At 40.5% G+C, this 130,908-nt stretch overlaps 4 protein-coding genes across 11 annotated transcripts; 1 reads left to right on the forward strand and 3 right to left on the reverse strand.

Annotated features, from left to right (window-relative positions):
* The first annotated feature begins 961 nt into the window (after positions 1-961).
* si:dkeyp-72e1.9 (syntaxin-binding protein 4) lies at positions 962-95,212 on the forward strand. Of its 8 annotated transcripts, none has more exons than XM_030409029.1 (21): positions 962-1,460; positions 42,756-42,829; positions 51,860-51,955; positions 56,813-56,882; positions 56,979-57,053; positions 62,932-63,011; positions 64,606-64,729; positions 65,053-65,194; positions 73,020-73,126; positions 74,046-74,187; positions 74,698-74,770; positions 82,840-82,928; positions 85,659-85,755; positions 86,499-86,626; positions 86,802-86,894; positions 87,304-87,369; positions 87,542-87,739; positions 91,651-91,767; positions 93,085-93,134; positions 93,252-93,382; positions 94,080-95,212. In XM_030409029.1, exons 1-21 carry the CDS (start codon positions 1,396-1,398, stop codon positions 94,136-94,138), a joined length of 2,076 nt encoding a protein of 691 aa, XP_030264889.1. In that variant the 5' UTR covers positions 962-1,395; the 3' UTR covers positions 94,139-95,212. The 8 variants fall into 8 exon arrangements, with proteins under 8 accessions (XP_030264889.1, XP_030264886.1, XP_030264885.1 ...); XM_030409026.1 differs by lacking the exon at positions 962-1,460 and adding an exon at positions 2,477-2,673 and having other exon boundaries at positions 93,255-93,382; XM_030409025.1 differs by lacking the exon at positions 962-1,460 and adding an exon at positions 2,478-2,673.
* Positions 95,213-97,566: 2,354 nt separating this feature from the next.
* rrn3 (RRN3 homolog, RNA polymerase I transcription factor) lies at positions 97,567-114,101 on the reverse strand. Its single transcript, XM_030408842.1, has 17 exons — positions 113,724-114,101; positions 113,582-113,638; positions 113,388-113,477; positions 112,477-112,606; positions 112,118-112,177; positions 111,846-111,909; positions 111,538-111,607; positions 110,728-110,826; positions 110,059-110,154; positions 108,228-108,351; positions 107,899-108,029; positions 104,951-105,081; positions 104,649-104,836; positions 103,693-103,801; positions 101,934-102,086; positions 100,398-100,482; positions 97,567-98,545 (listed from the first exon to the last, which is right to left on the reverse strand). Exons 1-17 carry the CDS (start codon positions 113,817-113,819, stop codon positions 98,396-98,398), a joined length of 1,833 nt encoding a protein of 610 aa, XP_030264702.1. The 5' UTR covers positions 113,820-114,101; the 3' UTR covers positions 97,567-98,395.
* A 4,102-nt stretch (positions 114,102-118,203) lies between these two features.
* Positions 118,204-120,135, reverse strand: LOC115575039 (transmembrane protein 238). Its single transcript, XM_030406809.1, has 2 exons — positions 119,469-120,135; positions 118,204-118,384 (listed from the first exon to the last, which is right to left on the reverse strand). The coding sequence occupies exon 1, from the start codon at positions 120,004-120,006 to the stop codon at positions 119,482-119,484; it is 525 nt and encodes a 174-aa protein (XP_030262669.1). The 5' UTR covers positions 120,007-120,135; the 3' UTR covers positions 118,204-118,384; positions 119,469-119,481.
* Positions 120,136-124,712: 4,577 nt separating this feature from the next.
* On the reverse strand, positions 124,713-128,783 carry LOC115575071 (phosphoinositide-interacting protein-like). The gene is made up of 2 exons (XM_030406864.1): positions 128,767-128,783; positions 124,713-126,908 (listed from the first exon to the last, which is right to left on the reverse strand). Exon 2 carries the CDS (start codon positions 126,899-126,901, stop codon positions 126,515-126,517), a length of 387 nt encoding a protein of 128 aa, XP_030262724.1. The 5' UTR covers positions 126,902-126,908; positions 128,767-128,783; the 3' UTR covers positions 124,713-126,514.
* Positions 128,784-130,908: the final 2,125 nt, after the last annotated feature.

Raw genomic sequence — 130,908 nt, forward strand, 5'->3', positions numbered from 1 at the left:
ACTGTGACGTTTGAGTCTCGCTGTACAGTTGTACAGGCAAAGAATGTTTTCATATGTATCTGCTGCATGATGCAGTAAACCAAGGGTTTGTCAGTCTTTTGGTCTGTCATGCCATTTATATATGTATATGTATATGTATATATATATTAGTTATATGGGCGTGCATGGAAATGCAATACAAGTTAATTAAATGCATTGCATTATTTATAGGGATTAAAAATATTCACAAAACACAAAATAAAAATTCAGATGTGTCACAGAATTAAAGTGTATTTCAACAAGATAATCCACTCATTATTAATATTGTTTTCTAAGGAATCACGGGTACATTCATTAAACAGACGCAATAAAATATAATTATATCTATGTCTGAATGTTTTAGACTTGTCAGGCTGACCCAGGCATCATAATCCTGCAGGTTGCTCTTGAATGCATCTTTTCTGACAGCAGGATTATCAGATGTAGGTCACACAACACAGCGAGGGTCGCACAGAAACACAGATTAACTTTTCAAATGAATATTTGCATATTCATAGAAGCTGTTTTTTTTAATAAGAGATTAAGAGTAGCTATCAGTTAATGTTAATTTCTTTTAACTAGTAACTAAACTGTTTTTTGAGTCAAACCCGTCAGACATTAATTAGGTTATTCATTTGTTTTGATTTTTTACGGGTCCTTGCAAATCATGCCAGGCAGTTTTAAAAACGTTTTTGTCTTAGCTGGTATTGTGCTTTACTGGTGCATTTTTGAGTAAAAGTCTCATTAACTACAGTATCAAAAGCCTGTGGACCAGACAACTGATTTTAAAAAAGTGGCGTCACAAGATGACCGTCGTAAATTCTTCTCAGCAGGTGGGCCAGACTACTGTGTCCATGAAGTGTGCCAGACTGTTTTTCTTAGCTGGACCTTGAAGGCAGCGTCACTGATCCACAGCAGTCAAACACACGGTGTGTCCCCATCACCCTCACTCACTGCAGGGGTCACCTGCCGCACGGCCAGTCGGGACTGTTGCGGGTAAAGAGACATTGAAATTTGGTCAAACAGATGGGTTAAGGTCAGTCAGCAGGAAAAAGTCCACGTGTCGGTCAGATTAGAATCGGGTCGACAGACCGTCCCGTTACCGGCGTGCAGTGTCGGTCTCATTGATTTGAAGGGGAATGAGTGCTGACACATCCACACAGTCAGCGAAGGCACCAGACTCAGCCTCACGGCGCGAGGCCAGTTGAGGAGCGGGCAGAGTGATGCGTTTGTGGGGCGGCGGCACTTTTGTGTTTCTCCTCCGAAAGTTGGCAGCAGCAGCAGCAGCAGCGGTGTGGGCAGCAGCAGCGTGGGCAGCAGCAGCGTGGGCAGCAGCAACAGTGTGGGGGCTGGACACCGGGACCACGTTTGGATAATATGTCTCTGCTGAAACAGCGGGGGAGAGAGCTCGAGCGTTTCGACGGACTGTCGCTCATTTACTGGTACGTGAAAAGTGAAGAAGTTGGGGTTCAACCTCGGCGCGTCCTCTGTTTGTTTCCTCACACATGACTGAAGAGCTTCTGAATCAATAAGGTTCCCCGATAGGTTCGGCGCACAATCAATAACACGCAGACGCTTTTAATAACACGTGTCTCACTTGTTCCCGCTCCACGAATGCATTCTGTGCGCAGAGCGGTAAACTGATGATAATCACGAAGTTGGTATCATTTAAAATTACGTTTGGTGTGTTCAGACCAGTAAGGCTACATACATACATACATACTTACATACATACATACCTTTATGATTGATCTCGGCTGTACAGCATCTTCAGTGTTTAACCAACTTTTCATCTCTGAAAATGTTCTATTTTTTTTTATCTTTATTTTTTATCTGATAAAATATGTGCAGTGTATGTGTGTGTGGAGCCTGTATGTTTGAGCCTACAGTTAGTGTTGATCTTTACTTTTTTATTTATTATTTCAACACAAGATAAACACATCAAATATTTCCAGATTAAAGAAAACATTTTAATTTCTGTCACCCTGAATGGTTTCCATCATTCTCTCATAGTAATATAGTGACACTGATAAAATGAACGAACATAATGCAATGACATTGACTGATTCTCGCCTATTTTTTATTGTTATCATTGTTATTATGATACTCTCTGTCGCACCATTGATATCCCATGTTGGATTACATGACGCAATGTTCAGGGCTTGATAGGAACGTTTAGCAACTATAAAACACCAGCTTGATCGATCACTTCTCTCCAAGGAAAACAATGTTTCCCCCAAAAAATAGACAAGTTAAAAATACTTGAGTATGATCCCACAGGAAAGTAGGGCAGTTTGGAAAGGGTGAGTTCATTTTGTTCTTGTGTCGTGTCCCGCGAGGAGGAGTCAGTCAGCTAAACGGAGGTGCTGAGTAGACTGTTGTGGCTGGCTCAGCTGGGGAGTGCTTAAAGGGAAGCTGAAGGGAGGTGATATAATACTGCTGGGTGCCCCCCTCTCTGGATGACAGCCGTCTTTTGCTCTCCCACAAACGAACCACCCCTTAAGTTTCCCTCATGATTCTCTCCTCCCAGAAGTTGCCCGAGCTCTGGGACTACTTTATGATTTATGTCTCAGGAGCCTTAGAGTTTAATCCTGACTGTCACGACGTAGACCTGGGACTGTTTCCACTCAGGATGAACCCCACCATTAAGACCAGGTAGGTGGGACAAGGAGGGTAAGGAGAGTCGGGAGCAGTGGTTTCTGCTGAGAATGCCAGGCGAGAGGTCATCTTGTCTGGGTTTCTCGAATCAATTTAAATCTGGACTCATACATTAAATTGATATATCTCATCGGTCAGGACGGGGAATGAGTCATGCGTGGCATGAACAATTGTTACTTGTAGATACAGTTATACAACATTTAAATCTGTGGTTTCTATTTTGAAATTTATTAGTGAATTAAATTAGTACTTGTAATAATGTAGTATTGACTACTGATTAGTCATGGATCGGAATGTGAACATGTTGATGGAAGTCGTGAGTCTTGGCTGATGTGAGCTTATTGCAGGATGGTTTCTAGTGCAGTCGTTAAGAGTGTATTACATGTCTGTTAAATGAAAACATCTGGCCTTGCAGCTTTCATAAGTTACTCAAAGTTCTGTAATCATATGAAGTACTTGTATCTTGATTATACCATAAATATGTTTATACAATCCCAAACCTCTTCAGAATTTCATCATTCAGTCCTCTCGGTTATAAAGTAAACGTCCAGCATGCATCTGTTGTTCATTTACTCTCTGCTTTAATGCACTTATGGGATGTCATCTTAACTTTGGAGCCCAATCGATCGTATTGGTTGGACGGTATTATCGACTGATATTGGCCTATCACAGATACTGTATATTGTGATTGCACTATATGTCGTTGATATCGGCCAATATGGAAACTTAAAGAACATATTGCAGAAAATGATACCTGGGGTGATTTATAATTACTAAGTTTTGAGTGAAGATTACTGTCTCAGTGCATTGATATCATTATACACAGCTAAGTTTATAGTTAAACTGTAGGATACCATATCATCTTAGTCATAAGTGTTTGATAACCACGTTTGAGGATTCACTGCAAAAAATGTGTGTATATCAGCAGATACTCCCTAATATCAGTATCGGTCATGACTCTTTTGGTTTGATTGGTTGGGCTCTACATAGGATACACGACAAGGACATAGAATAATGCAAATGACATGAGATGTGGAATATGTGATGACATCATTGAATATGTACTTTTGAGTGGTCAATTGCTGCCCTCATTTATAGATCCACGTTATCATAAACATTCAAACCAGCAGTGTCATTTGTATTTGCGCATGGAGTGGAGCATAACTATTCCATAAACACCTTTCAAATGAAAAAAATATCAGCCAGCTCAAATCTTAAATCAGATCTTCAATGCATTGGAGAGGACCAGACTGTTTGATAATGAAATCATTATCATCAGTGGTTGAAGTTCAAGATTACATCAGGTATCATCAAGAATGGATATTGTACACATATAACATAAGATGAGTTTTCATAGAGCATGTTGTGTAGTTGTGTGTAAAATGGCTGCAGTGAACACTATCGACTGCTGTCAGGCCACACTGAGCGCACTGGAGACAGCACCATGGCTGACACACTCACACACGCTCACATAGTTACAAATGCACACACACACACACACACACACACACACACCCAGGCAGCTCATCCGGTACATCTTCACAACCAGCACATATGGATTGTGTAAACTAAGAACGTGTGGAAATAAAGTCAGCAACAGCACTCACACAATCGTGATGCTCTATATCCTAATAATAAGGCAGGCAAATTAAATCCATACATTATGTTCAAGTATCAAACTTCCCCTGTTTGATGTTCTAGTCTGGGCGACCACACTCACCATCTCCATCATTTTGGCAAATGAAACAGTCAGTTTGACGTGTAGACACTGCAGTGCCACTCATGCGAAATGCTGCATGGACTGTCGCTGTGAATGAATGTATACAGTATGTGCTTTGTAACCTCCACCTCACCAAAACCTTGTTCTATGGACGAGAAATACTCTTTCTCTGGTGGCAATGATTCACAGTAAAGAACCATCGATCAGCGGCTCTTTTCCAGGTATTAATGTTCATGGAACACTTTGCATTGACCATCTATGGTTGAATGTGGGTGTTCCAGGTCAACTTTTGAGCGCATGCACGATTTTAGTATGTATGACTGTACGCAATGTTGTATAAATGAGACCCCTGGTCTGTTTCATGTTCATACTGACTTATTACACATGAACCTAGAGAAGTTAACATTAAGTCCTATGGACGGACAGCTAACTCATTCATTGGTTTGGTGATGTCATCCTGCATCATCAGCGCTCCTGTACACAATCACATTCCTGTCACTGACAGCAGGTCATGCTACACTTCACTGAACCTGATGTGTTAAAAATAAGTTAGGGATATTGTTATTTACATGAGTGCTTTTCCGATTTGGTCTGAATTTTAATGAAATAAGTAAAAGTTCCCTTTGATATTACTAATAATGAATGAGAAGAAACACCATTTTCATTAGTTTAATATTTATTACCCCAAATTTAGACAATTACAAGGATAGCCCCAAATAACAAAAATTGACAATGTCAGTAGCGGGTGTTTCCACCATTTACCCCAATGACAGCTTGACAGCGACGTCTCATGCTCCTCACTAGCCTCATGATGTTGTTCTGAGGCAATGCGTTCCACTCCTCCATAAGTGCTACACGCAGTTCTGCCAGGTCACGTGGGGGTGGGGTACGATCATCCAGTCTCTGCTTCAGCTGGTCCCAGACGTGCTCTATGGGGTTCAGGTCAGGGGACATTGCTGGTCATACCATATGAGGCACTCCGACTTCCTGAAGTCGAGCTGTGACAATTCTGGCACGATGTGGTGGAGCATTATCATCCATGAACAGAAAGTTGGGGGTGTGCTGGCGGAATTGGGGGATGATGATGGGTTCTATGATGTCTCTGAGGTAAGAACGTGCAGTGACTGAGCCATCTACAATAACCAAATCTGTTTTGCGCTGACTGGTGATGTCTGCCCAGACTGTTGCACCTCCTCCACCAAAGGGAACCCTGGGGACCATGTTGACCTCGGCGTATCGCTCACCTCGCCTTCTCCAGCAATGCTGACCACCATCATTTCTGTGCAAGGTGACCCGACACTCATCAGTGAACAGGACGGTAGACCACTGCTGCATTGTCCAGGTCACATGGTCTTGTGCCCACTGCAAACGTTCACGGTGGTGTCTTGGTGTCAGTGGAGTCGCCTGCAACGGTCGTCTGGCATTCAAGCCAAAGCAGTGGAGTCGGTTTGGAATGGTTTGTCTGGAAACCCTAGTACCCCTCACATCTCGTAACTGGGCCTGCAGCTGTGTGGCAGTTGCATAACGATGTCTGAGTGCATAGGTCCTTAGGTACTGGTCATCGTTGCGGTCTGTCACTCGTGGGGCTCCACTCCTGGGTCTGTCACGAACTCTGCCAGTAGTTCTGTGTCTTGATGCAAGTCTGCTGATGACACTTTGAGACACACCAAGTTCACGAGCAACATCTGACTGCCTGCCACCGACCCGAAGGCGCTCTATGGCCAGGTGGCGCTGCTCGTCTGTTAAGTGACGTCGTGTGTTCATGGCTGTTTGAATGATGAACTTGGAATGACTTACTGACAATACCAGCTTTTTATACCCACAGAATGTTGAAATTGATGCCACATTGAAAAGGGTTGTCTTTTAGTTTTTTGGTATTGGCCCCAATATGTAAGGCACACTGTACACAGTGAGACCATTATGTGGAAAACACAAAATGAGGTTTGTCTATCACCCCAATACAATTGCCTCCCTATCTCAAAACTCTCTGAAGTGAAAGAAACACCGTGTGTATGAAATCCACTGAGTCTCTCACAATATCCCTAACTTATTGTGAGTAGTGTACGTTGAGGAATGAGGAACTGCTAAATACTTGGGGTAGCTCGATGTGGCTGGTCTACTTTTTTGGTAAAGTTGACTTGGAACAAAACACAGAGAGCTTGACTGAAAGGTATCTTGAGTATCAAAGTGGTTTAAGGTACTCTATGTTAATATACTGTAGCAAGGTATGTAATGAGATGCTTTCACAGTCAACCTATGTGGTAATTTTTTTGATGAGGATGGCTGCTCTGCCCACTATGCCACTGGACAAAAATGCGTGGAAAAATACATTACCCTGTCTCTAGTATGATACTTCATATGTGAGCATTTACATTTTATTCTTAATTCTGCACCCTCTTTAAGGCTTTGCTCAAAAACTGCATTAATCAGGCCAGTCTGCCAGATGTATTTTATGCTATATAACCATATAGCATAAAATACATTGCCCAGCCTGACAGTTTATCAGTAGTAAAATGACATAAACACTGCAGTTCGTAGTATACAGGAGAGGGTGCTTATGGACATTAAGCAGATTCTATGTGTCATTCCTGTAAATGTAGATGCTTTCATTTAATTCCACTTGTCCTCATTTATCGTTCTTTCCAAAATATTTGATGGGAGATACATGGGGCATGAATCACTGCGGCTGCCAACACACATCAAAAAGGATGTCAAGACAGACGGATGGTGCAATGCTCAGTCCAAACACTGTTGTTTTCTTTTTTGTTCTTGTCTCTTCCACTTCTTATATTTTATATTTTGCTTTTGGCAGTGGATGCTCTGGTTAGACAGAATTATCAGGCCAATTCTGGCCTTTTGTTCAATTTCAAATATCAGTCTTGTTTACCTCTGATATGATGGAAGGAGGTTCCTGCTGAATGATTGTGTCATTGTTCTATCAGCTGATTTATCTAAGGTAACAGGTATGCACTGCAATCAGTACAACATGAGGTTAAGCTCACCATGTCTCAGATGGAAAACTGTTTTCTGAAACAGAGGCTGAGCAGTTCTTGGGAATTGATAGGAGGACAGGAAACAGAGATGGAGAGTTGTAGAATTGCAGGTTTTAAATAAGTATGGATCAAATAGTCATTGGAGGCACTTGCAAGGAGGACTGATAGAGAGCAGATGATATTTGGTTAATGACTGGTGACCCCTGGCCTGTAGGAAAGAAGGTTAAGAATGTTGAATCTGGGCACAAAGGTTAGAAGCAAGTAACAGACTGCCCCAACTGTTCCTTTCTTTTCCTCCATCCTCCTCTAACACCCACGTTGCAACGCGCATCTCAGAATGTTTGGCAGACATCTCCACGTGGACAACTGTGCATCACCTCAAGCTCAGCCTTAGTAAAACTGAACTCCTCTTCATCCTGGGGAAAGACTGCCTTCGCATGGACCTGTCAGTCACTGTCGAGGATGTCACGGTGTCACCTTCGTCAACTTTACCCTCTACAACATCCGCAGGATCCAGTCTTTCCTCACAAAGGACGCAACGCAACTCTTGGTCCAAGCACTGTTCAGCTCCTGCCTGGACTACTGCAGCTCCCTTTTGGCTGGACTCCCAGCCCCTGCGACTAAACCGTTGCAGTGTATCCAGAACGCTACAGTGTGCCTTGTTTGCAATCTACCCAAATTCTCTCATGTGACCCCCCCCCCCCCCCCCCCATGACCATTCGATTGCGGCCCACTTTTATATCATATCATGGTAGTCTTCATGTTACTATTCACGCTTGAAACAAAGGTGAAGACCCAAATGCAGACACACCCAGGAGGCAGGAATAGGGGAAAAGGCCTGTTTTAATAACCAAAGCTGAAGTACAAATAAAACCAAACGACCAAGGGAACAAGAAAAACCTACAACAGGTCAAAAAGACAAAAGCCAAAGTAGCAAAAAATGACAAAAGCTGCAGAAGATGGCTACCAATGAGTGCTGAAGGCAAAACAGTTGATTGTATTTAGTGTTTCTACGTTATATTAGTGCAGAAAGTGACTTAACATATGAGCATGACGGTGTATGTCAACTGACTCATTCTGACATTGAAAGTAATATAATCCTGTGTGAAGAGATGTAACTATCATTGGTGACTGGTTACGTATGCTTATGTCAGATGTCACGTAGATCCCCTTCTAATGAAGTGCTACCGTTTTCCAGATTGAATTCCAGACAGTGTAATAAGGTTCGTTCGTTCGTTTTCTTTTCCGCTTTTCCGTGAGGGTTGCTGGATGTTGCTGCTTTTTTTCCCCCTGAGGGGTTGCGGGGCTTACTGGGGCCAAATCCAGTTCTACTCATGGGCGAAGGCCAGGGTACACCCTGAATGAGTCGCCAGCTCATTGCAGGACCCTTACTGATGGCAGTGCCTGCCCTACATGGTGCCAACTGCACATCAGGAGCAATTCTGGGGTTCAGTATCTTGCTCAAGGATACTTCGGCATGTAGCTCAGTCCCACCCCCAGGGAGCCGGGGATTCGAACCAGCGACCTTCCGATCACTGGTCCACCAGCTCTACCCACTCTACCCAAATGTAATAAGGTATATTACATTATCTGTAAATATATCATGGTAGATGTTTATATTCTTTGTTGGTATACATTTTTTGTAATCAGAATCAGTAATGAAAATATTCCACTTTATAATGTAGATCTAGAATATTTTGGCCTTACACTGGTCGAAAAAACCCCAGAGACACATAGTTGATTTGGATTGGTGTCCTTGACTTGTTTTTTGTGTGTGTGTAACTGACCACAGGCTGTGACAGCAGTGGCAGGTGTGACTGGATGCTATCTGACAGGTTATTTACTCGACTCCTGTCCTGTGGAATTCAGGCCTCTGGTGGCAACAAACATCAATTCAGTTATTCTGTGACAGAGGAAAACAGCATGCACTCATTAAGTCACCTGATCTTAACGTCTTTCAGCCCTTTCCAGGAAGTATTGTTATGATGTGACCGCATGTCCTTTGTTCCTCTCCTGTTAATTCAAGATCATTATTGCGTTATTTACACAATGTCCAATTTTATGTTTTTTAACCTCACTCATCACTTTAATGTATTTCTCCTCCACAGTGAGTAGAAACAATCTCATTTGGAAAACCTCACATATAGAAAATCCCTTAAGCAGTAGATGAGACACAGGTGGTGGGAAATAGTCAGCTGCCACTGTATAGAATAACTCCCAGAACAGTATTTCAGAGCAGAGATCTTCATTATTCCAAAAGATTGGATTTGACACACAGAGACCTGTGAACAGAACTACCTTATCCTGACATGAATACGTTATTATTATTTTTTTGTTTAAAGAGAAGGATCGGGGGTTGTATTCATAAAACGCCAAGGGCTAAAAGGAGCTCCTTCAGCTTCCAGTCCTTGCGGTTATGCCTTTACCATTTCAGATCCTCCTATCCTCTGTCAGACTGGATTAGGATCATTGGCAGACTGGTATCTTCAGGTCTCAGTGGGTTCAAGTCTGGGCTTTAGCTGGGGCCATACTGGGACATTCAGAGCTCTGTCCCAAAGCCGCTTGGCTAGGTGCTGTGGCTCGTCATGCTGAAAGGTGAATCGTTGTCCCAGTTCCAAGTTTTGCATTTGCTAATACCTCTTTTCCCTCTGATGAGATCTCTCTGTTTAGCTTAATTCATTGTTCCTTTCTAATCCTGTTCATCCTCCTTGATGGTGCAAATGTCCATGCAGTGTGATGTTAGAACAGCGTGAGCCAAGTGATTAGCTGTGCCTGTTTGTTTGCTCGGCCAAGAATGTTTTGCAATCAGGCCAAAAAGTGAATGTGGCTCATGAGGTAGAAGAGGTTGTCCACTAATCACAGGGTAGGTGCTTTGGATTCCCAGGTCCTCCTGCCCACGTTTCGACATGTCCTTGGAGCAAGACATTGCACGCTAAAAGCAGCACTTTGAACACACTCTAAGGGTGTGAGTGACTGGATGTGGCACAAATTCTTTAGCAATTGGGACAATAGATACACTTCTTTAGGAATTTGAATGGTCCAGAAGTTCCACTCTGGCACTAGATGCAATAGTAGATGCACACTGGCTACAGTGGAAGTGCTGTCAAATGACCCCACTGTGCACCAAATTCCAAATTGACGCAACATTAATGGACTACAAAAAGGCTGATCAGCACTGATTCAATTAAAACAAATCTTTAGATCTGTTAATCTCTACTGTTTGTGTTCCTTTGTTACACAAACTACGTTTCCAAATTTTCCACCCGATGCTTGTGCGTACAAAAACAAAAGTCAAAGTTGAATTAATATTATCATCTGAGACCTAATTTTAAAATATTGCAAATCAGTCAACACTGATTTTCTTCACATCCACACAAAAACATTCAATGGTGCACCACTAACTGGATCTGTGCTGGCTCCTACTCCCTCCTCCTCCATATTTTCTTTCTCTTGTTCACCTACAGTCAGATTGAAATAGGTCAGGGGGGACACCAGGCAACAGCCTGCACGCCACCTTTTCCCTCATTAACATCATCAAGTTCTGTGTTAGCAGTCAGTACGTTTACATGCACATCTTAGTCGGATTACAGCCATAGTTCGACTATGCTACTCAATCAGACAACTGCAATTGTCCGAGTATACATGCCGGTGAGAAAATCGGATTATTGGCCGAAGCATGTCATACCCCGGTACGATAGGTGGCGCTGTACCCATTTCAACTAGTGATAACAGAGCCACCTCCGGCTGACCTCTTTCCGTCACCAGCAACAACAAACTCTGCCTCGGCATTAGAGAAAGACGGCGTACGAAGAGCGGACGAAGCTACATCTTTGTACATTTCGTGTATGGTGTACATGATAATTACACAAACTAGATGCACTATGACGCTCTTTCTTGCAGTGATTTCGGAGGACAGACGCCACCGCTGTCCTTCTACTTCCAGCTAACAGCCCCGGAAAAAAAATCTCGCGCCTGCGCATAACCCAAAATCCAGTCCGATCTGATGGAACGTATACATGCAGGAGTAATGCAACTTTCAATCGAATAATCTAGGTGTTTTAATTCGACTATGAGAAATCTGATCCGGTCCGATTTTAGTCAGACTAAGGTGTATACATGCATCTTAAAAATCCAATCATAGTCAGACCAACGCAGTAATTCGTTTTTTCTTGAGTGTCATGTAAACACACTGATTGTGTTTAAATCTCAAACACTGCCAAAAAGGGCTCCATCCTCATCTTGTCAGTCAACTGTAATGATGTGGTAAGTGGAGTGACTTTAGGCTTGAATTGTGCTGCTGTAGATATTCTAACCCAGGTCTATGGTAGGAATATTTTGCTATCTATCATTTTTCATGTGGGCAGCCCAAAATGTAGGACTGTTTGTACTGTCCGACCATGGTATGCACATGAATGAACATGTCTGCCTTCATCGTCACCCACTGTGCTCCAACCAGTATCTACAGTCAAGTCTGTTTGTAAAGCATTAATGAATGTGATAATTTGCAAATTGCCAGTACAATTAATTCATTTTAAAAATGTGCTGGGTTGGCTCTGGTGCAGCATGTAATCTGCTAAGTAACTAGTAACTAAAGTTATTGAATAAATATAGTGGAGTTAAAAGTACAGTATTTCACAATAAAATTTAGTGGTGTAGAACTACGAAGTAGCAGCAAAGGGAAATACCCAAGTATGCTACACATATACCTAAGTACTGCACTTGAGTAGATAACAATACAAAGACAATAAATGTAATGTTTACCTCATAAGCTTGCTTGATTTGTGTCAAACACATGTTTATTTTAAATTTGATGGCAGCGACACTTTTAAAAGAAGATGGGACAGGGGCAACAAAAAACTTTACCACAGGTAAACAGGATCATTCATAACAGTTGATACAACCATGATATGAGCATGAAGGGGGCATCCTCGAAAGGCTCAGTCCTTCATAAGCATGTTTTAATCGGAAAAAGGAACATGTTAGACAATTTGTGGGCCCACAGCTAAATCAAACACAGCTCCCATTGCTCCCATGTTCAGGGCTGCTGGATTGAAATGTTTCTCAGTACTTCCCGTGTCACTCTACACCCCTGCGGTCTTCTCTCTCTGGACTCTTGACATTTTGCAGACTCCTAACAGACAATGTGAGAATCAGCTCCATTCTTCCTTGTCAGGTGAATCAATGTGCAGTAATGGGATTCCAATTCACCTTCAATTGATTGCTCTGGTCCCCATTCCCTCTGGTGGTGATCGATTTGCTAGGAATGTCTTGTTTGAGTTTGATTTTCACTCCACAGAAGATGTGGATCCTGAAGCACACTGCTGACTGGATTTGCCTCCAGGGAAGTTTGATTGTTGCTGATTTTTTTTTCTCTCCCCCTCAAGTTATTGATGTTGCCTTACTGAGTAAGCTGAGTGGTCTGTTGTGTCTATTTAACAGTGTCAGTGTCAGACGCTTGTCCTGTTCTCATTCTGTTCTTTTCAAGTGAGAGGATGTAAGTGGGCTGCTGGTGTGTGCCCCAACAGTTGTAATTAGCTGAGATGAGCTTCATGCCTTTCATTCAACTGAAGGCTAATTAAGTCATTAAGGAATCCATTGCTCATGCATTTCACTGTCTCTCTTCTCTCTCTGTTAGCTTCGAATTCTGTCCTTTTGTATTGAGTTAATGTTGTGATTAAAGAACTGGAAAACAGATTAAATTATTGCTCACAACGACATAAAAAAATACAGTGGTGACCCGTATGAGCATGCTTCAGACTGCAACATGACGACAATAACACTGATACAATAATACTACTACCATGTCCAAAACCATGTTTCCCAGTATGAACTATCATCGTTGTCTGTAACGCAGTCGATGATGTTGGTGTCATCCGCTTACTTAATGAAATTATCTTATGTTAAAAAGTAAAATATACAATATTTTGAAAGTTAATTTAGCAGCTTGTGATGCATTATATTACACTGTGAAAGAAGTGGCTGTAAAACCTTGGACACATTTTCTGCCACAACCCCTGCAAAATGACTCGCTTCACCTTCAATTTGATACATTACATCAACATTACAATACATCCTTTTGCTCCTAGATTCCACCAGATAGGTGTCCGCTGCGTTACGTCTCTGCCACGCCAGCGGAGCTGATAGGTTTCACCTTAGTCTCTGTGTTAACTTCCACCAGATCCGCTGCTCCGTCCCAGCTTAGGCAGTCCGGAGCCCTCCGGAGCCCTCCGGCACAAATAAGCAGGTCTTCTATTTCTGGCGGATGTGGAGCACGACGCAGCAATTTAGCTGAATTTAGCACCGAGCGGACAAGAAGTCACTTACCGAAACAACAATATGACATCCGGTTACTTTTCAAAATAAAACACTCCATGTTGACGCCAGCACACAAATCCCAAAAAAGAGACAAATACAAGCTCTTCTACTAATCCTTTGGTCGGGAACACTTCGTGTTGCTGTTTTTATAACAAATATACCTATAACTGCGGTCGCGAGTGATCATGTAATTAATCACATGGGAACTCCTTGGTCTCGTGACTGCGCCGTGGCGGACTCAACACGCAACCGGTAGGGTCTGACGGATGGCGGAGCAAAACCGTATTGAAGCCGTAACACAGTGGACACGTATCTGGTGGAATCTCGGGGGTTATCCCTATTCAAGTTGGTCGAGGGCTAAACTGGAAGGTAGCCGGTTCTCACCATGCATGGTGAGTATGTGTGTTCCCTCAAAATTGCCGCAAGGCAGGAGCTGCTCATTCGCCCAACGCTGTATACCACTGTTTCCATTGGCGGATAGAGGTCGTCGATAGGACATTTTACAAACTATTGTTATCGGCTGAACTTGGCTCCCATAGTTGCCGATGGCTGTGCAGCCTCCACTGACCACAGGGAGGAAGGAGCACATCACAATTTTTCATGGAGGATAACTCTGAGTCATCATCATCATTTGAGGGTCATTTCTGCTGAAAATATCTGTACGTTAATGTTAGATACACAGCAGCCATACATGTGCGACAGACTTAAATTACTTAGGAGGGTAAGGAAATATCTTGGCTACCCGGATAACAGGGAACAGCTGATTTTACCAGAGGCTGATAAGTGTGGCATTCAAGTCATATTTAGTCTGTTATAGCCAGACCTCTCTCATCCGACCTGTTTTTAGCTGATCTTTTCTAGAATATATAATGTAACACCATCATTTTGTCCACCATAGGGACCAGCTTTGAGTGCAGGTAGGAAAAGAAACCATTTAATTCCATAAATGTCACGTTACTTCATACTTTACTTACCGATGTGTTGTTCTTACTTTATGCTCCTCCTTGCCCTGGGAATATGCACAAACATTAATAGTTTCTAATGTTTTTAATATTGGCTGATTTAGAAATCCACTATCGGTGTACCTCTAGTGCAGGACGCCCAACACTACCTTAATATCTCAATTCACATCATATCCATAACTATAACTAGTTAGTTTTACAGAGCACAGAGCAAAGTTTGGGTGAGCGGGATTATTTTTTATAACATCTTAGTTCTGACAGTAAGTTAGTTAGAAGTAAGTTAAAATCGCCTGACTATAGCCATCGAAGAACAGTCATCGATCATTCCTTCAGTCAGTGATAAACCATCCGATCGCTGAATGTCAGACGCAAGTGCATTTTACCTGCGATGCGACCACGTAGCTGAGGGAAAAAAAATGTCTAATTACGTAGTCAGTGACCATGAATTTTTGACTGAACATGTCCACCCTGTTCAAATACATACAACGTATTACAATCTGTATGTGTTTATATAGAAAAGCTGTCCGTCATTAAATCTCAGTTCAGCTCTTCAGAGTGTAGTTTCCCTGCTGATCACATTGCTTCTACTTAACTCTCCCTCTGATCGGCTTATGTGGCAGTTTAAAAAATGTGCAGGTGCTCACAGGAAATTAAATAGAGCTAACGCAATTTCTAAAGCATGTTATCTCCACTCAACCTGTATCTGTCCGACTTGCCTTTACATTTTAATCATTAACAATTTGATTCCTCCAAACATAATTTAGAGGAACACTTCTTGTTTGTCCTCAAAGCTGAAGTATTTTGATATTTTGGAATCCTTTCCAGGACCTTTCATAGATGAACCGTGATGTTGCTGGTGGTTGTCCCTTTCCTTAGTCGACAGCGTCATGATTCTGTTATCCACTGAGAACAGAAGTAATAACCTTTTTTGTTGTGTAGAAATGGTATTTAGTTAATAGATAATTGGTTTTGGATTCTACATCTACTCCACTCACTACCAACCTTCATTAAGAGAATAGTTGACAAATGAACCAAGACATCTTTAGCCTCCCTTTTAACATTTCTAAGGAATATGGAAAGACTGTTTTAATTTCTGGGCCCCTTCCAACTCTCAGTCGCAGAGTCAAATGATTCTCTTTTTATGAGAGACAGGATCACTCCAAACAACTGGGGTAGCCAAAGTTTTTAGGAAAAATCCAGCATGCAGTCCAGTCATCTCCACGTGCATGGCTACTTACACAGCAACCCCCCTAATTGACCTCACTTCCTCCCATCCCAGATCATCCTTGGCTGGCCAAACCCCACCCGTTGACCGTCTCATGAACTAACCCTTAATCTTCCTTCCCAAACCGAGTACTTTGTTCCGGACTCAATGATCTCTGCAATTGCAGTTGTCTGCCTATCAGCGATGTATCCACTCAACTACCATCAAGCTTGGAGAACTCATACAGTAAAATTTGGCCTCCTGAATGCAAGGTCTCTTTGCAATAGGAAAAGAAATGCTAAATAATGACCTGATCTTCTCTATTATTAGTGGCTCCAGCATTGTGGAATGGTCATTCTATGGACTTGTGTTATGTGGTAACAACTCAGGACTTATCTCTCTATAAATGCAAGGAATCTCTGTCTGTCTGTGTGTGTTTGCCTCAAATATCTCTGCGGATCAGGATCAGACTGACCTGAGACTTTCAACATGGCTGCTGCGTGGTTCAAGGGTGTGCAATGTCGAATTTGTTTGGACTACAATGATACCGTTAATAAATTATTTCAGAAATGCTTTACAAATTCTGCTAGCATTGCTAACCATAACCACCACAGTCACATGCGCACCAGAGCCAATCACTGCAGAGCCCGACTCCACTACACACCTTAAGAAACAAGCAGATTGATACCTGCAGTGGCGCGAGCTGGACCGGGATTTTGCCGGCGGTTCGGTCCCGTTCTGTTCTGTGCATCTAAACTGACTGTTGTGGATTAATGAGATTAAACGAGTCCGGACCGAGTCTGTTCGGGTCTGAGGAGATCCGGAGACGCGCGGACAACAAAGTGGAATCGGATCTGTGGATGTTCGTGTGTAGCTAGCTGCTAGTCCACCCAGACGGCCCACCTCCCGAGGCGATGGACCGGACCCACCGGCACGTCCAAAACCGGACTTAGGGTAAATAATGTCTGCTGTGCTTTTTCGCGAACATTGCCATCACGTTTGCTTTGTGTCTGGTGCAGGAAGAAACGGTAAAAACAGGCTTTTGTCACGAAAGTGTCCAAGCAGCAGGTTTGGTTGTTGAGGAACAGGAAGTTGTGTGAGGGACGCCGGCGGTGATACGGACAGCGCCAGAGATAACGAGTTTTGAGAATTGAGAGATTTGTGACATATAGCGTGTTTGGAGTGTATAGTTAGTGTGTAATGTTGTGTTTGGTGTAGTGTGTTTAGTGTGTAGTCAAGGAGGAGACTGCTGAATGTGGAGCAGGCAGGAATGAGCTGAGGAGCCTGAGGCATTGCCTGCATTTAAATGTAAATAGTTACATATTACTTTGTAAATTTCAAAAACTTATGCACAAATTTAGCAAACAACAATTTATATTTGCATTATAACTAATGCAGTTGGTTCATTAAACTGTTTGTGGTTTTCACAGTAAAAAATCTAACTTTTCCTACTCTGATTTTATGTTATTTTGTGATTTTAGGTCCATTGTGTTAATACAGTATGTCAAAATGAAAAAATAACTGTACAGTCACATATGTGAGGTTGTGCTGAAAATAATGACACCAAACAAGACAAGGTAATTAGATTGTATGGTGAAATATAATGGTATAATCAAAAGTAGTCAAAAACAGCCAATTATATCCCTGACGTCCCACCTTCAAATCAAAACCTCATTTGGCCATCCATGAAAAAGCTACTTAACCTCCCACTTTTCTATAGGAATACATGCTTCCTACGGGCAATGCACTAGTTTAATCAATTTGTCATTTGTCTTACCAGCTGCTATATAGAGATCTGTATGCCTTCATTTGTTTTTTTTTCATCAGTTTGGTTTTTTATGGTTATGTTTTATTTAATCTTACTTGTTAGGACCTTCTGACTGTAATCTGTGAAAGGTGCTATATTAAATAAACTTTGCATATGTTTTTTGTTTTTTATTAAACATTTTTTAAGTGCTCTTACATCTCCTTTGACAATTTTAATTATTTTGTGTTTTAAGCTTTCTTGCCCTGCTCCGGGACTATGTCTTTTATTTCATAGACCTCCTAGATACAACAATATTATTCAGAATTTTTCTGAACTTTTAGCCATTGTTTTATCCGAACATGACAGAATGCTTATCCCGAGTGATTTTAATATTCATGTGTGTTGTACTCCATGTCAAATTAGTTCATTGATCTAGCTGAATATATCAACCTAGTACAGTCAGTTAAAAAGCCCACACATTCAAAAGGTCATATCCTCAATCTCGTACTGTCCTCTGGCTTCTGCCCAACCTAGAAATAGTTAGTTGAATATTTAGACATATTTATGTCTGATCACAAGGCTGTAATGTTCCCTTACCCTCTTCTTTGCTTTTAAAACCACACTTTACTACTGACTACTGCTTCTAAATTCTTTGATATATTTTCTAACTATCAAATTCCCACTAAAACACTCTCCCAAAACTTGATGAATTTGTAACCACTTTGAATAGTCATTGAGTCTCCATTCATGATCATAATGCTCTTGTGAAATTCCGAAACCAGACATTCACTAGCAAGGACCACACCGTCAACGAGATGCGTTTAAGGATTTATTAGTGACAAAGGAAAACGAAGTGTCGAAGATCTTGGTTCTCTTGAGTTCTTCGAGTGCGTTGTGGGGATTCTTGTAGAGAATCCGCTGCCGCTCCCGGGCAGCGACGGACCCCCTCATGGACCTACGAAGGAGAGGAGAGGAAGAAGAAACAGGCAGAGAGAAATGGGGTGGGGGGGAGGGGTGCAGAATACGAGAGCGAAGCAGAGGAGAGGGTCAGGTGGTTATTTATAGAAATGCGGAAGTTGGCGCTGTTGAGGTGTGGTCCTGCTCCTGAAACTTCGCCAATTAAGCTTCAATTAAAACGCTGCTTCGGATAAATGACCACACCTATCCCTGAAACATCTGCGCAGAAATCACACAATACACTATACACTAAGAGAATACATGACGCCAAACCAGAATGCTGTAAAAGAAGTGAGCTCAGCCTACATACCCTTCACAATATTAAGCAACAACCATAACTCCAAAGTTTTATTAAATGCCATCAGCTCTTATAACAGTCCATCCTGCCCAGGTCCTGTTGATGATAATAACTGGACAGAGAAATTTGCTGCTCCTTTTATCCAGATGTTGGAGAGCATTTGTTCCAATAAATAACTTGATTCATGTTATGGACTCACCGTTGTTAATAACCCAGCCGTCCCGGCGCGCAGGTGGTCGAGTGGTTAGAGCGCATGCCATAAAACGCAGCCGACCCTGGTTCAATTCTGGCCGGAGGTCCTTTGTTGCATGTCACCTCCCTTCTCTCTCCCATGTTTCCTCTCTGTCTACTGCTAATAAAGGTGTCTATGCCACAAAAAATCTTAAAAAAAAATTAAAAATTAAAAAATAACCCAGCCGTCCTTACCCAGTTTCAAACATATTGGCACGCAGTTAATTAATTAATGGCATGAAATACATATCATTCCAACCAAGTTTTTTAAAAAAGCTTTCCCCGCCTCCACCCCTTTTATTTTGATAAATTATTGACAGTAGATCTGTGAACTTCTGGGGCTCAAGAGTAATAACCTAAAACTGCTAACCTCATCTATGTCCAACAGATCATTCCTGTTCGTCCTAGTAAACTTCACTCCCTCTATTTGGACCGTGGGGATCCTCAAGGGTCCATTCTGAGCCAGAATCTGAGCATGCTTTCTCTCAGTCAGATAATCTAGAACCATGGTGTTTCCCATCACTGTAACTTGGATGATAGGCAACTCCATGCTCCCCTCGAACCAAACACATCCACCTTAGATAATCATCTCACCTGCCTTTGTGACATTAAGTGTTGGATATCACAAAACCTTTTATTTTACCTGTGAAGATATGCCAAATCAGAGGTCATGGTATTTGGCCATTCAAAACCCACCAGCCTGCTGCAACACAAAGTGCAAGAAATCTAAGTGTAAGCTTTGATGCAGATCTCATCTCAGCCAATGTTAAGGGTATTGTTGTGTCTTGTTTTTTTTTTCAGTTTAAGAGAATTTCCAAAATTAGATTAATCTTGTCTCTCTCTGATTTTGAAGTTATCCTTGCTTTTATTTTCTTAGATTATGGGCTTAATATCAGCATCAGCTGGAGCTCCCTCCCTGACTCCAGCTGGTGCAGAGTGCTGCTGCATGCATTTTATGTGGCATCAACGTTTTTTTTTTTAGCACATTACTCCTATCCTAGCCAATTTACACGGGCTACCTGTTTTATTTTGTATTGATTTTGAAATTTGACTCATCACTTTTAAAGCTTTAAATGGTCTTGCCCCAAATTATATTTAAGATTAGCTGACCCCAATCATGTATCTGCCTGGGCATTCTCTTCGATTGGTGAATGCAGCTCTGCAGGTTGTTTCAAAATTGTAATTGTGATAGACTCGTAATTAAAGATGACCAGGCCTTTGCACTGAGAGACCCCGGACTATGGGACTCTCTGCATATTAGAATCAGGAAGACTACATTGTTAGCAACTTTAAAATCTTTTCTTAAAACCATCTTTTAAAGGAAAGCATTTTCAAGTTCTTAAGTTTTGGGTTTTATCATTTTACATGTTTCATAATTCTCTGTTGTTGAATCTGGATTTCTGTTGGTTTTATCTGCTGTTGAGTCTTTCTTTCCTGTGAAGCACTTTGTTAGAAGAGAAATCCTGTGAGAGAGCAAAAATTTTTATTTTGTTAATATTAATAAAATACTCTCCTCCTTCCTGAATTTACTGTAGAGGTTTCTACTTCAAAAGCTGGGATGTCCAAGGGCTTCAAACAGAATGAACCTACTTGGAAAACACAGAGAGGCAGGGAAAACACTGGTTAAATAATCCCAGGCCAACCTCTCATGATAAACTGTATGGCCACAAAGTGGTGGTGCATTTTTATCCTTGAAATGTGCAAATGTGAAAGAGACTTGGTAATGTTTTTAATTAATATTTCAGTGCGGGGAGAAGCCTTTGATATTTGGCTTTCTTGTTTTTCCACACTTCCACAGAAGGCCAAAGAGGCCACAGGTTGAATTATTTTTGTTTTACAGTGTCACAGAATAATTGTTTTATCATGTTGACATCATAAGGAAAGTCTCATGATGTCCCATAATAACTGTAAAGGAACCCTTAGTGTAATTGTTAACGGGTTGTTTACAATATAGGCAGTAGATACCAGATAGTAGTATCACCATGGTATTACTATAGAGGCTAAAAGTGTCAGTGTTCAGGTGGGGGTAGTGCAGGGTAGTTCAGTTCCCTTGGCTAATTCAGACATGACTGTAACTACAGCAGGACAGATATTCGATATTGTGAAAAATAACAGAAAAAACGCTGGCGCTAAGTATCAGGATTTTTAATATCTTATATTGGCTCAGGCCTCGGAACAGGTAAAAAGAAGATATTGGAAATGGTTTAAAATGACCCAAAATTGTCATGACCAAATAAGTAGAAACCTTTGGTTGTGACATGATTGTTTAGGAAGACACAAAAGGGGATACTTGATCCTATTGTGGGGAAAATAAACAACATTTTAGTAGAGGTATACAAATCAAAAGTATTTTATTACAAACTCAACTCGTATGTAATGTGAGTACCTAAGTAATGTACCAGAATACTGACAAAAGAAAAGAGAAATAAATTAGAAATTAGAGGAAGAAGGAAGGTTGAAGATATCAGTCAGGGAGTAAAGAAAATCATTTAGAAAAGAATGGAGGAGGAGGCAGCAAAAACAGGATAATGGTGAAAAGACAGGAAGAGTTGGAGATGTTTTGCAGAACCTCCACATAACCTGCACTTCCAGGCAGGGTGATCAGACACAACTGCATGTAGCCACTGGGAAACAAAAAGGATATAAAAGCAAAAGTCAGCCAGAAGAAGTAAGATCAGAGAAACACAGAGGAGGAATAGAAGAACATATAAAACAGTGTCAAAGGTTTATCAGACCAGTCAAAATGTTCTCCAGTGGTTAGTTTGTATCAGGAAGTGATGCTTGAACTCTCCAGATGTCATCTGAAGCTTTCCTATTCAGCTAGGCACACACCTATTTCCTGTTATGAAACCAATATGTCCCAATCGTCTCAATAATGTACACTTTGTCTCCAATATATTCACTAATGCACATACACAATATATTCCCCTGTCTATTTTTTGACCCCCAACCAAACAGTCAATGCAAGTAAGGGTGAAAAAAACAACAAAATAGCATATATAGGTAAAAAAAATTCACTTGTTACTTTTCAAGATAATTTTGGGTGATCACGGTTTTCGTTTGCAATGGCAAATATGTATAATACAAACTTGACATAAATGTATTGATGCAAGTTACAAACTTTATGTGAAAAAGGAAAAAACATATCAAAATCAGCACTTGCCTGCGGTGTGCAGTTGAAAACTATTAAATGGTCTGCATTATTATAGCGCTTTTCCAGTCTAACGACAGCTCAAAGCGCTGTACAACACATGCCACATTCACCCATTCACACACACATTCATACACTGATGACGGAGGCTGCCATGCAAGGCGCCAACTGCTCATCAGGAGCAATTTGGGGTTCAGTATCTTGCTCAAGGACACTTCGACATGCAACTAGGGGGAGCTGGGACTCGAACTGGTGACCTACTCATCACTAGACGACCCGCTCTACCCACTGAGCCACAGCCGCCCCGATTATTCAAACGTTTACGCTAAAATATAACATTTGAATACAAATAGTAATGGATTAAAAGCCAAATTAAATCAAAATTTTAATTTCAAAATTCCGATCGATTACAAATGCAGAATTTAATTCCTTCCATATGACATCAGCATAGTAGTCGCTTAACCAAAATATCTAATTTTACATGGCTATAAAAACTATTGGCTTTAGCAATACCAAAATAAATGTTAATATTACAGGTCACTTCATCAGCCTTGCTCAGACAGTTGCTACTTCTTCTGATTTGTTGCCAATCTGGGATCTCATTTGAGGAAGAAAAGCCTTTGTAAGAACATTTCTCAGAATAGGTATGATGCAGCTATCAGGGAGATTTTAATTAGTGCTGCCAATGTGGTTATTCCTATTTTTGCCAATAAGGCTCACCAATTTCCAAGTTTTAGTGTTAATCCCATGAGCCTCCTTCCTTCCCAGAATTATTTTTCAATTCCTGTCTTAGCACTCTGATCTTAGACATAGCCAAATAGAATGTTCCACCACGTGTTGTGTTTTTGGGAATGCAGGCACAGCACTGATCTCCATACATATAACATACTCCACCTGTCTCAGCTAACATTCAATCTAAAGCTTGCCTATTTTGCCATGCCATCCTGCCCATGTCCTGTAACTGTTCTCCTAATGCCATGAGGACCTCATTAGTATAGTTAATGAACTGCTGCTGGTTGGAGTAAATATAATTGATCCAATAAACATTTATGTTGTGCCTTATCCAAAGAAAAATGGACTCTAGACCAGCTCTAATTTCATTTATTGCTTTACATTTTTTTCAGGGATTCCTCTGGGCTGCAGTATACTATCTAAATATACCCTTGGATCTGGAGTGTACCACCTCTTGGATCTATGAATTTTGTCTGGGAATTCTTACTAATGCAGAGAGAACAATCCACCGAGGTGGAAGAGTATGTAACAATATGTCATCCCCAAACATCCAATAGCTATCTGCTAACGCAAATGTCTGTTCACTCAGCAAGTGGAGAGTAGAATCAGTCATAGTTATATTGTGCCAAGTCTGATCTAATGATACTGGATTTCTCGTACCACACAGGCGTAGTGAAGAAAATGGGAGCCACATAAGAGAAAGGGAACCAGGACAATACCAAAGATCTTCCACAGTTAACTGTAGTATTACCCATATGAACTCCATTCTAATTTTGACCCACATCTGAAAAGCCTCCGCTAGCAAAACATCCATATTCTAATATTTTGTCTACTTTGTAATCAGTAGCAGGTTCATTTTGGGCTGTTGCAAACTGAAACTCTAGCTGTCCCTGACATAGGAGTAAATCTGCCTTCTCTACACTCTTGTTTCTGTACTTTAGCACATTCCCTTAATTTATGTTATTCTTGAATTATTGTTGGCAGTGTCACTGGGGTGTCTGCACCTACTATGCAGGCATTAGGTGTCATATCCCTCACAGTGTACCACGCCTATTCATGCCACCCATTGTGACTAGATCTCTCCCACAATCTAACTTTTAAGTTTTTCAACTTTCCCGTTTTGGCTCATATTTTTCTAGTTGGTCAGTTTGGTCATGATTTAACTAAATTTCTGGCTCTTTTTCTGTGGGTTGTTCTGAGGTCAAAGTTAGATTTTTCACAAGTTCACTGATTGTTACCTCTACATCCCTAGGATTGTTACAGATGACCATCATATACCATATATAAGACTATTCAAGGGAATTGATCCCTGCATATCATCCTCCCTTGGTTGTTTTTATGAAATCAAGGACATATGTTTTGCTGGGGTCTATCACAGACGCATATAAGATCCATATATCTGGTCCGTCTACTACGTCTGTCACACTCTGCTATCTGCCATGTTGCCACACAACAAAGAATCCCAGAGGGTGGCGTCTTTAAATATAATTACTTTGTGAATCACTCCCTCTGCTATGGATTGAGGTGGGATATTTTTTCTTATTCTTCCCAGTGTCATATTAGGTCTTGGCGTTTTAATCTCTCTCGTTTCTGAGTCATGGGTTGGAATTTGGTCTAGGGGCATATTTGACGACTGTGTAGTTGCATCATACTTTTCTGGCAAATGTCTTTTGGGTTTACTCTTGTGTGGCAGGGTCAGTGTCACTCATACCAGACAGATCATTATCACCAACTGGTGAATTGTCAAAACTGTGTTCACAACTATCCTCCAGTCAACTGGCATTTTGATTTGTCTCATTTTGCGTCTTTACTGGTCGAGCCTTGAGGGCGGAAAGGTGTCCACCCTTTTCAGTTTAGTGCTAGCAGAGATTTTTAACTCCATTAACTCTTTCCAGCATCCCCTGAGACTGCGGATGAAAAAAAAATCCTAGCCTTTGATTCATTGTCAGTTTTTGTAAGGTTCCACTTACTTTTTGTACAAATGCAGACCTGTTATCACTGGACAAATTCAATGGGATTCCAAATCTGTGCACTATTTCTTGTATTAGGAATTTAACTGTACTGACGCTTGGTCTTTTGACAGTGTTGCTTCAACCCAACGACGAAATAGATGGATGACCACTAGACGCAACTACAGATTTTATCATGCCTACATAGTCTATAACTAGATGTCTTAATGGTCCTTCTGGCATGGGAATGTAGCCTAGTAGATTGTTATTCCTTTTCTCACATTGTTTTGGGCACACATTTCACAGTCCCAAAAGCTCGTAAGCCATTGTTAGCATGTGTAGGAGCCATATATTTGCATTAGATTTGTTTTTTGTTTATTTTGACTTATTTCGGTGTGGTGATGTGGGATTAACCCCTTTATTAATCTATATAATTTCACCTGTCACCTGGATGCCGGTGTTAGAGAGAGGGGATGACCTGGGAGCACACATTTTTTGTTTACTTAACGCTTAGCTCACAGTCTTTTACCAGTTTTTCATTCTTTGAATCATTCAATTAAACCTTTGAAAAGGAACAAGTTGGAGTGGACATTGATCATTGGACAGCGCTTAATAGAAATGTTAACCCTCCTAGTCTCAGCCTCTTAGTGGCTCTAGGAAGCAAGAAGCCACTACAGCAAGTATGGCGTCCAATGTCCTTGTTGTTTTATTTTACTTATCACTTCCCCCCTTGCACAGTGATCTATATTTTGCGACTCAGAGATCAATATGGTTATCAATGGCACAGGAGCGACTAACAAACCTTCATGAGACCTCCACAACTACTCTGACGCCCCCTCTGCTGCCAGATGCTATGTTTATATGGTCCAGCCTCTTACCACATTAGAATGATGTCTTCTGGGGTGGAAACTGACTGTATTGACACCAGCTGCGGCAAAATAGCCATTTGGCTTTTGGATGCAAATGTTGCTGCCTCATCTGCAGCATTATTTCCTCTTATAATATCACAATTACCTTTCCTATGTGCTTGACATTTCAGTATGTTAAGTTTCTTAAGTTGCATCCCTGACGTGAGATCCTGACAGCTGATTTTACAGGAGGCTGATAAGTGTGGCATCCAAGTCATATTTAGTCTCTTATAGCCAGACCTCTCTCATCTGACCCGTTTTCAGTTCATCTAGTCTCAAATATGTAACACGACACCATCACCTTGTCCACTAGGGACAGGGCACTGAAGGCAACCAGACAGGCAGGAAAAGAAACCATTCCGTTAACGTTACATTACTTAATACTGTACTTACCAATGAAGTGCTCTCTCTTCCAGCCATGTAACTATCCATCCATTTATGAAATGAAATCACAAACTTTATACACCTTACCCCGGGAATATGCACGAACATTATTGGTTTGTAAGAGTGACATTAAACAATGTAACAGGACACACAACAGAAGTAATCTTGGCCAGTTCAGCCACAGAGCAGATGATCATCCATTGTAAATAGACCAGAATCCAATGTTGTGAACCACTAAAACACATTTCCAGATCTGGTGTCTTGATATCAAACTACTAGCTTTTCAACTTAAAGAATGTTTTCTGCATAGTGTAACTGCAAGTTACTCTACTTTACTAATGTTCGGGTGGAAGAGAGAGAGGGTGATCAGTTTAAGTTCTAATAGAGTTGATACCAAAGATTGTTCAATTTTGACAGTGGCAGGATTGCTCATTTTGAATAACATAAAATGTTGACAGTCTCTTTGGGGAACAAAATGTTATGATCACTACCAAAACATTAATGTCATGACCAAAAATGCGCTGCCGTGACCGAAACATGGGATGTTTTGTCAAAAACAAAGTTTACTGAGTTATCACCTAGGATGCTATGATGGTGTCTGGTTCAACATATATGAAAACTAATAAATACTTAACTTTGTAATCAGTTGGATCAACTTTGTTCTCTTCATGGAGAAAAAAATAGTGTATTTTAAATAAAGTATATCTCATAAATAACATTAAATTTGAAATAAGTACAGTACAAAGTTAGGATATGCGATGTTCAAACTGATCAACTTTGCTCTTGTAAATACACACTGTGAATTTAAGGGCAGCAACATGGTTAAAGCTGGGACAGGGGAAACAAAAGACTTTTTGTTTGGAACATTCCACAGGCAAACAGGTTAATTGGTAACTGATTATACTATGATGATTTAGTATGAAAGGGCATCCTCAAAAGGCTCCGTGGATCATATGCAAGGAAGAGACGAGGTTCCTCACTGCTTTAAAAACTGAACATGATTATGTCATCACATTCTGTAGCATTGATTTGTCAAGGAAACCTACATGGTTCCTGACAACGGGCGATGGTTGTAGCCAAGCTTCTTTTGCTGTTCAAGTTCAGTGGAACATGTGTTTCTCAGAAATATGTCGCTTTTCCTGCAATGTCCGGTTATGATTTAAGATTCTAATGATGTTTATTATTTTGGACAGTCTACATGGTCAGTAAATAAAATGTAAGATCACACTTGTTTTTCAATGAAAAATGGAAAGGAACATTTTTGCTTTGAAAAGGTCAGAAGTAGACAAAAATTCTAATGGAAGTCCAAAAAAATCAAAGTATCTTGTTAAATTTCTTCTTTTTCTTTTTCCCCTCCTTTTTTCTTTCCTTTTTTAAATTGAATTCAATTTTGAATGGTGTTTTTTATTTTTTTTATTTCTTGGGAATTCATCCTCTTTCAGACAAAGAAAACATAAAAATTGGGACTTTAAATGAGCCAGACTGAAACTTTTCTCCTGAATCAGATGATGTATCAAACTTGATGCTGAGTGCTAGATAAGGGGAGCAAAAGTCAAATGGGATTCTCCCAGGGACCCAGACCCCTGGAAATTTTCTGGACCTTTTAGAAAGTCTGCTGTTGACTGAACCTGCAGCTCCTCTTCCTGTCTGTAGAGGGCAGCCTACCTAAGAGGAAACACTTGACAGTGATCCTTTTAGTTTTTGTCTTTTCTTTGTGTTGCTCTCTATCACACACACACACACACACACACACACACACACACACACACACACACACACACACACACACACACACACACATATTAAACCATGCCCACACAAGTGTGTGTGAGTTTGTGTGTGAGCATGTGTCTCAATGTGATTGGGTCTGGGCCTGTTTGATTTCTCGGTGTGGATTGGATAATCCCATAATCTGATAACGACCCACTGTGCAGATTTAGTGATTAAAGTTCTGAGGCAAATGGTTGTTGCCATGGCTGCGAAATTGAAGAAGAAGAGAATAAATCTGTGTGACGAGAATGTGTGTGTAGGGTACTGTATGCTGTTAATGCACAGATTAGTGCTGTTTTGTGCATGTGCAATCCTACATGCAGTATACACACATCTGTGGTAAATATATATTATTAAATGCATTTATTAGTTTTCCTTTAGCTACTTTAAGAGAGATACTCAGTGTAGGCATGTTGATCCTAGCAATCATTTCGAGGATAATACAATACAATAATACAATGCGTCTCTATATTTGTATGTCCAAGTCATTCTATCTACATGATTAAGGGCTAGATGATAATGAGCAGATCACTGCCAGATTTAAGACATATTTCATCTCAATAATCATCTGTTGATATGTGTGCCATTTCCAACAAATCTCTTGAAACTGAATCACTGAGACACATTTGCTGTTCCTACCAGTAGTCTACCCACAACAGCTCAACCTGGACTGAAATACCAAAGATCATTACTTTAAAGGCAACACAGGTAGTGACTATGATTTATTTGGTGTTGGGGGTCACAGTGTCCACTGTCCAAAATGATCTTTTTGATTCTTCAGCCAAGGGGCCTGGTAGACAACAAAATCAGGTGACCACTAATACTTTCTACTGGCCAAAATGCATATTGGGTATGACTATCACAAAGGTACAATTTCGTAAGATATTTTAAATGAAATATTTTTATATCAGCCTTTGTAGAAATAAATGGGATACTGTTTTGAATTTAGCATCTATTTCTTAAAAATGCTGTAGTAAACATGAAGATACTAACAGGTGGGGGCATATATAATTTAACAAAAGAAAATAAGAAAAAAATCAGGAGCTAAATGGACTTATTGGACTAACAACCACAATTCCAAATAGGCATGGGATGATGACAATTTGATGTGATGGTTGTTTTATATTTTATAATTTTAATGTTCAATCATGATTTGGTTATGAAACAAATGGTTCCTCAGTATTTACACAAATCTGATTTAACTTGTTGTTGTGGGGATACAATGTGCAAGCCATACTCTTAGCCATGGTGACGGGCTTCTGCAATTTTAGATAAATCAGGAAGCCAATATGGGACTCTATGTCAGTGAGCTAGACAGCTTTTTCATATCATATTATATCATCATCATCATCATCATCATCATCATCATCATCATCTTATATGCATTTTCAATGAAAAGTTACCATAACTGACTTACTGTGAGGGCTTATATTGTGCCATCCCTTATTCAGAGAATGTTAAAGTTGTTGTGTGTATGGTTGTTGCAACTGCTCGCTTAAACATTTGTCGTAACAGCAGTATAAGTTGCTCAATATGAATGTTGGATTCTTCACCTTGTTTTATTGCCTCAAGTACGAAAAAAAAAATCAATGAATGCAGCTTTTAGTGATTTTTATTGGATTGTGACACAAAACAAAGGTGGCGCTTTCATAAAAAGAATATTATTTAAAAATAGTTTCTCACTCTGTACATTTGCCTTAAGATAAAAAGGGATTAAAACATTTCAAGACCCTGGCACCCTGAAGCACAAATGCAAAAATCTAAATTCTTGACCTTAACAGTACGTATATGTGGCAACACCCTGCAGCCTTCAGCTTTTTGGTTCAGGTTTAAAGCAGCCTCCAGTTCTTCAAAGCATCTTTATGAGATGCTTTGAAGGACGGCTAAGCCTCTCTAGGTATTAGATTTTTAAAAATGCAGGATTTTATATGTTATGTAATCCAGTGGCTGATCAAAGTAAACACAAGTCACCCAAATCAAATGCTCATTGAAAGAATTTAGGTGGCTTACCCCAAACACTGGATTGCCATTTGAAAGACACAGAAACACACCAAACCACTGAAATATAGCAGACAAAAGAAGCTGCTGATGAATGTAAGGCTTAAGGTCCTGTGCTGGAGAATCATGTACCTCTGAAAGGCTGTCAACATGATGAAAGGAACTACAAAGTGCCCCATATGAAGTTCAAGTTTACTTTATGCAATATGTACTTATCAATGATATAATACAAGTGGTCCCCTTATCACAGCTGCATGAAGTACAGAATTTTTCTTTGCGCCTTTGTTTAATCATTAAATCATTTTCATTTAGTTAATTCATTTCAGTTCTGTAAATTTTTTCTAAATTTGAAAGGCAGTAATTTTGGCATAAAACTGGCATTCACTCCGGTATCAAATCACTATGCAGCGTTCATTTTCACCTGTTCATTCAATGATATGACTGAAGCAGCTGTCCATCCACGTCGTTAGCACTTGAACATTGATCAGACAGTGCTGATTTTAAATGCCATTTACTAAATATAAACTGGTATTTACTGTATATGTGCAATGTCTTTGCCTTTTCTTTGTTGTGTAATGTAGTATTTTTGTGCATGTAAAATATCTGCAAAGTGAAAAAGCCCAAAGTCCATACCAAAGGGAGTTACTCTGGTTTGGAGACAAGCTTTTACTTCTGTAACTTATGAGTCACTAGGCGTTATATAAATATATACACTCTAGTCAGTCAGAGGACATACAGTTGCTACTGCTGTAGCGGGGTAATTTTAGATCACACTACCTTCCTCTTCATGACCTACCCTACTCTGCCTCTGATTGGCTTCAGCCTGCTCATTAACTGTCAAGCCCAGGCTAGATTGTGAAAATATTGAGCCAGTAAACCCCGCTCCCTGCACTCAAGCCTCTCTCCGTAACAGCTCCCCTGAAACAGTGAACGCGCAACGTCTGACAACTGCTGAATACCGCCGACGCAATCCGAGTCCTCACGAGCGGTAGGAAGAATACTATCAGTGAATTGTTTTCATTACAACATCTAACTACAAGTAGCCACCTCATGTCTCATTTACCTGTAAGTAAACCCCTAATATTATCATATTGAATGTAAACAACCAACATAGCCATTGCTAGTCCTGATAGCTGTCAAGCTAGCTTCGTTAGCATTCAGACATTGTTTTGAAAGTGTATTTTGTTGTTGTAACTCATTACTGGTTAGCTAGCAGCAGCTGGCCATACAAACAGATATGGCAAAGCTAAAACATCAAGATTAGTGGTGGGCCTGCTACATGTTTTATTTTTTTGTTTCCTTCAGTAATTCACCTACAAATGTGAATATTGTATTGGACTCATGATGATACAATGTTTTGCATATTACAGCTTATATGATGAGTGCATCGTTGACTCTGATGACGAAGACACGCCAGATTAAGGCACATCGTCACATCAGAGAGGATGACAGTACGACAACCAGTAGTGTCCGAGGAAGTGGCGGTAAAAGCCGTGAGAGGGCGACAGATGTTGGAGCTATCACATCAAGTGCGGGAACTCTGCCTGATGCTTATTTATTTGTCGTTCTGTATTTACTCCTTGTTTTGCATTATCTCTAAATTGTTTGAATAAACTTTTGAAACTGATAAATGCCTTTTCTTCACACTTCCAGCATAAACAACCAACCCATTACACTTCTTCACACTTTACGTGATGCACTAATAACAACGTTGTTTATAAAAAAAATTTGGAACACATCTAAATAAATAGCAATAAAAAAATAGTATACCTTTTCTCGTTTAGACAATATACAGTACAATTAGAATAAACAACTCTGAACAGGAAGTACATCCAGAGGTTTCTTGACTGATGATAAACACAGGTCAGTGTTGGCCAACAGGTCAGGCTGCTGATGTTGGCACTGTCTCAATCCTCTACTGTTTTGGCAGTGATTGTCCTATAGAAAGAATGGCACAATCACTTAACTTACAGTAAATACAGCTATTCAAGGACCTTGAAATTACTTTCAATATATTATAACACCAACATTTTGGTTGCATTTTATGCAGTGACACATTTTCCTGAAAACAACCAGAAATAGCCTCTGTTATGTCAGAATTGTGCCATTTACACTCATGATTGTAATCACATCCACATAACAATAAACCAAAGCAATTCTTTTAATTAAAGATATCACATTTCATGTTTAAAGCATGTTGAAAGTAATAACTATGCATTTAAAATGAATTCTTAATTTCTCAAAATTACAAATTTCTTGTATAAATAAAAATTTAAAAATGCATTGGAATGAAGTGAAGGGCACAGAATAACTTGATGAGGATATGAAACACACAATTTTGGACTTGCACTTGGGTACATGGTGCACACTGTATATAATGAATGAAACACCCAGAGCAGCCGTAGTGTAATTTCGTGAGAACAGCATTAATTTCTGTTCAGAAGACTGAAAACGGAAATGTAGTTTTTCCTGTGTAAATGTCATCTTTTTTTCCACCTTCAACCATGAACAGAATTATGGGAAAATGTTTGACTCATGACAAAAGATAAACCATAGCTAGAGATAACATCCACATTAGTCCCACCCTAGAGGGAGTGATTGAATTCCTCCAGCTGTAGAGTGGTTTACAGTGAGTCAGGTGGATGTCAGGCTTTATGCGTGAAACAATGAGCTGCTGTGAGAATTCAATGTATGCAATCATTTATTCTGCCTTGGTGCTATTATTTCACAGAGGGATTGGCGTGTTGGTATGTCTTACACCAAGATGATGAAATTTAGTTGTAAAATCTGTCATTTCACGTACACGCACACCTAGTCCATCACGTTGAATTACTTTGCACCTTTGAGTGTTGGCAATAATCAATGGTGGTGCTGTACATGGCCTGAGGATATGTTAAAAACTGAATGTGCTGAATGGAAATGATTTTTATTCACTATTCTCAAACTTTGATTCCATATTCTCAGGTCTCCAGCTAATTCCACAAATCATTTTCCTGTTGGGGTACATGTGGAGACATTTTTGTCACGTACAGTATATGGCCCAACAGGCCCGCATTAGCACATGAGCTGACAGCTGTGACAACAAGTTGGCTACCACAGCAGTCAAGTGTTAGCCAGGCTTACATCTGTGCTCCCAAAGCCTGTGTCTGGAGTCAGTACAAGACCGCTGTGTTAGGTAAGAGGCTGGACAGCCTCCAAGATTCTTCTAATCTTAACAACTGGGTAAACATCCGAAACCTTGACCTGGTAGTAGAGGAATCAATGGTGTTTACAGTCGAAACAGAGCTAAAACACATTCTTTGCACTACTGTCATTGACTTTTCAGAATATAATAACAAAACAAAAAAAAAAGCTCACATTTTTTGGCTTAAAGCACATAAGTCATAAATCCTGTCGATAGTAGCTTATGTGTTCGGGTGAACAAATCTAGATTCTTATGTGAATCCATTCTTTTTACCCACCCCTGTACGATATTGTGTTTTCACTTCTTGCCAATATCTAGCAACTCCACACAGATTCTGAAAAGGAGTGGGCCAAAATTCCACAGGTCCCAATCAACAACCTGATCAACTCTATGAGAATATGTGTCGCACTGCATGAGACAAGTGGTCTTCACACTAGATACTAACAGTTTTGTTCAGAAGGCACAATTTTGCCAACATAGCTGTGGAAATGGAGTGACCTTCCATCAGCAGGTGCTTCATCTCCACATCTTCATGAAAAGAAGATGGATCGTCCAATAATTCCAGCTGCAGTAATAAGTCATTTATATTAAAATGGATGACTGTGTGTAATGCTAATGGTACATGTGTTTCTACTTTTTGCTGAAACACGTATGACGAGGTATTATATACTTAATCATCCATCGTGGTCAGAAACACGAATCAATCAATCAGTCAATCAATCAATCAATCAATCAATCAATCAATCAATCAATCTTTATTAGTACTTCCCCAAATTTCAATATTTTATGATAGGATAATTAAACAAGAAAGTGTTACCTTAACAGTTTTATAACATGATGTCAATGTAGAGTTCGAGGGTTGTTCTGATGACCCCAAGTGGCAAAAAAACAAAACAATAATAACAATTTCACACTGAAACTAACACGTATAAACAGCAATCAGCAATAAACTCCTTTCACATTGCCAGTGCCTTTCTATTTTTCCCCCGTGTGTCCTGCTCATCATCATGAACGCCCTGAAAAAACAGGGAACAGTAGAAAGCAGCAAACTCGAGTGTTCACCCAGGTGGTGTGTTGACATTACAGTCAAGCCAGAGGCGATAAATACCCATGACTTCTGCAGGGTTGTCCAGTGTAAAAGGGGTAATATTCAAGTAATGCAGTTTTAAAGGCATCAATTTAGAGTTGTGCACACAGGGGTTGTTTTAACAGCTGTTAGCCAAAGCAAGCCAAAATAAACTGTTTTCTGACCATGTAAAACTGTAGTGTAAAAAATCAAATAGGAACAATGCAGTACACGATGCACTGACTCTTGAGTAGCCCTCTTAAAGGCCTATATTTAGCACATTGTTGTGCCATACGGATTTGTGTGTATTATCCTTTTGCCATAAGCTTATCATCTCTTCATCAATTGGCAGTCTTCATACAGCATGTGCTTGGCAGACGCAGTGCATCACTACGGGGGAATATGCAGAACCAATGTTAAAAACAAGAATCAGACCTTCAGAGTACTCCACAGAAGCAGACATGTTCCAGAGGCTGAAAGTGCCTCTGGGGTTTGCCAGGTATGTCTTCAACTGTTTCACAGTCAGTTAAACTTAATTCACTGGCAAACATTTGTTTTGCCTGTACGCCAGAGATTATGAGGCTACGCAGAGTTTGTGGTATTCTAGGAAATGTTCACCTGAATTTAGCTTCATTGTTGGTTGGTTACTCATGTTTGTATTATTTATGTATTGTACATTGACCTATATATACATGGAGAGGTGTACGTAGGCTAAGGCTGCTGTTAGGATTGTTTTTGCAGTAACGTTGCCAGTGGCTCATATTTAATGTGCATATTCTGGAACTTTGAAATCCCACTTTTACTGTCTGTACATAGAAGAACATTTTGACAATATAACACCACTGATCTAAAACCCAGGCTGATTAAATTCTTAACACTTTAGTCACACAGACAAAGCACTCTCATTCACTCATTCAAGATGCTAGCCTGCCAATTGGGAACAACTTGGGGTCCAGTGTCTAGCTCAATGTGACATTTTAATCACCGCAACCAAGGCATGGATGGAAAAAAATCAGGTGTATTTAGGTGGCTGGTAGGGACGGGCATGATTAATCGATGATTGATTAATTGATCATTAAGAATTTTATCGATGACGTTAATTTTTTATCGCTAAAACTAATGCAGGTTCTATTGCGTAGTGCGAGTCTTGAGGAATGCAGTGAATGTCGCTATGTGGCAGCAATCCAACATTTTACCACACAGGGCACTGTGAAAAAAATGCCACAGGCCTACTCAGTTACCTGCGAGTTTCCGTGCATTTCAAAAGTAAGGTTAATCATGAAGAGGTCACGGCGAAGTGTGTCGTGGGACCATTTTGATTTAAAAAATGTCTTAGTTCACTGCCAACACTGCGAAGCTGTGTATAAGTACAACTCGTCCACGACTCAAATGATGTACCACTTGAACAACGAGCATCCCACCCTGGTTAGTGGCGGTGCATCCTGCTCTCAGTCTCAACCTAGCATATAAACTCGGTGTTAGCATGGACATGGAGGAGCTGCCATACACAACGAGCAGAGAAAATTACCCACGGGATCTGCAAGTTCATTGAGATGGATATGCTGCCCTTAAGTACTGTCGAGGGCGAAGTTTTTCAAAAACTGATTGGAACCAGCATATCACATTCCGTCACAATGTACCATCACCAGACTGATAGAAACTCACTACGAAGAATGGAAGCAAGAGCTGTTAAAAGAATTGAGCACAGCTGAAAAAGTTGCTCTTACCACAGACTGCTGGACCGCTTTAACAGCTGAGAGCTATATCACCATCACCTGCCACTACATCAGCGATGACTGGCAAATGAACTCAGCGGTTCTGCTCACAGAAAGCCTACCAGGCCGGCATACAGCTGACCACCTCACTGAGAAAATAAATGAAGCTGTAGAGCAATGGGGACTTGAAGACCGCGTTATTGCATGTGTTCATGACAACGCAGCCAATATCGTTGCTGCCAACAGTCCCACCAGAGTGAACTGGATTTCCGTTGCCTGCTTTGCACACACACTCCAGTTGGCCATATATGACGGATTTGCACTGTATCTATATCGGGTAATATCAGCGGCTAGCGGCTTTTGAATATAGCCTATAAATAGTTAATTTTAATATAAAAATATTAATGATTAATCGAAAATTGATCGTTAATTCTCCCGACGATCGATTAAGACAATTTAATCAAATGCCCATCCCTAGTGGCTGGTATCTATGAGTATGTACAATAAAAAACAGATCCTGGATCTGGTGATCTTCAACTACAGTTAAACTGTTATGGGTGGGCAAATTTTAGAGGGATACAGGGTTGTCGAGTTTGTTATTGGATTCGGACTGTTGGGACTTGGTGTAGGTATGCACTGTACTGTGCCATCCTAGTTTTCTTTCTTCTTTCCTGTCTTGTGATCTGATCTCAGATCTGTCTTGTGCTCCACAGAGGATCCCAAGGTTGGAAATCTAAGTTCTTTCATGGAATTTTTTTTACGAGATAAATCCAATACCTTTAAGGAGAAACTGTAAATCAAGAGAGAAGCAGCATATAACAACTGAACCAAATTCAGCATCATAACATTGTTATCATCACACACTGCTATGGTAACTTTTCTATCATTTTTTACATTTTATTTTATAAAAGACCTTGATTGACAATGAAAGATAACTATTAGTTGCAGTCTGAGCAGGAGGCAATGCACCACAGATGTTCAGAGGTTTGAACAACAAATGACAACGCTAAGTAATGGATGTCAACTGAGGATTAAAATGCTGTTTCTAAATGGAGAGCGGGGCATTTATGCATTAATGTGTTTAGGCATCCAAGCCCTCCCGCTGTTTGAATTGTCTTTGGCTGTATAGTTGTCAGTGCTGTGGGATAACAGTATTCTATACTGTAATTTATCCTAATGATGAGCTGGTGAAATATATCAAACAGCCTACTTACTGTAACTGAGGACACATTCCAATAATCAATGACAATTATTCTTTAAAATGGATGGCTTTGCTGCGGATATCCGTTCCCTTCTCATCCACCCTGAGCTCTGGTTTGAAGCGCCACATAAACTGTCTGTGGTGGAACAGACAGAGAGATGACAGCTTCTCTATGAAACTGTGATAAACCTTGGCAAGAAAATTTCCACTTTCTCGGTACTTACTGTGACTTTTTGTTGTTGTTGTTGTTGTTGTGTTGTTGTTTTTTTGTTTTTTAAATTTTTGGCGACTTTAGTTATGTAAGAGATTAAATCTGAGGGTGAAGGTGGGGATGTTGGAGCGGACAGTCTGGCTAGCAGGAATTAGAGGCTGCCTGTCTGTGCAGACACACCAGCATGTGGCTGCTGGCTGAAGGCTGAAAGCTGGGCGAGCTCCGACCGACCGACCTACCTACCTACCTACCGGAGAATGTCAACATGCCAACCTTTTCAGTCATGTATAAAGGAGCCGTCATCATTAGCAGGTAAATAAAGACACTACCGGGAGGTGTTGGCTGGAGGTGTGTGGTCGGAACACTGTTCGACGCTGCCGCTCGCCTACTTTTGTGAAGTGTAGAGTGTGTGTTGTAGCGTGGTTCCGGAGTGATGATTACTGCCCGTGTTTGTCGGAGAACAGGAGGGTGTACAGGTTTGTGTGTGAGGGGAAACAGTAGTGTTTCATTAAAGTAGGCTGCGGTTGGCGCGGAGCACTGAACCAGTGAACGTGGCGCTGCGTTTTCCTGTGTTGGACCACAGCTCGGTGACGATGGAGGGGCTTTGTGTCCAAATGTTTGTATTCCTCGTGGGTGTTCAGAGGAATAGATTCTGTGTCAACACGTAGGTAGAACAACCTGGTAAAAGCTTGCGTGCGTGTCTTCTGCTTTTATTTTGGTGAGTGACCCTCGGGACAAGACGGACCTCTCCATCTGTCGTCTGTGCCACTCGTGCGCCGCGAGCGCGCGAGTGATCGTTGTCTTGTGCCACAGCGGCCATGGAGCCTGCATCTGAATTATACTGTCTCCTACAAAAGTTTCACCATGCCATTAATGTGGGCTGCAGATGAGTGGCTGTGATGGAGAATTAAACAGATGAACATCATATGATTCCATATCAGAGGTCAGGGTTCCACATGCTCTCAGTGATCTCCCACTGATTAGAGATTCCCTGGTGACCAGATACAGCTACAGGCTACGTGTCCCCGGCTTCTCGCCTCCTGTCATATGTTACCAGGTGCTAATGTTCAGTTTTGATGGTAAACCTGTAAACCTGTCTATCTGCACTTATTTATATTGAGGATTTGTAATGATCAAGGCTGCAACTAATGATTCTTTATGTCATTGTTGATCCTGCTGTTTATTTTCTCGATTAAAGGAGCACTCTGTAGTTTTGGGGCAGAAATGTTAAGGAGCAGAGAAAGAAAACATTTTCCTAAAAAACTGAAGTAGCTGGAGACTTGTTTAAAACATTAGAAAAACTGAAGAAAAAAACAAAAACATAAAACTGTTCCATACATCTCGTTTTTCATAATCCAAGTCTCCAGAAACCCAGAGAGCCCAGATGGATTCTAAAAGATGTTATTACCGTATATCTTCACTGTAGCCACTAAGCTAAAAGCATTGGCAGACGCATTATCTGAAGTGGGTGTGTGAGCTCGACCGGGTGTTGAGGGTGTAAATAACATCTTTACAAAATCAATTTGGGATTTTGGTGCTTCTGAAGACTTGGAATACGCCGGACAAGCTGCATGGAGCCATTTGATGTTTTTTCGTTTTTAATGTAGCTATTAAATGCATGTTTGATGTTTTAAAACAAGTCCCCAGCTACTTCACTCGTTGAGAAGAATACTGCCACCCTGTTTTGCTGTGAAGCTCTGGAAATGTTTTTGGATTTTAAAAAATCCCTCAACTTTCCATTGGCATGGAGGGGAGTAGATAACAATTGACTATTCATGTTGTTGGGTGAATTTATCCTTTGAAAGGAATAATTGTAGAGAGATACAGATAGCGTTTTCTTTGAGATACCAAAACTGAAACCTGAACTCTAAATTGTCAGTTGCTATGAAGTAAAGATTGGATACCAGTGCATTAACAAATGTAAAAATAGTATTATTATTGTTATTATAACTTTTTTTAACAGCTATGTATTAGTTTCTAACCTTGTGTGGATGTTCCATCATGGATGTGCTTGTGGTTATACATATGCAGGTATACAGGACACTGCTGTGTAGTAGCAGGGTCCCTTGTCTAATAAATACATTTTGTGGTATCTGATCGGTGAATAGACTTGTGCACTTGGCTTATCAATTCCCGCATATTAAGCAGTATCGGAGGCATTTCAGACATGCACTGCTCAACATTTTTCATTTGATTATTTAAAAAAACTTGATTGAATTACTATTAATTCTATTATTATGTTGGACCATCTTTGCAATAAAAGCAAATTTAGACTACTGCATATGGTGGAGATAGAGCAGTGTGTGAGTAAGGACTTGACTGTTTTCATCCTTTGCTCTACCCTGCATGGATGCACATTAATGCTTCTGTTGACTGACACGAGTTATAGGGTTGGTGGTGGTTTTAGTGACCTATATACGTTGCCCTTCTTGTCTACAAACTACAAACTGCCATGGCTTAAGTGGGGGTTTACCACAAAAACTCAGTTTACCCAACTTTTTGAAATACAAATATAGAATCCCTATTTTTTTACCTTTTCACGGCCTTACCATTACCTCTAGCAAGCAGCCATTTATAGTTTACCCACTTGGTGTTTTAGTACTACAGCCCTGCCAACAACACAGGACAGTTTATTTATTTATGTACTTTACTTTTACTTTAGTCTACATTAGTGACATTAACAGTCACTAGGATTGTCAATTGCAATGTTGGTTGTTCAACAATGAAGACTCCAATGACCTGACATTACTTACGTCTTAATGTTCTGATTTAGAGACCTCTTATGCCCAAAATAAAATATTGTGTGTTTAATTTGTGACTGTGTGAATAGTAACACATCAAAAATGGAACAAAAACATTTAATACAAAACTTGAAGATGTTCTGAAAATGGTGATCGCCTGTGAAAAGTATAAGGACACTTAGGTAACCTGCACATGAATTGAGAGAATCTCCTAGGTCGTGTGTTTACAGGTCATCAGTAGTATAGAATACTCCTCCACACTTCTTCCTGTCCTCAGATTTTATGAATAGTACATTCTGCTGCAGTGTCTGGCTCCATTTAAGTTGACTGTGTCTACAATTAGCCTCATTGTTTCACTGACAGCAGTGGGGGTGCCCTGTTGTTACTGATGAGCCCTCTGCAGATGAAATATTGATAATCCTTCCTGTCATTTGGGTGGCAACCAGACAGGAAACTGTTGTCATTTCTAAAGTGGGAATATATCCATGTGGAATATTTCTGTTTCCAAAATATGATCACCATAATCTCTTAATTTTACCAACTAAGTGTTGCTAAAAACCATTGCAGACAAACGCCAGAATCAAGTGTGAACTGGTTTGTGTTGGTAATCTCCAGTGTTTTACACCATCTTCTGTTGTGTATAGTCTGAGCAAATGGATGGTCTTGGATTAGGAATAAGGAATATTGGGCAAAATCAGACTTGGCACTTCTTGTGCTGCACTGTTATGTAATGCTCCAGTAATTTCTGCCAACCTCATCTTCAAGAGATTACACACAGTACAGTGTGTGTGAGCACTGACCAAGAAGCTTTTCAGTGTCTTGGATTTGCCATTTTATTCTAGCTCACTTAACTGTTGCCCTTGTCCTGGGGTTTATTTTCTGTACCTTTATCCAGAACATTAAAACAGAAATCAAAGACGAGTTCACACCTGAAATTATTCACTTCTACAATTCATCATATCAGGCTATCCATCGATTTTGAGTTCAAACAAACCACAACTACTGATCACAAGGTAGAAAGTCCTGTAATGTGAACAGGACAGCCATCTGACGAAGTCTGCATTCTGACCAAGGTTTTTAACTACTTGGCAAAAGTGTTGACAAGATCAGTAGATTAGATTAGACAAATTCTGTGTAAACAACCAATAGCTAATTATATTATATTTGTTTTGTATGAGAGGACCGTTTTTATAATGAGATTCTGTTACCTTATTACCTGGTAAGAGGATAGCTGCTAGCTTTTTCATGTGTTTTTCACCATCACATTGAAAACCCAGCTATAAATGGAATATATTCTCTGCAGTCAGGTTTCAGTTTTTGGATGCTCTAATGTTAAAAAATGTACTTGGAGGAGCCACATGCTTTGAATATTTCTTATTCAGTCTTCCATCCAGATGTGTATATTTGTATCTCTTGGCAGGTAGTGTCAGATAGTGTCAACAAAACAGTAGTCTCACCATAAAGACTTACTGTATATTGGCCCAGGAATTACGGGGACTATTTTACTGGCTGCGGTTCAGGAGGTAGAGCAGGTCATCCAATGATCAGAGGGTTGGTGGCACAATGCATGTCAGAGTGTCCTTGGGCAAGATACTGAAGCCTGAATTGCTCCTTGCTGGCTGAATGGACATATACAGCCACCAGTTAAGGAGTGTGTGTGTGTGTGTGTGTGTGTGTGTGTGTGTGTGTGTGTGTGTGTGTGTGTGTGTGTGTGTGTGTGTGTGTGTGTGTGTGTGTGTGTGTGTGTGTGAACTTGGCATATGTTGTGAAGTGCTTTGAGTGTTCCATTTAATATGTACACTTTACCCTTTTACTCTGCAATTTTGAGCCAAAACATTATGTTGAGAGGACTGAAACTCACGACAATCAGCTGCAAGATGCTGGTGGTATTGTATATAGCATATAATCCTTAGAATATTGTAAGTATTATGTATACGTATACTACTTGCAGTTTGTATACAACAAATGAGAATAATGAACTGATTTACACTTGGTACAATAGCTTTCCTTAGACCATCCACAATTACTCAGAGAGACTCAGTATTGAAAAAGCTTGTCTAGAGTCTGTTGAGTGTGCTTCTGCAGTGTGACAGACTCAAAACCTAGTTAGAATTTGTATGTAGTCCGGATTTGGTAGACAGCTTGTGCTTGACCCATTCCAACATACAGTGGATTTGGCAGTTGCACAAACATAAAAGACTGACAACCTACATGACTCTGTCAGCTGCTTAAACTGATAAAAAGAGGACAATGTGCTGCTGGAATCCTTCAGCATATTTTATGTACTAAAAACATAAACAAAAATGTAAAAAATGACAGCTTTTATAAAATGTGTGCATTCAATAGTCAAAGGTATTTATAGGTGTATGGGAGACACTATTCTTTTAAAAGTGAATGTCTGCAGTGCTTGCCAGGGTGTCAAGTGTCCCCGATGTGAAACATTCTCTGAGAGAGACGTACTGTAAGGCTCTGTATTTTTCACAAAGTCAAACGCCTATTAAGCACTCCTCACACCGAGTTGTCATAGTCTGAATCTGAGGCTTTGCAACTGAAGGGTTTAGCTCTCAACGTTTGTGATGTACTCATTTTTTCCTCCTTTCTCCTCATCCTTTCTCCGTCCCTCTTCCCTTCATCTCTAACAGGACACTAATGGGTCCATATGGAGTAGACCGAGCTGTTCATTCCATGGAGTTTACAGACTGTGAGAACGGCCTGGGTGAGTTCTTTCTTTCTGCAGCCACTATGAATAAACACCCGTGGTAAAGATTTCTTAAAGCAAACATGTTAAAACGTAGTTTTCTTCATCTTTTTCACTGCTTGTTGTCTAGAACTGCTTATATCAGTTTATGGTTGTCAGTGGGCTGTGCCAGCATTTACTGGGTGACACCCTGGACAGGTTGTTAGTCTACCACACAGCTAACAAAACACACAGATGAAACTTAGTCCAATTCACCTGCGCTGCATGCGTGAATTCCATACAGAAAGTAAAAAAACTTAACCTACATCATCCATGGAAATCTATGAACAACTAACACATTATAAATTTGGCACAAAAAACTGGTTTAGCTCTGTATGTAATCCTCACACTAAAGTTGACACAACAGTGTGCATTAACAAATGTAAAATATAAGAAGTACAACTCTAATATCAACATTACTTTTAATGTGACAGAATGTGGAGGGATGAGGTCATAAGAACATGTTTAAAGGTTAAGTTGAAGTTATTTTGTTAAGTCACAACAAATAATACCATATAACTACTACAGTAAAAAACATGCTGGTGGCATCCAACAGATGAATGTAAGCCCATTATTTGATCATCAGGTTGAAGGGCTGAGACTCAAGTTGTATATCGTACAAACACACAATGAGTTGAAAGAGGCTAACATATCTTTGATTTTCCTACTATAGCCCCTGTTACACTGGCTATGTAGTAACAGAGCTGAAATGATGTGAGTGTAAAAAGTGTGAGCTGCCAGTAAGGGGCACACTCTGATACACATACCACTGTGTTACATGTTGTGCCCTCTCCCGCTAGGATGCTATTAGGGCAGTGTGGTATGACAGTACAATATCACCGTATTGTTAGGCTGTATATGAATACACCATATACTGTATATCTCAATATTTTGAAATGGCCTCAAAAGCAGTTCATAAATGCTACGAGTAAAGGTGCAATACGTAAGAATTGACCCCATGTTGAATTGATACTCAAAACAAATAGGGGGCAGTATATTACTTGAGTGACTGCTAACTGCTGCTAATTGTACCTTCTATTAGCTTGTTAGCTCCGTTAGTCTCGCAGCTAGTGGTCTAGACTGGGAGATCAGAGCGCTGGTATTTTGTTGATGTTTAAAGCGCAAAGCACAAGAGCTTAGCACAAGGACGGGCTGAGGCTAGCTGGTTATCATGCCGACTTCAGTAGATATCTCTGCCACACAATACATAAGTGTCATAATGTCAAGAATGTTAAATCTTCAGATAATTGAGGTGTTATCGACTAATATCTTTAGACCAAATACTTCATCAGTAATGTGGATATAATGACTAAGTGGTTAAAGGGAAGTGTTAGAATAAGTAGAACAGTCTGGTTAGGTCAGAAAATTACAGCACTTAACCTAAATGCAGCCTTTAAAACAAGAACAAGACAACACTTATTTCATATTGTGATAATATCTCAGATGGTATATAGTCTCATATCACGGTAATGGTGTATATCGTTTATATTGCCCAGCTCTAGATGCTATATGCCACAGTTGTTTGGTTCAATGTAGCAAAGCCAGCCAGTCATCTTTCCAGTGGTATTGCTGGATAGCTGTTTAAAATAGAGTGAAACCTTTTACATTACACATAGTCATGTGATCCATTTGTCATGTGATACATTGTTAATGCATAAATATTACTAAGTGCAGCTTTAACTGTACTCCAGACCTCACCCAACTAAGGTCCTTTAAAATTCTCTGCTTTTAATCTAAAGGGCAGTGTCCCAAAACTGAGGTCCTGTTTAGTCAAGATATTAGATATTCAAGATATTAGTTTTATTTATTTCTTGGATTTTTGTGCTCCCAGTATTGCAGTTGTACCTATTCATAGCAATGTATTGTGTTAGATTGTAGATATCTTATAGCAATTGTTAGATATAAGTGGTGTGACTCGTCAAAAAGTCATCCCACACCCCTGGTGCATCCATCATAGGTAAAAGTCTACTACTTTACAGTCCACTTCACCTGCTCAGTGTAAACTACCAACATAATGGCTACTCTCTGGCAATGAAACCTGGCTTTAACAGCTGAAATAATTTAAATCCTACTTTTGAAGGGCTTTTCTATGCAGAGTAGGTATCCTTGTGTGTTTGCCTGACAGGGGAAGTAGGTCATGTTGCAAAGCCCTAACCCACTTAACTCAGCTTGGTTAAGAATGCAGGGAGCTGCTGTTGTTTTTATCCTTACTTCACTTCCACATCATCGTGCTGGTGGAGCTTGTGCCTACGCAAGGACAAACAGCCCATACACATGAATACAATTACACTCAAACTGCTTTACACAAGTGGGAGTGTATTCACAGATATAAACATCCAAACATCTGTAGCCAATTATAAATGTTAGAGTTAGAATCTATATTTGTATTAATCCCTACATAATACAGCTGCACGTGTTGCACTTCTCTTACAGGCTTGTTATACACAATATACATTCAAATAAGCAATTGGAATATGTTTGACAGCTGAACAGCTCTGTTTTGAGAAAATACAGCCCACATCACAGCTTTCTGGATTTCCTATTAAATATTTAGAGCATAGTATTTTTTTATACATGCTCCTGGTGGTTAGACCAGGCCCTTTCATGGTAGCTCACCGCTATCAGGGTGTGAATGTGAGATACATTCTAAAGCACTGTGGGTAGAAGCGCAGTATAAATGCAGTCTGTTTACCATGAAGAGAGGCTGTCAGTGTGGCTGGAAGGTTTGGACAGGATTTAAACATTTGATTTTCCTCACTTTACTCCAGCTCTACTTAACTGTGTTCCATTGAACAATGAGTGGAGATAGTATTGCAGATATTCTCCAGAATGCAATATTTGTATAGCTGAGATAAAGCTGGCACGGATGTCTAAAAACTACATTACAACAATTATCAGTAAGAAAAGGCATAACTCCAACAAGCAGGGGGGTGAAGCAAGACAAAAAGGTCTTTAAAAACAGTTTAGCTCATGAACCTGCAAATGCATACATTTTATAAACAGAAAAACCACGCTCCATAATTATACAAAATAAGCATTGCGTAAATGGTTCGGAGCAACAGGTGAACAAAAAGGCTTGTAATAATGATGATAATAATAATAATAATAATAATAATAATAATAATAATAATAATAATTATTATAATAATAATAATAATAATAATAATAATAATAATAATGCATTTTACCTTTCAAAGCACTCAAGGACTCACATAACAACAAACTTAACAACAGCACAACAAAAATCATGAAACATTTTTGTGCAATTATGAAAAGATAAATAGATAAATAAATACATAAATAAATAAAATGAAGATGCAATTACATAGTGCAGAATAAAAGAAGTAGTAGCAAGACAATTTTGCCTCCAGACATTGCATCAGGGCTGGACAATGGGAACTGACTTCTGCATCGACCATATGAACTTGTAGTAATAACATGAAGATTAAGTGTTAAAATAGCAGCTATAGGCAAAGCATGTGAGGAGAGAGGTGGAGGAAAGGCTGAAGATGTGTGTGTGTGTGTGTGTGTGTGTGTGTGTGGGCTCACATTACTGAAAGCAGCACACAGGTGTGAAGCAAAGCAGCTTATAGTCTCCCAACTTAAGCATGTGCAAGTGTACATAGTGTTCCGTTACATACAGCCTAAAGACCCCCTTACTTATAGGCGTACATCTGAAGCCTCCACTGCAGCAGAGCCAGTCTGTTGTGCACACTGTATATCCAGCCCTGTGTTATCCAGAAATGGTACTGTGTAGTTTACTAAACACGCTATTTTTGATGTTCTTATATAATATTTAGGGAATCATAAACCATTTTCAGAGGCAACTATGCCTTTTTCATCACGATGAATTTTAAGATCTTTACAAGGTCTTAAAGTGTTGGAACATTTAATCCTTGAAACAAACATGCCCTTGACACATCATGAACAGGAAATAATGACTTGGAAAACAAAATGTGAAGCCGAGCAGGAGGGAGAGAGACATGTCTTTTATATTTGCTCCAGCTGTTTATGCATTAGAATTATGTTTTTCTTATCTGATGGGAGGCAGGGGGGAGGAGAGTGCTTTGAGGCTGAACAAAAGAACAAGAGACTGTTTTCCTCAGAGAAGAGTAAGAAGAGAGGGAGGACTGAGTCAGGGAACTTTTTATAAGCCCATTCTTCCAACAGGCGATAATTAACATGCGCCACTTTGCTCCAGACCCAATTAGTGTTACCATTTTGTCTCTGTGGTAACAGGCCAACAGCAGCCTTAAGCTGAAGGAGCCCTGATCTGATGGTTAGATGAAGGACACTTTACCAGCTTCAGGCCATAGTCACTTGTAATGTATATATTCCAAGTACAGTGATAGAACATGTCTGTGAGAGGATATCTGGAGGAAATAAAGAGGCAGTCTGATTTAAGTGTGTTCTGTTCAGTGTTAGCAGGAATATGTTCATAGAATGGATGGCCAACATTTGCCAGTTCAGCCATTTAGTCCATTGGTAGATCTGTCTATTTATACTATACATCACTCTGTTTGTCCATCAGCTAAATGGTGTAGTGGCCACTACAGCTGTTCAACGTGTTTTATCAGAAGGGGCTGTGTTCTCAACCAACTGACTGCAACTGTATTAATAGATCATAAACTGGGAATTGAAGATTTTTTTTTGCTACATACATAGAAATACAACTGTACACTGCCTGAATTCAAGTTTCTCTCCTTAGCTGAACTAAGACAAGCTTAATTGCCTCATTTACTCATCATAAAACACTTCTTGGTTTGTCTTTTCACAAAATAACCTCTGATTTGTTCAAAATAAATCCTCAGTTCACAGAGTAATGTGAAAATACTCTGGCTCCACATGCTCTACATGCTGTATGATGTCAGACTCTCTGCCTCTCCTCTCCTGCTCCACCTCTGTCCTGTCCTCTCCCTGCTGGGACGTGGTCTGGATCAGAGCTGCTGGAAATCACCTCCGTTCTGTATCCCCTGTCTTCAAACTGACTTCCAGCGGTCTTGGAGGCTGTGTTCAGGCCCAGTTCGGTGTCCAGTTCTATTAATTCTCAGGCTGCATAAATCCAGTTGAGCTGAGCTTCGTCCCCCGTGATCCCAGTCCAGTCACACTCTAGGACCACTAGCTCCATTGCTAACTGAGTTAGAGCTAATTAACCATTGAAGCTAGCTACAGCTGACAATTGCTAGGAAAGAGCAGGGGTTGTTCATCATATATATGCTGCCACCTGTCTTTTTGGAGCTGACTTCAAATTTTGGCCGTATTAAACAAGCTAAACCTTTAAACTACAGATGCACCGATACTGATACTGGCATCGGGTAATGGGCTAATACTGCGCTTATATACTCGTACTCGCAAAAATTCACCAGCGTCACGCATCAATATCACTTTGGTGCATTAGGCCGCACATTATATGAAACTGAAGACTGCGATCTGAGGGTGGCTTGTAATTTCTTGTTGTGATTTTGGACAGGCAGATTGCAGTATGAGTCCAGACCCAGGCGCCATCCTACACGGTCCTGGACCTATATAAATAATCTATTTAAGTATTTAGAATTTTGACGGGGTGCTCCTATTTTAAGCGGGGCCGCTGACTGGTTTAGCAGATCAGGAAATCCACTGACCAATTTCATGCGAGTTAAGCCATCCCATGTGATGCTACTCAGCCAATCAAATCTGTGCATTCCAGGCCATAAACATTGCGACTCTGAATCCAGACAGATGAAAGAGGTGTAAAGCGAGTGACAGATGGAAAGACGAGTGAGCCATACAGGGAGAGAAGACAGAGACGATGGCCTCTCTAAGAGCAAATGAATGTTCCCCCTGAATCGCTTGGATTTTTGGTCAATAAAGAAAGACATTTACTGATGGCAAGTACACATATAAAAATGCTCGTACTCGGTTTATAATAATGATAATAATAATAAATTTTATTTATACAGCGCTTTTACAGCTCTCAAAGACGCTTTACATAAAAGAAATAAATGAAAAGTACATGTAAGGACAAACAAACAATGTGCAAATAACTGTGTGTGTTTGTGAATACAAAAACTGATGGGGGGCACAGGGAAAGACAGCTATTATTGCAGGTTAAAAGCAGATTTAAAAAGGTGGGTCTTGAGTAATGATTTGAAGGTGGTTGGGTTAGAACAGTCACGGATGTGTTTGGGGAGGGCGTTCCAGAGGGAGGGGGCGGATATGGAAAAGGCTCTGTCGCCCCAGGTGTGGTGCTTGGTCCTGAGCGGGTGTGAGAGGAGGTTAGTGTCGGATGATCGGAGGTTGTGGGATGGAGTGTATGTAGGGCTTTGTGGGTGAGGAGGAGGAGCTTGAAGTTGATTCGATATGGGACAGGGAGCCAGTGTAAGTTTTGTAGAACAGGGGTTATGTGTTCGTGGGAGCGGGTGTGGGTAAGGAGGCGGGCAGCTGAGTTTTGAGTTTAAAAAATACCATAAAAAATGGTATGGGTGCAACCGTGCTTTAAACATATCTTAAGGATTTGCCAACTGCAAGGTAGACCATCCAGGCCTCTGAGGGTGTCAGGAACATGTCTTCTTTCAGTCCCTAGAGTCAAAAGTATACATGGAGAATTAGCATTCAGTTATTATGCGTCCCCGGACGGGACCTTTATGTCCGGCTACATTAAGGATGGTTGGGAAAATTGGAGAGTCCTCTGCCTTGCCGCACTGGATGTGGAAGATGTCGAGGACGTGTACATGTTCACGTTCATGACAATTGGAACGATCGCTTTGGGATTTGGAATCTTTATGCAATATTGGAAAATGAGAAAGATCGCTACTGAGCAGACCAGTGCGAGGGCGGACAACGCCAATACTCGGAGTGCTGTGGTCGGAATACGCTCTGACATCTCAACAATCCGCGACTTCGTGATACAGATGCGAGTTGATGTAGCCACCAATCGGGAGGACATGGCGAAGCTAGCAGCCATAAAAGCTGCAGAGGAGACTGATGAATAACATGAAAATGCATTAAAGGGCTCTTACACCATCCCAACACCATCTCAACAAATAATAAATACACTGGACTTTTGCTCTCTCTCAATTGGATATTCTGACTTTGTGGCAAGCCTGGCTATAAGATGAGGCCATAAGATGAGACTGTTGTTCACTCATGATGGACTAATATGGACACATGTGCAGACACACATGTAATCTGTATGTACTGTCTAGAGCTTGAATTCAGCTCTATATGCTACTGCTGTAATATGTTTTGTCAAAGGTCATAACAAAAGAAAAAAAGAGAAGAAAAGAAAAAAGTAATTTGCAAAAGACAAGAAAAGATCAGAATGAAGATTTTATACTGTGGGTAATGGGGGCGGGACTTGATAAGCTTTGGCTTCTCCCGCTTTTCCCTTTCGGCCATGTGTGTTGTATTATTTGAACAATGATGAAATGTGATGCTTATGAATTGACATGTCCGAAACAAACAACATAAATAAAAAAAAAAAATTATGTAATAAACTGTAAAGCACTTTGAGTTGCCTTGTGTCTGAATTGTGGTATACAAATAAACTTGCATTGCCTAGACATATTGTAAACTGAGGCTGATTAAGGGTGAACAGAAGTCCCACCAAAGATACTTACTGGATACATTCTCATTTAAAGATTAGAGTAAGATAGCACCCAACACTAAATGGATGTATTGTATATGATCAGGCCAGCTTGTGCTTTAATTTGTTTTATGTATATAGATTTTTGATCGGACTGTGCAAGTTTTCTGTGCAAAATTTTCGTTGCTGTGAGAGCGGTGACCATGTTAAGCTTAATGCGGTCCTCACGACCAACAAACTCCATCAGCATCAGAAGCTTCTCAGAAAATGCAAAACAGTTACAAAACCAAATCATGAGGTCACTGTAGCTGCACTATAACCTCTTAAAGAACAGCTATAAAGCCATATTATGTAGACGAAACAAACCAAACATTTTGGAAAAAAAATCCTGGATCATGGGACACAAAGGTTGAAAGGTTGTCACCAGAAATGGTTAAAATAGTCTGACTTACCGGATGTGGACTGTTGGTAAAGAGCCTGTCATTGGGCGCCTATATCATCCCTTCCTTCTACTATTTGAATATATTGTTTTTGAAATTCCCATCACTACAACAACATCTAAGCTGACAACCTTCACGCTGAAACTGGCAAGTCGTGTAATGCTAACCTGTTCACGGCATGAACTTAAACAAGCAGCTGCTACCTTCTCTTTTGCTGATTTAGCTATTTCAATTCCAGGGCTCACTTCCTCACATGGAAAGCTATTTTCCCCCAACACTATTTTGCAGAGGCACCGTCACTGCATCCTGGGTTGAACGTCGATCGATATGATTGTGATTGGTTTAAAGACGTTCAAACAAGACAGAACCTTTTTCTCTTAACACCAGGTCTGGCTCTCAGAGGGTAAGGCCCTTGGAATCAAAGAATGACTGGAAAGCTGACTTCTGTGACCCTCTTAGTCCTCTTCTGTCAGCAGTGTACCAGTAAAATGGCAGCTGCTGAGAAATGACCTCACCCTCACTCCCCTGAGATCACAAGATATAAAATCCCATCTGTAGCAAGTTCTTATTATTCATTTATGTACTCCAATTAGCATTTGTACCATTTGGAGTTGACTAGATTTTCACTGTGGAACCATGACAAGTGTTTACACCTAGTGATGTATTTGTGACTTCCAGGTTTAATTAATCTAAATAAACAGTGTCATACCTTTGTGACATAAATCTGAAGACTTTATTGTGCTTGGTGGTTTCAGTCATACAGTGCATCATACAGTGCACGCTGCCAGAGACAGGAAAACTCTACACTGTGATATTAGTTAGAAAGGCAACTGGATAGTGATTTGACCATTGCATTTTACCTGCTGCGAGGTCAAGAGGCAGGTCGAAAGTCGACATGAAATTAAACTTGAAACTCCTTGACTCATACAAGTCATTGATGCCATGATTTATTGCAAACATTACTTAAAAAAAGTTGAAAAAGATGTTTTCTTCTCCTTCCAACAGGAATTAAAGTGATTGGTGGAGTGAAGGAACTAACCGGAGAAGAGTTTGGAGTCTATGTCAAACGGATTTTACCAGGTGGCCTTGCTTCAAGTGACGGTGAGGAGTAATGTTTTCTTCTTCTGTGTCTTCCACTCAAATGTGCTGTTCTGGTTTGTATTATCCAAACAAGTTAGAGGTGCAAAAAGTAAGTTGTGTCATTAAAATACACGTACAAGTATGACAAAAGAGACAATCCATGAAAGGAACAATATGGAAAAAGAAGCTATAGATCATCACATCAGGGTGCTGTGTCTGATGTTATCTCCTATCACCTCCTCTCCAAAGCAGCTTAAACCTGTGGTGAAAGAGGAGACTCACTCAAAATACTGTGGATATATTTGAAATGGAGTCGTATTATGTGTCTCTCTAATTCTGGTGAACTTATGTCCTCATAATGTAACTACACTGCCTTCAAAATTAGAATACGTCACACAAGTCTTTATCTGACACACACGTTCCTCTGTCACAGCTTGATAAAATAGGCATCCTTAAATCCTGGGTTTTTAAAGCTGGACAATCTTTCAGGTAATTCACTAAGTCAAGGGTGAGTCAGACTTATAACATTTCAAATCATACACTATCTCACTTTTTTCTTCTTTTTACACCATCACAATATTTTCTACAAACAGATTAAATACACCAGATAATGAAATATGTTGTCACTCATATTTAGAGTTTGTTTTGTCTGAGAATACTGACTTTCCTTACAAGTACAAAGTGTATTAAATGGTTGTAAGATGCAGCTGTGCAGTGTTCCTGTGCTAATTATTCATTGTATAATTTATAGATTATCAGATACTACTTATCAACTGACATGTCTTTTGTAGCTGATGCTGAAAACCATATGCACAACCTGCCATGTCAGAGGATAGGTAGAGGATGTTTAGAAAGATGCTAGCATGATTTTCTCATTTTCATTGACTGTAGCAGACATGTGACTCGGGTCATTTGGTCCAAGTCTCAAACAAGTCTGCAGTCATTTTCTTTTTCTAGTCAAGCTAGTCAAATCAAGTAAACTTGTAACCGCAGGGTCACCGGTCAAATTCCCCGACCGGCAGGATTAATCTGGGTAGAGAAAGTAAAAGCCAATGCCCCTCCCTTGTTACAACAACTGAGGTGCCCTTAGGCAAGGCCTTGCCTTTTCCCTGACCCTGACTTCTCTAGTGGAGCTGCAGCTTCCAGGTGTGAATGTGTCACTGTGTGAATATAATCCCAGTGTTCCTGGAATAGCATTGCTCTCTTTAAACTCTCCCTGAATCAATAAAGGTAAAAGAAAACTCCTGGATACCACAGCCTCACCAGCAGTATATATAAAGAGATAAGAACAGGTAGTAGTACTTGTCTGATGATAATGTTATTGTTCATCCTACCCGTTCAAAAGTGTGACAGTGAATGGTATTGTTTAATCAGGACACACAGTTAAATGTACAGAACAAAATGTATGTCAATTATTGTGTGCATAAAGAAGACCTCAATCTATAGAAGGCCTACACTAAACAAATAAGATAAAACCCAAACTGAATCATAAAATAAATACAGACAAGCAACTTGAGTAATGTGTCAAGCCATGAATCTTTAACTTGTTTCAGTTGAGACTAGTTGCCAGTTATCAAAACAGTGTCTGAAGTCGCCTGTCCACATCGCAGACTGTTGAAAACATAGCCACAGAGAACATCAGCCGGCTCGTTTTGAAGCCTACTTTTGGGTTTATTCTTTTACTTGTCAATTAGTAGAAGCAGAAGTTCCAGATTTACCAGGTGACAACAGAGTATTAGGTTTATTATGGGTTATTGGTCTGTATTAAATGTGATCGTCCTTAAAGCACCCAGCAAAGGGTGGGCATATGTTGTTGAAGTCTCCTGTCCCTGTATGAACTCACTGAGGCGTTAACTTGTGCTAATTTGCAAATCAAATGAAGTGTGATTCATGAATGGACTTTTGTTGGTAACAGCTTTGGGAGTCTGTGCAGGTTTTCCTAAATCTGACATCAGACACCTGATGTCTATTGTCCTTGACCTGAAAGACACAGACCCTGTCTTTTCTTCTTGCCAATTATCTCTCTGTTCACCTACAGAAAACCTTGGTGCAGTACTCTTGTACAAATGCACATTAACCCTCTGGCACCTAACAGGGGTCTGCAAATCTTTAGTAAATATAAGAACAACTGAGAATGACTTAAATAAGGAATAGAACTAAAGAGAGTGTAGGACACAGTGTGATGATCAGTGGAGTGACAGAAGTATTTTTGGTGCCTTTCTCATGTGACTGTGAAAACATGAATAAAACACACCACCTCACTGTCATGGCCTACTATCTCTGTGCCATGGATGCGGGGCACAGACGTCAGGGTGAAACAGAGAACTGTTTTGCTTTGTGAGATTCTTTTGATACATTCAGAGTAATGATGCAGGTTGTCTGTTCAGTGTCAACAGGACAATGGACAACATCAGGATAACACCACAGATGCTTGACTTAAATGTACCCACATTCTTCTCTTATAGTGCTTTTTGTAAGATCAGAAAGCTTACTTGTTCTGCTCCTGACATCAGAACAATCTTAAGACTGAGAACTCACTCAACTGGAGTTTTCACTGGGCGTTATGGTGAGCCTAATGGTCCGGCTCAACTTTAAACTAACCAAAAGTTAGCTTCAAGTGGAACCAAACAGCTTTTCAACTTTCCTTTTGTTACTTAGTGATCTAGTAGAGAAAATGCATGGGTTTGAACCGTCTCATGTCCTGGTGGTAAGGGGAAACGCATATCAGCAGACGTTGTCACAACACAGGAGTGCTCTCCACTGAGTGAATGTCCCTCTGTTCACTCTTGTTTCTATCACTGCCCCTTTTCACCCTCTTTGCCTCCTCCTTCAGCGGGGTTCTTTTTCCTTTGCAGTGTAGAGTTTCCACAGTTATTCCAGTTGTCCCACTACCTGGGGACAGTGACCAGGGAAAACATTGTCTCCTTCTGTTTTGATTTTAGATTTTTTTTGTGCCGTAATTCCACTTTCGCTTTTCTAGCTAAAATCCAGCTCATGCTGACCAAATATACAGTGAAGGCGAACGTTAAAGGGAACCAATCTGTACTCTGATGATTTCATTTTTCTACAGCCATTAAACTGTGCACTCCCTCTATTGTCAGTTTAATGTTTGTCATGTCCACTGTGGACATACAGTATGTTAATTTTTAAGATATCACTTACACTATATACATCCTATATACTGAAGGTGTATGTATGCTTGTTGCCTTATTTCCTCTGTCACCATTTTTCATGTCTGCAACCAGTCTATTGTACAGTATATCACACGTGTGTACAGTGTGTCCACATAGCATTTGCTAATTGGAACTCAAGCGTCTTTTTTCAGTTGTTCCCAATGAACAACTGAAAAAAGCTCTTCCCTCCGAGTGCTCCAGCTTTTTCATAAAAGTAAAATATCTCAAATTTTAAGAAAGACGCTTTGTTTTTTCCTGGCCTTAGCGATAATATTCACCATGTTTTTGTCTACTACAGATCATGTCAGGCACCCACATCCTCCTTACTGTGATGTTCTGATGTCAAATAGGAAACAAATGGCTAGCAGACCGCAAATGAGCAGTGTTCATCATACTATGGCTGTTGTCAAGATATTGTTGTCATAGAGAGAAGAAACGCATGTTTTTTTTCTCAGTGCACACACACTTCATCTCAGCGCTCCTGACTGCACAACCATCGTTTCCTGGCTGAAACAAATGCTATGTGTACACAGGCACTGAAAAGGCTTTTTCTCTCATTTTAATTGTCTCTCATTCTCATAGTCACTGATCCATATCACATTCTTCCTTCAGTGGATCTTATTTTCTTTTTTATTACACTTGGTTATGCTCACTAGAGTCTGACTGGATAAGATCACCAGATAAATGTCTAAAAATGGAACAGTAACATGTTACAGCTGCAACGAATAGATATCAGTCACACATCAGTCAAGAGTGAGATAGAAGGGAGAAGATGTGAATGTGGATGTTTGAAGTCACTGTAGGCCGGATTAAAGAGGAAAGTACCCCCCCCCCATGCAATACTGGATGGAGTGATGACCAGACTGCTGAAGGAAACTGAGGGTCTGATATAAGCACGCTGGGCTTTGTTACATCATGATGTTAGCCTCTTGCCCTTGAAGCAGATGTATTATTGTGAAGAATTGCTAAATTGTAATTCCTTCAAAAGACTACGTATTATAATTCCAGAGTGGAGAGACTCAGTTGGTTGAAAAGTCAGAGGCAGTGTGGACTGTAGCAGTCATAGCAGCTTCCCTTTTTGCTGCCTGCTGCGCACAAAATCCATTGAAAGAAAATAACATCATCAGCAAGAATAACCAACAAACCATGTAGTGTAGGTATAAGCTCTACACTTTCTTACCAACGACTGCCATGTCAGCATATTATATTCAAATGGCACATATTCCCCCAGATACAGCACATGCCTCCATAGAGGCTTTGAGCTGCTCAGGTCTGATACAGGTTCCTCTCATTACTCCAGTCGTGAGCATAAACATTGGAAGCCTGGGAGCTCTAGTTTCTGCCTCAAGCCAGCCATGCAAGTGTGTACACATGCAAGAATATTCCTGAACCAGGACTGTGACGTTGAATTAAGAATATTGTAGAGTTGACTATTGGCATGTTCACAAAATATGAACACAAAGAGATTTTTGATGAATAATCATCAGTAATGTGGACAAGTATTAGAACAAGTAGAACAGTTCAGAAAATGACTTTAAAACCAACATTTATGTCATACCATATAACCACATCCAACAATGACAACATAAGATGATATATTACTGTATATATTGCCAAGCCCTGTACAATAGTGTATTACATGTACATCTTCAAGCTGACACCTTCACTGTGTACTAAAGATCAATATTTCTATGACCTCTGACAGGAAACTTGATGCCCGGGGACCAGATCTTGGAGGTGAACGGAGATAGTCTAGTGGGAGTTACAAGTGAAAGGTAGTCAAGTCTTACTGCTCTTGTTATTGTTTTAATGACTGACTGAGCTGTAACAGCAATGTAAAATGTGTGTTTGTGTGTCTGTTTATTCTACAGAGCTGTGGATGTCTTGAGAGCAGCCTCAGCAACCAATCACATGCGCCTTCTCATAGCCAGAGATGAGGAAGCAAAGTAAGCAAATATCTATGTTAATATTGCAGTGCATTCATAAAGTGGCACATTGTCAAGTGATCCATAATGTTGCAAATCCAAGACATGGTGCAGGGACACTGCAACACAATTAACCTGTTTTGGTATTTCCTGGTTGTATTTCAGTTATTCTTGTCCTACTTGTTGTTTCTTCACAATGTATTGTGACACTCAGTTTCCCCCATGGAGGACTGATAAAGTACTTGTATCGTGTCGTAGTCGCGATTGTTCAGAATGACTCCAGTGCTGCTGGTTGGTTGACTGTCGTAATTATCTTGAGTTATCTTGATGAATTTTCAAAATCTTTTAAGTCTGTGAATCTGCCACGTTCCATAGACTATCAATGAGTATGAATTTTGACACCAGTTCATTCCCATGCAGTGGGCCTGCACTGTGTGCTTGTGTGTTTTGAATTGAGAGCCTGTATCTTGTTATCAGAAGGTCGCAGACCAAACTGCTCTGGATGTGCTGGTTGGCACCTTGCATGGCAGCCACCAGCCATTCAGTCACAGTGTATGAATGTATTTATGAATTCCTTACTGTAAGTCGCTTTGGACAAAAGCGTCTGCTAAATACTGTAAATGTAAATGAAATGTCAAATTCTCACTAAACTCAGCACTCACCAGAGACTCTGGTCCTCTCTATTCCTTTTACTCTCTCCTCTCTGTACTGTTACATTCGCGAAGTAAAGCACATGTTCCTCCAGCTCCAGTTGGCAGTCACCATTACAGTACATAAACATTTGATATTTCCACTTTTTAATCCCAGAAGTTAAAAAGAAAAATCTGAGCTCATCTCCTGTTAGCAGACAGCTCCGGATCAGAGCAGAATCTGATGTGTTAATTCTTCCAGCAGGTCTGGCTCTGCTCTGACTCTCCTACAGAGCTTTTGTTGTTAGTCAGTTAGCATGCAGCGCGAGGACAGAAAGCTCCTCAAGATTTCTTTTTAATTTTACACTCTTCTGGTGCATAGTCAGAGTATTATAAATGTATAAACATGTTTCACAAAGTGGTGAGCCTCACCCCATCCTTGCCCCTTTCATGATACCCAATCATGATACCGTCACGTGTTACCAATAAACCTGTGGAATGTTCCCAAACAGGTGTTTTTGAAGCATTCTGCAAACCATTCTTTTGTTTCCTCGGCCCAACTTGTTTGCATCACATTATGAAAAACCTTAAATTTACAGAATGAAACAAAGTTGGTTGAATAAAGCATAAGCATCTGTTCTGTTTTCAATTCTATATTTGATTATGTCAAAATTATTTTGCTAATCATCAAACTCCGTTTTTTTATGCTTTACACATTGTCATCGTCATTTTCGGATCGGGGTTGTAGTAGATCTGTGGTTCCAGCATGATGTTTTCTTCTCTTCAGTTCAGAAGTTTGAGACCCAGATTCACGTGTGTCATCATTTATTCAGTCTGTTTTCATCCAGTTCTGTGTCATTTCAAATGTTTGGCATTTCCACTCAAGTTTTCTTTTCTTTCACCGAAAATGTGCATCAAAACAGGTTGATGGAAACTATTCCCTAAACTAATTCCCTCTAATATTATGTATCAAGACACCAGTTTTTTCACTCGTTTCTACCTGTCCCTTATCCTTTTTTCTCTTATTATCTCTAAAACTTGCATACAGAACGTGTAACACATGTACAGTAGTATCAACACTGACGTTACTGAGAGCAGAGGCGGGCAGTATTAGTGTACAACCAGCTTTCTAAATCAAGGTCAGTGCCAGCTGTCAACATTGCAGACCTCATCTTCCCCTCAAATCCACTTCAGACAACATCATCTTTAATAGTAGATTGACAAAGGTAGTAGTGGATTTGCATACTTGCACACACGTGTCAGGCATGATATTTTCTGAATAATGTGATCTTTTCTGCCTGCCAGTGTAATCCTCAGGGAAGAGAGTCTGACACAAGCAGGATTTAGACCTCGGCTGTTAGAGAGGATATGTGTCAGAAATTAGAGGTTAATAGTGGTAATAGCTCTGTGATACAGCGAGTTGCAGTCTGTGGATTTATTAGGCAGATCCTAGTATGAATATGCAGAATAGCATGTATGTGAAGCAGAGGGCTAGACATCTTTAGACTGATGAAGCCTAAAACATGAATGCCATGTGTAGTATAGTTTGGAGGTGATAATTATTCTTTTGCAGTGACAGATTCTCACATTTACATTTACAGTTTGGGCATTTAGCCCTAAATGTAAATGTAAATGTGAGAAACCACAAAATGGTGTCAGTGGCGTCGTAGGCTGAGATTGTCTCTGTGTCGCACTTCATGCAGGGGAATGAAGGGAGGGGAGAGAGCTTAACCTAGGGCAGCACTCCTGACGAGATGAGCCTCGTGTGTTAATCTGTGCTGTGTGCTTTAACTACCCTGCAGGACAGAGCAGAGGAGCAGGAGGGGAAGGGGAGTGGACGATAGGGAGGAGGGGGATTACGCCTGTCTGTCTGTCCGCCCCACCCCCTGCCCCCTAACAGAGTCTCTCTACATCTTTTTAAAATAAATCAAGCAACTAGCGACATCCATACCAACCATGAGAGCATTGGCAAATATTATAGGAAAATCACTTGTTGTACCAGATTTATGTTATATCGACTGTGTTTCCCACAGAATCAGACTTTAACCGTGCCGGTGGCTGTCCAGCTGGGGAGCCATAGAGAATGCACACTCGAGACCACCGCTGACCAAGTCAGCTACCTTCCGGTTTAGTTCCAAGCTAACTTGGATGGGGATAAAATGTAATCAGGCAGCTCTTTTGGGGTCTCCAAATTCAAATTGCCCAAATTCTGACGGTAAAATGAGTCATTTTGTGGGGGTTGTGAGGCTTTTATTGCTATTTTACAGACACATCTTTCACATTGTCAGCTTTTAGATAAAAGTCCCAAGTGCATCAAACGAAGATGTAATTACACGGCTTGGCCACGACAAAAAATGGCTTCAAGGCCTGGCACTCTTTGTGGGGGATTGGTCTCGACTCTGCTTCTTTGCAGTGGAGGTTACGGTCAAGCCAAATATTTTAAATACCCTCCTCTCCTTCTTCGTTGGCAGAATATCGGAATATATCGGAATATATAACATTATGCTATTCACTTACGGGTGCGCTGTGTTGAGTGATTGAGAACGGGACACACAGATCCAAAAATAGAAAAATCAATATGTGGTGGCCAGTGTTGATACTGTGGCGGACCGCCACAAATAGATGAATGTGTACAGCCACTAAAAAATTTCCAACAGACCCCATTCCCATTTCCTGCAGGCAAGGCAGCCCATCTGTGATTTTTATCTGAAACGCTACATTGTACGAATGCGCTGGAAACAGTTGTAACAGAAGATAAAACAACAACAGACCCATTGTAAAAGAAGTGTCTGTTAACGGTGGATACAATCTTTTGAGGGTCACGACCCCAGCGTTATGACTGGTTTCTCTATCATAATTTGAGCCATTCGTCCCAATAACATTTGAAAAGTCTAGGAGAGTCGTACAATTGAATTGTTATATCCCAGTTCAAGTAAGCCGCGTGCTAAACAAGAAGTTAGCCATTTCGGTTGGTGACCCAGGTATTTTCATACCCAGGAGGTCGAGCTTTTTTAGCTTCAAAACACCACTGAGCAGCTTTCATAGTAATGAACAGGGCCCCGCCTCCAAAAGTGTGTCCAGTAATAAAACACCCTTAAATGGTCCACATCCCATGTACCATCCTTTATTTACGAGCCACCACTAGATGTTGATAACATGTCATCACCTCGCGGGGGGAAATTAGCACGTTCAGCCGGGTCTTACATTTATATAAAAGCCGAGCCGAGCTGAGCTGGGGTGATGAAAACCTGAGTCCACTGCAGAATCAACTGACCCGGCTGTATATACCAAGTTTACAGATTCCCATTGTCTGACTTGAGCTCACAGCATTCCAGGGTTTACAAGTTGGACCACTGGTGAATCTGTAGAACAAAGTTTTGAAAAGTAGGCTCTATTGACCCACACGTGAAGGCATGCAAAATCATGCCTTCTGATGTATATTTGTGCTGACTGGAGTGGTTGGTGATACAAGCCTTATTGGTCAAATCTTTTACAAAATAACCTGTTATTTTGCACAGGAACTGACACTTGTGAATAAAACACTTGTGAACAAAAACTGTTGGCTCTTAGAGACACATGGTTAGCCATGCCATTTTACTGATGTACAGTAAAACAAATGCATTGACTGTATTTGTAAGATCCCAGTAAAATGCCAGCCTCTATAACGTAATGGCTGGTTGGCTGATTTTTGTAGGTTAACACATAAGTTGGCATTGCCCAGGTTCCCTCGACAAAAAAGCCGATGGGATCTTTCCATTGGATTTTGCGTTCATACAGAAAACAATCTATGCAGGAAACACAAGTTTATGATACTCACAGGTTCTGTAAAGCAACATAGGTGACCACTTAAAGGAGTTTTGAAGTGCTAATGCAATCTCCTCCATTGATTGTCTTACACTATACTATACACACTTAATTTTAGAGTAAGAACCTGTAAAGATGGATTCATGTGTAGATAAGTCTCCATGTTCAGCATGATGACTTTAAATGTCTCTGATAACCTCTCTGCTCTCACTTAGACACTTGTTAGCAACTGCTTTTTTCAAGACACATAAAAGCTTTATAAAACAAATGTGGAGTATTAACTGATTTAATTCATTTTGTAGAAAAAAACTTGAACACACCTTAAACTTGTGTTAACCACAGACCTTATTACAGTCATTTAATAGAAAACACATTCAAATTTTTTTTAGGACTAAATAGTTAAAAGTAATTAACTAAAGTAATGCATTGCTCTATACGTCCCTCAGTGCAAGTTGACCTATGAAAATGTTAAAATATTATAGGGGGAGAAAAGAGTTTAATTTAGACATATAAATAATGCTTTTATGGCTTATATAAGCTGGGGAAATTTGAAAAGGTATTTTTATTTCTCTGTGTCATACATACATACATACATACATACATACATACATACATACATACATACATACATACAAATAACATACATACAAATTGAATTATAGACAACATCATCTGTTGCTGCTGGTTATGAAAGAGGTGCAACCTGAGGTCGTCTTTTTGTGCTGTCCAAGAACAATTTGTGTCCTCACTTACCATGGAGCCAGTGTGACTGCTTGTCATAATCTGCTTAGAAATGGTACATTCACATCATCATCCACAGGGGATATCATATTGTGTTGTTGAAGATAATCTACAACACAGGAACATGTTGGCAAAAACAGGAATCAGATATATTGTTCCTGGTCATTATAGATTGTTCTCTTGTAAAACTGTGAGAGCAATAGTTATTAATTTAATTGGTATCTAAGATTTTTAGCTCATTATAAAATATTATATTAAAGATATTATAATAATGATAAGATATGTAAATTACTGACACTGACTGAGTGATGAACAGTCTGATGTAGTAAACCATGATATTATTAAGTTACTTTAATCTTTAACATATTAAGCCTATTTTTCAGCACTACTGGTATCACTAAATGCTCTGGACTTGAAAACTGTTACATAACATTTGCTATTTTATTTATTTTTGTTATTTATTTCATTTGGTTTTATTCTTTAAAAAAACATACTAATAAAAATGTTGTCCATCATTAGACAGGGATGTACAAAGTGAAAAATTTAAAGAACAAATTATAAATAGCATGTACCATCAACAAGGTAAAAACCCATATGCGTGACACATTATAAGAACATTTCTATAGCTGTCATGGAATGTTCTTAGGTGAGGTAAAACTGCTTATGTGCACAGCTTTCTATCTTGTCTGACATCTTTCCAAATAATGTTTCTTTTCGGTGAATAGAAAAGAATTTGCTGAGCTGCTAGAGAAGTATGGATCTAATGGAAGCACAGGATCAACACGCAACTCTCCCATCCAGCAAGGTAGGCAAATCCCTGCAGTGCAGTTTGTATGATACACTCAGTGTATTCTCATGTTTTTTAAAGTGGGTGGCTCTCCTGCTCATTTAAATGTGTGTGAAATTGAATTTCTGTGCTCACATTCAAATTCTCCTAGTTTGTCACAATCTGCCTGAACTGCATCATGTGTGTGTGTACAGTTCTAAATAAAAAGAAAAGACCTTTCTACTTTTGAGTACTAAGCCTAAAGGGTAGATGGAGTAAGTCTGCCTTTAAAAATAGCTTATGACAAGTGCACTTGTCCATTACACAATTGCCAACATCTGTTTCAGTGGGAAGCAGGCAGCCAGCTGGTACAGATCTGTTAAAATATGACTTTTCAGCACGTGTGCAGTCTTGTGTGCTCTGTGTGGAAGATGGTCTGGAAACAGCAAGGGGTCATCAGCCCCAGAATTATAATACATTTCAATTTAAGGCTAAGATGTATTATGTTTGGAGTATGCTAAATCTAAAGGTTTTGTGTGTTCAAGTCAAGTTTGTTAATAATACACCAGCAAGCTCAGTTCTTTATTGAATTAGGTTACCTTATGATTTAATTTTCTAAAGTAGGATATTTAAAATTTGGACTGTTGGACTTATGGACACCCATTTCCACGCCTCAGCAACATCAGCCAGGTAGATTTGTAGGCATTTAAAACATTGGTTTGCATCTTCTCAAATTACTTATTATGACTTACATATGTTAATTTTTTCCCAAATGTGGTAAATTTAAGACTTTGGTACAATGTTTTAACATTTCCCATCTGGCAGTGCCAATGTTGACTTTAGACTAGACCTGCTCTTGGTCTTAGACCTTGATCTTCATTTATTGATCTTGATTTTAGTTTAGACATAAGCCTTGTTGGCCTTGACTTGATTCTGAACAAAAATACATGTATTTGATGCTCATTTTATGGCTGGTTTGGGCACAACCAGAAACTACCAAAACCTATTCATGTTAACAAACACAGAATGTATATTTAAGGTATGGTCACAGTTGTGTTGTCCTTTCCCCCCATTTACTCACTTAGAACCAAGAGCTCTGTGTAATAGCTCACAAAATATCTCATTTTATCCTAAATCCATGATATTCTTATTCACTGCTGAATTTCAGTATGATTAACCTCCCCACTATGAGATTTACCTTTGAAACTGAGGACAAGAAAGAAGCAGATGTTTACCCCAGGCAATGGATGAAAAAATGGAACAAAAACAAGCGTGGTGGATATTTGGACTGTTTTGGTCAGCATGCTGGGTATTATTCAGTGCTTAGTCGCTCAGGCTTAAGAAATGTCTGACGGACGATACAGGTTGAGTGGAGAGCCTCAGTGCCACTGGAGCCATCTGTAGCAGCAGCAAACTGCCGAAGGCTTCTAGTTCAGTACAGTAATGTGTGAAACGTGTATCCCGCCAGTACTATCCACCCGCCTTTTAAATAATTACTACTTGAACTACAAATGTGTATCTCTCTTTTGCCATGAGGATCATTTATGTTACACCCAGCAAACCATGAATAATAATTAAATCATTATACTTACTTTGTTTATTTTGTGTTTTTATTCTTTTTTGCCATTCAAAGGAGGCCGTTACCTGGAAAGTACATCATCTGGTTCCTCGTCTCGTTCCCAGAGTCCTTTGTTGTTGAGTCCAGCAGGATCTCAGAACATGTACAACAGCAGTGGGCCCATGCTGCGCTCCCTCAGGTAAGAGTTGTTTTTACAAGATTTGTATCAACCATGGCTCTGCTCTCCTGTCATTAAGAAGACAAAGTCGGCAAATTGTGGACGAAAGTAACTACAAAGTAACTATTTTGTAGATTTGCTTCCCGTCTGTTCAGGTCAGCAGTGCTAAGCAAAATATGCACCCTTGGCCTGTGATAAAATAATTTCAGCGGATTTTTTATTTTGTGCAAATCATGGCACTAATGCCATGCAGACAAAATACATGTTGTGCCTTCATTCACAAAGATGAAGCCTGTTTCCATTGCTTCAGAGATTGACGTGTTTATGTGTCTTTGTGTTCTCAGTCATCCAGGTGAAGGAGTGATTCAGCTAATTTCAGTGGCGCGATCCAGCAGTTTGGGTATCACCATCGGAGGTGGTTCCAACAAGCCCGACGGTCCTGCAGTCTTTATCCAGGAGGTGCTGTCTGGAGGAGACTGTCACCGGGTAAGAAACAAGGCGGAGTGACATTAAAACCTTAAAGTGTTGATATTAAAGGAGAGGGAGAGCTGAAGGATGTATTGAAGGGACTACTTTTTTTCTGAGCCATACTGGGATGTTTTTACTGGGGCAGTTTTGTAGATGTCCACTAATAGAAAAGTTGGTGGTTTGATGCCCATATCACCTGGATACATGTAGAAGTAAAATACAGAGCCCCTAATTGCTCCTGATGAGCAGGTCAGCACCTTGCATGGTAGCCTTTTCATCTTTGTATGTGTGTGCATACACTGTATGTGCATATAATTGAGTGAAGTGTTGCAAGTGGTCAGTTGAAAAATCAATAGACCAGAAAATCGCTATATAAATGCAAGTCCTTTTAAAATAATAAACCATTAATAAACACAGGCAAGTCTGAGAATATCAGACTCTCAGTGACCCCAGAGTAAGTTTTGGGATTTATTGCTGCCTTGAGGGCCTAACAAAATCAGGAGTGTATTGTTAAAGCTGCATTAATTGATTTGTACCACTAGAGGACAAAAAAAGTCCAAATGATTTGACAGACGCAGTGATTACTGGCTTATTACACATTATGCAGCCTGCAAACATGTTAGAAAACATTTGTCAAAAATAACCAGATAATGATGTTGGCTGATTCAGGAAGAGCAACCATGCATCCATCCAGCAGGGAAGAAGAATTGATTTCCAGTGTGTAGCATTAAGCAGAGCTAACAGAGCTAACTGGGAAGTAGCAGGGTCCCGTTTTAATATTACCTGGTATCGGATTCTACAGCTCAGCCTTGTGTTTTAAAAAAATAAACTTACCTTGTAACCTTTAAAAATTCTTATTCTCTATTTCTCTATTAACTTCATAATTTACTTAGTTACTTCATAATTTACTTAATAACCACATAATGTACTTAGTTATACTATTTTACTTTATTACTTCATATTTTAAATCGATAATCACCATCTAAGACTGTAAGACTGTACTAATAAAAAATAATATGAACTACTAAATCCTCTCAGAAACAAGCCAGTTAGTAAGTGCAGAAGTCCTAAAGATACTGTATATCATATACTGTATATACATATGTTGTCGTGCTTATAGTGGAAAAGTCTGTCTCAGCTGAGTTTTGTAGTGATCATGTAAGCCCATTTATATAAAAGTTGCAAGTCAGAAGTGAAGGTGAAAACATTTGGATTTTGGTTAATATGTCTAATTTGCTAAACTTTAAGCAGTTGGAGCTTTTTCTAGTAATCAAAGAGCTTCCAAGCTTCCAAGTTTCCAATCCCAATTCAGAAGCTCCAAAGGCTGACGGCTGATATAGCTGTCAGTTATTATACCAACATTGCACACTTAATGTTCATCATGCCAAAACTTCCTCACAGTTTCTCCTAAAATACAGAATTAAATATTTCTCTGTTATCTGTAGAGTCACCTTGACTCACTGAAGGAAATTAGCATTAGGTGACAAATAAAATGTTGTCACTTTATTAAATCCTGTTGAATATTTAGAATTTTATGCTGGATTTAGAATATGAAACGAGGACACTGCTTGGGTATTTCTTGCTGTTTGTGTTGTTTTAGTGTCAGTGTTGTTCTAGAGGTGTCCCAGAGCCCCAGAGCAGACACACTACACCAAGTGTGAAGGTCAGCCAGTGAGTGAGGACTCTGCTTAGGGCATCACCTTGCACACACACGGACACACACACACACATTATAATGCAGAGGATTCTGTCGTACTGGTAGGCTAGATGTGTATATGCTACAGGCGCAGCAGCAGCACCTGCACCTGCACCTGCAGTTCCTGTCTTGTGTGTCACCCCCCCCACACACACACACACACAAAATATTTGTTATCAGGATCAGTTTATTATTTCTTCCTATAATAACAGTTGTTGAAAAGGAACATATAGAATATCGCCAGAGTTGTAATTTAATCTCTGGATCAGATCATTTGTTATTTGGTATTATTATTTATTTCTGCTCTACTAGCCTGGATCTGAAGGATCTGGCACAGGAGTGCATTGGTGGAAATATGTAGAAGTTGAGGTGAGAGAGAATAAAGTAAATATTGATTTTTTGCCTGACAGGAAGTTGCTGGTAAACATGATGGATGAGCTCTGCACTGTGGCCTGCACAGTGGCATCTCTGGGAATATACAGAGCTCAGCCATTTGTGCTTGATGGAAATAAGGCAACAAGTGCTGGATGCTGCACCCTCACAGAAGGCCTTTAGCCAACAGATTAGATTCAAAATACAGGATTCAAGATGAATTGTGTTGTCATTATGCAACATGAGATTATGCACTGAAATTTCAGTAAAAGTTGAGGAGAAAGGACTTGTCACATGAATTTAAAACAGTGGATTACTTTTATTGTCCACCTGAGACTGACATTTTCTTCTTAATTAATCATTTAGTTTTTTGGTCTATATTATTTCCGGGAATCGTGAAAAATGTTTTTTCCAGAAACCAGAATGATGTCCTCCAATGTCTTTTGTCTACAATTCAAAGATATTCAGTTTATTGCCATAGAGGAAAGAACCTACATATATTATTCACATTTATTACCACTAACCCTGCTAACAGGCCACAACATACACTGATTTGTTAGCCAGCTGCTGGGCTACTGGCTGACTAGTATGTCCAATCGACATGTTAATGGGTTCTCTTTGTAACCTGACAATAATTACTGACTACTCTGCTGACCTGCTCCCATAGTTTGCTGCCACAACTCTGTCCACTATCTCCTAAGTTTTTGGTGTTGTTCTTGGTTCGTTCAGATCTGCTATAAAGAGCAGTCTGTTTTGTGCCAAACCTCATCAAAACAGAAGTCCTTGACATATGTATTTCTGACTAAAGTAGCAGTTATAAGAACAGTGTACCCCGTCTAGTATCCTGGGATTTATGTTGGCACATATTATTGCTTTTCTTCATTTTCTCCATCTTCTCTGCTTCTCTCTACCCAATCCCATCCTCCTTGCCTCTCTGTCCGCCCACTCACTGTCAGCTGTGGGCAATATGACAAGGAAGGAAAGAAAGGGAATGAAGGGGAGAGACAGAAAAAAAGAATCTGCACTTGTATTTTTATGTCTGAAGAAAACTGTTTCTTAGCAGATTTTTTCTTGCATACCGTATGTCCTACAAGGTTTTGCATCATTTGGATTCAAGATGCCAGTGAATCAGAGAGAGAGCCTTTGGGCTAAGAAAATATCCAATATGGAGAGTTGTTGAAGCAAGGGGTTTGAACATTTTGGTCCTAGATGTACTTAAGGGAACCCCCTTCCATCCCCTCAACAGTTATCCAGTCTTATTTTTAAAAAGATTTACAAACTCGACTTCCAGTGGAGCGAGCACCCAAGTTGGACTTTGTCACCGGCCTGCCCCCATCTGACGGCAATACAGCCATCGTCACCGTGGTGGACCGCTTCAGCAAGATGGCCCACTTCATGCCTCTACCCAAGCTCCCTTCTGCAAAGGAAACAGCCAGATGGGTCCTCCTCCATGTCTTCCGGCTTCATGGTCTCCCAGTTGATGTGGTGGCAGTGTGGGGCGTGGGGCTATGGCCAGTCTATCCTCCGGTTTTCAGCCCCAGTCCAACAGCCAGACTGAACAGAAGAACCAGGAGATGGAGACAGCGCTTCATTGCATAGTCTCAGGAAATCCATTGTCCTGGTCCCAGCATCTGTTGAGGTTCGAATACGCACACAACACACACTGCCAGTGGCCTATCCTCATTCCAGTGTGCTCATGGGTACCGACCTTATTTCTTTCCGGCCCTGGAGAAGGAGTTTTCCTGCCCGTCACTCCAGACCTTCATCCGTGGCTGTCGCCACACTTGGGCCAAGGCACGGGTGTCCCTCCTCCATGAGGCTCAACACTATGCCACCTCTGCCAAACGCCATTGTTCCCAGGCACCCACTTACCAGGTTGGACAGAGGATGTGGCTCTCCACCTGTAACTTCCTGTACAGGTGGAATCCAAGAAGCTGGCTCCGAGGTTCATTCGTCCATTTGCCATTGAAAGGATCTTCAATCCGGTGGCAGTGAGCCTCAAACTTCCACAGTCTATGAGGTGTCATCCTACATTCTATGTGTCCAAGGTCAAGCCGGTCCGAGAGAGCCCCCTGGTCCCTGCTGTTCCTCCTCTACTGCCCCCTCGATTCATCGATGGGGGACTCACCTACTCTGTTCATCATCTCATCAGGTCCTGGCGGTGGGGGAAGGGCCTCCAATGCCTGGTCGACTGGAAGGGCTATGGACCTGAAGAGAGGTCCTGGGTTCTGCACCCTGAGCAACCTACAAAGATCTCTGCGGTTCCTCCTGCTCCTCCCCTTGATACCTCAGAGAAAGAGGATCCGTCTTCTGAAGGGGAGGAGACATCTCCTGTGTACTACCAGTTTCCTGGTTGCCTGTTTCCACCTCGGTTATGCTACAGGTGGCTCCAGCTAAAACTCTAGTGGCATTGTCATAATACTGTATGAGTGATTGAGATCGATGGACGTTGAAAATGTTTACGTTTACTTTTATTTTATTTATTTTGTATTGTCTTAGGATAGCTTATTTCCTTTTCTTGTTCTTTCTTGTATCTTAGGGGATGTTTGTGTTGTTGTTGTTGTAAATGTTTAATTCAAAATGCAATAAAAAGTGAATTACAAAAAAAAAAAAGATTTATAAACTCAGATTTACTGGCCTTTTTATGACCATTCTCAGCATTGTTTGTGGCCCTTATGCTGCAAATACTGCTATGTAGCTTCTAAAATCGGCTGAGACGAAAGCTTTTTTTTGTAATGAGAGCTTCAACACTCAAACTGTTTATTACAGGCAGGACTTCTGACAATTCATGCCTCTTTATGAGAAAACAGACCATGCTCCCACCAAAAATAAAGCCTCAGCTTTGATCCTTGGCTTATGTGACTGGACACCTATGCTCACAATGCTCTGGTGTATATTTCATTTTAGCATGAAGACCTTCAGACTTTGAACTCACTTACAACCTGCTCATCTGTCATCAATATTTTGATGAACAAAACATCTTTAAAGCTCAATGCAGGGAAGGTGGAAATTTTACAAAGACTTTGTGTGATATACAATGTCAAAACGTTGAGGTTCATCTTAGGTTGTTATCTAAGTTTCCAGCACAGAGTGATGCCCCCCATCAAACAAAATAACGCTTCTTCTATTCCCACATACAGCAAGCAGCCAAGCAGGCAGCAGTTTTCTGTGAAAAGCTGTGATAAATCTCTCTCTCTACACTGCCTGTTCATCACCAAACAGCAAATAGAAGCAATTAGAGTCTAACTAGTGAGCATAGTTGGGCACTGAGCGGCTGACATAATGTTCTGTGTGTCTGGATGTGTAACTGTTTGCTAACACATTTGACATGATGAATTAATAAGGTCAGAGTTTTGTTAATTGTTCCCGCTGCTCCAAGTGGCCAAAAAGCAGTTTTAAGTCAACAACTAACTAAGCACTTAAAACGAGCTCTGAAACAAATCATTTCAGACTTCATAAGCATCTCTCCACACACACTGCATTAATCCAGCATCAGTGATAAAAAAAATAATTTTCGAAGGAATTAAGGTTTCAGCGCATTAGACATTTATGAATGAGATTTCTTTTGGTCCATTACTTTTTTGCTGACCTCCAAATCAAAATCCCTAATAACAGATGGTGAATGGTACAGGGGTAAGACTACATCCAGCTGTGTTACAGACATAGCACGTTAAAGCAAAGCTGTGTGTCCACACTCTGTCATAAAGTCTCTTTGACTCACTAAACACTGTACACTAATGTCTGGCTCCATTACCACAGCTACTGACACTGACTCTCTGCTTCTCAGTCTTCTGCTTATGGAAGCAGGTTGTCCATTTTACTCCAAATCCCAACTCCTAATCCCCTGTGTCACACAGGAAGCAAGCTAGCATTTCGTGCACCGTGATTTGCTGTATGGGATGAGTCAGCTGGGGAATTATGCAGCCATGCAATTACCAGAACTGTAGATACATGGATAAATGGATAGATAGACACTTAATTTATTCCCGACAGGCCATTCACACATCACGGCACCAGAACACAAGCAAACCTCATGGTACCAAGAGTGGTATGTTCAGTTCGGTGTGCATCTTGTTTTTCATCTTTCTCTCCAAGAGTCCAACCCGGCTAAATTCTTGAACTTCTTAGCACCTTACATCACACTTAGGCTCCTGTACGAGTGGATGTTGACTTGTTATATTAATGCTCATATCCTATACCTAACCAAACTGTGACTGAAAGATAACAATATTCTTACAGTATCAATACCTAAAAACAATTAAGTCTGAAAGTAAAATCAAAATTGTCTAGCCGCAGAGTGGACAAGAACTGCAGTCGCCAGCATTCACCCACTAGAACTTACTATGTAAGCAGGCTTTGTCCATCTTTATACCATATCCTCTGACTTCTTAAAGGCTTTCCAGCAGAACACTTCTCATATAACTACCTAAACCATCTTAGAAGGCATCGCTTTCCATGTACATCAATGTTAGGTCAAATACGCAAATTATTGATTATTATTGAAAGAAAAAAAAAATCTGCCCCCAGAGGTCAGACTGTAACTGTCACAGAGCTCACCCAAGTGAGCATGTGTGTACATCCTGATAAACCAGACCCATCCGGGTGAAATACAGAGTTTTTAGTGAGACCCCTACACAAGGCAGCGTGAAAGAAAATACTGGCCAGCACAGACCAGCATACCATCTGCAGCATTGTGTTGAAGAGGTGGGAGCCTCTGAGCCTCTGCAGGACGTAGAACCAGCTGTAACACTTCTTGCAGCGGGCTGTGTTTCCAGCCCACTGTAGCCTGTTGCACTCTGAGGTGTATATATGAGAGCGACCCAATTTTGACATCCTCCCACTGGATGGAAACGGGGGTCAGAGGAGGCTTAATTCCCCTATCAGCTTCTTTACTTGCCTTTGTTCAGTACCAGATGATTGAATTTGCAACAGAAGACCCACAAAATCATCCACCAAACGTCTGTATTTCAAAGTTTGTTGTCTATTGACAACATTGTGGTCAGAGAACTTCTGCAGGTGGCATGACTGAGGTGAAGAATTAGCTGGAAAGGGGAGAGGGTCCTCCTGATGTTGCTGAGCAGCCATAAGGTGGCAAAGCCCCTTTTGAACAGGGAAATAGATTTGTATGGGAAATAGATTAGTGAGGACGATGATCTTTAATGGCTACATTTACCAGTAGAGATAATCAATAGACAACTGCCTCGGTCACCACATTAACTTTAATGTTTAGTGAAGTGTCAAGAGCATCAACATGTTCTTAGTTAAGTAACATTTTTGGTACAATCATACATTCAGCATGTTATCATTGTGGTCATGTTAGTATGCTGATGTGTACATTTAGCTCAAGCATCACTCTAACTAACTGCAGCCTCACAGAGCTGCTAGTATTACTATAGAGTCTTAGTCTTGTTCCTTAAACATCCATCATTATCACAGTTATCAGAACTAACACTTGTCCAAATTAGAATAGTTGTTTCTGTGGTTTTGGAGTCACTTCAGGTTTTCGAATGAGGCTCCCCCAGTTTCTATTAATAATGATAATAATAGCATTATTCCAACAATGCCCCAGACTGGAGTAGCCATTAGCCGAGCAACATGCTAATGCCTGAATGCCTGGCTGAAAATTATATTCTCACACACAACCAGCCCAGTGGGACTACAACGTAAATCAAGTAGATTCATTGTATGTAACAGACTGAGCCATTATGGAAAATTCTGAACCTATGTGGTTCTTCATCTCAGCATGACTAAAAGCTCTGTCTCTTTATTGTGCAGGATGGACGTCTGAGGCCTGGAGATCAGCTCATTGCCATTAACAAGGAGTCCTTGATAGGTGTGACCCACGAGGAGGCCAAGAGCATGCTGAACAAAGTCAAATTCAGGTGGGTGGTGCATGTAGTTCTCAGTAGCTAATTCACTGCACATTAGGGCTGAGCGATATGAAAAGAATCTTCTCACTGACAAAGATGTGAAGATTTCACAAGTTTAATTTTGGTTTAAGTATTATTTATTTTCTTTTAGAAGTTGAACATGACCAATGTACTGTAGAACATAACACAACTGTATTTCATATAAATGATAAGAATAAGAATATATTAAACTAAAATCTTAATTCGGATTTTGCAATAAAGTAGGCTATTGCATTTATTACTGTCTTTTGATTTTACTGTCATGTGGCCTTGTGCTGGAGAAACTTTGGTCTGTTGTGTCCCATTGGTGGTGTTAGGGGGACCACCAGCATTTGCCTGGGTCTGGGACTGTGAAGTCTTGCACTGTGCGTGCTCTAGAGATGATGGCTCTGCTGCAGATGGTATATAAGATTAGTGGTATTACCTGACTTTGTGGGAACACGCTTTCGACACAGTTTGTAGTGCCCACTACTCTGCTAGTTGTGTCATGTCGAATTCCCCAGACCTATATTTTCCACAAAGTCTTTTGAGCCTAGGGCTGTTGTCCGTTGGGTCGTCTTTTTTGCTAATGCTGTCGCTCAAGTACACATTTTAGGTCGTCACTTTCTCTTTCATCTCGCTGCCACTCCTGATGTACTGATGTACACAACTGTAGTGTGGTGCTGCTGGCTGCTACTTCACTCTGTGCTCTGTGCGTCAATCTAACCTGACGTGGCTGTCGCTCTATTCCAGTCACATGATTGGTTCGGCACAGTGCTATTCTCATTATCATTGGCTGTTTGTATTGTCCGTCAAAACATGGATAGAATGAGTCCTTAACCCTGTTTAAATGTAACATTTTGACCATGACAGTATATCTGACACTGTGTATTTGTATTTATTATGATTCCAGTCAAGAGAGTGCAGTGGAGATAGCCTTCATCCCAGGCAAAGGACTTTTTCCAAGCAGCACTTCTCTGCACAATGGGATCCAGCGGGCTGCCAGTAACAACTACAACTCTGGACGTTTAAAAGTCCACATCAGATCACCTGAGGTCAGTATGCTTTGTTTTAGGCATTAAAAACATACCCAATATGTCAAGGTTCTTTTGTTCATTATGTCAGAAGTTATTTTACCACATAATCAGTTATTTTTTAGAAATAGAATGTGAATTGCTTTTAATCCCAACATTCCATGTCAGTCTTTATAAAAAATGTATTCTATTTTTTGTATTGAATTAATTATCTGTATCTGTAAATTGAATTAACATATTAATAACAGGTTAATTAAATTGACCAATTTATGCATGTATTCTTATTTCACAGAGTAAAAGTGTAAAATTATTTTGGTGGCACTGCCCAGCCTCCACACTGATCCTCCATTCTAGAATACCAGGTCACTGTTATCAAAGATCTCTGTGATATCCTGCAAATCAGACCTGTTCCACCAAAGCAACTATATCACCTTACCTTTGGATACCTAAAAACTGGACAGTGTTAATATTATCATTTAGTTTGTGTGTCATCAATTATACACCGTTTTATGTGTTTTTTCCCCCTCTCAGATATGTGCTGAGGAGCCAGCCCCAGTGTCCTCATCTTCTCCTGACATCTGCCCGCCAGACATTCAAATTTCAGGTAGAACACCTCCCTAAACAAACTCTTTTAATGTCTTTTGCATTTTTTCCGCACATTTTTTGTTCCGCTGCCTGCTGAGACCTGTGCAGATGTGCACAGGCGTATTGGTACTAACATTACAGGGACTCATTGAATTCATAGGCAAACAATAAAGCTTTATATAACTTAGTACAACTTTGGGAAGGCCATTTCATAACCTCAATTCTAGCCTGATTGATCCATTCCTTTACCACTATTGATATGTGTTTGGGATCATTGTCCTGTTGGAACACGCAACTGCACCCAAGACCCAATCTTCTGTTGATGATTTTAAGTTTTCCTGAAGAATTTCATTATTCATTTATTTTATTAAGAGCAGCAGATCCACTGGCAGCAAAACAGCCCCATAGCATGATACATCGACCACCATGCCTGACAGTAGGTTTAGTGTTTTGGGGGTTAAAGGCTTCACCTTCTCTCCTCACAAACTGCTGCTCATTGTGACCAAACAATTCAGTTTATTATTTCATCAGTTTTCCTACAGAAGCTTTTTACTTGTCCAATTGATCAACAGCAAACTTTTGGTTGACTCTTGACCATCCTGACTATTTTTCTCTCAACAGCAGGTGATAGTTTGTGTTTTCTGATCGTGGCAGTAACTCAAACGTACGGTTCACCACCTAAAAATCGTGTATTGACCGTATTCCCAATTCCCGCATGCAAGGGACTGCCTTGTATGCAGAAAGTGGGAAAAAGGTCAATCGGTGCTTCAGATAAAAACTGAAAAAAGCAACAGACACATTGTGAAAGAAGCATCTGTAAAACAGTGGATAAATTCTTTTGAGCATCACAACCACTGCAAAATGACTCATTTCACTGTCATAATTTAAGCCATTCAGTCTAGTAACATTTGGAAAGTCTAGAAAAAAGCTGCGCGATTATATTATTTTATCCCCATTCAAATTAGCAGTGTGCTAAACTGGGAGTTAGCCGGCTCGGTTGGTGACCCAGGTGTTTTCATAGCCTGTAAGTCGAGCTTTTTTGGCTTCAAAACACCACTGAGCAGCTTTCACAGGAATGAACGTGGCGCCACCTCCAACACTGTGTGCAGTAATAAAACCACATTCCAAATCCCTTCATGTTTACGTGCCACCACTGGACATTGACCATGACTGGTACCATACGGCACCATACGGGGAATTTTGCGTGTTCACCCAGGTCTTACCTTTAGATCAAAGCCGAGCCAAGCCAACTTATAAAAAAGCAATGTCTGCTGCAGAGTCAATTGACCCAGATATAAATGCAGAGTTCACACATTTCCATTGCACACCAAAGACTGGGTGGGATTTTTGACCAGTGGAAAAGGGGTAAAATGGATGTATCAAACAAGCCGTATTAAAATGGGCCCAGAAAAGTCATCACAATTACTCAGGAGAAGTTAAGAGGCCAATCTACAAAGCAAATTCGATGCAGGCTACCTTGTACAGCAACAAAATTGGTCATTCAGTTTGCTGGCTCAAAAATATACATTTAACAGATTGGTCACATTTAGTTTTTTGTGAGAAAGTAGTATGTATTCCACCCATCACCTAAACATTTGAGTTGTAGAAATCATTGGAACTCAATTCTGGTATGATACACATGTTCTTTACAAGTGGATGTAACAGTTTGACCATGACTGTACATCTTTATATCATTATTTTGAGTGTTTTAGTGGTTGTTTGCCTTGTGATGATCGCTGCTCTTGGTCACAGCGCTAACTTGCTATCTCATTCTCTTTACCATCATTGTCCACCTCTCTCTGTCATTCTATTTACCAGTATAATAAAGTTTTACAAAGCAGTTATGCCATAGAAATACTCTTCCAAGGACTATTAAACATCTGCCAAATCATAGCTGAGATTTTTAGTAGTTTGTCCTAGGAGTCCCTGAAATCAGACACATATTAGATAAACCTAGCTCATCTCAAAATTAAAATCAGGGAACATGTGCTCTCTTAAAGAGATTGGGGATTAGGGGGGTGGGGGAGATGAGGTTTAACAGAAACCACAGCACAGTAGGGGACCTGAGAGTTCAAAGGAATGTGATTGTGAAAAAGTTGTATCTTAACATTCATTATTGTTCAGTGTTCAGCACTGGTGTGTATTGGAAAGAGAATAAAGTACAGAATTAACTACAAAAAACAAAAAACAGTCAGAGAGAAGAAGACAGCCAGAAACTACATGACAGTAAACTGTCGTGATGAATCAGATAATCCATCCTTGGTGTTTCTGAAAATCATGAGCCCATGCTGATACACTTGAATGACATGAATGACACACTTAAATGTCTTACAGATTGTAGGAGACACACTTTTCCCAAATTTCTGCCTATTTCCTACACATAGCTGTTTCACTCTTGTCTTTATCTCATAATGATGATAACAGGAAGACAGTTACTGCTGCCTGACTGAAACCAGAACTAATTATGATAACAACTGTTACAAACAGGCAGTTAAAGTTAACGTGGGTTGGAGCTTCTAATGTCAGGCAGAGATGTAAAATATGAGGATAACAAGCAGGGTTACTTGATTGCAAAGGGAAAATCTGACTGAAAAGGTCTTTATCTGAGATATACTTACATTCCTTTTATAGGGATGTGGCTACAACATTATATATTTCTGATTTTGTATTATCAAAAACTACATGCTGTAGTTTGTTGCATGTAACAATATACCGAATTTTGTGATATTTCGCTAAAAATTGTTGAAATACCGTCATGGGACTGTGACGATATCTTACATAACACGTGTTTGATCTAACAAGGAGAATCATTATGAATGCATTTTACTATCCCTCCTTGTCATTGTGTTGTTCTGTTTGAACAGGAGAATGTGCAATCATACTTCTCAAGAATATTTCTCATAAGAGCCGCCCCACTCTGCCTCTGATTGGCTGTCTTCATTTATTGCTACAAGGGTGTCTTTAGGCTAGTTGCTCTGCCACGATCCCAGAGACACTGCAGCTGTCATTGGTCTGTTGACCAGCATGGAAACTACAGTTCACAATCCACTGCATCAGGTCCGCCGCTCTCTGTTTGTTTTTACACATCATGGCTGTGAGAAAAACACAACAACACCAGAATACCACTGAAAATACAGTTAGGAAATAATAACTTGTCAGTTATGCTGACAGATTTTCGGGCCAGGTAGCCTGCTGGATGACAAGGAGGAGGGAGATTGGTGAGACACTGCGGCCGAATGCATGTTCTCGACTGTTCTCCTGTGTCACACCCCCCTGGGTGCCCTGGCTGTCCCGCTGCAAAACCAGAGGGAGGGAGGGAGGGGTTGCTGCTGGCGGCCGTATTGTTTTGCAGTCATGCATAGTCCAATCATTCATTGCCTAAGACCAAATTAATTTAATTCTTTATTTCAGCGCCCCTGTTATGGTGAACATACAAGCCTACCATATAAATACACCATATTATTTTAAGTATTTAAGTATTTTGTGTCCATTATAAAATGACGTATCAGTACATTTGATAATTAGACCTTTAAAATCTTTTACCTTGAATTTGTGGATGTGTAAATTATGATTTGTTCTGTTATCATTTCGTTGTTGTTATCTAGTCTAGTGTCTAGTGGCTTGAACTGGCTTGGACCATGTTGCACTGGGCACTTAAAGTAATTCAATCAACATAACAAACGTATCCGATTAAAGTGGCCCGATAGTGTCAGCTCAGGTCAGGGATTTCCTGCTGACAGTCAGTGTGTTAATAAAAAATACCGTAAGTGTCATACCTCAGTAAAGTTATTGTTAGATTAAATCACATGGGCACAACAATGACAAGTGTTACATGTTTTCCTGTGGTGCAGCTCACATGAAAATATCATAATTCTGCTGAAGAATCTATAGACCTTAAACCACTAAAAAAACTGTTTGTAGTAAAAGATTGTTTGATGATGAAACTGAAAGATTGTAAAACTGTTCTGCTTTACAATCTCTCTAATCAGCTCTAATGTCGAGGGTCGCACATGGGCCCACGCTCAAAGCCAACCCGACAGCCTGTTCCAATCCTATTGGGCTGGATTACAGGAGTCAAGGTTATTTCCTAGGTGCTGTGACCATCTAGCTCCCCGTCAGGCTCTTATTGGTTAAGCCAGTTGCTAGCCATGACAGATGTCAGCAGTTTGTGGTGAGGTGAGCAGATACAAATACTGCTTTATATCATATATATATATTTATTTATTTTTACAAAAGAATTGCATAGATTCTTCACAAACTATTTCTGTATTATATGGGAAATGTTGGCTCTGTGTAAATAATGAATCAAGGAGTATGGTTTAGACCTGCTCAATTCAGAAAGTGTCAAGAGATAACTTTTGTTGGCAGTATACAAACACATGTTGATTGATTCAATATCATGAAAAGCAAGGATGGAGACTTGATCTTTTAATGTCAATTTATTGAACCTATATAAACTGTTTTTATGCATTTAAGACAACAGTTGACACGTAACTAAAACAATCACAAATTAACATATGGCAGTTTATAAAATAATAATCAAAATATCAGTTGAAAATAGATAAATAGCTAAAATGTTTTTAAAAGACAAAGAATGACATTAGAATGAATAATACATACTACATAATGAATCATAAGAGACAGCAAGCTATGGCCTTAGCTAGCCATGTTTAAGGTCCAAGCAGGGCTCAAGTGTTCACTGGCCAAGTTGTTGAAAAGAAGGCTACACTAGTGAGTTGCACAGGTATTTATGTACTTCATGCATGACAACATCAGTGTTTTCCACAAAGGATGAATAGTTTCTTTTAAAGGAATATCAGAAGACAATCAAACTCTTTGAAGGCAGTAATTCACTTTGTAACCAGAGCAGAGCTCCACTGAACATGTCATTTGGTTGTTGTAACAGATGTCTGGTATATCATTGGGACTTTACTCTTGTTCATTTAGAAACATTATAGGTGATTTACCTTTGTTCACCTGAAAACCACAGATGCAACTAAATTGACCAAAAAGTGATCACATTTTAAAGGCATGGCATTGATTGTCCAAGATCTGATAGAAACATGATGGTATTATCTGCTTACAGTGTTATAGATGCTCCATGTCCCCTGTCTTCTTACCACAAAATGAAGGCTGCGATCCTCTTGCTATTGCCAGTGGTTCCATGGCTGTAACAAGAAGTAAAGTTAAAATTGGTGAGCCTTCTGCAGATGAATCAAGAGACAAAAGTTCAACCCATCAACAAAAGTAACCACCAACCCCAAAGTACCTTCAGTAGCAGTAGTCACTTGTGGGGACAGTTTTTGAATCTGTCAAATTCCTTCCCTGCATCAATTACAAGATGCCACTGTCAGGAGACCCTTCACATACTGAACATGGACTATATTAAGTAAAGACCCTCCCTAGTCTAATAGCCGATGATCTTTGAGTAGTGAAGTTAAATTTGATTAGTTATTCCTGCTTTTGGTTGGCACCCATGCTTCAACTTAAGCCTCCTCAGCTCACTTGGTTGAACACATCTATAAACATATGCATACTTGTCTTCTTGAGTCAGCTGACCTTCCCCTTAGGCAGTGTTGGTGTGTGTACTCCACCTGGACAGCGTCCAGTTTCCTACTCTTGGCTTTGGTGCAAAAATTCCACCAGAGAGGATTTCTCTATCAACAACAAGGTTTAGATGAACTTCTCCTCCTCTGCTTATGCAGTCTCCTGGCAGCAGGATGCTGGCACCAGGCGACATTATAGAAACTCCAAGCTATTTGGCAGACCACTGGTTGTTTGTGCATGTGACTTGTTTTGTCCTATATTGTATGACAGTATCTGTTTCACCCTGATAGAGAACATGTCATATCAACCAGTGCTTATAAGAAATCACTGAAAAACTTCCATTATAAGTGTTTTTATAATTGGTTATATTTATAGTGTCACCTCAAAGATTTAGTCAGCTTGAGAAACAATACTGTCGATCAGACAGTCTGATCACCGGCTTATGTGATTAACCACCTCAGCTTGACTTTCAGTTGCATTTTTTCAAGAGTTGATTGTTGTTTTGACTTTTAATTGGGACCCCCCTAAAGTCCACAACGCCACAGTCTAATTACCATACCAACACTCGAAATGAATGTGAGTACTAGCTTTATCGCCACAACACTGTTCTGAATGAGGTCAGACCTGTCCTAAAGCACAGCAGGGGGACAGGTCATTGACGGTCTTCAGTCCTGTTAGGGAAATAAATCTAGCTCTGTCAATATATATACGACCACCTATTTGCATGCAACCATAATCTCTATTATCTGGAGTCTTACTATTTTTCATTATACATTCAGAGGCTACCTGTGTTCATCTGACATGTCTTTAAAAACAAAAAGTATTGCACAAATACTTTACATATTTTCACATTCACAGAGTTATTGACAAGGATGTCTTGTTTTGTTTTTTTTGCTTTGTTTTCTTTTTTCTTTTTTGTGGTTGTCGTTTCTTCGTCGGTGAAGGACAGTGGTAGTCAGGGAGAACCATGTGGAGAAGCAGTTCCAACCAGTCATTAACAGAACAGAACGTATTTATCGTATTTATTTATTTATTACAAGACTATAGGGGATACATTCCAGGTTTCTTAATGTGCACAAAAGATTTGGAGTCAAATACCACACCGACACACCCACACACTTCAGTAACACATTTTGGCCATTTCTTACATCCAAGAATAAGGGCCAAATTCATACTTGTACCCTCAGTGTATGTCTAAGTGTAACTTCAGAGTTAAAATAGTCACATTCGGACAACACAATATGGTAAAAGTACAACAAAACATCATGGTTGCTGGCTGATTAACAGTTATTGGAAATGATCATTTTTGCATCACAATGTCTATTTGAATTGTTAGAATCACAAGGATGTTACATTTATTTGGGTCTGTACTGGACAAACATGTTTTCTTCTAACTGGAGAACTAGATTTGTAGGCCAGGACATCTCTGCAGCAGTGTTTGTCACACATTTTGCAGCCTATGAGATTTGGATATTGCACTTGGCCAATATGCCATTTTGACAATACTTCTATTGATTGTACGGCCTTAATTCACATAATCCCTTTCTTTTTCCTTGTCTTTGTGTGACCTCACTGTTGAAATCATTTGGGCACTACTTGTGTTTTGACATTCAACAGCCACAGATCTTTTGAACACATTTACATACGTTCTCATGCAGAGTTTTATTCATGGGTCTGCAAAAAGTCATACAATCAATTTACCGTTATTGGAGCATTATTGGAACACTTGGTACAAAATAGTCGCAAATCACAATAACAGTGTTGACTTATCCTAAATAAATAAATACAATTGTAGCAGATGGGTTTGATTCCTCATATTTCCTTACTTCAAGTGGAATAATGGGAATACTCCAAATAGATGTTTTGTTCTACTAGAATGAAAGGAAAGCAAATTGTATGATAAAGAGCGCTTTAAGGGTCTAACTACTGTCTAGAGCACGGCTGTCTGTCATCACCACCAGTTAGGGGCGGTGGTGGTGGGGACGCAAATCTTTCGGGTGTTACGAGGAGGAGGTGTAGCATGGTCAGTGATTCAGCTCATCTAGTAACGGGGGGTGTGCAGGCTCACAGACGAAAGGTTCCCGTTGCCACAACAAGCAGACTCACAAATCTGGGACGGACAAACTCATCAAATTAATATTATGCATTGGCTGTCTGCCCTCCCCTCTCTCACTGTTTTCCCTCACTCTCATCTATATAATCATCCACCTTTCTCCACTCCCCTCTTTTTAATCATCTGCTTTTGATCCTTCCACCCAAACACACTCCTACACACACTCACACACACACACCGCCCTTAACACCACAACACTTCCACCAAATCCGATGAGAATATTTGTCCATCCACTCTGATATTACAGATTATCCAATGATATTCCTCCTCCTGTTGTTTACGAGGTGTACTGCCTTGCACACTCTCTTCATTCTGTTTAAAGGCCCATAACCTATCTACTTATATTTTTTCTACAAGGGATTGCTTTTCCCCCCTTGTCTCTGACAAACATCAACCATATTTCTCCTTTTTTCGTTATCTTTCTCCAGGTACAACCAGCCAGATGTCCCCAGTGGTGGCCAAACCTAAGATCACACTGGACCCATACATACGCCTGAAATCAGACAAGTTGGACTTGGTGAGTCTTGTCCTGTGGTCAGAGAAGTTCCTCAGAGTCATTCTGCTAAATATATAATCCCCTGACCAATGCTGACATGTTTCCTTTGTGTTTTATATCAAAACCTTTACATGATAGCTCATACATCAACTGTAGATCAAAAGAAAACATATTTGAATTGTTGTATTGAATTATACCATGGTGATGATAAAATAAAATCTAATAAAGGAATGAAATTAACAATACAGATAAATTATACAATTTGGTCGTTTGTGTAATCAGTACTCCAAAGCAACCATGACTGAAGCAGCCACTGTTTATAACCCTATCAAGGTTGTGTCATCTCATAGTGACACACTGAACATTCATTTACACTTAATGAGTAGGGATGTAATGATATACCTGAATTTTTCCGATATCATGATACAAAAATGTTGCAATACCGGTGTGGGACTGTGACGATATCTACCAACATATCACATGGCTATTCTGATCATGAACCTGGATCTGACAAGAGAAATCAGTATAAATGCATTCTACTGCCTCTCCTTGTCATTGTATTGGTCTGTTTAAAAAGCAGAGGCCGCAATCATACTGCTCAAGAAATGTCTCCGCGCCCCACTCAGCCTCTCGTTGGCTGGCTTTGTTGGTTGGTTTCTTGACTCAAACTGTTGCTCTTTGCTGTAAGTGCCTCTAGGCGTGTTAGGTGGAGCAAATAGGCTGGCTTTCCACAAGCATGTCTGCTTCACCAAAAGAGCCCAGAGACACTACAGCTGAGACAGCCAAAGTGACGGTGTGAACCAACCATTAGTAAAACCACAACGCCACCCCATCAACACCAGTTGATAACAAACTATGTGCTCTCCTCGACTCTGGGTGTTTTTTCCACCAGAAGCTCCCGGCCCTGCTCGCAGCTGCCTCCTCCAGAGCGTGCCTGCTCTACCAGCTGTCTTGCCAGTTAAGGCTAACAGAGTGGCTCATTAGTCCCAAACACTGGCGTCTGTCCCTCTGCTCTGGTTTGGTAGTTCAGTTAACTGAACAGCTAACTGACTGGCTTTTGGAGCCAGCCTCAACTGGCCATTTGAAGGAACTGCACTTCATGGTACATCCAGGTTGTTGATGAAGGTTCTCAGTTAGTAAGAACTGGAGAAGCCTCTTGGATGGGAGGTGAAACATCTTCAAGAAACCAAAACACTCTCAGTTGCCTACAATACAATTACTTCCACGTTGGCTTCATCTATATAGCCCTGGAGGTTGGATGACCAACATTCTCCCAAAAGATATTCCCTCATTTGGTGCTTTGATGATGTTGGTTGAGTGTTTTTGTCAGCTGGCTTGAGATCTGGTGATCTGTGAAGGCAGTAGATTATAATTATAATTGTCACGATAATCAAACATACAGAGAGATCTCTGAATTCAGCATGTCTCCACACTAATTTATTCAGGTTTCTAAAGAAACTCCATAAAGCAAATTTACACAGATTATTTTCATTCTGATTAACTCGCAATTTTTCTTTTACAGTTGTAGCACTTTTTCAGTCCACCCCCGAGCTCTCTCCTCATCAAATTATTGATCTCTCGCTCGCAGTCTCTCGGTGCTTGCTCTATCACACTTGGGCTCTTCATTTGTACATTCATTTTACCCTATCAGCACATTCTCCCCCTCTCACCCTGCCCTTCAGCTTCACATCTCTCTGCTGATGGGCACTGTTTTCCTCTCCCTTCTTCTCTGGCTTTCTGTCTCTGCCCTCTGTACACTTTTGTGACTGTTATTCAGCTTTGATTTTTAATTTTGTCCAGATCTCGCTTAGCCATAGGATGACCCTAATCTACCAATTCATTATGGGATCAGAGAGACAGATATTTTAAATGTTAAATACAGGCACAATTCTCTCTTGATCTGTTGGCTCCTTTGCAAAAGAGACAGAATGAGCTGGATTATGGATATTTTTAGCCTTGAGAGCTACTGTAATAGGTGAGGACAAAAAAAAGCTAATAAAGAAGTCTGGAAAGAGAAAAGAACAGTTTTAAACGTTGAGCGTTTACAATACTGTTTAATGATACAATACTGTATCATTAAATTCGAGGGGTTGTTGTGGACTAAGCATATTACTGCATCTCAAACTTGTTCAGGTTGTGTAAGGTTTCGACAAATGATGGCCATGACTGCTTTGTCGAGCATAGTGTGCAAAGGTCAGCCCACAATATTTAACCACTAGAGTGTGTAGGTCTCTTATTGTTACTGGTTGGTGGCTTAAAATTCCTAAAACCACTTCCAGGTAACATAAAGAGATTTTTTTGGATGCTTTAACCGTAAGTTTTGAAGATGCGAGTCCTCTTTAACAGCTAAAAAAAAAAAACACTAAGGGAGAATTTCTGACAAACCTGACTTGAAATGATGCCACAGATTTATTGAATGAATTCAAGGATGTGAAAATAAAATGACTCATTAGCTAGCAGTAATATATGGAAATAAAAAATCGACAGAATTAACAAAAAAGCGTGATCAAAAGTCTACATCTAAAATTAAAGCCGAAATCACAGAAAATATATTTAAATTGTCTGTGTAAATATTTTAAGTTGGAACAACTTGTGATAAAGACTGTAATTTGCACAATACCACTGCACATTCTGCAGAGTTAGTTCCCCTTACTAAGTGATGCTGCCATGGCACCATGCTAAAAGGTAAAAGTGTGTCCCTGCCTCGTCTTTATGTCTATCTCTGTTTGTCTTTCTTCACGTGTCTCTCAGGCTTTGACCTTTCTCGGCTTGGACGTCACAGAAGAGAAGAGGAAGAAGTTGAGACAGAGTCTGACCACTGACCCACAAGGCACTGTGGCATATGGAGGTGAAGCACATGTAGAGACACACGTGCACACACACACACACACACACACACACACACACACACACACACACACACACACACACACATTTCGTGTTGTGTCAACAGCAAGGTGAAATATCTGTGTTGAAACCCTGTCAACTCACAGGCCCGTGTGACGGCTGCATGTCAGCGACTGCTTGTGTCACTAGTGTGTTATGTCACATTGTGTAACCACAAGGCCACTCTGTGTCTGTTTGTTGCCAGGCAGGCAGGCAGGACAGCATGCAGCATTTCTGTGACTATATTTAATAGACCATACCTGTAACGCTCTTTAACAACATAATGATGAAATGTTGTAGGGAAAATGACTAGCCTAGGGGAAATATGGTGTTAATGTATATCCTGAACAATGTTATAAAAAGACATTCAGTTCAAAATGACTTTAAAGCAGTTACATCTAACAGTCAACAAACAGCCTCACTTTGATGCCATATTTTTCCCCAAATCCCTCCACATATCTCTTCTCAGGTGGCTTGGTGTCATGATTACCTGCTTAACATGGCTCACTCACTTGTGCACGGAAACTAGAAGTATAAGAAAAGAAAACTTGATAATAATTTGTATGTCTAAATGTGTACATGTGTCCACTATCACTCACACATCCATTCATTTAAATATATGTATATATATGTATGTATGCCAAGGTCAATCTTCTGTCACCACCAGCGAACTATATCTATCTGTGCTTGTGTGTCGACTCTCAGACTTCGTGGAAGCCACCCGCAGCACCTTCCAGGAGGACCTGGAGGAGTTGGGTTTAGGGGCGGGTCCCTTCATGTTTTCCTATCACGAAGCAGCCAGTTTGATGGACACATCAGCCTTCCACTCTCCTGTAAGCAGCCCTCATAGTGCGTGTGTGTGTTTGATTGTTTGTGTGTGTGCGTGCATGCATGTGTGTGACTGTTTTCTACTAACACCCCTCCATCTGATCATGAAGAATTAGGACAAATAGAAAACATAAAGTAATAAACATTACTTTCTTAACATGTCTGTCTGTCTGTCTGCAGACATATGAATCAGAATGCAGCTACAGCAGTGAAGAGATGGAGCAGTTTCAGACGGAGGTGAAGCAGCTGCAAACCCAGATGAAGCAGCTCAAGGTGAACATACACTCGCTCACTTACAACACTATATGAATCCCAAGTGGGAAAGTTGTACTCTGCCACTAAGAATGGATTGACAGTGTAGTGAAATAATTGCAGAATTGAAATAAAATGTTTACCAGAAATAGCATTTCTGGTAAACATAGTAGTAAATAGTGAACTTTTTTGTCAGAGTAAAAGAAGGGTATGAGGCTGAGCAACGCACAATGTGGCACTGAGACAACGTTAAGTTAAATAATAATGGACACAGGTCTGCAGTAACTAAATGAAATAAAAGGAGGGCGGGAGAAGTGTGTCCTCTGTTGTGTAGTGTGGTTGGACCGGGCCACAGAAGGTTCAGACCCACTGACCTGATGATTGCAGCTGTAAAACCCTCCTGGGCTTCATCTGCTGCCTCTCTTGGCAGGTGATGCTAAAGGACATGGAGCACAGCAAGAAAACCCTGGAGGAGGAGCTGCAGAAGACCTCAGAGGTGAGAGATGAGCCAGGACGGTGCGTGGAAGTGGAAGTTCTTTTTGTTAAATGTCAGTGAGATGTATTTACAATTGTGGAATTATCAGCTCTCAGCATCTGAATTATGTTGCATGCAACTTGTAGCTACACAGGAATGCATTTACCACAGAACACTATGTTGTCCTTTCCAGAAAGCATGTCTGACTGTTGAGGAGAACATCCGTCTGAAAAGTCGGCTGCAGGTGGCCGAGGCAGAGGCAGGGCAGCGACAGGCCAGCAGTGCGGAGCAGGACTACGAGGAGGTGATCCAGCTGCTGGAGGCCGAGATCATAGACCTGAAGAACCAGCTGGCCAGCAAGAGGCAAGCACGAGGAGTCGAGGCCACCAAGGTGAGACTCAAGCATCTAGTGAATTATTTCAGGGCTTTTTTTCAGTTTTTAGATTTTTCTCCCTCTGCTCTTATACATTTCTGAATTTTTATTAATATTTTTTTTTTATACTGCTACATTTATTTGAGTGCTTTAGTTAGTTAGTTTCATATCATACATATCATACTTACAGTTAATGACAGATATTGCACATGTGCATGTATATACAAACACCCTGTGCATTTATGTTCTTCTTTATCTTCTTTATTTTATTCTATTTTTATTTTAATCTATTTTATTTTTCTCTTAGTCAGTTCCTGCCTCACGCGGCTCCTTTTTGTCATTAGTTGCACACTGTGTGGTCTGTAGTGCTGCTGTGTCAACATGAATTTCTCCTCTGGGGGAATCAATCATCATAATACATCTTATCTTACCTTAGATATGGATTTAACATACAAAACAAGTGATCAGCAAATAAAAACCAACATTCATCCCTATAATATTGTCAGAGTATTGATATTGAGGTATTTAGTAAAAAATATTGCTATATTTACTATTCCATATGCGTTCTTTCATAGTGTTGTTGTCTTATATAACAATATTAATAATACAATAATAAAAAAAAGCATTGAAGAAAAAGCATTGAATGAGAAGGTGTGTCGCAAGGCAGACCAGCTCCAGATGTTGATCTGGCTGGTTGTGCAGTGTGTGTGACACCTGCATCCTCCTGTGTTTTTTTCTTCTCCATCTCAAATAACCAGATACAGATACACCATACCAAGTGGAAATGACATCATATTCAGATCTAGAGGAAGACACAAAATTGTGCTTGCGTGCATCACAGCAGGGGTTACAAAAGTCCTGTAAATACCCAGGCAGGGGTTTTGATTCATAGTGGAAGATTTCACTTGTTGATATGAGGACAGCGACACTAGGTGGATGTATCAAACAAGATCAGACTGTACTATGCTTGATTATATTCCCCACAGTAACTGTATTTACATTCATTTATTTACATTGTGACAATCAGAAGATCTTACCACTGAGTTGGAAACTGTTGTAGTCCATCAATTAATCCTCTTAAGTCATTGTGGCGAGCACTAAATCATCCAACAATATATTGATCGGCCGATATTAAAAGCAGCAGAGAATTACAGCTCTCCTCAACCTGCGTCATGTCATCTTCACTTTCCGTAGTCTCCACCAGCATCTGAAACTTGTGAGAGGAAAACAAAAGCAGCCCAGCCACAGTTCTTGTTGGCCCCGTGTGGTACCACTGTAATGACATGTATTTTCATGTTGTGTGTGTGTGTGTAGACTGTCATAACCTCATGATGCACAGCTATAACATATATACAGCTATCCCCCTGCCTGCCTTCCACATCTCTGCACAATTCATAGCACAGACTTGTTACATAATGCGTTGTGTTTCTATTGGATGGCATCATTTTGAGCACCTGTTTTCATACCAGTATTCATTATTTATTAATAACAATAGACTGCCACACTCTTTATAATTACACTGTTTATAATTGGACATATTATGTATAATAATAATAATAATAATAATAATAGTAATATATTTATTTTATAAAGCACTTTTCAGGGTAAAAAACTGACAATAAAAACCACACACTAAAAATAACAGTTTTTTTTCTATTTCCTACCTTTTTATTATAATGTTTTATATCATTATTATTTATAGTAATATTACTGTCCTGCAGACAGGACGTAAACAGCAGAAGCAGCTGTGTATAAGAACCCTAACCCTCTCTAGCTGGAACAGACTCAAGCCCAGAGCCAATCGATGTGCAGGCATGAACCCTCTCACTGAACATGACATCACGTGGAATTTTAAAAACATTGAGCCAAGCTTTTTCTTTCCTCTGTTTTCCCTCCATCCTCTGTCACAAGCTGGAGGCCCTGCAGCACCATCAGTGTGCTGCCTGCTTTTGTTGCCCCGTCTCTGTGAAACACATCAAGCTGCATTTCCAACAGCAGCGCTGACTGAGCCATAGAGCTCTGCCTGTGTTTCCACCAGCAGCCCTCTTTGATGAAAAGAAGGCTTAATATTTATTTCCTCTGGCTCTTGAGCTTAATGCTTCCCTACCTGTGGCTTTTCATCTCAGGTAGTAAATCCTCTGGCTGTGCTTTGGCACACAGCCTCACAGGATTCAGCTGTGGGACAACACAACATCCAGTGACAAAGATGTTGGGAGAATAACAGAAATGAGGACAGAGAAACCTCTTCAGCATCCTCCTCTGAGGACTGAAAAATGTGACAGCTGCTGAGCACATGATCTAATGGTTAGATGGGTTTAAAGTGATGTCTGATCAACCAAAACCTTCCTCCTACTCCTTCTTCCTCTTTCTTTTTTATCTTTCATTCCTGCCTTCTCACCCCCTCCATTGTGTCTATTCAACCCAATCACCCGAATAAATCTTGGCAGTACCTTTCTGCAAACCTCAGATTCGATAATGATAATAATAATAATAACACCGTCCCCTCCAGTCAGGTCATGTGAGATGATCGTGATATATTGACTGATTGATGTCAAGTTCAGAAAGAAATGCCTGCATATTTCAAATTAAAGATATAATATATAGGAATTCCTATATTCCTATAAACATGTTATAAGTTTGCTATACGCTGAGTTATTTACTTGGATATTTGTTATTTGCTCAAAGTCATGGTGTGTTTCATCTGGTTGCCAGTTTCTACGTCCGGGATAAGGAAACTGGCGTGTGAGACTAATCTCAACCAGAATAAAAATGTAAAACATTAGCACATCTGTGAACATCTGTGCCAGAGTCACATTAGACAGATTTCCATCAGCAGTGGTGGTTGTTTAATGGTGTGTACACCACCAGTGAAGCCAGTTTGACTACAGGATCATGTCTGTTGATCAACAGTACTCAGGCAGTGTTTATCCGCTCCCCAAACAGCCAGATTACTTCACTGTGCGCTAGCTTTAAGCTAACATTAGCAAGCAACAGTACACACCAAGTGTGTGTGAATTCAGGTGAACCTCTGATTAAACTCAGCACTCAGCAGAGACTCTGGTTCCCGCTCTTCTGTTCCCCTCTCCTCTCTGTAATGTTATGTTTATGAAGTAGAGTATATTTCCCCTCCAGCTCCAGTCAGCAGTCAACATTACAGAACATAAACGCTGACAATGGAGGTCACCTCTGTGGATCGCTGCTGCAGTCAGGTTAATAAACAGAAGTGGAGATGAATCCACATCCCAAGGGTTAAAAAGTCATCTCTGAGCTCTTCTTCTGTTAGTAAACAGATCAGAACAGAATCTGATGTGACTCCGGGTGTTTATTCCTCCACAAGGTCCGGCTCTGCACCTGACTCACTGACTGACTCTGAGCAGCAGCAACACTGTTGGTATTATTTGTGGATCCAAATTTATTTTGTAATAAATATTTAGAAATAATGCCCTTTAAAAAAGAATAAATAAAAAAAAAGTCAGAAACACTTATTTTCTATTTTCTCAAGCTACAGAGAAGATCACCAAGCAAGCCTGTTTTAGTCAGAGTTATAGCAGAAGTGCTGTTCTGTGCCAATGAATTGAAAGAACTTGGGAGAGGGGATTGAATGTTGTATAAGAAACTTAAAGTATATTGTTGCTGTCCAGGGAAAACCATGCGTCTCCAAATATGGAGATTTTTAATTTTTTCAGATAAATGGGAGGATTAAGTGTTACTTTATGGGTTGAGAATATTCTTCTACTTAAGAAAATAAACCATTTAAGTGGATTATCTCAGACGTGCACAGACCAAGTTCACAGTATTTTTTACAGTTAGATCTATCTGTCTAGTAAACCTCCTTCTGAAGCACATTGTCAGCTACTGTTCCAGTGTTTCTAGAGAAACAAAAATGACAGAAAATGACTGCCTGGATATGTGTGGTGTGTATGTGTCAGGACGAGGTGCAGGAGCTGAACAGGAGGCTGACGACCATAGACTGCCAGCTGAAGAAGTCTGAGCTGAGCAGGAAACATCTGGAGATCTCTAACAAGAAGCTGCTGGGCTTTGCACAGGTACGACTTTAATACACACTAACATCTCTGTCTGTGGTCTCTGAGGTTTTCTGTGTCGATTGTAGAGACTCAAAACCATCATTTTTATTTTGTTCATAAAGGACACTGATAAGGTGATATTCTGTATTGTTCTTGTATCATGTTTGTATCCAAATGTGGAATAATCCTTAATAATGGTCTCAAACAACTGCGCTATTTTCTGGTTTAAGGAATGGCAGCTGTTTCAGATTCAGGACTGACATGCTACAGCACAGTGTCTGTGCATGTAGCTTGATAGGGACATATGTTCTGTTTTTCTAATGAATCTTAATGTTGCCTGCAGAGTTTGATCAAAGGAACTGATTACTTAATAGGCCTGTAAGATTGTCAATAGATGGGAACTGACTCCAGGACATGTGTTCTGTCACATCTTATAATCCATGCAGTGTGGGCCACACATTGAGCAGATAGCCAGTGAAAGATACAAACATCCTCGTCTTGTCAGTCTCCTACACTGCTGTGGAGCCAGTCTGCCCTCCAGTGGCTGAACGACACACTGTAATCAGAACAAATTAAACTCTGAAGATTCTCGACTACAACTGTGTGGACGTTCAAAGACAGACGTATGCGTACACTTTCTATTTGTCAGATTTAGGAAGCTGTGTGTACGCCCAATTATCTGTTTATAACTGGGAGTCATTGTGGAAACCAGCACATGTGCATGAGTTTAATTACCACCCCAACAATCATGGATGTAGAAACAACCTTTAAGGTCATTTTGTCAATCCATTCTGACAGGAAAAATTCCAAACTGTGTTTCATCACTGATGTTTTCCAGCAGCATCACAACAGCTATCATTACTTCTCTTAAACAACTGCTGAAGAAAGTAGAGCCTTTTTTTGTCAGATTGAGTTTATCAGAAAAAAAATGAGACATGATGTGACAGTCACCTTTTGTTGCAGCTAATTCTTTGGTGTGGTTTTTGGGTGTGGAGGCCTTTAGGGATGTGAAAAATGAAACTCTTTTTCTACAGCTGCCACCAACATGTGATCACAGCAGTGACACAAACAAAGAAAGTGACAGAAAGAAAGACAGAAATGAAGGTGGACAGTTTTTTACAAAAACTTCAAAGTATGAGTAAAATGAGCATTTGCCCCAAAATCACATGTTCCACTTGAGGACAATCTTTTCATATGAGTGGCTAGACCCCCAGATGGGTCAGGTCAAACTTCAGCCTCTCTCTCTTTGAGTCCTTGACGTTCCTTGAGACCTGACGTCTGTGTTGGTGTTATTACGTAAGATAACACTGTCTTGTCTTGCCTTGTCTCTGTCCGTAGAACGTCCACAAAGTGCTGACAACACCCAGCCTGTTTGGAGGAGAAGGCAGGTAAGAGACTCTGAACGTCAGCTGCTCAGCATCGTATTATTGGTTACCAACAGGTCTGCAGTAAGAGTCCCACTGTGTCTACTTTTCCTGTGTATGTGTGTGTGATGTGTATATCAGTAGCAACAGATCCTCTTCAGCCACCGACAGCCCTGACACCCCTTCACCACTTCCTGATCCTGCCTTTCAACTGGCTGTGGAGGCCAAAGAGCTGGTGTCGGGAGGCTGCGCCCCCACTGCTGATGACCAAGGTACGGCAGACACGCCACACTAGAGCTGCAACAGCCAGTAGATGAATGCGTGGAAAGATAAATCAAGATCACTATTAATCTGATCTGAAAATTCACTGAAGATCTCCTCACCCCCTCATGTCCAGGGAAAGTCGGCTGGAGTTTAAATGTCCACAAAACACACATTTGACACAGGTGTAATTAATAACACTAACTGCTTATTCGGCCAGCAGTTAACTTTGTTGTATCAGTGTCAGTTAAAAAAAAAAATACTCTGAGAATTTCATTTTGATCTTTTTTGGGTAAAGGTGAAAGATCCCACCTGATTGAGGAACTGTCAGACTTCAACCTCATCTTTTGCTAAACCTACCTAAGGGGTTTTATTGGCCAACCCAAACCTCAACAGATAACTGAAAATAATCTTTTTAAATACCTGAAAACAATAAATTCGTCAAGTCTAAACTAAAAAACTTAATGGATTACATAAGATACGAACGCACCCGAATAAATATCATGTGCAAGACAGCCCTCCCCTCCAGCAAACTCTAAGTACAGTACATTTTTTATTTTAATGTACTGAAAGGAAAACTGATGTCCCTATATAACATACATGAGCAATTATTTCTGTGATGCTCCATGATGAGAATGATGATGAATGATGATCACTGTTACTGCAGGTACTGATGATCTTTTGTGTTCACCTGTGATTGACCTGCAGCATCAGAGAGTGTATTGGAGGCAGGATCAGTCCCAGATGTCAGCCCTCAGCATGTGTGAGCAACAAAGAGCCAGAGAGGTGCGTGGGAGGACGAGGGCAGGCTGGAGAGGCCGGGGTGAGCAGCTGAACCCCCGACGGACCACACCACAGTCGACAGACAGGACACCATTCTCAAAATAACAGCTTCACTACAATGAATTCAAATCATCAGCGACAGATTAAACACAGCCAATGTTTTAATGCCAAAGCTTGCTTGCACACGTCAAATTAGTGTGTTCCCTCGAGATCTCGGACAGTCCTCACAGAGGGTTCAGCAGGGGGAGGATGTGGACGCAGCCATGGCCCGAGGACTCTCGTCATTCGACCGTAACATATGTACAGAAGTCTCTATGAGAAGTGTTCTGCCAAATAAAAAGTCTGCTGGAATTCTCTTCTGTGTTACTCTGACAGCAGCTGGTGTTGGAGGAGCTGCATGACCGAGTCAACAATACACACATGTTACTGTAGACCTTGTTAATACTGACCCATAATACCCTGACTTCCCCCTCACACACACACATAGAATCACTCCATGGATTGCATGTACCGGAGGACTTATTTGCCTATAAAGGACAATCCAGAGCTGGTCTGTTCGTCCTCTGTGTCATGATAACTCGCTGCATCTGCCTCAGTCACACTCCGTCACCTGTTTGCTCTGCCACAGAGGAACTATTGAGCAATAAGTAGAAAAAAAAGCAACATTTTCCCTTCTTCCACTTTGCTTACTCTCCTCGTGCCCTATTCATTAATAAAAGGCAAAGAGTGACGTATTCAGAGATGTTGGACTCGAGCAGTGTTTATCATCTGTGGCTTCAATACCACTGCATGTTCATGTTGATGTGTCTCCTACATCCAGGAGTGGCTTTAATGTTGCTGTAGCTCCAGCTGTGTAAACTTGTGTTTGGTAGTCACAGAGTCTAGGCAGACATCTGTCATAGGCTACATGTGGAACAGTCATTTTATTTCTACAGAGAGCTGCAGAAGCTTTTAAACATACTGACACCTCCTGTACTCCAACCAGACTGCATCTTTGGCGTGGCCTCATATCTTTCTGTTACTGTTTTATATTAAAGAAACAATAACTGATGACTGGATTCACTGTCGTTGTTTTTCCTGTTCCCTGTTATTGTTCCAGATGTACACTTAAAGATAACCATAAAAAAGGTCATATTATGCATATCTTCAGGTTCAACTTATTTTTGGGGGTCCTAGCAGAATAGATTTACCCACTTAAATTTTAAAAACATTATTTTTCTCATATGGTGCATTGCTGCAGCCCTCCTTTCAACACTGTGTCTTGAGCACTCCATTATAGCTACAGAGTGAGACGTCTCATCTCTTTTCAATCTTTGGCGAGAGTTGCACATGTGCATTACTTAATGGGCAGGATGTAGCCAATCAGAGGCAGACCAGGGCAGGTCATGATGAGAGCAAGGTAGTGTGATCAAAAATAACGCCGCAACAGAAGAAGCAACTGTATGTCTGCTAACTGACAGAGTGTATATATCTATAATAAATATATAAATGTATATATATATATTTATATAACCACAGTTACATAGTGACTCACATAATTTACAGATGTAAAGGTTCGACTTCAAACCAGGCGTTTCAGACGGTGTAGGAGCAGTCTTTTCTATGGGAGAGACTAACTCCCTTTGGTGTGGACTTTGGGCTTTTTCACATTACAGACCTTTTCCATGCACAACAATTCTTCATAACACAACAAAGGAAAGGCATTTCATTATGATGTCACAGTGAAGTTGACCTTTAATCTGTCGGATATGAAATGTCATCATTTTATCCTTTTAGAGACTAGGACAGATGACCTACAACCCCAAAACATATCGCCTCTGGCCACAGCTATCACTGGTGAGGAGGCATAAAAACGTAAGCAGGTTCTTAGAATCCTATTTTCAACTCACACATCTTCAATCTATAAATCTCAATCGACTTAAACTGACAGCATCTGCTCAGTGATTTTCCTTTATATAGTTTCAGAACAAATGAGGGTTCATTCAGGAATAGCCATTGACAAGAAAAGACAAACAAGCTTTTTGGAAGAGGAAATTCACAGTGATGGTAGAGGAGACTGAAGCCAAGCAACACGTTGCTGGCTGTAGTTCTTTTTATCCATCAATATTGTTTCGGTGTGAGCAGCACAGTTTTGCAGATATTGGCCGTATAGATGAACTCTCTACTATAGTGCATTTGCTAACAGCATCACTGCATAGAGGGAAGCGTGCATCTCCTCACTGATCAGAGACTTGTGCTCAGCGGTGTCCTGTCTGGCAGAGCTGTAAGATTAGTTAGCTAGCCTCTCCTCCATGAGTAGGTTCACACTTCCTTTTGTATATTGAAATGGTTGGCAGGTGAAGTTCAGTTGAGAATACAGTAAATAGTTCCTACAAGTAACTGTTCACAGCAAGTTCTGTGGTTTACCATGAGTAACCAGGTCATGATTTCTGGAAAGCAACATTGCTGCAGATTTTTCTGTCTCTTTGATCACTGCGAGTAACATCTAGTTCCATTATATCAAAGAGACACCTGTACGGCCTATACAGTATCTCCAAAACTCAGCAGGTCACACCAAAACAATCTAAATGGAGAGATCGCACTATGGGTAAGAGGACTAACGTGAATTTAGCATAGAACTAACAGATTTTGGGGTGAACTGTCCCTTAAAGGTTAGCCTGTCTTAAAACAACAACACATGTCCATATGTAAACTACAAGCACTGCTGGTAACTACTGTGCATGCTGGTGACAAACAGATCTTTTCTCAGAGCATCTCCAATCAAAGTGACGGGACACAACATCCACAGTCGTCCTTCTGTGAACACATCTCAGCTTCTTCATGTGTTACTGTTCCTACACAGCAACAACACAGATCAAACAGAAGGAAATCTGTTTTTTCCAAAAATGCTTTAACTTTGAAAGATATCACTTAAAGTTATCCAACTCAGACTGCTGAGGTCTCACATGGACAGCTGTGGATGAGGGGCAGAGCCAGCGTCTTGTTATCGGAAGGTTGCTGGTTCGGTTCCCCTGGTCTGCACGTCGAAGTGTCCTTGGGCAAAATACTCAACCCCAGAACTGCTCCTGATGTGCTGGTCGCCACCTTGCACCATCAGTATATGAATTACTGTAAGTCGCTTTGGACAAAAGCGTCTGCTAACTGTAAATGAACTAAAGTGACCAACTGTGCTTACAATGTGACAGTTGTTTAACTATAGACTCTACACCTCTGTTCTAACAGAATCAGCAACAGATGTGCTTTGGTGCTGTGATAAAGTTAAATCTAAACTTTAGAGTTTATAACTACATTCACCATCAGCACCATCTCCAGCCTCCACACGTCTGTGCTGAACACTGAGCGTCTCTCTGCTGGTTGCAGTGGCTTATCTTGCATATTCATGATGCATCTCCTCAAGTCACTTTGTCTCCTGTTTGTTTCCCATGAAGTTTTATTAATAACTCTCATTGCATTAATAATATCATTAGCATCTGTGTGTGTGTGTGTGTGTGTGTGTGTGTGTGTGTGTCTGCTGCTTGTCTCCTGCCTCAAACTCGTCTCCAAGGTGCTTTAGCTACAAGAGCATTCTGTCTGCAGCTGCCAGAAAATCCAACATGTGGCAGCACAGGGACAGGCACTGTGATGTGAAGACTTGTCTCCGAACTGCTTAAACTCATCGTGTTGGAATAAAGCACGCATTCAAAGCAGACTCCGGGGTATTCTGTCTCAGATCTCAGAAACGTGTCTAGAAATGAATTTCACTAACAAACAAGTCCAATTATCTCATTACAATATTTTACTGCCCACAAAATATACATCTTCAAGCTCACGTTCATTTGAGTTGAAGTTTCTGTGATACAGAACAAACAAAAGCTGAGGGCCTCTGTATAACATATGTAGAGTTTAAACTTAACTTAAACTTAATGGTGAAGAAGTCACAATCAGAAAATGTACACTCATAATTTCCTTAAAAACGTTTGCATTCATTAACACAAACAAGTACTCCTGTATGAAAAGAGATCAGTCACATCTCCTCACATGCGTCTTGCTCATGTGTTCTTCAGTTTGTGTTTGAAAGCCGTACAAATATAATGTGGATATTCAGAGGAGGAGTCACTTGACCAGAATCCAATCCATGTGTGGCAGCCCTCTCTCTGCTCTGAGGGAAGGAGACGTCCTCACTGTCTCAGAAGGACTCACAGAGCAGTTTGTGTCATATCCAGGGAGGCGTGCACGAGGACAGGACAGACCATGAAGCCGGACTAGAACGGCCTCTGGAAGGTGAAGGGCGGTGAACCCACGCTGCTCGGGCTGCGCAGGTTCGAGTCGTAGGAGCTGGGTGTCATTCCTACAATGCCCTCAGGCTGGGCCGTCTCCCCACACAGGAAGTCATCCTCGTCTTCTCTGGAGCCCTTAAACACAATGAACCACCACAAGCAAAGTTAAAGGACCAAAGCCAACTCTGAAAATGACCTAAAGCCAACGGTTTTGTCAGGGAGTACACAACAAGATACTTTGAGGGTACACAATCAATTTTCACATCTTCTCATTTTTACGTTTTCATCTCATAGTTTCATATTCTTTAATATTTCATTCCATGCTCTACCTTGACAGTGAACATACTGATATATGTCAGTCAGTCCACTCTGTGTTTTTTCCCTATGTGATCATCCATGTTAATCACTGTATTTATGTTTAATCTTACACTAGAAAAAGGGGACTTAAAGGAACACTACACTAACTTCACACCAGTTTTACAAACTGACAAAACTGATGTTGATGATGTCATCAGGGTTATGTAATATATAATGTATTGCGGAGTGTAAAGAGCAGGCAGCGAAGGTCTCATAGTGTGTTCTGTTGCAAGTCAGAAGTCAGAATTTCTGAGTTGATATTTCTGACTTTCAATCTAAAAGCGTTCCAGTACATTTGCTGGGAAGAACAGGGACGCTCGCAGCAAACAGGGCTTTGAATGGAAAGTCTGCGAATGGCACAACAACTACAGCAGCTGATTTAACTGTTGAGGGCACTGAAAAAAAGACAGGAGAAGTAGGCTCCTGGGGCATCCGCGTGTATGTCTGCAATATTAGGCTACATGGATTTTGCCTGAGTTTCAGACTTGGATTGTCGTTCTGTTGCACTTTTCCATGTCCGAGGTTGAGTTCTGAGTACAATGGAGCACCATTAGTCACTATCTACTTGCATTATGGGAAGTATAGGAATTGGTGTGTATAGATATTGACTACGTTATAGCACAGACTAAGAGGCAGGGTGTCTTCGCCTATGCTGTGTTGAGGCTGATGGAGCATGCTTTCTGGAGCTCAAAGGTTTAGTCAATTAAATAGAGGTTGCTATTTCTATCTTTTTATTTATTTTGATAATTGATTTTAGTGATATTAATATAATTAATACAAAATTACAACCAGTCCCTGGTTCAAGCTTCTCTTTGTAGATGTAGCTGTATTTCTTTGCCTTATATAGCCCTTTCACACACGCACTGTGGATTTATCCAGAGTCTACCTGGAGGAGCTGTATGTGTGAACATAAATGTCTGCATTATTTCTATTGTTATTATTTATCAACACGTGCAGTGTTCCATGTTAGTGCTGGTTTAAACAGCTGTAACACATACTCAATCGTACACGCCCAGAGTAATTCCCTGCCTAGTCCCTCATGCTTCCTTATGGCCCGGCCACGCTGCTGTTGGACACAGATCTGAAATGCTGTAGCTTTCTTTCTATGGTGGAGCTTTGTGCTCTGTACTCTTCTCTTCCTGCCTATATACTACTGTAACACTGTTCTGCGGATATTGCAGATTCGTCCGAGCCCGTGTAGCTCTGATATAAATGTATAACCATCATTATGGGACTGTCTGTAGCCTCAAATCATGCTGCATCATACAGAGAACTTCCAACATGTATGAACACATCTGACACACAATCTTCTGTAATATGCTGCATGTGTGAACAAGCAGATGTGGACAATATCCTGATGTGGATCTCTGGATATTGTCCAGAGTTCATGTGTGAACGGGGCTCATCACCGAGCAAACAGCTTTGAGGTTTGGACTGTTGGTCGCAAAAACAACATATGTGAAAATGGCTCTGTGAGATCTGACATTTATCTGACATTTTATGGACAACACAAGGATTTCAAAAAATAATCTCTCAACAACACTGGTTGGTTGTAGCGCTAGTTCTTCTATGGCCTCAACAGTGCAATAGCACACTGCTGTGAGCATTGTTCACCCCTCTGTCAGCTTACCTGTCGGCCTGCTTTGATGGGAAGCAGGTCTTTGTCTGCTAGTTCCTCCCAGACCTGGTACAGTGGCTCGATCAAATGACCAGACCTACAGACACACAGACACACAGACACACAGACACACAGACAGACGGACAAAAGCCATGCATACACTATTATTTATATATAAACTGGTGTTTATTAAAGCAGAATTTGTGCATCACTTCCGCACTTCAGACCAGGTGTACACAGTTTCAGCTTAGATAACTATATGGTGAGTGGGATATGAAATATGTAAGAGATGTAACCTTAACACAAAATTGTTTATTTAGGTTGTTTGTCAATATCACTTTGTCTTATCATTTTACAATCTACACAGTTCAATAAAATGTCACTCATAGACGCAAAAATAATCTCTAAGTATTTCAGTGAAGATTTTTTTGACTATTCTTTTGTATTGCATTTTTCATATTATAAAGAATTATGAAGCAGTTTGTAAAGTCTGTTCTAATATCAGCTGAGTTTGAAAAGAAACTGAAGTTGAAGATATTTAAAAAGTAACCGTTTGTGTCTTCTGTGTGGTCTGAGCCTGTCAGCTGTGTGAACGGTGCTGTGCATATGCAACATCACAAAGATGTGACATGTCTCACGCCATAGCAACTTCTGTTACCAGCATTTTATCAGCAATTCAGAATATTATTGTTTAAGATTTTTTAAGATTGTTTAAGAACAAGTCTTAGCATCTTCTGGACATAGTCTGTTGAGGTGTATGATCTGCCTCTTTCTGACAAAACCTACATCATGACAAACGGGAGACACGAGGAGAAAAAACCAGGAAGGCAAACACGCCTCGTGGCAATGTGAATGGAGTTAATTGCTGATTATTAGCAGGTTTTCCCACATTAAAAAAAACCTGTGTATACACACTCATTTCGGTGTAAAAGTGGTATCAGTTACAGGTTTAATGAATGGTGGAGCAGGCACAAGTATTAGTAATCAAACAACTGTTAAGGGTGTTTCTACTTTCATTCATTACAAATTGAGATTTATAAGATACAATCAGGTGTACGTGCAGAAATCTGACACAAATAATGCGTCTGCATATTTCTGTCTTCGTGCGTACACACATTTTTGTGTAGCATCTACACAGTTTCATGCCCTGGTGCCATGGAACAACTCTCCGTTTCTGAGTTCTTTGAGAACTTTTTCTACAGCTACTGGATGGAGCTAATGTTTCCAGTCAAAGATGAGGAAATCATTTCACAGATTAAAACTTTATGGATGAAGATTTCCCACAGACATTTGACTTCTAGAAATAGAAAATCCATTTCTGTTTTGTCAGAGAGGTTAAGGTAAAGACTGAATCCCTGCCTTTTCAGCACCCATGGAAACCATTAAAACATGGAGCATCCCCTCTACAGAATCCACTCACCACTTACTGCTAATTTCTGCTAAATTTGAACTTTGCAGAGGGGAAGTGAAAATGGAGCCAGGGGAGATAAAAGAGACCTACTGTCTTGCCTAAAGACATTTTATTAAAGAGAATAACCCTCAGTGTACCTCTTGAGCAGGAAGGGGTCGAAGGGGAAGAAGCTGTCAAGCGGGTTGGTGTTGGTGGTCACACTGTCTCCCCCTGCAGAGCTGCGCACCACCGGCAGCACAGTGCGGTTATTCCTCTCTATGATGGTGTAGCAGAACACCACCTGGTACTTCCTGCAACAAAAACATATCAGCTGTTGAGGACGGCCAGGGAGGGAAACCTCCAAATGGATAGCAAGTATAAGCCCTTTTCACACAGAGTCGCCGTATTATCTCTGCAGCGGCAGTTCGCCAATTCTCCGCCGTTTGTTCACACAGAAACAAGCAGCTCGGGCGTAAGGACAAACCAGTGTGTAATTCACACAGAAAGCCGGTGCTGTCACCACATTTCACCCCTCACTGCATCAGAGGCTTTCACACAGAGGACGATGCAGAGAATTGGCGCAGGATCCCCGCACTCAAAGGTCAGTGTGAATGGAGCTGCTGACTGTGGGGCATGTTGGGGACATGCTGTGCTTTATTTCACATTATGTTTTATTCAATGATTCAATAACTGTCAGGTAGTAAAACACTGCTCTCTATCAGCCAAAGTGTGAACTAAGGTCATGACCTGAACATGCTTGTGTCACCTGGCAGCTCACAGATAATATAACATATGGATCTAGGTACTGAAGCAAATCTGTTAGCTTCTCTCACGTGTGTGTGTTATTCAAAACCAAGTTGGCAGTGATGGAAAGTAACTCGCTGCTTATTTATTATTTTGCGGCACTTGTAATTTACTGCAGTATTTTCATTTTATCCTACTTTATGCTTTTACTCAATTATGATTATAAGGTTAATCTTGTACTTTTTACATATAACATATTACATTACATAACATGTGATATGCTTATTAAATAGAAGTCATCGTTTAAGATGGGACAAACCTTCCAAAATTCCCTCTAAACTTCAGTGGTGTTTTCTATTCAAATAACAGCTTGAGGTAAAACTCCCAATATTTCACACACATTAAAAGCAAAAATTACAGAAAAAAAGAGAAAAACACAGACTTTTGTTGAGCAGGACTGTATTATTCCTGTTTGTACTCCCATTAATTATCAGGCGACCCCTCACATTTGTCTTGTGACACTTTGGAGCTAAAGTACCTAACTGTGTATAAAGTAGTAACAACTAGCTGCACCTCAAGCTTCTACAAAAAATACTGCTTACAAACTGATTTATCTGTCTCAAGTTTGTTTTTACTTAATAATAACATGGTAACATACATATATATATAATCAATAATAATATAATAATAATAATTTCTACCGGGGGCCACTTTTCTGTTAAACAAATTATTTTACTTTTGATAATTTTAGTACATTTCAGTAATATTGCTTGAGGAGTAGTTTTACATTGTGGCACTGGTAGCTGTTAGTTCTAGTTATTATATCACAATGCTTAGAAAAAAATGGACAGTAATTAGAAAAAAACATTATTTTTCCCAAAAATTGAGATGCTGTACAAAACTCGAATCAAACAGAAGGAGAACAGGTGATATCATGACTGGATAGGAAAGGGGCATCCCCGAGAAGGCTCACCTGTTCACAAGCAAGGATGGGGCGAGGTTCAACACTTTGTCAAACACATGACTGTATGAAGGAAGACCACATGGGCTCAGGAAAACAAGCCTTCTGTTTGTATTTACATTTTACACAGCGTTCCAACATTTTGGGAATCAGGATTGTTCAACCTCTCAGCAAAGCTGTTGTCAGAGAGAAAGCAGAGGCAGAGTGTGTACCTGGTGATGGCAGCAAACATGCTGGTGACTGAAGGCAGGCACACTTTGAGGGGGTTCAGCTGACACATCACCACCCGCTCCAGGTTTAGACTCTGCAGGTACTCCAGACCTGACAGACACACACACACACACACACACACACACACATTAATTAAACTGGTATTAATAAATAACAAAATTAGATTTAAAGGCTAGTGTGTATTATGTAGTGGCATCTAGCAGAACAGACTTGACAGAAATGGAAAATTCACAAGTACGATTTAAATAGTGTTTAATCACCCAAAAAAATATTTCTTAAATGTGTTTGTGTCTTTTGCAGTAAGACAACACATGGAGCGATAACTGCAACATTTAAGCCCGGGGGTGTGCCAAGACACTCAAAGTAATGACTTAGTGTGACAGATAAACTGAGGAGCAGTCTGCTTATCACAGAGTTAATGAATTCTGTGAATATTTTTCACAGTGCTCCATAATTTCTTTCCATGATCCTAATTTTTCCAAAGAGTAACAACTAAATACATCTTCACATCAACACTTGAACTGGTAGAAATACACAACGTTCTTGTGAACGAGTCCATACTTGAAAAAAACAGTTTCTTGTCCCTGAGGGCCACCGTAGCTTCTGGGGCTTCTCCAACGTCATCGGGAAAAAGGGAGGAGTGAGCGAGGGACACACTCTAGAACCTCACAGCTATATGCCGTAAACACTCAATATATTACACACTGTGCCTTTAATGGTCATTTTATTATTTGATGTGGATTTGCTGCCATGTTTTTCATATTTGGGCTTGATTTGGACTTTTTTTTGATAATGAACAGAGGTGTCTGAATAACAAGCCTCTCTTTAGACCAACTTTGAGAACCGGCAAAACCAAAACTGTATGAAACACAGATGAAGTCCTGTCAGGGTGGTACAATAACATGTGAGCTGTGTGTGAGCAGCAGGAGATGTTTACCTTTCTTCATGTTGCCCTCCAGCATGGCTCTGTGTCTGAAGATTAGCGTGTAGAAGACAGCCTGGCAGGCAGCATAGAAGGGCCCGTGCAGGCTGATGTCACAGCAGGCCTGTCTGCCGCTGCTGTCCTGGCTGTCAATGTAGCGATGGATCCAGGAGAGCAGCAGGTCCAGGCAGGCCCGCACAGTGCTGCAGGAGAGGGGGAGGACAGAGACATAACAGGATGAAACATGGTGACAGAGGAAGACACTGCTCATTTGAATCTCAGCTGCCTTTAAGCTTTCTTCAGCAGAATGGACTCACAGCACAGGGATAAACTTTGCTCGGGCAAGGAAGCTTCCTAGGTATCCAGCAGCAGCCTGGCGGAGGACAGCAGGCTGAGAGGGGCTCTGCAGGACCTTCCAAAGGTGATCCAGAAAGGCCTCAGCCAAGGCCTGAAAGACAGAAAAGACTATTGTAGATGACAGGAAAAAGGCCTCATCTTGCCAGGAGTAGAATCATCCAAGTGGATGAAATAACTAAATAGACAAGACCTTATCTTCAAGAAAATACGTACAGGAACAACAGTGGAGTTGATATAGAATTAGGCTGTTTTTCGTCGACATACTACACTGTGCACAATGATATGGCAAGCCAGTATTTTGACCATATCTTCATTATTATGCATATTTTCCAACTCCTAGCTGTATAAATTGGAATGCTTATTTGATTAAAGCATATCAGGTGGTGTGTATCTGTAATGAGGGAGGGTGTGTATATCAAGGTGTGCATAATTATTAGGCAGCTTCTTTTTCTCAGACCCAAAAAAAGAGATTCAACTGACTTGAAAAGTCTTTTAGGAGATGCAGCACTCTTGAAACCTCTGAGATATTGGGGCGTGGTCACAGAACCATCAAATGTTTTGTTGCAAATGAAAGACACAAATTAACTACCAAAGAGTTGAGGAGAAACAAACGTGAAGCTACCAGGAACCCATTATCCTCCAGTGCTGTCATATTCCAGATCTGCAACCTAACTGGAGCGCCCAGAAGTACAAGCTGCTCACTGTTCAGAGACATGGCCAAGGTAAGGAAGGCTGAAACCTGACCACCACTGAACAAGACACATAAGTTGAGACGTCTAGACTGGGCCAAGTAATATCTGAAGACAGATTTTTTTAAAGATTTTATGGACTGATGAGATGAGAGTGACTCTTGAAGGACCAGATGAATGGGCCTGTGGATGGATCATTAATGGGTACAGAGCTCCACTTTAACTCGGATGCCAGTAAGGTGGAGGTGGGGTACTGGTATGGGCTGGTATTATTAAAGCTGAGCTAGTTGGACCTTTTCAGGTTGAAGACGGGCTCAAACTCAACTCGCACTTTCCTCAAGCAGTAGTACAGGAAGAAGTCTGCGTCTTCATGAAGACAATGATTTTTATGCAGGACAATGCTCCATTGCATTTATCAAAGATGAAAGAATAATGACATGGCCCTCTTCCTCACCTGACCTGAACCCTACAGAGAAACTTCTTGAACGGTCGATTTACAGTGAAAGAAAACAGTACACCTCTCTGAACAGCATCTGGGAGGCTGTGCTTGCTGCTGGGCAAATAGTTGATCGTCAACAGATCAAGAAATCTGAGAGACTCCATGAATGGAAGGCTTATCACTGTAATTGAAAACAAGGATGGCTATATTGGTCGCTGATTTACTTCCTTATAGATTCAGGTTAGAGGTTTATCAACATTTTGGATTGACCAAAAACATTGTAGTTGCTCAATAACAAAATGAATCCTCATAACTTGCCTTTGTGCACACAGTGTAGACAGAACATTTATTTATTTGGAAAATTGCGTTTTTGCCCACCTTATCACTATCTTTGAGCGCTCAAACTGAGATTATGTTTACCATCTCTGTCCAAGTCAAGTCACCTGACTACAGTTGCACTGACACCAATTGTGATGAAGAGTTCTGAGCAGCTTGTCGAACCACACGTCACAGCCAGCCTGCCTGCATCACATGACCCACACCAGTTTGCTTATCATCCCAACCGCTTCACAGAGGATGAATATCCACCACTTTGCACTTTGCAGTCCTCACCCAACTGGAGCAGAAAGACACCAATGCCAGAATCCTGTACATTGATTTCAGCTCAGCATTTAATACCATCATCCCCAAGAGACGAATGGAGAAACTCCTCCCGCTCGTCCTGAACACCACCACGTCTCTGGATCCAGGACTTTCTGGCGGAGAGACCTCAGTCTGTCCGTGCCGGAAATAACACTTCCAACTCCATCACGCTGAGCACTGGATCTCCTCAACGCTGCGTACTCAGTCCATTGTTGTTTACACCGCTAATACACGACTGTGCATCCTAGAGGGTTGGTGACGAGAAAATAATCTGGTGCTCAATGCGGACAAATCAAAGGAGATGGTTATTGACTTCCGGAGGTTATACAGCCTGAGTACGCTCCTCTCTGCATCAGTGGCCACACAGTGGAGAGAGTGAAGAACATCAAGTTCCTCGGAGTGCAGATCTCGCAGGACCTAAACTGGAATAAAAACACCTCAGAGATCATGAAACGGACCCAGCAGAGACTGTACTTCCAGAGGAAGCTGAAACAAGCCTCTCTCCACATCAGCATCCTCAGGACTTTCTACAGTGGTGTGGTGGAGAGCGTTCTGACGTATTGTATCTCTACATGGTACTCCAGCTGCAGTATGTCAGACAAAAAAGCCCTGCAGAGAATAGTGAGAGGAGCTGAGAGGGTCATCGGAGTTTCCCTCCCCTCTGTCCAAGAATTCTTCCAAAGCCGCTGCAGGAGCAGAGCACTGAACATCATCACCCTCTCCACACATTCTTTGAACTGCTCCCATCAGGAAAACGGTTCCGGAGTCATGAAGGCCGAACTAACAGACTTATCAACAGCTTCCTTTCACAAGCTGTTAGATTGATGAACTGCCGATCTGGAGCATGTGCACTGATGCACTTCACAAGTCTTTGTCATAGTTTTAGTTTTAAATTGTTATATTTATATATTGTGTGTGTTTATTGTGTTTTGGGATCCCGGAGAAACATTCTTTTCACTTTTGTTGGTACAGCTAAATGACAAGAAAGTTTAGGTATATAGACAGACAGACAGACAGACAGATAGACAGATAGACAGATAGATAGATAGATAGATAGATAGATAGAGAAAGGCTGAATGCTACACACTACTGCTTCCCATCATTACACAAACACCCATGCAGTGAGTGAAGTACTGACCAGTCTGAAGCTGCAGAGGTAGAAGAGTGTGTACTGGACATGGCAGGAAGCGTGTGTTGGCAGAATGAGCTTGTCAAACACACCCAACAGATCACGGTACAGCTCCTTCGTCCTTTCAACATGAAGAGAGCCTGAGAGAGAGAAAACAAAGAAAAAGGCTGCTTAAGAGCCAAATACACAACTACACACTCATGCAAAAGTTTCTGAATACACAAGGTACATCTGACATGCTTTTGGATCAAGATTGGGTTGAATGTAATTCTTTCAAACGTATAATATTACTACAATACAACTCTGTCCCCAGTGTTAAAGCTGTGTTATTCAGCTACCATTTTCATGGCAGACATCCTTGATGTAAGCCATCAGAACAGCCATGAGAGCGTCCAGCCTCTCAGCCACTGGGTGGGCTGTCACGGCCACCCTGGAGGAGTCATCTGCTGACATGTCCTCATCCTGACAAGAAAAACACAACACACACACATGGGCTGTCACGGCAGGATAGCGGAGCATCTTAAACGTTGGCTTCATGTATAGACAAGTCTGGATGTAGCAGATTTACTAAAACTGGTGAATAGCTGTTGGTCTGGGGTTATTTGCGTGGGAGTATCTTGCTGTAAAGGGTGCAGAGAGTCTCATTAATGGCCTGTGGTAATCCGGAATTCCTGATTGTTGTTATGAGCGAGTTATAATTTTGTTCTGGAGGTGGGAGGTAATGATGTACAAAAACTTTGTTACTGAACTCATTCCATCTGTCAAGTATCTGGACTTTACTGTGGTACATATCTTTATTTTTGCTCTTACACAGATCTGTACTTTCTACTCCTACATTTTATTTTATTAGGCTTGTTACTTAAGTTGCATTTGAGGGGAATTATCGATTATTTTTATTTTGCCTCACTGCATGCTGCCATCTCAACATCACAAGCCTGACTTCAGTACATGTCATGCATGGCAGATGTAGCGAGATGAAACAACGTACAAGAGAGGAAGACTGGAATGGGGAGAAATGGCGTGAAGAGACAGAAGCAGCTAAGACTTTATTCTTGCAACGGTGCCAAAGAGGCATTACTTTTTTACACTAGCATCATGTCAATGTCCATTATTGTCAATATGGATATCACGGTATCAGATTTTCATGGAATGATTATTGCAGCCAAAAATTGCTCTGGACAATGCTCTCAGTCAAATTCATCTTAACTTTATTTACTGTGTGTTGTCTGTCTTTTGTTTACTGGTTATCAGCGACACCTCCAGTTGTCAGCACATTTTTTTTTATTTCATGTGAAGCTGAAAGGGTTCAAAGTAAAATATGCAACACACACACACACACAAAAAAAAATCCCTTTCAATCATCGTTCATCATCACTCTCTTGAAGTGTGTGGTGGTGGCCGTATCTGCAGACACCCTGCAGCCAGCTGCCTGCATTTTCTTGTTTTCTCACTTTGTTGCTGCAGGAGACGCTTTACCAACACTAAATGTCGCTATTTGACGTTGTGGGAATGAGACTCAACAATCAACTATCTTTCTGGTTAATTTACGAACATCTCAGACAAATGCTACTTATTCTACATTTAAGTTTTACAGTCTAGTAGTCAATGATATTAATGTGACAGGAGGTCCGTTTAACCTTGCAGAGGAATGGCCGGTAGAAATGTCCTTCAAAAGGGATACTTTACTTTCACACTGAGTACATTTCAGAGCCTGTACTCTATTACTTTCAATTGAGTAAACAGGTTGTATGAGTACTTCTAGGGAGTCTTTTTACACAAATATCTGAGATAAGAATTGTGTACCTTTGCCAGCTCTGGTTTCTTTGCATGGATGCTATTCAATTGACATTTTGGGTTTGTACGTCACTCACTGTCTGTAATTTGGGGCTGGTTGCATATTTATCTGTTAGTTCTTTAATCTATTCTAAAACTCACATCAATAAAAAATGTTCCTCAACTGCAAATTTTCAGTATTTATTGTCATACAATTTTTTCATTTATATCTATGCAATACTTCCTTGTGGTGTTCGTGTCAGATGCATCGTGCTTGTTGTGATTTTTTTCTTTATTCTTTAACTCACCACTATTTGTGATAAACTTAAATATCATTTCTGCTTTTGAAAGACCACAGTCCTAACATGCAAACTGCAAACTGGTGCTGGTTGTTACCATGTCAAAGAGCCCCTCCTCAGACTGCTCATCCACCTGCTGGGTCTGCAAAGCATTCTCCTCTGCCTCCTCAATGTCTGTACGGGAAGCACTCACCTGGAAGATATCACACACAGACCACTGCTACAAACAGGAGGATACACAAATTGCACCATTTTCTGCACTGTGTAAACTGCACAGTGTACATGTGTACCACTGTGACTAGCTGACATTAAAAAAAATGTTTTTCAGTGAACTAATCCATAATACAAAATCTATGCATCTATATTTACATTTAGGTATTAAGCAGATGCTTTTGTCAAAGGGACTTATATTTAATACATTTGTCACAAGAAAGGAACCACAATATATCACCATTGATAAAGTAAGAATGAAACAAGTCATAACAATTTTTAACCCCTCGTCTGAGCGTAGTAGCTGCTATTTATCTACTGAAATAGAACAGAACAAATGAGGGAATATACTTGTCTTTCTGCCTCCAGTACAAATAATCTAAAGCTCTGTGAGAACATGACTGAAGACAAACATGAATGTTTTTATTAGGCTACTATATTTTGGTTCCTCCAGGTTAGAGAGACCACATCCACCCTCCACAGAGTACCTGATACTTTCAAAATATAATATCTAACTTTGCCTTTAAACAGACTTATTTGGAGTAAAACCACTTACATCCAGTTTGAGCATCTTCCCGATGATCAACTCCAGTATGTCCCGTCTGAGTGCTGGTATATACATGGTCACCCTCAGAAGGTTGTGGACATAACACTCCTGTAGAGAGCAACAAACTATCAGTCAACAGGCGACTGAAGCTCAGGAGGAAAAGTAACTCGTCCATTAATCAGAGGGCCGAATCCCCGGCTCCCCCAGCTGCATGCTGAGGTACCCTTGAGCAAGTTACTGAACCCCAAACTGCTCCTGATGTGCAGTTGGCACCTTGCATGGCAGCCTCTGCCATCAGTGTATGAATGGGTGACTGTGGCAAGTACTGTAAAGCTATTGTTATTGTAAAGCTTTGAGCGGTCAGTAGCCTGGAAAAGAGCTATAGATGTAAATCCATTTACCATTTCCATGTTAATGCTGCAGATCACAATTTTCTGTTTAGCACTTTTTCTAGACCCCCTACTTTGTTTGTGTTCAGATAGAACAATGTACATTACATATTACTGTCTATGTACTACATGTATAATGTGCATTAGGTCTGAAATACAATGAATGCTTCTGTGGCTAGAATAGAGGCCAAGCTGTCATTTCTCCACACTTGTTCTGATTTTTGCAAACAGCCAAAACTAATCACACTCCATTCTAACAAGGCTGCACCACAGGCTAAGAAGTCTCTCTGCTGATGTTTTTTGTAGATCATTGATATTAATTAAATAACCACTTGCAGCTGTATGAGGCCAGACAGGATGTAGTTCAATAATAACAACTGTCTGCTTGGCAGGCCTGTATGATGTGTAGCATCTTTCAGTGGTCTCTCACCAGTGTTCTGGAGGATTTCTGTACGAAGGGGAAGTTCTCCTGCAGAATGGGCATGAGAAAGTGACTCGTGCTGAAAGAAAAGCACGACATTACAGCACAATACAACACTTGGGGAGAAAAGTAATGTTTGTGACAGCAACGTAGATCATACTGCAATATAAGAAAAACTGTAAATAATGAAAGATTCCATTTGACTAGTTAATGAACTAAACAGTCAAAAGCATAAGGCCAGTTCTTTACGTCTGGTGAGTCAAAACACTAAAACCAAGACAAGAAGACAAAAAATGGCAGAATAATAAGTGACTTACGATGGAACGTATCTGGTGATGAGCTGCAGTGCCTCATGACACTGACTGAAGTTCCTGGGAAGGTCTTAACAAATCAAAGGGGGAGCTGAGAGTTAATTCATTTGTACTCAGAAAATACGAGCATGAAGGCAGCTCAGCTTCAGAGTCACACGTCTTACTGTGCATCCTTCACAAACTTTGCAAACTTCAGCAAGCAGCAAAACAACAACTACACGCACAGCATGGATTTTTAGATTTTTGAACAAATCACTTAATACATGCACGACACCTACTCTCATCTTCATCATCTGAATCCGAGATATCGACTCCTCCTTCGCATATGGTCACTCTCTCTGGAAACAAGCACACACACACACACACACACACACACACACGTCCATGAGTCACCCATAATAGGATACAGTAAAGACATTATATAGTCAATGTTCACTCTTTGCTTTCAAATGCAAACTCGCACCACACTGAAAACACAAAGTTATGACTGTAAGGCAACAGATTAGTTTCATCATAGATTATCATTTCAAGATAACTAACATTACTTTACAACTTTGACAACACCGTGACATCATGAATTCCATACTTTAGTTTTTAAACTGTAAAAAAAAAAGTACAAGTGGTCAGGAGAACCTACTGGGAGTGAAGTGGGAGACCACCATCTTGAGGCAGGCACACAGGTAGACAGTCTGTGCTGAGACCAGGTTACTGAGGAAGGCCATGTACTCCTCCACCACAGCCTGGCTCCGGCCCACCCACGGAAGCCTCTAAAAAAAGCACACACACCACAAGAGAATGGTGTTCAGGTGATAAATCAGGTTGGTGATTTACCTGAAGAACAACCCTACTGTTACACAGAGACAAGGGCACTTCATTGTATTGCAGCAGATATGGCCAATATTGGACAGGCCTTCTAAATAACTGATAATCAATTATCATGGTGAATGTGGCTTTATTGTATAACAATATACAACAATCAACCATCTCCTTAAAAACACAAACAGGTAACGTAAATAACACTGATTCTCTCATTACAATGCTATGTACTGCTGGGAAACCTGAGGTCCTGGCACTCATGTGGATGTTCTTTCACATGCAACACCAATCCAAACATTGTCGCAGACCTCATGGTAACAGCAGAGCAGCTCGAGTCAGGAATTGCTAAAGTCTTATCCACAGAGACCGAGCAGCACTCAGCTTGGAGGCGGGATTGATGCCTTGAGCTCATGTTCGTAACATTCCTCTGGCCATTCCTGAGCACTTCTTGTGGTGTGCTTCTGCCATCAGGGAGTGCTGACGGTGTACTTGGTATGACACTGTGTTTGGGTTGCTGGAAAGGTGGCAGAGTCAAACAAAGTAAAACAGCACGAAGTGATGTTGTCCTTTGCGGTCAGTTTGTTTATTCAGTTTATTTAGGCATTAAAATATCTCTCCTAAAGCTACATAGTATACTGTATTAAGTTAACAATGCACAGGAGATAAGGTTGAATATGATGAGCTACAATACGCATTGTTCAACCTTTCAATCTATTGGCTTTCCATACTCACTAAGACAGTATAGATGAGCTGTTCATGGTCCTTGGTCAGCTGAGTCACACAACTCCGAAACTCTTGTAGCCAGTTGATGATCTGAGCATCCTGTTAGAGGGAAGACAGAGCTCACTGAACACTATACTACACAGAGAGCTCAGCAGGAAACTTCACACACACACACACACACACACACTGATGCTCCACTGTACCTTTATGTCAGGATCAGCCAGCTGATGTTTCAGCAGTTCGTAGTCACTCGAGTCTCCCTTCGAACAAGAGGAGCAGCACTTTAATTCTCTCAACCTTATAAAGTGTTGACAGGTAAAAATATGGCATGACGTTCTCACTCACCCGTTTGTGTTTAATTAACGTGTCCGCAACACTGCCTCCAAACCTGACCGTCTTTACAGGAGGAGTGTTTAAAAAGTCCCGACCCTGTATCTCCATGTTTCACTGCGCTCATGGGAAAAAGTGCTTGTTTTTGTGATGCTAGCTGTCCCGAAGCTAAACGATCCAGCTGAAGATGAAAGGACTCGCCGCTTGCATTTCTATATATGGTCACTAACAGTAAAGAGTATACGAATAATGTTAATAATTTATATGAAGTTATTAGAACGTTCTGAGTATAAATGTCCGACTATGTATTAAATGGGCAAGCGCATGTGGGAAATCCACTTTCGCAAGAGGAAGGGAACTGCGTGTTTACGGAAGTGTACAAGGGAACTCAGTGTGCCGCATTCAAAGTCTTCCCATGAGCTCGGATTGTAGGGTAGAGGGTTCCGGGTTTCCTTCGAAGCAAATGCAGGGTATGTGAGTATTGCTGTTCTCTCTGGGCAGTTGTAAATATGTCCAGGGAACGGGATAACAAGACAAAATAAGATTAATATGTTTTAGTTTAGTAGTTTATTTTAAAAAATACAATTAAAAAACAGAGGGAAATCAACAATATACCAGGGTTTATACAAATAAAACAATTAAGCATTATTATCTTGTACATATGTGGCTCAGGCATGTGATCAGGCGCCTTCCTTTGTTGGTTGTCTGGGCGTGTCCAACCATACACATACATGTATATATTTGTATGTATCCAACTGGCAGGAGACCCCAGAGTAGACCCAGAACACACTGACTTGTGAACTCCTTGGTGCAGAGAGGGATTTTTGTACTTCTGTCACAAAACAAGCAGAGTATTGAATTGATACTGGGATCCTAAAATAGTTTACACAGGCTTTGTGCTATCAAACAATAGATGGACTTATTCATCAAGTTTTATTGTGTATGTATAAGAAATTGATTATTTAAAATAAGATGAAAAAAGATGTATATGTTATTATTGTTTTTGTTTTGAAAGATGGTAAAAATAAAAAATTAAGATAAACTTTTTTTTTTTTTTTAAACTGAGCACAGACCAAACCATTAGATTTGGCTGGAAAACCTCTCAGTCAGCCTGGTGTCTTCAGGACACCCCCCTGAGAGCCATAAAATTACTCCAGACACACCAGAACATTGTCTCGAGGACATCATAGGACTCAAAGACCAATTGGCAGAATGAAGCCATATGTTAAACTGTCATCAGTTTCATGTCTTCAGACATGGCCCAGAGTTCACAAAGAAGTGTCAATTGTCCTCACAGGACAACAGGACCTCGGACCCCAGCGTGCACATCACAATACAGCCCTTCATATTCAAGAGAAGCAAGTGTTCATATTAATTCATTTTACTGTGCCTGTTAGAGACATCTATGTATCAATACATTGATGTATGTAAGGCTTATTTATTTATTTATTTATTTATGTTGTTTGTTTCGGACATGTCAATTCATAAGCATCACATTTCATCATTGTTCAAATAATACAACACACATGGCCGAAAGGGAAAAGCGGGAGAAGCCAAAGCTTATCAAGTCCCGCCCCCATTACCCACAGGATAAAATCTTCATTCTGATCTTTTCTTGTCTTTTGCAAATTACTTTTTTTCTTTTCTTCTCTTTTTTTCTTTTGTTATGACCTTTGACAAAACATATTACAGCAGTAGCATATAGAGCTGAATTCAAGCTCTAGACAGTACATACAGATTACATGTGTGTCTGCACATGTGTTCATATTAGTCCATCATGAGTGAACAACAGTCTCATCTTATGGCCTCATCTTATAGCCAGGCTTGCCACAAAGTCAGAATATCCAATTGAGAGAGAGCAAAAGTCCAGTGTATTTATTATTTGTTGAGATGGCTTATAAGTTGCCACTCATAACTTTTCAGACCTGAAAATAGCCTGCATACCTTTCAAAGGAGGGTGCATGGAACAGAGAAAGGCTAAGTGAAGGATTGATGCAATGCCTCTTCCCTTTTCATCCTCATCAGATGCAACATCTCCTCAACATCCTTAGTCCGCCACTGCATATGAAAAACAAGCATGCATTTGGGGCGTCTACTGACACTGGGGGGAATTACCATCCCATGTTTATATATGTAAAAACACATGTTAGGTAATTAAGGCATATCCTGATTATTTTTAGACTGGATATGGTTCTCTTGAGCAAAAGAAGTAAGATAATCTTAAACATGAAAAAATCCGTGCTCTGACCCAAAAAGACCTGATATTATTATATTTAATATACATTTAACTGAAAAAAGAAAAAAAATTAACAATCAACTCAACAAATGAAAGAACTTTAACTAGAATGGCACTCAGTAGAGCGCCTACCGCCGCAAAAGGCCAAACAGTCCCCTTTAATTCAATCAAGCTTAATCCAGTATCAAATAACTCAGAAGTTTTATCATATCATATTATCAAGTTATTGCTCATAGATACCAGCAACCCGGATACACCTCAATTTTTCATCAAGATCTATGCATTAGTCCATTACAAATCAATGAAAATACTGAATATCCCCAATAAATAAGCATCTTATAAAGAGGGCCTTATAACCTATTAACTAACACTTATGTCATAAAACATTTTTTTTTTAAATTGATAACTTCATCAAATTATGGTGAGATGCAGTCATTATAACATGAAGAGAGATGAATTGGAGTTCAACTTTTATCTTGAACAAGTAAAATGTACCAGGCAGCATCAGTATTCCCACATTACTGGTAATGTGGCCTTACACTCGATCATTTTGTGTCTATGAATTTCATGAAACTCATCTCCATCTCTAGCTCTGCTATTTTTTTCCCTTCTTCCAATGCCAATGTAGTATAATGATGTCACTAAGGTATGTACATCCGTCACGTTTAATATCATATTATTTGATGTGTAAGTATTAGCTGTACATTTTCCACTTCTAGAAATAGCCAAATAAGTTGACATTGTTCATTTGTTTCCCCCCCCTCATTAATGAAAGTGGTTGAATGGACTTCTTTGCAGTTTACTTGCTTGTGCAATTGATAATGCAGGCACAAAGTTTCAAAGTAGAGCACAGCCACAGTCACAAGCACGGCAGTATAATAAAGGTAACTGGTTCCAAAGGTTAAAAACCGAAGCTTGCTATCAACATGGGTGGGAACGAGGAAGCCTGCTGCCAGCTACGCCTCTTTTTTTTTTCTACAACAGTATTCTGTTCATGAAAATGGACTAAGATTTCAGATCTCATTTATTTGATTGTGACATGTTGACTACTGCAACAAGTGGAAGTGGCCAGAAGGATCAACGAGTCCCAACTTACCAGTGACATTTTTTTTTTTGATAGAAATCCTTATCAGTCTCTAGTTAGGTAATGGTCACAGCATACACCTGAATCCACATGAGCCTGATCCGAACAGAAGCTGCTCCTGTTTTAGGAGCTACCTGATGAGTGTTTTTACTTAGAATTAAAACAAATATATTATTCTACCCTTACATAAAATTAAAGAAAGCTTGGATGAATTCATTTCCATTTCAGGCCACAAAACAGGATATTACATGGTTTGTAAGGCAGTGTGATGTTTTAGTATTCATTGTGCATCAAGTGCAGAGACACCACTGGATAGTTGTCAGTACAAGCTATGATTGATATCAAATGGAAAGCTGACACCTGTTCTCTCACATAACCTCCACTGCATCAATGATTTACTTCATTTTACATGTTTACATCAATAATCCTGTCAAATTAAACTCTGCAATATGGAAACCTGAGCTTGTGAAGTCACAGTCTTGACCAGTGCCATCTCATTAGTGTGGTAAATGTGTTGCTCTTCAGGGACAATGTGTGTAATTCATGTTATAATAAACTTAGCCCTGATCCGGTCCTGAACAGCCACCTTGACAATCCAGATAGTTCTGTCCTTCAACAGCAAATTCATTTATTATAGAAGCATGTTAACCACTAGAAATAGTAGAAAATCTTAGACAACATATATATATAAGAGAGAATTAGTTAGTAAAGTGTTGCTATTGACACCAGCTAGTATTTTTGTCTTTCTGTTGTTTGGTGCTGAATAAGTAGTTCATAGTGGGTTTTACAGCCTTTTTTGGGCTAGCAACTTAACAATTTCTGCTATCTTAAAATGTGCCATCAAAGCTTTTTGGTTACATTTTCCTTCAGATTTCAGGGTATTGTGGTAGATTAAAACATTCTGCTGCAGTTTGGTCTGAGTCGTTATCTGCTAAAGTCTCTTTATATTTGAACATTAAAACTGCCCTGGTTGAGTACATGTGATTTTCTCCTATTAACGATTTATAAAAGATGCCATTCACCTTCATACACTGTACATAACTACAGACCTTCCTATGCGACTGGCCTCATTTGTGCAAATGTCATTATTATAATTTGCAGCAAGTTTATTCAAAAATTGAAAAAGAAAACCACTGATACTTTGTGTACTGATCTCAAAAAGACTGAATCCAATCTGACGGATTAAAACAACCTTTATTTGGAAAATATACATTTGGAAAAAAAAGCACTTAATAAAGACACTTCAACAAGATATAACCATCAATTATAAATAATTTCACATTAAACACAAATACAGTAGAAAAGTTGAGCATGAACTGGAGTAGGCTGAAGACACTGTGGTGCAGGATCCAGTCTCTGTGGAGCAGACAACGGATGAAGTATTATTATTAAAGTATGTGCACAGAGTGGAGATGACTTTTGATGGTTTTGACTTCCCAAATGCTGGTCAGAAAGTTCTGTCTGTGTGTTTTCTCAGATAGTTGGCGTTAATCTGTGGATGATCAGCTTTTCAAGGAAGTCTCAGGTGGGCCTATTGTTTAAACTGGGCTTGTGTGGTTAATCATTTATCCAGGGATAAGAATATTTACTGCTGTAGCCACTGGTTTTCCTTTTAGTTCCGCATTTAAACTACATCAAACAAAAAAGAAAATGACCTTACGTGAGCATGGAGGACGCCTTCATTCAAACAAGATATGTTCCCTGTCCTCCTATTTTAAAACATATAATTTCAATAAAGACAATCTATGAAATAGAATCCTGGTGAAACATCTCTAAATAAACAGAATGAGCACGTGTCCATAGCCTCAATTTTAGAAGTGTGTTTAATGTTTCATTATGATCCAACACTAAACACAGACGGACTGAACTTTACTTTGTTGATGTGATATTCACTTTCACTGACAACAGCAATGATAGATGATTGTTGGGACTGTGTGTGTCCAATTCATGGACAGGATCAAATTAAACTTGAATTCTATTCCAACTTTGTAAGCATTGTGGTTCACATAGCGGATCTGACAGTTTTAGGGTCAAATAACTTCAATGTTTTTGTATCTTGTCACCAGAATTAGAACTATTTTATTCCTTCCAGCAGGAGGAGGCCTTTGAACCAATCATCAATAAAAGGCACATGATTCACGACATGCACATACAGAAAAAATAAAGAAACTGTAAAATTAATTCTTTCTTTCTCTCTTCCTTTTTCTCTTTCTTTCTTTCTTTCTTTCTTTCTTTCGTTCTTTCCCTGTCACAGCCTAGCTATCAGACATCTGGCCTCTACCTCTGTTCTGACTCCCTGGTTCTCGTTGGGATATTGTTTAGCGTGCAGTGGAATTGAAAGATGTTGAAATAACCATGACGTGTGTTTAACTTGCGCATCGTTTCTTTGTAATCTCCTGTGAGAAACAGTGTTGGTGTTGTTGTGTGTGTGAGGCCTCACCTGTAGGCCTGCACTATGTAGGTGAAGTCTCTGTCGTTGTGTGCGGCATCTCTACGTCACAGCCCGCCACTGATGACACAGTGGTGTGCGGGGTATCCTCGCGCGGGGGCATCGTTTCCATGGCAACGGCCACCTGTTCCGCCTGCGGGGCCACCGGCGGCCCCCCGAATGACCTCTGCGCCCGGCCTGCGCGGGTGCTGGACGGCCCTCCGTTCGTGCGGAGCGAGTTCCTAATGCCGCTGGACACGCGGCTGGAGAGGCGCCTCACCGCGCCGCCGATACCGCCCTTGTCCTTCTTCAGTAACCCGACATCGTCCTCCAGCTCCGCCGGGGGCACCTCGAGGTTCCCAGAGTACCAGAACACCCACCAGATGAGGCTGAGGAAGATGACGATGGCGCCCGCGTAGATGAGCAGGTCATAGAAAAACACATTTGCAAACACTCCGATGAGAAGCACGACCAGTCCCACGATGTCAAAGGCTACTGCGAGCCAGAAACTGCACACACAGCGGCCCAGACCCCCGTACACCTGCTCCATGTCCACAGCGGGAGGCGGAAGAGACGCTGAGGTCTCTGACAATAAGCGCTTATTTCCCGGAGCGTTTATGCCGTGGCATCGAGCTCCTGAGCGGCGGTAAGGTGAGCCAGGTAACTTGCAGGTGAGCGCTCCCCGCTCAGGTCGCCTGCCTGACGCCCACGGAGGAGGGGCGTGGTGCCCGCTGAGGGAGGGGCCGAGCGTCTACCTGGCCCCCACGGTCAGGTTCATTTCCTTCTTCTTGGATCAGAGTTCCCCACACTGTCACTCCCTCACTGTCCGGATCATTATTCTGACTTATTGATTTGACTGCGAGTGAGACCTACCCGTGGATGAATCACGAGAAGTTACCCTCCATTTCACTTATCAGTACAGCTGATAAAACAGGCAGGCTATGAATTAAAGCAACATATAGAAATTTGGCATTTTATACAATTTGAATCACCACACAGCTTCTGAGTGCAGCACTACTGTAGTAAATACAAGAATCCAGCCTTCCTAAGTTTCTGTAGGACCTATAGAGCCTTTCTCAGTGATGGGAACTACAAGGAACCTGCTTACCTGCTCCACCTGCTCCACCTCGACTCCACTGATGGAGACAGGAGGGTGTTTGTGTTTCAGCTGCGTGGTTTGGCTGATGTTGAGCAGCAGATTGTTCTCTGTGCACTCTGCAGGACTGCAGACAGTATTACATATAACAACGTGTATTAATGTATTAATCATCTTTCTGTTGATCATATGTAATTAGATTGTTATATGACATGATAAATTAAACATACCCCGCCTCTTTCTGTTATCTATACAAGCCTGTGGCTAGTGTGTTGGAGTAATGTTATGCTGCTGCTCTGTGGATTTCTTTGTGAACTGACTGGGATGGGATTTTCCACGACTTTCTGTACATTCTTGAGTGCCTCGTATCACTTCTTGTCTCTTCTCTCCACTCACACAGAGCAACATCAGCTCACATCAGTTAGAAATGGAGTCCGCTAACATAACTGGCCACCAGCACAACACAGAAGTTCCACTGAGCCCCTGTACAAATCAACCGACTGTGGAATTGGCTCAACTGTTTTTACCTTGTTAACTGGTCTACATTGTGTTTTTTTTTATTTTTTATATCATACAAGAAATATCATAAGCAAAATAACCAGTCAATGCAATGAACATTTTTGCTTTGGAACTGCAATGTACCAAGGACAGTCCAACGTAGCAGAAAGTCGGGATTTCATATTACAACCCTCAGGAACTAATCCTGTCAACTCCTGCTGGGACATTCCATTTTGTTAACATAAGGTGACTGGGAAAATTGCTGTATACATGATAAGTCAGGTGTGCAGATGTAGCTAGTTATATGTATTTTCTATTCTGACTTCACAAAATGCAGCTACATTACACATAACTTCCAAATATGAAATTGTGATGAACAGAGATGAGTTGTAATTATTGCCAGGAGATGGAATTAAAGAGTTTGAACAATGGAAGTCACTGTCAGCGTCAAAAATAATGTTAATGATATGATATATTACAATGACTGCAGAGATACAGGCTGTAGCCAGAGCGCACTGCCCCATAGGTTCACAAAAAAAACACAAAATACAACACAATGTATGACAGAATGTGTGTACACGTGCATATGTACACATTTACACTGATTAGTGAACTTACACATATAATAACCTAATCATACTGGCACTTTTTGTCACATTACACGGACAGAGCAACAAACTAGAAATGATTCAACAGTACACAGTGATGGAATGTAAGTAAGTACATGTACTCAAGTACTACACGGGAATATTTTCATTTTCTGCTACTTTACACTTTCCCACACTATATTTATTTAATAACTTGAGGTGTTTTTTTAAGTATTGACTGGCCCTATATTCCAACAGTGACAATGGAATATGTTTACAGCAGCTTTAAGTGCCTAGTTTCTTCACATACCGCAGGCTGCCATACAGCCATAGTGACCCCAGTTTGACTCCAGCTGGTCAGCCCAACTTCAAGCTCTCTCTCTCTTGCAAAAATGTTTTGATATTCAATGCGCTGTATGCATGATTTGTAAAACACTTTAATCATCACGTCATACACTTTTGATAATTCTTAAAGATGGCAATATTCGGGAGCTTATGCTCTGTTTGATGATAATCCTCATGGCTTTGGTTCTGCTCATCAGTGGTGGAGGTAGTACTTAGATGCTTAGCAATAGAACACATGTAAAAGTACTTCAAAATGTGACATGAGCAAATGTATGTGAGTAAGTGTTTTCACAGCACTGACATTTCTGAAAACAATGTTTCGATAGCACAGGGGAAACTGCCACAATATTGGGGGCGTGACATTTCAGATTTTGGTCCTTCAGATGTGTCCTGTAAGTAAAGCAAAACTGCATGTAGGTTCATTAACCTCTGGAGGAGGTGGGCTGCGTGGGCACTACAGCGGTGAGTGCTTCCACTGGCTGTAGGAGCGAAGAGCGAAAAAACTTGTAGTTTTGGGGAATCAATACCGCAAAAAATCTGTGTTGAAACCATTTCAAATATTCAGCATCGTTATTTATCAATATGTCGACTTTTGACAACACTCATGTAAGTAACATTAGCACAATTTGCTTGAAGTAGCAAAGTCTGCTAAAAGAACTCAATGCAGACAAATGGCCCTGTGATCTATTATCGAATGAGTCAGAGTCATTGTCTGTCTCAACTTCAACGCCGCAGGTTGATGGGTGTTTGTATCGACAGTCTGCAGTTGTAAGCAGAGTGTTTGTGTAATGAAGTAGAATACAGGCCACATTTACAGACTTAGAGTTTGAACAGCAAATCTGTTGGTCGTCTCACTGGACATTTACTGTGGACAGATGCACATGCTGCAGGTTAGAGTACACCAGATCTGTTCGTTCACTGGCCTTTTGCCTTGAGCCACAGAACAAAGCTGAAGCGTGTGTGTGTGTGTGTGTGTGTGGAGTTTGGGAGCTCTGCAACCAGCAGCCCGTTGACCTCAGAACAATCAGAGATGGTTACGTTGCATGCATTCCTCTGCCTCAGTAATCCTGTCCTAAAGGATTTACCCGGCCCACTAGCAGCCACAGTAAAGGCTTATGGAGAAGATGACAAATAAATAAATAACAGAGAGCAACAATCAAACAAGGGCACAGTGAGACAGATGGGCATCATGGTGGTGGGTCAGCGTAAAAAAACAACAACTCCAGAATATGAAATCCTCATCAAATAAAACAGAGGAAATGAACACAGGAAATGTAAGCTATGTCCACAGCACACCGCCTTTAAAACCGGCAGGATTTCTATATGTAGAGGGGTTTGCAGCATCATCCGCACTCTTTCCCAAAGTAGTGTGTAAAATATCAAAAGTTTACTAGTACCTACATTTACTTCAGCGAGTTAGTATAGCCATCGCATAAAGTTTGGGGAACCACAATGGAGTGCTGCATGGATGACGTATTTTTGTACTCAAAAGTTAGCATCACCCTGGTTCTCCTCGACAAGACACCTTGAGAATGTTTCTTTGTAATCAGTCATTTTTATTGTATTTAAACAAGAGAAAAGAAACCACGCCAGGTAGCCACCATCACAAGAAAACAGACAAGACACAAACAACAGAAAAGGACACAAAATCATACAGTTAAACAAGAGAACAAATCTAACTGTGCTGACACAGACTGGACTAAAGAAGATGAACAATACAAAACAACAGCAGTTAATTATAGATACAAAAATGACATAAAACATACATTCACACATACGTAACTATACTTTGGCAGATGTGTAGGTAGTTAAACGGCATATATCAGCTCAAAATCATTTCCTATGGATTTGAGCTGGTATGTTGTTACACAGTTATGTTAGGGACCTTTGATAAAGGAGATGGAATTCCCCACTTTGCACTGTATTTATCTACCTGACTGGTCAACCTACAGGAAAGGCGCTCATGTGCAGCCACAGTACCAAGCTGAGAGAACCGCATCCTGACTGGCAGCAGGGAGATCGCTTTCCATTCTGTTACAACACGTCTTCTCCCCAACATGAGGAACGTCTGGACCCAGTACAAACAAGCTCGGGCAGAATGGGATATCTAATTTGAGCACAATTTTTCTATTCTCGTGTAAAGCAGTCCAACATTTTTTGTGGGGGTTAGATTTAAGATTAATTGAAATTATTTTCCAAATCGATTGCATGTTGGCAAGTATAGGACGGGTCTGCGCTTCATCAGACAACACTGCTGTGACAAAGTGGAAGGGGAACCTTGGAGAATTTTTCAGTTGGATTTCAGATTCGGCCCTGATCCAGAGCTATTCACCGATGAGGAGGAGGAGAGGAGAGCTCAGAGATGACCTGAATTTACTGTAATGTTACAGAAAGGTAAGTGAAGCCTTGGGTGAATCCTGAGTTCAGTGATTGACTTGAATTCAAACACACAGACACACACACACCATCAGTGTGTGCAGTTGCTCACTAGTTTACAGCTACTGTACAATAAAGATTATGTTGTTTTGGGTGAAAAAAAGCAGTGTTGCAAGGAACATGAATAAACACAAAGGACCCCACTGCCAAACTCCCTTTGCTAGTGGTGAAAACGCCATTCAACAACCAAAACTGCTGATGAAAATCTATGTGAAGGGAAGTGATCTGATCTGATTTGGGGGTGGGGGGAGAGTGACGCAGACATTTTTATTTAAAATGCTTATTTGTTTTTGCTTGCTATATATTTTTTTAGACATGAATTGTTATTGTTTTCCCTCTCTCCCCATAGCTGCTTGCTAATTCTATATTGCATGGACATTTGAGATGACTTTGTCTTATTGTATTGATGATCCATCAATCTGTAACCCCACCCTGCATATTTATGTTTAACAATCAATAAGAAATTGATCCAAAAAAAAGAAAAGAAAATCTATCTGAAGTGACTCAGACACAAATGTTAAAGAACACGGTAATGTTATAAAGTTGTACTCGTTAAGTTTAGTCTTGTTCTCCAACTTCCTTCCTCACTCTGTGACTCTCCTGGAAGTTAAAGTGACAGGCGACCTAATGGAACATGCAGATGTCTCGGGTTTGAACATTGTTGGAAACATTTGGGATAATGTGAAATATATAACAAAGGTCTAATTGTTTTTAGACATTTCAAGGCAGAATACTTACTTATTATATATCTAAATGCAAGGCTTACATGGCTGTGAGTCAAGTGTACAGTGTTTATTTAAGTTAGAACAGAGGAAGAAGCAGGAAGTTATCCAGAGCTGTGAATTACAACAAAACAAAATAAGAAAAGTCTTGCCACACATAAATAACTGGAAATCTGGTGGCTCCAAATTGGACTTTTAAACATAATTTAAGTCTTTGAGATGCCAGTTTTGGATCTATTAAGGAATGTAAAAAAACATAAAAATCTGAACCAGCAGCCACACAAAGCGACATTCTTGTAGCCAAGCTTTGCAATGACACTGGTGGCGCATCGCACGGTGTCATCTTTGCTAGTGTCGTGTTTTGATGGAAGATTGCAGAGCAGCCTAATGTGGAAGCGAGATTGAAACGCCACCATGGAAAAAGTTTCGTCGGGTTGAGGAGGTTTAAGGGAAAAAATGATCAATCCTTTGTCAGAAGATGTCCTTCACACGTCTTCGGGGACACAAATGTGATCTGCCTTCTCTGCAAATAAGTGAGTGGAAACATCACAAACTGGCATGGTTCATCACGGCCCAGGTAAGGAAGGCTCTACAGCGGAACATCACTGGTACCATCTACAGAGCATCAGGGACATCAGTGAAGTGAGACGTCTGCACAGAGCTGAAAGACATCCCCCACTCAACCACAGTGTGTTCACCCTGCTGACATCTGACAACACATACAGAAGTATCTGCTGCCGTACCACCAGACTACAGAGCAGCTTCACTCTCCAGGCTGTTGCACAAAGCACAAACACACTGTCACAACTGTTTCAGCACATTAAAGATGATATTAAGGAGACGACTCTAAGTGTTTACACAAGACAAGTGCCTTCATATTGGGAGATAAAATAGTCACACAATAACACGCATAATTAAACCATATACGTAAAAAATCTAAAGAATTAAAAAAACAAAAAACACTTTGGGAGTTCAGTTTTGTTTACAGGTCAGAGTTTTCTGGTGTGGGTATCTCTAAGTCCAGGCCACTGCCCAAACTGGAAATGGCATCAACTGATTAGCTCACCAGACAGAAAATGTACTGAGGAGAACATGATTACAGACTGCATGAGAAAGTGAAACTATTTGGAAATTCCCTTTTTGATTGTCCACCTTGAGAGATTAAAATGAAGTATGCTTCAAACTGAAGCAGCAGCAGAGGCTGAGACTGCTGACTTCAGGTCCCTGGTGTAGGTCAAGCTCCAGAAACACTGGAGCTCGGCAGTGTCAAACCTGTACAGTCATTTTCCCTAAAACTGTCACGCACTCTTGTACTAGTGCTGTGTGCTCTCAAAGCAGATGGTTAATGGGTCCCACAGGTTCCAGTATTGCCCATCAGTGGTGTTTGTGCTCCACCTGGAGCTCCTTGCCATGGCTGACCTTGATGAGCGCGTGGTGCTCCAGGCTCTCTTTGAGCACGGGAATCCAGACCAGGCCAGTGACCAGGAACATCAGGCCCGCAGCGAGGAACAGCGGCCCAAGCAGGTAGGGGATATTCCCCACCTGGGTGAAATAGAGCAGGGACAGGGTGGTGCCTAACACAAACAGCAGTGTGCCGAAACTGACGGCCAAGATGGGCTTAAAGAAGGGTAACCAGCCGGATGGAGCGGCGCGGCCCTGACAGCCATCCTGGAGAGGGTGGAGCGGTGTGGAGGCCTCAGTGTCCTCCACATCCTGGGAGGAGGGGTCCATGGGTGAGATGGTGACTGCTGCGGGGACCATGGTCAAACTGAAGGACACAGTTGAGATTAGATGCACCACAACACAGACCGGGATACAAAAAACACAACACTGACATTTCTCTAAATACTTCTCATTGTTCACAAGTCCAGTGAAACGCGGTTGTAGACTCTCTGTCTGGTTAAAAAAGGGAATCATTTGCTAACATAACTACACACACTAGTTTTTATCAATATCTCCAACAGGAAGAAACAGAGCATTTGTTTGTGACTAGTTTCAAATGTGGATTAATAAACATCTGCTGCTCCAGTTAATATGTGGAGCAGCAGGATGGTGGATGTGGGACTGAGTCCACATATGCTACAGTGTGCGTGTTCATGGTAATCAAGGGACATGTCACCCAGTTCAACAGCATGACTCATGAATGTGTTCAGTAGTTTTTAACAACAACAGACTTTTTCCTGCAGATACTGTGACACGTGAAAAGGAAGTGCAAAAGGAAAAGCTCAGGTTTTAAGTTAGATCTTGGTGTTGTTCATGCTGGCTCACTGTGTCACTCACCCTCAGCCTAATCTTTTAGCCTTGGGGACCAGCCTCTTTAACCCCGACATATACAAGAGGATTTGAAATTGGTTTGAAATTCATTGGTTTTAAAGCATTTTTTGCTGCTTGTCGCTCACTCGTCCCATTCCACAACTTAACTCAACCAAACAACCCGTTATATTACCAAGTTATTTCTTTTCTTTTACTAATCTATTTTTCATATCTGTTACATTTTAAACCTAACCTAAGCCCTCAATGAAACCAGTGTGTAATCTTTTGCAAACAAACTGTTCAATGACAACAGTTTGTTATGTAGTAATCTCCATTATAAAATCATGTTTCACAGAGAGGCAAACCTCGCCTCACCCTTGCTTGTGAACAAATGAACCTTTTGAGGATGAACTTGTTACCCAATCATGATACTCTCACCTGTTATCAAAGAACCTGATTACCTGTGGAATGTTCCAAACAGGTGTCTTTGGAGCATTCCTGAACTCTCACAGTCGGTTGCTCCCCCTGCCCCGATTTGCTAGATTGACTGATATATGACATATTTTGATTTATAAAATGTTGGAAACAAAATAAAACAAGCAGTACTGTTTTCAATTGAGAATAGGTATAAAAAGTTTTTTTTTGTTGTTTTTTTAAAGTAGGATACATTCCTCGTTAGTTTTCTTTTTTTATTTTCTATTTACTATTTTAATCCCGCAAGGGGGAATTCTTTTTTCCGCTCACATTACACACACTGGCGTGCACACACACACACACACACACACACACACACACACACGCAATGTATAGAGAAGATGAGTGAAGGGGCTGCCACACATGTTACTGCACCCAATGAGCAGTGTTAGGGGTTGCTCAAGGGGCACCTCAGCAATGCCCAGGATGTGAACTAGCATCTCCAACTACAGTCCACATCATACTTTATTTGGTCTGAGTGGGACTTGAACTGGCAACCCTTAAGTCCCCAATCCCCTACGGACTGAGCTACTGCAGCCCCAAAGTTATGTTTGACACATGAGATTTGTTGACAATAAGAACACATTTTGAATTAGGCAGCACTTATTACTAATGATATTATGATTATGATGATTAAAATCACTTTTAAGTATAGTATTCTAGTCGAGTGTGATGAGGAAAACATTTGAATGAAGCCTGAATTCTAAATAAGCATCATGATGCACAACAGCACGTTCACCGTGAACAACTACATCCTCTCAATCAATCTGCAAAAATACAGATCATTGTATTGATCTGCAACGTCACATGAATTAAATAAAGGATTCATTCATCACCTGCATGAAATAAACACATACACATTAAACGATAAAAATGTGAACTAGTGGTCTCCAGCTTACCTGAAGCCTTCCTGTGTGTCTCTCTGTTGGACGGACAGTGACCACAGACTGACTGCTGCTGGACAACTGCTCTCATCAAAGCCACGCCCACTGTATCGAGCTCACCCACCACCCACCACCCACCACCCACAGCGTCATACTAATCCACCTGCAGGAGGATTAGTGACATTGTTATATAATACAACATACATAAAGATTAAAATTGCACTAATTAAAAAAGAAAAAAGGGCAACCTATAAGAGATTGAAACCAGTGGTGGGAGCAGAACACAGGTCGCAAAACAACAATCCAAAAAAGTTTCAATTCTCAATATTCTGCTCCAAGTATTGAAAGTAAAAGCAATCAACCTTCAGTCAATAGAAATACATATAAAATGTATTATTATATTTGGCTATTTGATTGTTTATACACATCCATCACAGTCTAAGTCATGTTCTGTTGAGGTGAAGCTTATTTTAACTACTTTATATTGAGATAGGTGCTTTAGTCCAGTGGTTCTCAACCTGAGGGTCGGCCCCTTCAAAGGGTCCCCAGATAAATCGGAGGTGTTGTGATATGATCAATTGGAGTGGACACACAACTCTGTAGCCAAACTTCTCTCTAGTCTTTGTTTTGTCTAAAGATCCCTTTGGATCACATTGTGTTGTTGTCTCTGTAGTACAGGCTACATCAGGACATGAAACAGAGCTTTATAGTTAGAATAAAGAACGCGCCTGATAAAAAGCTCTGCAGTCACCTGTTGTTACAGTTTAAAGGGGCACACTGCTGTTTTGGAAAATTAATTCAAACTCAAATTTTGATATTTAAAATATTAATGAGGTAATAATACAAACTTAGAAATATGTATTTGTTTTCCAAAAGTAAGTAAACAAGCGGTTCTCAGAGGAAAATGAGGTCCCAGAACACTGTTTGAATCTAAAAAGGTGGCAGGGTCCGCCACATATAAGCAATGCAAAACCAGTCTATATTGTGTTGTCCTTAAAGGTCAGTTTGCTTATTCAGAGAGAGAGTTTGACTATCATAGTTGGTTTAGACGGAAAATAAATCAGCCAATGAACTTCTTTCTCTTCTCATCAACATATATTCCTTAAAACTACAAAGTTCGACTATATGTAATAACTATCAGTGGATAATAAGCACTGATACATGATTATTTCAGAAGTGTCTTCATGTATGTATTCTATCAAAAAATGTATGTTTTAAATGTAAAAACTTAATGTCTAAGCTGCCTAACAATGGCACATTTTATAATTCCAGAAGCAAGCTGCTGGTTCTTTCTACCTCCTGTCTGTCTCCAGTGGAGAGGCTGCAGCACCCTCCGGTGTCTGTAGAGAGAAGTGAAACAGCTTACAGCACCTGGTATTTCAAGTCGTTCCCGCATCGCAGCGCTAACCAGGCCCGACCCTGCTTAGCTTCTAAGATCAGAAAAAAAAAATTGTCCATATTCTGGCTGGTAGGGCTGTAAGCAGCAGCTGTATTTATAAAGAGCCCTTTTAATATGTTTATAACACACACTTATTCAAATGAAGCCATGTGAGAAGTTTAGAGGGGTTTGAAATTGGGAAAGATTACACTTCTGGACACCTGACCAGTGACAAGGGGCTGCAACACAGACATTTTTTGTTTAAAGGCCAAATAGGAATCACTTTCACAATATCTTGTATTGAACTGGAGTGATCATGATTTTTGCATTTGTTAAAGAGTTTTTGTATGTAAAATCGCAACCTGAAAAGTACCAAACTGGTGCTTTATCTGTCAGATAAATGTGACGGAGTAAAAAGTAACCTCAGAGATGTAGTGTAAGTGTAACAGACGTAATCAGGTAAACGTCATTCAATCAAGTACAAATACCATAAAGGTACTTAGTTACTTTTGAGTAAATACTGCAATTTCATGAAAAAGTTGTGGAGCAAAGTTGCAAAAGTTACATATTGAAAATAAAGTAAGGCCATTCAGAAAACATTTGGAGGCTTTTGAAAAACCGTCCAATTCTTTAAATGAGACAGCAGAACGGACCAGTGATGGATTCAACAACCTGCTGTAGAAAACTGCATAAAAACACACTGAAACAAAGTAGGTCCTTTGGCGTGTGTGTGTGTGTGTGTGTGTGTGGGGGGGGGGGGGATTCTCTAAATCTTCTGT

The sequence above is a fragment of the Sparus aurata genome, chromosome 23, assembly GCF_900880675.1.
Source record: "Sparus aurata chromosome 23, fSpaAur1.1, whole genome shotgun sequence".
Taxonomy (NCBI): domain Eukaryota; kingdom Metazoa; phylum Chordata; class Actinopteri; order Spariformes; family Sparidae; genus Sparus; species Sparus aurata.

Excerpts from the sequence above, each read along its gene's own strand:
- si:dkeyp-72e1.9 (XM_030409025.1), top strand. The coding sequence starts at position 2,531 with ATGATTCTCTCCTCCCAGAAGTTGCCCGAGCTCTGGGACTACTTTATG. Across the intron at positions 2,674-42,755 it reads AACCCCACCATTAAGACCAG|GACACTAATGGGTCCATATG; the intron begins GTAGGTGGGACA and ends CATCTCTAACAG. Across the intron at positions 91,768-93,084 it reads AGCTGCTGGGCTTTGCACAG|AACGTCCACAAAGTGCTGAC; the intron begins GTACGACTTTAA and ends CTCTGTCCGTAG.
- rrn3 (XM_030408842.1), bottom strand. The coding sequence starts at position 113,819 with ATGGAGATACAGGGTCGGGACTTTTTAAACACTCCTCCTGTAAAGACG. Across the intron at positions 103,802-104,648 it reads GGAGGGCAACATGAAGAAAG|GTCTGGAGTACCTGCAGAGT; the intron begins GTAAACATCTCC and ends TGTGTCTGTCAG. Across the intron at positions 100,483-101,933 it reads GACCCCTTCCTGCTCAAGAG|GTCTGGTCATTTGATCGAGC; the intron begins GTACACTGAGGG and ends GTGTGTCTGTAG.
- LOC115575039 (XM_030406809.1), bottom strand. The coding sequence starts at position 120,006 with ATGGAGCAGGTGTACGGGGGTCTGGGCCGCTGTGTGTGCAGTTTCTGG.
- LOC115575071 (XM_030406864.1), bottom strand. The coding sequence starts at position 126,901 with ATGGTCCCCGCAGCAGTCACCATCTCACCCATGGACCCCTCCTCCCAG.